Below are 122,742 nucleotides of genomic sequence, written 5' to 3'. Positions count from 1 at the left end.
AGAGATGCCTCTTAACATTATAGTAGAAAAACAGGGTGGTGATGAGGGGGGTGTTGGCTTCCCTCTTCCCAGATCCTCAAGCCCCACGGACCACCTGCTGAGCCACGTCCCATCCAAGAATCTCTCAGGGATGCACAAGGATAGGTTGGAGGATGCTCCGGGGGCCATGCGGATTTCCCTGGGGTCGGGGGAGCATGCTCTTACCAGGCACGGACACCCCGAAGCACAGGTCTGGAGTGCAGGGGCTGCTGGGTTGTCTCTGCTGCCTGCCCCACAGGACCTTTCACCGGCCCGGGGGGGGCCCGCTGCTCCAGCACCTCTGGGAGGATGCAGTGGAGGGGAGAAGGCATTTCGGATGCTGAGCGGTCTCAGGATCTCTGCTCTCACTGACTCACCCCGGTGGCACCGGGTTCACAGTTTGGTATCACCCCAAACCGGAGCAGAGGGGAGGCAGAGCATCTCAGCACTGACCGTGCCTGGTGCCTCCGGTGCCTCCCGCCGTCCCGGCCGCCGCCGCGCTGCCATAGACGGTGTTTTGCTGCCTCCCTACGGGAGGACGCGGCCGGCAGCCCCGGCTCCCGCAGCCCCGCGGCTCCCACAGCCCTGCCCGGGGATGTGCACATGTGTGGCCGGGGTAACACCGCGGCGGTGACCCCTCACCGGGGCCTCAGGCTGGCACCGGGCGGACAGAGCCGCTGCTCCACCGGGGGAGTTGGAGGGACACCCGCAGCGCTTCTCCAGAGTCACCATTCCCATCCCAGTGCAAAACCACCCTGGCAGCTCCCGCACCTGTCCAGGCACCTGCACCGGGGAGCACTCACCGCCCCGGGACAGCCCCAGCTGGAGCAGAGCCACGGCCGTGTCCCACCAACCCCAGAGGGAAAAAGGAACAAAAACCCCCGGCGACGTCACCGGGGGAAGAGGGAAGATACGGGAGGTAAAAGGGCAAAACCGCAGCCCTGGGACCCGCAGGCACTGCTGTGAAAAGCAGAAGAGAAGCGTGAGAGCAGCACGGAACTGGAGCACGGCACGAGGCATGGCCGGGCCCTGCATCCCTGGGACTTGGGGACATCAGGAACAGCTCTGTCCACTGCTGAGGCTTTGGGTGCTCAGCACTGAAACCTTCCAGCCACATTCCAACCACCCCAGGCTTCCTTTGCCACATGGCTCTCCATTCATCCTGCTGGCATATCCATGTCCCACCAGCAGCTGATCCTTGAGGAGCACCCCCAGGAGCTGTGGCCAAGACACGTCCTTGCTGCTGCCCTGGGCTCAGAGGAGCAGCATCCCCCTGTCCCCACACCTCTCATCACGGTGCCCCAGCAGAACCACCCTAACTCTTGCCCTGGCCAGGAGCAGGGACCTGGGTCTGGCTGCCATTCTGGGACACAAGGACAGACATTCTGGGTGCAGCTCAGACAGACAGACACCAGGAAGGAGAAGGGGGGTGTTTGTTGGCAGCTCGGTAGCTGCTGTGATTGTGCCAAGCAGCCTGGTGTGGCACCAGACACCTGGAGGGAAGGGTCTGGATCTGGGGCAAGATGCCAGGAGTTGGGGTGCACAGAACAGCCAGCACCCCCTGCCCTGCAGCTGCTGGCAGCAGCCCCCTCCTCACCCTGCAGATGGTGGGCAGAGCCTCCATGGAGCCCCTTGGTGGCCCTGGAGAGACAGCTGGGCCTTGGGCTGTTGCAACTATTTCCTGTATTGTGCAAGCAAATGATTATATTAAAAGCTGACAAGAGGGAAGGGAGAGCAGCAGCAAGCACGAGAGACTACCCAGAGCTGGGACACCCCAAAGGGCTGCTGGGCTGGCCCAGGGGGCTAAGGGGAGGGGGGGTCAGGATCTGCCAGGTCCCACTGATGCTGCCAACAGCAACAGGGACCAGTGTGGGGAGGAGAGGAAAGGCTGTAGCAGGAACTGGAGGTGATGCCTGTGGGGATGGAGGGGAAAAATGCACACCCACAGGGGTAAACCACTCTGCTCTGTGGGGCTGGGACACTGTGGGGCCAATGGCAGCAGCAGCTGGGGGCACCAGGTGTTGCCTTGGTCCTGTAGCCCCCCAGCACAGAGGCACAGGGTGGAGAGGATGTAGCGAGGGGCTGGGTGCAGGGACAGCCCTGGCTCCAGCACACACTGAAGACTCTGACTGCATGTGTACAGCAAAACCTGCCCCTCTTTCCAGAGTGCTGATCATGGGGAGGCAGCCTGTGTCCCCACCCTGCTGGAAAGCATTAAGAGTCTGCTGAGCTCATTTCTGTCTCTTATTTCGTGTCTGCCTGCTGCAGCTGGATCCAAGGCCCTTGCTCATTTTTGGACCCTGCTGGGATGCTCCCTCCCTGCTGCTGGTACACCTCAGTGGGGGCCTGGCTCCCACAGCCCCTGTTCCCACCACACAGCTGCTTTCTACACCAAGTGCAGGGACAGGGCAGGAACAGCACAGGAGCTGTGCAGGAATCATGCAGGAACCATGCAGGAACTGAGCAGGAACCATGGAGGAATTGTGCAGGAACCAGACAGGAGCCACGCACAAACTGTGCAAACCTTGGTCCTGCAGGGGCTTCCTGCTGCTCTGCAAGGGGGTGACAGCAAATCCTGAGATGATTTTGAAACCCACCCAGGCCTGTGCCAGGGTCTGGGCTGCTGCTGCAGAGCAGCACGGGAGAGGGCGAGCAGCCACAAGTTCTGGGTGCCACCAGGCTCAGGGACATCCCCTGATGCTGGCCCAGCCGCCCTGCCTGCTCTCGCCCACCCCAGCCACATGCACAACCTCTCCTGTCCCCATGCACTCCCTGCAGGGTGGCTGGTGCCTGCCCGGGCTGGGCTGTGCTGATCCTGTCCCTGCTCTCAGCAGGATGGAGCTGGCGGCAAAGCAGCCAGGCAGGAAACATCCAGCGATGGTTTCACTGATAAATTCAGTTTTTCCGGCTCTTGGCGGCCGTGGGCAGTCCAGTTCCCCGTGCCAGCTGGGCAGCATTGCCAGGGCAGCCTCCCACGGAGGATCAGAGGGAGCTGAGCCGGACCCACGGCCAAGCTGCGGGGATAGGGGTGCTGCCCCGGCTGTGGTGGGGTGTCCCAAGGAAGGGGCACCCTCAGATGGGGAGCAGGGGACTGGTATGGAGGTCCTGGGGGACCTGGAAACTAGGATGTGGGCGTGGGGGATGCAGATGCAGGGAGACCTGGCGGCCAGGAGATGTGTGCGGAGATGCTTGGGGATGCGAGGACTGGGAGGGACACAGGGGCACCTGGGGGTGGGCAGGGGGCTCCTAGGGGGACTCGGGTCTCCGGGTACAGCCGGGGCCCCAGGGGTGGCCCACGGGGAGAGATGGGCGGGCCAGGGCAGCCCCCCAGGCGGGCCGTGCTGTGGGGGGCGGCCCCCTCCCGTCGGGGGCGGGAGGAGGCGCGGCGGGGGCGGGGGCGGTGGGGCCGGGCCGGGAGCGGCGGCGGGACGCGCCGGAGCCTCCTCTCGCCATGGGCGGTGGGTGCCGGGCCCGGGCCCCGCCGTCCGTGGGGCTGCGGCTGCTGCTCGTCCAGGCACTGCTGCTCTGGGCCGCCGGGACCGCCGCGACCGACGGCTCTGGTACGCGGGGCGGGGGCCGGCACCGGGAGGGAGGGCGGGCGGGCGACCCGGGGGAGCTGGCACCGGGGGGCACGGCAACATCCTGCACCGGGGGGATCTGGCTCCGAGGGGACGCGAGGAGAGAGGAAGGACTCGATCCCGGGGGGCCTGGTACCGGGGGGAGTAGTAACATCCTGCACCGGGATGATCCGGCACCGGGCGGGGTGGCGCGTCCGGAGAGAGAGTGGGACTCGGCACCGGGGGATCCGGTACCTGGGGATGCATGGGGAGATGATGGGAGAGGGCGGGCCGGTTGCCCCAAACCCTGCCGAGAGGTGCGGGACGGGTCCCCTCTCCGACGGGACCCCCGGGACGGGATCGCGCCCATCGCCCCGGGCTGGTCCTCGCCCCATGGCTGCCGGGACCGTGAGGCCACCCGCAGAAGCCCCGAGGTGGAGGACACGGCAGGCAGGCCGGGCAGGGCAGGCAGAGCGGGCAGGAGCAGCCTGCTGGAACCCCCAGGTAACAGACTGGGGCAGAATCTCCCAGCACCCGGGGCTAGGGGTTCGGCCCGTCACGCCTGACCGGGAGCAAAGTCACCCGTGAAAAACAAACTTCCCCTCTACCTCCCGCGGCTGCCGGCGGGGACCACACACGGGGCATGGAGCAGCCACTTCTGGCCCCGGCTGCTCGACAGGGCTGGGCTCCTGCCAAGGCCACCGCTGTCCCCCTGACCCCACCCCGAGGCTGGGATGGAGCTTCTCAAAAGCAGGGGGGGTCAATCTCCACGACTGCTGGAAGCTGGGGCCCTTTTCTGCCCTCCCCAAACACGCACCAGGTGGAACTGCTGTCTGGGTGTGAGGACAGAGGGCAGGGAGCAGCAGGGACAGCTCTGGTGGCCTGAGCCATTGTTTCATTCCCATGCCCACATGCTGCATGTTCACCTCAGACTGGCACAGCTGTGGTGGGCTCAGGCTGCCCCTGCACCCTGAGGAGGTAAGGAGTAACACTGCTAATGGCAGGCATCCACGGAGTGTGTTGCAAAATACAACCATGCCTGGAATTCCATCAGCTCCATTCCCAGCCCCTCCGGTGCAGCTTCCTCCAGGTCCTTAATGGGACACTGACTCCAGTCCCTCTTCTGTGAAATGACCTTCCCCCTGTGGAGAAGCACCATCCCAGCATGAAGCTTGTGGCACGTTTCAGGTTTTACAGTTCCTCACTACAGTAACCAAAGTTCTCAGCAAAACCTGCCCAGAAACATGGGATGCAGCCTCCAGCCAGGCTCTGGCCACAGACCTTGCAAACGATGCTGGTGGTGGCCCCATCCCCTGGGTTTGCCCACCTGAGATCCCCCAAAACATGCACAGAGTGGATGTGCAGGGCTGAACAAGGACCCCCCCATTTCAGGGGATGCAAGATCAGGGGAGCAGCCACCCAAAGGGAGTAGGTTTGGTCTGAGGCTGGTAGCAAGCAGGGCATGTCGTCCTTCCCACTGCCTGTGCCCCTGCACCACTGTTGTCCTGCAGGAGGGGAGGCAGCACTCTGCACTGGCGACCCCGAGGTGGGGACTTCCCTGTTTTGGCAGCATCCATGTCCAAAAGGGGAACATGCAGATGGTGGCCATGCCTGCTCTACCAGAGACTCCAGGAGTTGGAGTGGCAGGTCCCTCCACCAGGGGCTGGGTGACCCCAGCATGGCCAAGCCACCTCTGGGCTTCTCAGAGCAGGAGCAGTAGGGGTGAGTACTGGAGGAGGGGGGCTGCTGCTGGGCCCCCCACAGGCACCCCACTGCCAGTCCCATTGGCTACGTCTGCATGAAAGGAGGGACCTCATGGATGTACCTGGCTGTCACCACTGTGCTGGGGCAGGTGGTGGGGACTGGCAAGGGACAGCCTCTGCACAGCTCTTCCTCCAGCTTGGCCATCACCTGGCATGGGTCTCATCTCCCTGAGAAGCTCCTCCTGGGGTCTGAAGAAGGTGGGAGCAGCATCCATGTGTCCTGCTGAGCAAAGGAGAGGCCTGGGAACCCACATGCCTGAAGCAGCTGGCACAGGCAGCACTGGGATGGAACAACAGAGACCAACCCCTGGCCCTGCCTGCTGCACGTAGGGATCAAAGAAAATTTCATCACGTGAGGGGGAAAGAAAGATGCCTGGGATATACATGAAAGGATGGCTCTCTTCCAAGCCTCAGTTAGGGAGGGAGATACCTGATTGGGAAATTAGGGGAACTGCACTGTGCCCTGAGGTACCATCAGAGGAGTGGCTGGGCTCCTGCTCCTCCCCAGACAGCGTCAAGGGACCAGAGCCCTAATCTACCCCTGGGATCTGCTCTCTGAGACCAAATAACAGGATGTTGGGCTGAGGCTGGGATCTCTTGCTCTCTGGTGTTTGCTGCTTGCAGCTTACAGAACTGCTTACAGCACTTCTACTTGAATCCTTACTGACTGCACCTTGGCTCCCAGCCGTGATGTTTACTCTCTGTAGCAGAGCCAAACTGGTCTCAGGGTGTTTCTCTGTTTTCCCCTGCAGATATTGCCCTTGGCTGCTGGCATGCCTTCAGGGGTGTAGTTTTGTACAAGTGCTCTTGCAAAATAAACCTGACCATCCTCTCTGCAGCCATTCCACAGCTCACTCCGTTTCACACGGTGCTGAGGCCTGCAGCCTGGCTGAGGTGCAGGGAGGAGGAGGAAGAGGAGGATGGCTGAGTCCAGCCTGGCTCTTGCTCCTAGTGCCACCAGCTGTGGTTGCAGATGACAATCTGGTTGTACCACCTGTGCTGTGAGCAGCTCGTGGTCCCGAGGAAACCTCCCTCGTCAGGAAAACAAGTGCATGAGCCTTTCATCGTCTCCAAAGCCTATGGATGCAGAGCCCTTTCCCATCCAGCAAGCCCAGCTCCAGCCCGGCCGTGAGTCACCCCAGGTTGCTTTGGCTGCAGTTCACAGAGCGGATGTTGTCCCCCAAATCTGGCATTTTTCAGCGGTGATGGAGCGTGTCCACCAGCTCTGCTGTCACGGAGGGGCCGTGCTCCAGCTCCAGAGGCTGGCAGCAGCTTTTCCCACACCTGGAGCCATCCCGGCAGGGCCGGCGCAGGATTCCTGGCTGGGGTGGGGAGAAGCACGGAGCCACCGCGGGAGGGAGGCTCCGAAAGGATGCGAGGGGGTTGCTGTCGCGGGCCAGGACACGCACCGTCCCCCTCCCACCCTTTTGGCTGGAACATGCTGCTCCTGCTCCCGCCCCACCTCCGGGACCCCGCGGCGCTGACACGGCTGTGAACCGCTGGAGGAGGCGGCTCGGCCGAGCCCGGCGCGGTGCCAAACCCGCCTTGGAGGGTGCTCGGCCATGACATGCCGTCGAAGCCACACTCCGAGGAGAGCCCCATCCAGGTGGCATTCTCCACGCTCCCCACGTCAGCTGGAGAGAGGGGGCAGGACACGACCTGCTGAGCCAGTACCCTAGGCGTGGAGCACCCTCCCAGCCCCACAGCAGCCCCTGGGGTGCAGCGAGTAGGGCATGGGGCAGCTCTTTTAGGTGCTTGTAAAGTCTAGAGCAGAATGGAGGGCAGAGTGACAGCCCGGAGGATGCTCCAGCTTCACAGTGGCTCGGACCCCTTTGCAAAAGTTCGTCATGGGAAAAAAAAAAGAAACAACGAACGTGTGGTCTGACCTGAATTCATCTGAGATAAATAAGAACCTGCCTGCTGTCTCTCGTCTGGATACATTAAAAGATCTGAGATGAAAGGGAGCCTGGCAGAAGGGCTGGGAGCTGAACTCGTCTTTGCAAGCCACCCCCCCCATGACGTGAGGGATGTGGGGTCACAGGGCTGAGCACAGCCAGGGCAGAGCCCCCGGGCAGCCCCTGCCCTGCCCTGGGTGGGCAGCTGGCTGGAGGACTGAGCAGCACTTCAAAATTAGTTTTGTGTTTCAGACACGGTAATTTTTAGCTGCAATTTCCTATGGAAAAAAGGTGGTTTCTGTGTTCCCATCCCTCTGCCCCAGGGCTGGAGCCTGTTCCTAAGTTCCAGCAGAATTTGAACCAGGTTCGGTGGGGACCTCGTGAGCTCATGGCACCACTGTCCCCAAGCACTGTCTTTTGGTGACACTGCTGTCCCCAAGTGCTGTGCATCCTGATGGGGCTGGTGGCCGTTGTCCCCTTGAGGGCACCAAAACCCTCAACCAGGTGCTTTTCGGGAGATCTTGTCCCTCGGCACTTTTATTCTCCTGGCACAACGGCCCCATCCCAGGTCTGTGGGGACAAACCCAGCGTGGTGGCAGTGCTGTCCCACGGGATCCTGCTGCATCGGGAAGGGCCCTTATCTCCCTCCTGCAGGCCGGGGTTTGAAGGCGGCAGAGGAAGGGGCCGGGTGGAGGGGCCGCTTGCCAAAGCAAACTGCATCCCCCGGCACTGCTGCTCCGGGGCTGTGTTTGCACTGCTTCATCCTGCACCAGCGCCCTGCAGGCGACCTCCATGCCACAGCCCCGCCGTGACATGGGTGGCACCGGGCACGGCCCTGGCAGCAACACCCCCGGCACTCATCGGTGTGTGGCCATGGGCACAAATAGTTCCTTTGGCTACCCCAGACAAGGGCAACTGCCACGATGCAGGGGGGCAGTGCTGGAGTGATGCCTCTGCCCAAAATTCCTCCCCGTGGGAGGTAAAAGAAAAGCTGAGCAGTGGCATCTCCCCAGGACTGACATTGCACTGGCTGGGGTGCTGGCAGCTCCTCTGCTGTGTCTCTGCAGCACAAGGTGTGGGGACTGGGTTCACGGGGGTGGCTGGTGTCAAACCAGCTCGGTTCAGGGGGATCCCCCGGGTGTGTCCCCCTGAGCTGTCCCCACCCCAGCTCCATCCGGGGCAGTGTCACTCCATGAGCAGGCAGTGGGTGTAGGGGACAGGGGCTGGATGGTGATGTCTCTCTCTGTCCCCACAGTGGATCCCTGCTGCCATTTCCCCTGCCAGAACCAAGGGGTCTGCATGAGGGTCGGCCTGGGAGGATACGAGTGTGACTGCACACGGACGGGATACTTCGGGGCCAACTGCACCTCCCGTAAGTCCCCTGGCACCCATGGGTGCTGGGGCAGCATGCTGAGCCTGAAGCACAGCAGCAGCTGTGTGGGTGGGCTAGGTTCATTATCAGGCTTCATTAATGGGCTGAGGGATTTGATGGCTCTGTCTCCCCCAGCTGAGCTCTGGACGCGCCTCCACGACCTGCTGAAGCCCAGTCCTGCCTTCTACCACTTTGTTCTGACTCACTTCAAGTGGTTTTGGGACATTGTCAACAGCACCTTCATCCGGGACACACTCATGAGGCTCGTGCTGACAGGTGAGGGGTGGCAGTGGGTCTGGGGGTGCAGCAGGACGTGGGGACCAGGGCTGCCAATATCTGGGACACACAAGGGGCTCTCGGCACGCTGTGCTCTCTGGGCCAAGGGACTCTTAAGCAGCAGTACAGAAAGCAGAAGCCTGCAGAAATATGGAGCTGGCCCTTGTTACTCAAGTCCCCTCATCTATCACTTTGCATAAATATTTAGGTTCCAGCCCTTGGAGCTGTAGCGACATGTTCACAAGGCTCTGGTTGTTGGTGTTACCATTTCTATGTGGCTGTCATCTCCAAGAGCATTGTCCAAGTACACGCATCATCCAAGAATCCACTTAGAGCATTAACATGAACCCTCCCCTTCTGCAGGGAGCTGCAGCCTTTAAAAGGCTGGGAGCAAAGCCCAGGACACACACATGCAACCCCTGCTGATCCCTTTCTGGGTTTTGGGGTGGTCAGCAGCAGAGCCCATGTGGTGCTGCCACATGCCCAGGGCCTTACAGTGGTGACCTCTGTTTCTCCTTTCAGTTCGTGCCAATCTCATCCCCAGCCCCCCCACCTTCAACTCTGACTATGGCTACATCAGCTGGGAGGCCTATGCCAACGTCAGCTACTACACCCGTGTCCTCCCACCCGTGCCAGACAACTGTCCCACACCCATGGGGACCAAAGGTACATGGCTGGCTTGGAGGGACCAGCACTGCATGGTGCTGGGTCATCACAACAGCACCCTGGATGGGTGGGTTTTCCATTCACCTGTCCCTGAACTTTCTCTGCCATGGTCCCATCTGCAGGGCACTGCTGGCAGTGCCACATGCTACTGTTGTCCTGCCCAAGATGGCTCCATGGGCAGGAGCAGCTTGGTGACATCCAAAGTGGTGCTGGGACAGCTCAGGCTGAGCTGCTGGGGCATGTCATAGCCTGTGTGAGAGGGCTGTAAGGTGTCTTTGCAGACAAGTCAGTGCCTGGTTCTGCAGCAGATACCAACAGCTCCACCAGTACCCATCCAGCTCAGCATGGGGCATCTGTCCTCAACCTCCATCCTTCACAGGGAAGCAGCAGCTGCCCGACCCCCAGCTCCTGGCAGAGAGGTTCCTGCTGCGGCAGAAGTTTGAAGCTGACCCCCGAGGCACCAACCTGATGTTCGCCTTCTTTGCCCAGCATTTCACCCACCAGTTCTTCAAGACGTCAGGGAAGATGGGACGTGGCTTCACCAAGGCGCTGGGGCACGGGGTGAGGGATGCTGGAGGGGGGAGGACAGGGGCATGTGGGGAGCAAGGATGGGGACAGGGGTGTGCATGGCCCTTTGGAGCAGCCTCGATGCTGTGCTCTCTTGGCAGGTGGACCTTGGGCACTTGTATGGGGACAACCTGCAGCGGCAGCACCAGCTACGACTCTTCAGAGATGGGAAGCTGAAGTTCCAGGTACTGCCTGGGACAGCTGAAATTTGTCTCAGCCCTGTGCCCCAGGGTTGTGTGAAGCCCATGTCCCTCTGGCAGCTGCCAGGCCAGAGATTCCCAGGAGCATCAGGAGACCCGTATCAGGGGGGATGAGCTTTGGGGTCGAGCTGTTCTGATGGCAGCAGGTGTCCCATGGTTGGGGCTGTACCAGAGGGTTGTTCCATCCTGCTCAGCTCCTGCTGAGTGCCCAGAGGGAGGAAGGTCCCAACTGGACAAGCTTTCACTGGGGTGGTTTTCTCCTCTCTTCCCTTTCTGCTATTCCATTCTTGTCTCCCCCAGGTGGTGGGTGGAGAGGTGTACCCCCCCTTGGTCACTGATGCTCCGGTCCACATGGTGTACCCGTCTGATGTCCCCAAGGAGCAGCAGCTGGCGATGGGGCAGGAGGTGTTTGGGCTGCTGCCAGGGCTCTGCATGTATGGCACACTCTGGCTGCGTGAGCACAACCGTGTCTGTGACATCCTGAAACGGGAGCATCCCACCTGGAGTGATGAGCAGCTCTTCCAGACAGCTCGTCTCATCCTTATCGGTGAGGACCAGCAGTGCCACAGGCACCGTGGAACTCCGTGTCCCATGGGCAAGCCCCAGTTGGTCTCTGTTTGAGGGTGGTGGCCAGGATGGCTTTAGAGGCTGGAGGAATTTATCTGTCAGCCTACTGGGCATCATTGGCTTTGGGCCACAGAGTCAGTTTTGGTCCATAAAAAATATTATTTTTCAATAATTTTGTCATAATTTTAAACTTTCAGTTTAATGTTCATTATAAATTTTCTATAATCTTGTGAAAAGTCAATATTTTACCAAAATCCAGATGAGACCCATGTTACTCACCATTTCACCTCTAAGAAGCATGTTAAGGTCAGCTTTTGACAGACTGACCTTTACTGGTGAAAAAATCATTCCTGACCAACTCAACAAGTCAGAAAGGTCCCAGGAGGTGGCTGGGTGCTGGGACATGCTGCTGTAGCACATGGGTGACATCACGGGGCACAGAGCTGGTAGGTCCTGCTGCTGCCAGCTGATGGCTGCTTCTCTCACCCCCTGCCCAGGGGAAACCATCAAGATTGTGATTGAGGACTACGTCCAACACCTCAGCGGGTACTTCCTCAGCCTCAAGTTTGACCCCGAGCTGCTGTTTGGGACCCCGTTCCAGTACCGGAATCGCATCGCAGTGGAGTTCAACCAACTCTACCACTGGCACGGGCTGATGCCAGACTCCTTCATCATCCAGGGGGAAGAGTACAGCTACAAGCAGTTCCTCTACAACACCTCCATGCTCATGGACTATGGTGTGGAGGCGCTGGTGGAGTCCTTTTCCAAGCAGAGTGCAGGAAGGGTAAGGTCTTGCTCTCTGGTGCTTCCTGCCAGTGGGACCCCAGGAGGGATGCTGGTGGGACTGGGAGGGCAGACACTGCTGTAACCAACCTGCCCACTGGGCAGTGGGTTGCTGTCACATACAGCCTCCTACCCAGGATATCACCTGATGGACATGCTGTGGGTCCTCCCCACAAGCACTGCAGCAAGGCTGGAGGCTCTGGGGGCTCTGTAATAAACCTGGCAGGAGCCTGCTGTGAGATGGGATCTCCTGCCCCGATGGGCTGTGGAGCAGCCAGGGCACGTAGCAGCTCATCTGTTCTTTGCTGCCATCACATGGATGTTTTCTTCCAAGCCATCACATCTACATTCCTGAGTCCTGTGCAAAGCAGCAAGGCTGAGGCACAGACCTGCTGCTCTTGGGCTGTTCAGGGTCCTCCTGTGACCCCAAGCCCCAGTAATCTCTCCCCCAGGGATGGGGGAGTCACTGCCCATCCAGGGCTTCTCCTGCACTGTTCCTGACCTGTGCTGTGAACAGAACTGGCTTGGACCCAAGCTGCTTTAAAGCTGTTTTTTGGCCATGCCCAGTGGTTGCCCTCTGCTTGGTGCTGTGATGATGTGCTGGTCTCCCTGACACCAGGCCCAGACATGGATGCTCCAGTGTGCTGGGTCTCCATGGGACAGGTGCTGATGGTGCCTCGTTGCCTCACATGTCTCCTCCCTGTGTTCTCATCCTCCAGATAGGTGGGGGACAAACCATCAATGCCAACGTCTTGCAAGTGGCCATTGGGGTCATCGAGGAATCCCGGCAGCTGAGGCTACAGCCCTTCAATGAGTATCGGAAGCGGTTTGGCATGAAGCCCTACAAGTCCTTTCAGGAGCTCACAGGTAGGGCTGCAGTGCTGCTGCAGGAGCTCTGGGGGCTTTCCTGGGGCAGTTCTATGGCTCTGTGCCTGCAGGTGGTGGAAAAGACCCCAAACTGTCCCCCCACCACCGGGCTTGCCCCACAGCCCATCTGCTCCTGCCTGTCCAAGCCATGCCTGGTGGTCACCTTTGCCCCATGGTGGACAAGGCTGGGTGAGCAGTGGGGAGGGCAGGGCCTGGCCTAGGAGCCTGGGCTGTGGGTGCTGCCACATTTCCATTGCCCACAGTCCTGTGACTCCCTTGCTGAAGCACTCTGATGTTCCCTTGGTGCAGGGGAGGAAGAGAAGGCAGCAGAGCTGGAGGAGCTGTATGGAGACATTGATGCTCTGGAGTTTTACCCAGGCTTGCTGCTTGAGAAACCCCAACCCAATGGTATTTTTGGAGAAAGCATGGTGGAGATTGGAGCTCCATTTTCCCTCAAGGGGCTTTTTGGAAACCCTATCTGCTCCCCAGAGTATTGGAAACCCAGTACCTTTGGTGGAGCAGCTGGCTTCGAGATAGTTAAGACAGCATCACTCGAGAAGCTCGTGTGCCTCAACGTGAAGAAGTGCCCATACGTGGCCTTTCAGGTGCCAGATGCTGTGGAAAGTGTCAGCCCTCGGGGTGGTGGGCCATCTACAGAGCTCTAGCACCAGGACAGCCTGCCCAGGTATGGACTGTCCCTGCCCAGGCACCAGCAGAGCTGAGCTCAGCTCCTGGCATGGCACTGAACATCCCCTTCCTTCCCACAGGGACCTGCCCACCCCTGTGCCAAGCAGGAGCAGGACAGAAGATGGTCCCACCCTGGGTGTCCTCCACACCAGCCCTCGCTCAGCCAGCAACCCAATGCTCAAGAAAACGGGTGAACAGCAGCAAAAGGGGAGCAACACAGCATCCAGAGAGCATCTGTGTCCCAACCCCACCCCAGCAGCTGGAGCACACTTGCAGAGCGTACGACTGCCTTCATCTCCACCACCCAACACCATCTGCACAAGGCACCAGCTCAGCTCCTGTCAGTTCAACCACAAACATCCTGCTCCTAGTGGCAGCTATCAAAAGCTCTGGTTTGGTGCCAATTGATAAGCAGGTGCCAGCCCACCAGAGAGCTGCCTCAGTGCTCCCAGCCTCCCAAGGAGGAATGCTTCAGACAGGAATTAGCGACCCGACGATTCTAAATTAGTTTCATTCTGCTGTGTTGCTTAATGCACATCAAGAATGCTGGGATTTTAGGGCACAAAATTACCAGTTGGTCAGGTTGGAAGATTTAAACTTCGGGAATGGAAAAAAGCATTGGGAGCAGAGCCCTGCACTGCCAGAGCAGCCTCAGCAACCACTGCCAGCCTCCCCTTCCCTCCCCACAGCTGTGCAGAGAACCAGCAGCATGACAGCCCCTCTTCCCTCTCCCCCTGTTGCTTATTTGTCTCCTGCTACACCAATGATTAGTTGGATCCAGACCTTTTCCTTTTTGCTATTAATATGGGAAACCACCTATCATCCACCTGAGCACTGGAGATGAACACCCAGGAGTCACCTTGCTGCAGGCCACCTGACAGCAGCAGGGGTTTTGATTCTGTTACAGTTTTGCTGCAATAGGGAAAAAAAAAACCCCAAAACCAAAAGCACTTTATAAAAATAAAACTTCAAAGCAACTCAAGGAGACAGCTCTCCCTCAACACCCTCTCCAAACCAGGATTTGTAATGATGCTTAATATGCAGCCTGTCTGCATGACAGACTTCACTGAATCTCATCCTGAATATCAACTATGGCTACTTTGATTTTTTGTTAAATGTGCTGATATCTGTGCTCAATGATTTAATTTCATATAGCTTTCATGTTAGGTTTTTTTCTGCAATTCTGAGATGACAAGAAATAATCTCTGACCGCGTTTTAAAATCTGGCAGTCTGCCAGTTTCCTTAAAGAAGCTACAATTTGTGCCATTCTGCAAGTTTTAATTACAAATTACTTATTTTTTCTGCTTATGCTACTTTTGAAAACCCAGTTCAAGTAGATAGTTACAAATTCTTTTTGTTTTCTATCCTAAGATTCACTCCTCCTATAAACCTAGTGCTTACACAGAGGCATTTACATCTCTTCCTGGTGTTCCACAGTGCCTCACATAAAACTTGCAATTAAACTTAATAATTAAACATGGGTCAGATATTTAGGTAATGATATTCTACTTTCCAAAGTAACAAGCAAAATAAGTAATTCATGAGAAAGCAAGCATGTTGCAATCAAATTAAGCACGGAGATGACAACTCAGTAATGACAAAGTACAGAGAGCTGGTGACCCTGCTTGAGCAATTCAGACAGACCAGCATCTGGCCAGTAAAGCCTTCACCTCACTCAGCAGTTTTCCTATTTGCATTCACTGTAAATTGCTGATGCCTTTTCTGTTGCTGTCCAGGCTCTCTCTCAGCTGGGCAGCACCAGCCTTGCTGCAGGCAGGGTGAACTGTAACACACCAGGAACCCTGAAAATTACTTCCCCCTATTATGATTTGATTTCTGAAGTAAGCAGAGTATAAACAATAGAAATAAACACACTTAATAAAACATAATCACTGACAAATGGGAATGAGAAAGGTGCTGCAGGAGCAAAGAGAAATATGCAGCAGTTGCACTCATGAAGGGAAAATGGGCTCAGCCAGTGCTGGGTGGCTGTGTCCTGTGTCCTGAAGTGGGAGTCACCCCATGGTTTTGGGGAAATGAGACTCCAAAGCATTGTCACTGGGCAACTGAAAAGAGGACTCTGTTATTTGTTACAGAAGCCAAAGGGGAAAATTGCTAACTGTCCACAAAGGCTGCACCCCCAGCCCACAAGATTATTTTTCTGTCTTAATGTGAACTCCACTGATGTACCCCACAAAGAACACACCTGCACAGCACTGCCATCAGAGGAAAACCAGGACAGGTTGAAACCCAAGAATGAACAAAAAGCTGTAATTGAAACATTTTCTCACTTCAGTCTCAGGCAAAGTTAAAGGAAGAACTCTTCTCCAGCTGAAAAGTAATTTTCAGGATGATGTCAGGGGCTGTTGTTATTTTGAATTGAGAAAGGAACAAAAATTAGATGGCCAAGTGTTAGAACAAGAAGGTATTCTGAAGAAGGGGACTGCAAATTGGAGAACTGAGATGCCAATAGACAATTTCCTAAACTTACTGAAATGTGTTAGAACTTCATGTTTAGTAAAATACATTTGAATTGCATAAAACAAAGACTGTTTTAGCATGTACTTTATTGAATTAATTTAAGAAAAATGGTAGGCATTCCTTAAGTTACTTTTTAACAAGCAAAAGTCAAAGTGCATGAAGGGGGAGAATACATACCCAGTCTAAGGAAGAAAAGGAACAATCCCTAGCACAAGAACAGGCCACTGTACAACTACACCTACTGATCCCTGCTGTGAGCAATTCAGTCTATTTCCAGATCACTGTCTTCACTGTAACATGCAGATGGATTATGTATAGAAGTCAGGAGAACTAGGTCTTTTTCTGGAAGCAAGCCACATTCCTGCAGAAAAGCCTCCAGCTCAACAGCAAAAAAATCTTCTCCAAGCTGGTCAGTGATTCGCACAAAATTGCCAATGAGCTCACCTGCCTTATAGATCAGCAAAGCTGGCAGAGCATTGTTAGTAAAGCGAGCACTGGCACCAATGAGTGAACTCTTCACTCTGCAAAATTTAACTGTTGGGTACTCAGCAGCCAGGCAGAGCATGCAGCCATTCAGGGACTCAGTGCCAGGGATATCATCTTCATAAATATGGATCATGATCAGTGTGCTCTTATGCTCTTTATCAACTGTGTCCAAAAAAGCTTCGCCACTGGTAATCTCAAAAACCTGTTTAAATTGCTGCCCACTGTACAACTGCTGCCTCATCTCCTCCATTCGCTGCTTCCTGTATTGCTGCAAGAACTCCTCATCATCTTCATCGTTGTGAATCATGTTGTATTCTTGTAATGTCATCTAAAAAGCACATACAAAGATCCATGAAAAAGAGAAAAAGCTCTGCATCACTATGTGGGTGACTTACATAACACAGAATTTAAATCAAGAGGATTAATGGGGGTCACTCAGATTTCATAACAGTAACGTGCAACCCATGGAGGCTGGAGCACCCTTTGTATTACACTCCATTCTGATCTAATTAGAAACCATGTCCACCAGGAATTCTGATTCCAGCCTGGGCTATTCTAGTTTCCACACCTGCACTAATAACACAAGTGGCTGCTCCATGCTCCCACTTTAATTCAGGTTAATGGTGGCTCTGTGCTTTCCCTCAGCTTTGAGCACTGATTTGGTTACTGTGCCTGACCCAAACCTACCTTCCTTCTAATCAGCTTTCTCATTTAGTCTTTCTGTTAATGTTGATTATTATGTTGATATATGACTATCACACTATCCCATCTGTAGACCTGAAGCCAACCAGATTTTATGTGTTTCTTATCTGTTCACTTGCTTTGTTACACATATCTGCATCACTCAAGGAACAGGGCAGTGTGGCCAACTTTCACCATCTGAAAGCAAGAAATGCTGTGTGCTCTCTGCTGGCAGCATGAGCTTCCTTTCTGCCATGTTACCTTTCCATTGATTTTTTCCTGAAGCTCCTTCTGCTTCTGCTTATCAGCCTCTTCATCCAAGTGAGATCTACATGTCATGGATAACTTTTTAATGAGTCGTTCCATTTCTCGGCGCTGCTCCTGCCGTTGTTCAGTTTCCAGTTGTTTGTATCTTCGCCAGTCATTAATGACTCCCTTGGGTCCTGAAATTAAATACAGGACTGGGTAAATGTACCTGTTTTCTACCAAACTGCACAAATCAGCTTTGCATGCAAAGTCTGACTGCTTTAGATACAATGCTGGAGTCTCTCAGAGAAGTCGAACATTAAAATAAAGAACCAGCTATCAAAAATAAGGTTAGATTAGAGCCAGGAAATTATGAGTCTCAGCTTGCATTAAAAAAAGGACTTTCATGTTGAAAAATGCATTTTAGAAAGACAAAGAATCTTCCACTAAGCCATTAGTTTGACACAAGGATACCTGTGTTGACTGCACTGCCATCGCTGCTCAGCTCTACTTCCCCAACGCTTTCAGGAATGGTGCTCTCCTCGTCCTTATCTTCTTTGTCACTGTCTTCATCCTCACCCTCACTACTGCTGTAGTAATACTGGAGCTTCTCACCAAGCACTTTGTCATCCAAAGTAGTCATTTTGTTCTAAAAAAAGAACCAATTAACAAAAAAGTGGATGTACCTCTTGTTCAAATATCAAGAGATACCACTTGAAATGCACACTGATAGCCCTTTACTTGTTCACAGCAGTTTTTTAGTCATGTACAAAGGGTTTAGAGCACACAGTCATGGGAGGCAATTCTTAGACAATTTCAAACTCAAATTAAAAACCTTTACAACTAGAACTACTTTGAGGCTCACTAGTGCAGAAATGTTAAAATGTTCTGACCTTGATTTGTTTCCTGTCTTTCAGGGATAAACTTCTATCAAAATCTGGAACAAGAAATGTCAGATTATATTAATTCAAATTGTCAAAGACAATCTCTAACAAAAACTTCTGCAGAAATCTGTCATATTTAAATAGCATAGCACAACACAGGCAAGGGAAAAAAATTAAAGAAAATGTAACCATGGTTGCACTTTAATAAAAAAGGTCACTAAACACAGAAAATGTATTTTCTGTGTACTGAGACAGAACGTACAAATGCTTGGTATACACAGTGCTACCATTTCATGAACATAATCTCCAGACTAAGAAATAACACATCAAAAGAAAGATCTTCATGTCTGTCATCTTTTCACCTGTCTACCAACAGCACAGGAGCCAAGACCACCCAGTTTGCACAAACAACACTGAAAATTAAGATGCTGGCACATCAGATGCTTCCAAGTGATGGGAAGCTGAAGGACCACTGAGTCTGGGGCTCTTTGCACGGATTCTGTCCACCACAGTCCTCTAAAAGAGCTGCTGCTGATGGGATCACATCCTGATGGAGATGTAATACACCAAGAATTACTCTTCTTTCCTGGGTGAGGGGCAAAGGGTGTAAAAATGAGTGCCACTATGTCAGGTCTGTGGCTGGGGATCCATGATGTGTAAATGTCCACAAAACTTCATGAAAAAAAACAAAACAAAACAAAACAAAACCAAACAAAAAACAAACAAACAAAAACCCCCAACCCAAAAGCAATTGCAATCAGATCAGTTAATGTGGGCTCACAGTTAACTCTGCAGGGCAGCCCTGTTCACCGACCTGTGATGAAGATCCCCCAAGCAAATAAAATAAAATAAAGTGGGGATTTCGGCTTTTCTGCCACCTGCCAGCAGGTTCTGCAGGAGTTCAAACCAGACCGAGCAGATGAGCAGGAGGTGCCCAGATGGCCCGGGATTACGGGGATTACCCCTCCGAGCTCCGCAGAGCTGCGGGAAGAGGCGGCCCGGATTCCTGCAGGGGACATCCGGGGGTACCGGGAAGCAAAATGGTTCAGTTCCAGCAGAAAAGGGCAAAGTCTCTCAGCTGCAGCACCGGGTGGGATGGGCCTGGTGCAAGCTGGGCGGGTGGGAGGTGTCCCTGCCCACGCAGGGCGGGTGGATCCTGATAATCTTAAAGATTCCTTCCCGCCCAAACCCTTCTGAGATTCCATCGATCCGGGTTTGGAACTCGATGATCTTTGAAGTCCCTCCCAACCCAAACCATTTTAGAATTCTACGAACCGTTCGGCCGAACCCACAACTCCCTCCCCGCGGGAGGCAACGCGGCTCTCAGCCCCTCACCTCCAACCCCTCCGGTCACAATTCCAGCCCCATCCCGGCCCTCCCCACACCCTCCATCCCCGGCCCCACCGCTTCCTCCTCCTCCTCACCCTCACCCTCCGCCGCCGGAGCCGGAGCCGCCCCGGGCCGCGCGGAGCAGGGCGGGAAGGGGGCGGGAAGGGGGCGGGAAGGGGGCGGGAAGGGGGCGGGAAGGGGGCGGGAAGGGGGCGGGAAGGGGGCGGGAAGGGGGCGGGAAGGGGGCGGGAAGGGGGCGGGAAGGGGGCGGGCGGACGTTCCCAGCGGCGGGGAGGAACCGAGCGGAGCTTCCCCCCATCCCATACACATCCCCCTCCCCCCCCCCCCCCCACCTCATCCCCGGGAATGGCAGCGCCCGCCCCAAGGCACGGAGGCGATTTTCAGGTGGACAAAGAGTTTTTATTGGTGCATGCAAATACATCTCAATACTGCAAACTTCTGCCATCACGTCTCTCAACACACTGAAAAAAAATTAACAACCCCAGGATGCTCTAACCCGTGACCAGCCAAAGCTACAGCCTCGTCACCCCAGTGCTACAGCGAACACACACGGCACCGCCCGCCGGGCCCCTAACTCTACACACGGGAAACGACCAGTGGGAACTCGAACCCCGATAAACGGAATAGAATTTACTCCCCCCCCATATATCCCCATTTCATTTTACAGATTTATTTCCCCCCCACCCCCCTCTTTAAATTATAGTTTTAAATAGAAGCTGAGAATGCGCCATAAAAATGAGCATTAAATCCATCGTAGCGATGGTGCCTGCTTTATACATGATGGGTGTACACCATCTTTTATTTCATTTACATTTCAATCGAACAATAGATTTGCAAAGAAAATGTCTAATACAGACGTAAAAATATTCACACTAGAGCTTCACAATCGGTTGTACAATTGACAAACAGGCCTCTTTTCCCAAACTTTCCAGCTAAGCAAATTTATAAAATGTAATCAATGCAACAAGAAAAAAAAATATTTTCTTTAAAACTTCCAGGGAAAAGAATACGCAGTAAACAGTATTAAATGCGGACAGCAGATGCTGCAAGCTAACCACAATACTTCTGAGTGGCTGTACAGTGGGTATGTGCAGTACAAATAAAAGCCACGTGTGTTGTATCACAACTACCGTATAATGTACTTGTTTGCCCAGCTAAGAAAACGCATGCATTCCCATGCCTTGGATTAACTGAGATCTACTCTGGATAAATCGATGGGCTATGTGCAAATGACCTTGGCTTTTGGCAGTAATAAATGCAGCCAGGCTCGGTTTTATTTTAGCTTTTACAGCAAAATTGAGTGATTAAAAGCTTCCACAAGCATCCTTAAATAACAGGGTGTAGTATTATGTTTGGGTGTTGGTCGTTTTGGTTATTCAGATTTGTGTTTCATTTCATCACTGAGAGTTTTTTTTCCTTTGTAGTGTTCCCTTGCCAGCAAAGAGAGACACGGCAATGACTACTGCCAAAGTCAGCTGCTCATTTATACTGGAAAATTGGGTCATTTAAAAAAAGCACATTTCTTGTGTTCTGCTTGCAGAAGAGGTCCCTCAATGAGAGGGAATTTCCTAAGAAAGGGATTAAACTACAACATTAAAAAATGGACTTTTACATACTACTGATAATCCGATCATTTCTCATTGTGTTACACTCTCAAATTCAACATCTTCCTTTAACAACAGTCTAATAATAATGAAAAGTCTGTTCACAAATATGATTAAGAAGCTGCTGGCACACAGTGTTTATGTACAGCAACAAGTTCAACTTGACAACTTGTGCTTTAAAAAAAGCAAAGATAAACAATGTTTGGAACAATTCTGAGTTTAGATCAAGTTATTTTAAGCATTCTTTCCTCAGCTGTTTCTGACCACTGTGCATTATTTTGTACCTCATCCAGCCTAGTGCACCATTAGACAAGAACAGCATTCAGCTCTTGAGTACAGGATAAATTAAAATTCCAATTGTGTTCTCAAAGCACTAAAAACCTTCCAAATCAGACTGCTACAAAAAGCAATTAAAGAGCTTATTTAACGTAAACCAGCTGCATACAAAACTTTTGTTTTTCCTAAATCAAATGTCAAACTTCAGTGTCCCTGTACTAGACTACCAAGAACCAAAGCCAGTTTGCTTTGCAAAGAGTCTAACCTTTCCTTTGAAGGGTCTAGTATACATTCTACAATGCAAAATCTGCATAAACACTAAGATTCATTTCTTGTCACCTGTTTACAGGAACAAAATATCAGTAGCAGGGCAATCTCCCTGCTACATGTTAAGAATGTACAGATAATTACTTTCTCCCAGCACAAGCATTAGCCTCTATTAAGACCTATGTGGGAAATGAGGCAAACCACGGAATGAATCCAGGTAGTGAGGCAACACAATTAACTTAGACACTAGTAATTCCTGTATCTCTTGCATGTGAAATCCCTGCTGTACCCCTACTGGGGGAAAAAAAAAAACAACCAAAACAAACAAACCAAACACCAAAACCCCCAACAAAACAACCCAAAATGCTTGTCCAAGCAAAGCAAAAGAGCCGATCTCCCTCAAACTGCTATGGGCCTTTTTTTTTTTTTCTGACAGCACAGGTTAAGTTAGGCCAAAACTCAAATGGGAGTCACTGCTATTAACACACAAAGATTAGTCACTGTATCTCAGTGTCAGAAAATAAGCCCTTCCCTAGCCCAAAGGCACCTGATTTGCAACTAGTCAAATGAATACATACTTGTTTGTATAGGGTCAAGGGCTGAAACTTCACCAAAGAAGGAAGTCAGAGCTAGGTTCCAACCTGTAGCTTCTCCTTGTCAGGGCACTGGAGGGCATATTCCATGGCAAAACCCACAGTGTTAAAAACTGTAAGACAAAGCTGTCATGATGTTAAAATCTCCAGATAATTCTTTTGCCTGCCATTCTGTGTACTAAATATTCAACTAAAAAAAAAACAAACCCTAGCCTCAGTTAAGAACCAACTTTCCATATGAAGTGTATGAAGTCATCCTAGAGAACTGCTCTATCATGGGACCTCCTGCTGCAGACCAGAATATATAGATACATTTGTTCTTAAACATGCCAATTTGGTTGGCAGGAATACGTCAGGCTTATGTAATTTCACTGGACAAACAGGCAAATGTGTGTAAGCAGCTTATCCCAATCCCCCTCTAGCACAGCACAACCAAGTTTTTAAAATTGCAATTTTAAAATTAAAAAGTTAAGGTAAATACACAATCAATTTATGTAGTATATATTCACCCTCAGATCATGCTGAAGATGTTCTGTGGAGTTCTGGTGCACAGAGGGCTCTTTCCCTGAGGGCAAATAAGGACTTCTCAAACCTTTATATTTTCTCTATTTTTGTAACAAAATAGCAATTTAAAATTTAAAAATCTTTTAAAAAAATTACATCACCTTCAACATGGAAGATCTCACTGTTTAAATATCCATGAAAGAGACATACTTGTTTGCATATCTGTTTTGGAATTACATTGTACAGCAAATAATAGTATCTCAGAAGCATTTCAAAAGTAATATAAATTTATATTTACAGAATGGTCTTGGTATAAAATATACAACAATCATATTTATGTCTAACATTCTACGTTAAATTTAACATCAATAGGAAATAAGTTAAGGTGACAAAGGTGGTCTGGTTTTTGTATCCATTCACTTCGAGTTGCAAGTGAAACAAAGCATCAGAGTAATCCTAGCTACGAGGGAGGTGGCACTGGCTACAGGAAGGTACAGCAACAGCCAAAGGAAACTAAGAAAGACTACTTGACTGTTTTTCTACATACATTCCTTTACATTTGAGTATTAAATAGATGTGTAAGATCTTCCATACTGACACCAGGATATCAAAACTAACCCTTGGATTTCCAGGTATATTTACAACATAATTATTTCATGGACAGGTTCATTAGGAGAGATATCAAACACCAATATTTACTTAGTCTAATCAGTAACCCTCAGGGAAATGCCAACCCCCACCCCCCAGAAGCGTGCACAAAACAGTTATCAAAATCTTACCCGACCACATAGCTGTGATTTTGTAAAATAACAACTCAGACGACCAGTAACATGATCCTCTTTTAAGCATTTTGCTAGCAGGAAAAGCCCTTACATGCAGTACACCTGGTGAAAGATCAGCTTGGCTTAAAATATTCCAGTACAATTTTCAGAGTAAACAACTTCACAGAAGTTAATAAAAACATAAAAAAAAAATGTAAAACTTGTCACAAAGAAAAATAAGAGGACAAACAAGAAGATAGTAATCATCAAGAGGGAGAGTCCTGCTTTCTTTCCAAAGAGAGTGGATTTTTAAGCTTTTCAAAAAAAGTATGCCCAGGGCTCTAGTTCATGTGCATTCATGAAAACCATTTTTCAGTTGACATGTCTATTATGATTCTCAGTCACATCTTAGCAGGGCATAAATTCATACACTATTCAGTACTCTGAAGGTCAGATAATGCTATATTACTGTATTTTCAGGGTCTTTGAAAATAAGTTGCCACTGAACAAGCAAAAATTAAACCTGAATACAAAATTATGATTAACAACATTTAACAAATGTAATATAACCGCCATAAATTCCCAATATTTAGTTTAAATTAAAAACAAAACAGTACAAAAACCAGCAATACCATCTTGTTAGTCAGTGCAAACACTACGTACAGGGTTTTCAAAGAAAAGCCAAGAGCACCTGATGCTTTTTGCCAAGTCATCTGGATTCTATAACCTCCAAGTTGAGAACTATTAATTAAAGAAAACAAAATATGAGAAAAACCAAAACTGCTGTTACATTAGTGCATAACCTCTCAAAATGGTTGAAAACTGTTTCATCTATAACTTGGGGAACTCAATACCCAGAACACTAGCTGGAGGACTTAGGCACTTGGTTTACTTCTGATAACATCACTTGGACAAGTAGCCTGTGTATGTGTATCTACAGTACTAAAGCAGAAACTGGGGGGGAGGATGGGGGGAGGAATGGAAACAAAAAGCTGCAGCAAAGCACTGCACCACAGACCTGCAAATAACGTAGCAGTGCAAAGCTAATGGTGTGTTAACCCTGTAAAAGTCTCAAGTCCAAATCTCCACCCCTCAGCCTTCAAACAGGAAACAAAACTCCATGCAAAGTTCCACAACTAAAGAAAAAGCAGCTGCAACAAGACACGAGTTCTTCTCTCTTGAAACAAAATACAGACAAATAAGTTAGTCTTCCTTTCACTAGATGTATCATCGTAGGATCCTGCTAGTTTAAATAACTGAGTTGTTAGTTTTCTACAGAAGCCATTTTAAACAAGAATGGCTCAGATACCGCACCGGATTGCTACAAACTCATAAAAAGCTGCTTGAAGCTTAAGTAAAACAATGTCCAAATTCCATTCATCTGTGGAAAGTGAACGCCTTACCCTAGTAAGTTTTTTTTTTTTTCTTCAGAATGCTAATGCGAGAGGGGCTTTGAAGTATCAAAGAGTCCACAGGAAATGCATGACCCCAATATTATTTTTTTTAAAAAAAATATACATTATATAATATATATTATATATATAAAAAGCTAGTGTAAATGCTTCCATGGTGTGGTCACAAGCTGGAAAGATGAATGCCTTTCAGCTGTTAACCATCCTGCCATTTGCAACAGGCTTTAAAAAGTCATTTTTATCCTCAGACATAATGTGAGCTGTTTTCAAAATGAGGCTGCCAGCACTGCCTGCTGTGCTGATGGGCAGGCAGCTTGCATTGCTAACAGATGTTGTGATCGGCTGACTGAAGCAAGAAGTTACGGGCAGGATTGTTTTCTGCTCCTCCCTGAGGAGAAAAATAAGTTACACAAATATTAAACAAGTACATGCACAAGTATCCGGAACTGAATTGTGTGCATTAAATAAATACTGACATAAACTCATTTTTAGCAACAGGCTAAACATCTTACTACGGAACGGTACGCTCAGGATGTTAAATGCAGTCTGCCTCATCTTCCAGGGCTGCATTACACATTAAAGACTACAGAACATATAAACCTAAAATAGTGTATTTTAAAAACCACCTCTCTATGGAGATCTGTGCAAACAGTATGACATTTAGCCTTCCCAAGTTTATCTTAATTTCTGTAACTATAAAAATACTTTTGCATTTTTTGCTTACTGAATGTGAAAGGTATTTTTAACAGCTGTGACATGTTTCAGTATATACAGTTACAACAACACATACAAACACTGGTACCATCCTGTGACTTTTAGATCTGTGACCTAATTCTATGTCTTAACAGGTTCTTCTCACTTCACCACGTTCACACAATGCAGATGTCTAATCCAAGTCTGAGCAGGTATGTAGTTCATCCTTAAACAATCATGCTTCAGCTATTCTGATGCTGCTGTTTCTCTAATACTGGCAGGCACTGCTGTTTTGTCTAACACTCACAGAATCACAAGGTCTTCACCTAAACTTTGTCTCTTCTGTTCCACAGATTCTTTCTGGTGCTGCTTCAGTGGATGCCCGTTCTCTACAGTTGTTCCATTGAGCATCTGATCATCTTGAGAACTAATACCTAGCTGTATATCCAGAATCTCCTACAGCAGAAAAGGTGAAATGTCCATCAATAAAAACAGCTGAAGATAAAGGTTCTTCCATCCATGCAAAGGCAATTCATGATTCCTACTACAGTACCACCAGCAGAGCAAACCAAAGCTGTAGCTGGTACTGTACATCAGCACTGGAATGTACCATGGAATATGTTCCAGATAGGAATCTTGATTTAAGTGTACAACGCTTTTAAGAAAAGGACAGCTGATCCTAATGCTGGAAACAAACACTATGTTTTATGACTGCACAGCAAAAGGAGGAAACAGCATAGAAAAAGCTGCACAGAATTACAAAGAGTGAAGTAGTAGCAAAAATAAAGGATTACTGTAGCTCAAACTACTTTTAGAACCAGATGAGCACAAAGTTTAAATAAAATTATTTGATGTGAATGTCAATGTAATACATTCCTAACTACAGTTTCAACACTGGAGAGGAACAGGAAAGGCACAGACTCCCTGTTTTTACTAATGCTATCCAAAGATAAAGAACAAAAAGGCAAAAGTTATGACAAAACCACTGAGCTGTTCTTAACTTCAGCAACATTAACCACCAGGTATCTGCACTGAGAAGTGTGAGACCCCCCCTAGTGTTAAAATACAGCAAACGTTTGATAATGCAATGATTGATCACTACAAAAGAACAAAAAGGTTTTGCTACCAACATAATAATCTATTTTACAAAGGAATTTTAGAAGCTTTATAATAACTAACAAAAGGCCTCAGTGAACTCTTTGAACTCACAGATTTTTGTACTTACTTCTATTTGTTCACCTTGGCCATCAGGTTCATCTGTATCAAGGGCTGACAGCTCCAACTCAATGTCTCGATCTGGCTTTGTGTCTGCACAGTCTTCAGTAAAATCACTCTGAAAGGAGAGTTGAGATGTTCTGTAAACACCAAGGTGACTTCTCACTGCTCACACAACTCCACAGTATTGAAGTGAAAACAGAAGATGCATTTCTAGGACACAACATTTCTACAATACAGAAGAGCTAAAAAGACATAAATAGAACTTGGAGCACAGACAACACAGGACACCTGATCACACTGAGTACTTAAACAGATAAAATGAATACCAAAGGAGAAATTTCTGTGCAGTCTATGGGCAGAATGTTTAGACTTGTAACATGTATGAGTAGAACAAAAAGTACAGATTGCATGAAAATGGACTGTATATTCTGCTCATACTGTAAATGGATAACTGGAGCAGGAGCACAGCAAGGGCACCTCCCTGATCCGCAGGAAACAAATGGATGCAACAACAATGACTTGATGTGTTATAAATATTGAGGAACATTAAAACTAAGAGTTTTAACTCTTAGTTAAAACACACACACTTATATATATACAAAAGCCCTCACAGATTTTTTTTTTCATCCCAATTACCCTTCTCTTTACCTCACCATTCCTCAAATCAATTTCCTTGCTTAAAAGATTTAAGGTAAGACGACTGCCTTCATCTAGAGAATTCCACTTCTGCTGCATGGCTAATGCATTTGCCTCTCTCTGCAGTAATAATGAGTTACTTTTGGCCTGTGGAAAGAAAGGTATCAGTTACCAGCAAGTACACTTAAAGCAGGTATTGTCAAACAGCAAAACAAACCAGCTTACAAAAAACCCAGACAACCCAGTTCTCTTGCTGGATGGTTAACTATGTATTCCTTTAAGGCAAAGCATGTATTTTGTTTTGCATTTGCTGACATGCATCAGGCCCATCACTTCCTCCCAAAAATGGCCCTACTGGTGTCAGTGGAACAGCTCATATGAGCAGTCCTTACTCATCATACTAACAGTTGCAGTAGCAGTGTCCAGTTAACCCCTATTGATCATTTTGTCAATTGTATAATTTTCTGCAGGCTACACCAAATAAATTGTATTCATTAGCACTTTAATAAAGTAACTTTTTTTTTTTTTTTTTTAATTAAAAAGCTCCACATGGTCTAGTATCTGATCTTACCTGCTGTAATTCAATACTCAATAGATCTCCAGTGCTGGAATGCTTTCTGTGACCAGACAAATCAGTAACTATGAACCTGTCCCTTGAAGGGAAAGAAGGTAAAACTAGAAATTAAAACCAAAGCATTTAGATCAAAGGCTCTGTAAACTTCATTAGTCTATAAAAGTTAGATTTTTGGACAAAAATTATGTGATTAAGATAACCCTCTTCACCTTTATTGGGGCAAACAATACCCTGAGGCAATATAAGGCAATATAACACCTTTATTTTTACACATTGGTAAGCTGTGGCTGGAAAAGCTGAGAGAAACTACTCCAGCTCCCAGATTCTGATGTGACAGCTTGGCAGTATCTGGCTCCAACTCTTTCATTAGGTCCCTCAAGGGACATACTGCTAGTAATTGGGTATTATTAGCTGCATTAAGCAATAAAGACTACACAAGTCTTAACCTAGTTTTTCTAGGGCTTTAAGATCAACATGAAAATATCTTTTACTTAAAAATGAAGAATGTCTATTAATAGCTCCAGATTCCAACCCCCCCTTTCACAATTTCAGAACAGCAAGCTGCAGAAAATGCTTTTAACAGAGCACAGAAAGAAGCCCATACCGTTCTGCATACCGTGCTGATGAAGTAGAATCTGAGCCATAGGCACTCCATCTGGAGTCAACAGCATTGACATAAGGGACATAATCTGTAACAAATTAAGATGCCATTCATTATCTTCTCTGTTGTTACAGTAGGATATCCAGGTATTTCAGCTCTTTGCATCTTCCTTTGCTGTAGTGAGCACGGAGAGGATGAAATGCTCACAGTTTGTACCACCTCATTCCACAAATCCCCAGCTCGTACCTGATACACTGATGGGTTTAGTTGCACTTCCTTGGGAAGCAGTGGCCTGAATAGGATCTGTTGTGTGATAACCCGTGCGGGATGACCTGGAGATTGCACCCCACTTGGAGATGATGGGTCCATCACTAAATGGGATTATAGGATCTTCTTCCTTTGCCCTTCTCTGAGTTTCAAATAGATGCACTCTCCTTTTAACATCCCCGCTGTCCAAATCCTACATATTTAGGAGACAGAAGAAATACAGACTCATTTGAGGTTATTTGGATGCTTCAGCTGGCAATTAACTTTCTGCTCATTGCTGCTGAACACAATGCTGAAGATCTACCAACTAGAGAGCCAAAATGGGCCTCTGGGATTTAACTATTGCCCTTTTAATGGCAAACTGGCCATGAGAAAGCCACTGCCAGTGCTAGAGGAAATAATTTTGCTTTTCCAGGCTTGTGTTTCCAGGCAGAAAAAGTCCCAGTATGCTTTCATGTCCTTCAATACCAGCTCAATATTTGACTGAGGCAGTAACAAAGGCTCAGGATGGGATCTGGTAACACTTGTTTCACAGAACACAAAGGTAACTGCTACTTTGTACAGCAGAAAGTCTCCAAAAACCATGATCTTTTACTCTCCACAGGTAAACTGTATTCTATGATTCATACTATATATATTTTTTTTTTGTTCCCTATTCTTTCAGTTAGCTGGTTTTAATCTCATGGGAACTGGGTGATAAAAGTAAATTGCATTTTGTTTTCACAGATTTGTTGGCATTAAACTTTTTATCACAGGAGAATGTGCCTTCCAACCAAGTAAGATATACAGTTTAGGAAAACAGTTCCTACAGATTCTCTGTGGGTACAAAGCAGTCACAACTGAGCTCATGCTGATCATCCTGGGTCAACAGTACTTCAGTTTTTCTCTGAGAGTGTAAGTTGCTCTCAGGATTAACTTCAAAGCAAAGATCTTCTGAAACAATGGCAACATAAGTCTTAGAAAGAATCCTGAACAAGGCCACTGACTCATCCCTACAGGATGGACCATTGCACCTCAGCCAAACAGGGCATGTCTGCAATGGAAACACCTCCTGGGAACTGGCCACAATGACCCTGTGTTAGCCACCCACACCAGGTACTGCAACATGTACTCAGACTACTCCACATGCCACACCCCTAAGGGTGTATGTGCACATATATACTATATTTAGATTAAGGCCTCTTAAGAGAGAGAAAACTAAGAAACCAGAAATTTTTATCCCACTCTAGTACACAGAACACATTTAAAATTTATGAATTCTTGTCAGTTTACAGACCCATCTACTCAAAATACTTTGGCTATGAATTTGACTTACACAGATTTGTTATTAAAATAGTTTTTCTTTAGACATCTGAGAGGTATATTCATGGCACTTCATGCTGTCACTCAAGTAAATACATTTTTCAATTTACCAAACTGGAAAGAGATATTCCAAACAGCTTCAAATGGGCAGAATTAATTCAAGATACTAAGAATAGAAGCTATCAACTTAAAAAGGAGCCTTGTTTAACCAAGTAGAAGACACTGCAGCTCATAAGTATCATTACACTAATGAGATAACATGCAGAAACCCCTACCATTAACACAGCATTTGAATTGGCAATCACATCCTTGGGCTCGGAGTCGATGGCATTGATACAAGAGCCAATAGTGCCACAAGACCATGGTGAATAGTGAGAGAGATGGTCTTCCTCAAATTTAGCTCCACTTAAATCACTGACACTCTCTGAGAACTAGGGAAAAGGGAATAAATAAGCAGTGAATAATAAAAATAGGGAATTCAGCATTAAAATACGAAAAGACATTTACTGCTATTTAATTATCTCAAAAGTCAATCAAGGGCTTCTAACCCCTTCTTCAGACAAATACCTACAGTAATTACATTGAGAGGAAGCCATGCATTTTCCTTTGATGTGTAAGCCAGTTGCAGATTTGGAACCCTCCCACCTGGATAAAAAACCCCTACATTCTGAATGTACTCAAAGGGACTTCAAGTACATTACAAGGCCTTTTCTGAATAATCACAGTAACACCTCAGATATCACCAACAAGACTGTCAAACCACAGCAAAATGTACTAGGCACAGTGGTCCTCAAACTCCATGCACCTCTTGGTGCAATTTACACGTATAAATTTCACAAGATGTTTTTAATTCTAAAGCACACCATTTCTATTTGTTGTTTCCATTCTCATTTACAGAACTTACCACATAAGCACACAATGTTCTACCAATGCCTTTTGTCACTTTTAAGGGATATGTATCCTGTGGCACTTGCAGTCTGACTCAGTCTACTCATCACCTTGTAATGCCATTTGGAGTGAGGAAGGGGATGTCCTAAATGGACAACTTCTGTTTTCTCCTATACAAAACCCTGGAGGTTCACAAACTACTTCAACAAAATTACATTTCCTTTAGTGAGTGTAAATTGAATCACTTCACCTTTTTTTTTATCCCCAGCAGTCCTATTTAGCATCACCTCAATATAAAACTGAATGCATTCATTATTAGATACTGTTTTCCTTTTGCTAGAAGATTAAACCAATTTTGTGAACAAAAGATGGCTGGTAGAAAACCTCTACTAGAACTACTAAATAGCATCTTACAGAAACAGGAAGGGAAAATAAAAAAGTTCTTTGGCTTCCCACCTCTGTGCCGAAATCTACACTGAAGAGAGGAGAAGGTGGAGTTGGAGATGGTGTTGCCATAGGAAGGGCTGATGACACCAGAGGAGTTTTCTGTGTGTGGTACTGTGCCCATTGCTCTGGCTTCCGTCTGAGCTGCTCCTCATAACCAGTCTTCAAGTGACCACAAGGCTCCTAGCAATAATAAATAGAGGACTGTAGATCCTATCATGCTCTGATTAGAAGGCAAATTCTTGCATAGGACACACTTGGGATTCTCAAATTCCTTTGAGTCTGTAACTTCTCATTGATACCACTAGAAGAATTTCACAGCTGTCTGGAGGAGAACCTGGCCCATACAGGGCAACTCAAATGCAAATAATTTGAGCAAGATGCCTGGGAATGAAAGAGGCAGAGGGGATCTGCTCTTAACACAGATTAGAGGGATGTATTTTACAAGCCCATTTTATTAAGGTTAAAAACAAACCAGGAACTTTGTCCAGGTCATGTGTTTTGATCAGTCTAATAAACAGGTATATGCTGATTATTTACCAAATTTTCAGCAATGACCTTCAGAACCAAGACTTGCTTCTCATTCTGCCCCTCACTTACCCTTGGTAAAGGCACAGTCCTCTGCTCGTTTGGAGGTTGACAAGCCACGGAGTAATACCCATCCAAAGAGTTGTATCTCTCACGTAACGACGTCTGATAGACAGATGAGTGCATCACATCCATGGGAGGTAAAGAATTGCTCCTAATAATATCATCCCGTGGGTACATCTGTGGGCGCCAGATGCGCCTGCTGTCATAAACTGGAGCATACATTCCAGAAGGGACAGGAGGAACTGGTCCATAGGGCTGCGGAGGAGGAGGTTGGTAAGGAGAATTCAGTCGATCTCGAGGGGGAAATGTGCTGTAATGATCAGCATATGGCACGGAAGCAGGTGGGAGGGAGGACTCTGGAACGTTGCTGGACCTCACAAAGCGAGGAACGCAGGGAGCCACACCAGCTGGTACTGTTGGAGGTGGTGGATAATACCCTGAAAAATAGGAAAAAGGCATTATGTAGCCACAAATGAACCAGAATGTTACACCATGTAAAACTGTAAATAGTGTTGGTACCTTCAGAGAATCCAAGAGCTGCACTTTACAAACCTGTTACCGACCCTATCACGTTTCTGTGGAATCTGTTTTCACACCTGACAGCTGTATTTGCAGATGTAGTGCTGACCCTGTATCACCTTGACCCAATTTGGAAGACAGTTTTTCTGCCACTGCTCTTATATACTGTGGTATATATATATACACTGTATATATATATATATACTTATATATATATATATATACTTATATATATAAGTATATATACTTATATACTGTGGTATATTATATATATATTATTAGAATATATATATTATTAGAATTTAGAATTATTATATATATTATATATACACTGTATATATATATACTTATATATATAAGTATATATACTTATATACTGTGGTATATTATATATATATTATTAGAATATATATATTATTAGAATTTAGAATTATTAAATCTATTATATACCACAGTATATAAGTATATATACTTATATATATACTGTCATTTTATATATTATAGATAATATATATTTTACTGTTTTTTATATATATATTTTACTGTCTCTTATATATATATATATACTTATATACTGTGCATATATATATATACCACAGTATATAAGTATATATACTTACATATATAATATATATATACTGTATATATATATATAACTATGTAAGTAAAATGACAGCTTCTTAAGCACTTCAGATAGGTGAAATAGTTCTCCCTAAACTAAAAAGCTGCATTCTTCAAAAACAAATAATTTCAAAAGCCCATAAATAACCATTTCACAGTTAGCTTATTCTTTCTTAGTTTGAAGAAAACTGTCCAAACATCTCTACCTTTCATTTTGAGAGCTTGTGAATGACCTGATGCTGCAACACCTAATTGTTTGCTTGAACAGAAACATGCACTCTGTGACCTAAAAAGAGGACTGAAACCTTTCAAAGACATTTGTGCCACTATGGAGATGTTTATGTCTCACAGCAAAACCATGCTATGCCTCTGAATCCTGCCTATGGATACCCTCAAAACAGGGCATGAACTGAGCAAGCCTAAATAAGTGCAATTAAATGCTAACAAAGGAAAACGAAGAAAAATCTTGAGGTTTCAAGTTTTTCTGAATGCTGAGGTACAAGCCACATAGCATACAGCAAAAAAAAAAAAAAAAAAAAGACAAGAACCACCAGCACTGGGAGCAAACTACAGGTCCTTCCCATGCTTGGCAGTGGACAAGGTAAATATTCCATCAAGTGAAGATTCAGTTGATGTTTAAAAAAAAAAAAAAAAAAAAAGCCCACAAAACTCAGTTAAAATTACTTCTCAACATTAACACTTATCAAGAGAAAAAGTTCAGAACAATTTTTGATTCAGTGTTCATCTCACTTACCTGTCTGTGGGTACTGTGGAACTTCATATGACAGCTGAGTCCTGGGATCTTGGAAATATTGAACATTATCAGAATGTGGAGGGTAGACAGGTACTCTGGGAACAAACGGGCTGGATTTTGGAGGCACAGAACTAACTTCTGTTCCAATATTAGGAGGACCAGCTGAGGTAGCTGCTGCTTGGCTTACAGGAGTCTTGGGTGGAGAACCAACTTTACTGTAAAGGATTACCAAGAAATCATTAATCAGATCTTTACTTACCTCAATTGGTTTCCTCTTCATGTACCCTCCCATGTAATGTGGAAATTTGGGCCATGCCATTTCCTCTGGAATTTTATTTTTTCATTCCCAAAATGATACTATTACACCTCAGACTTTCTTTTAAGAGAACTCAAAAGTGGATATCAATGTTTTGGTATGTACCCAGAAGCTCACATACCACTTGTGTTTTCTGGTAAACACAAAGGCTTTGAAAGTTCATTAAGAATTCCTGGATAAGTATCTAAATATTTTAAAGGGAAAACCCCAAAACTAGGTGGTTTCAATGATTATTAAAAGGGATCACGCACTATGTGCACCCTGTTGGTTTCAGGAAATTTGAGGGCAAGCTTTTGTTTATGTAATAACACAATCTGAAGCAAGACACCAGGCTGAGAACAACAGAATGAAAAATAAAGGGAGAGATTTACCTTTTATCTATACCTATAAATATTGCATGGGAGCATCCCACAGCTCAAAAAACCAAAGCTGGCCCTGACAATTTGAATCCACAGACTTTGTACAACAGTATCTGTATTTCAGTGCAAGACTTTGAACTACACAGCCAGTCAGCACCTCCACTGACTGCAAGCCAAGACCAAAATCCAGTATCTACTCTTTGCCATGCACCAACTCCATCATTTTCTATTAGCAAAACGTTGTGCTTAGTTATCTTACTTTAAAAAAAAAAAAACCAAAAAGTTACCTACTTTTCAGGTAGTGATTCTGTAGGGGATCCAGAAACATTGGGGCCATTGGCTCCAGTCTTCCCTCCCTTCTTGGTGTTGTCCAAAGCTCTCAAGGAGGTGTCTGCACAGCGAGGGATCAGCTGGGGAACACCACTGTCTAGATTAGCTATTCCATTAGAACTTGGCACCATCTTCCCTGTTGCTTCAGGGCTTCCTATGACAGAAATTACATTTCCTGTTGTGGTTGAGACAGTGCTGTTTACACCAACTTTATTTAGAAGGGGGAATGTTCTCACTGTTGCACTGATTTTTTTGTTCCTCAAGCGATATCTATAAAGAAACACACAAAAAAGAGAGGATTTTAAAAATGCTTATTGTGCCACTTAATTTATTTGTAAAATTAGCAGAAAGAAGCAACTGAGAAGAATATGGTATTAAAAAGTTGCATGACTTGAAATTGATTATTATTTTTAACAATCTTTAAATAGAACATCAGTGTCTCCCCTGTAAACAAACATCATCTCTCCTCTTAGAAGATCCACTTCTGTAGTTCTTTGAAAATGGATTTGAGGGGAAAGAGCTTCAAGAATGTGTATGTTACATACTATTTAAATAACTCAGTTAATTCCTTAATCAATGAAAATGTAGTCAACCTTCTCTCTCCTGTAGGCAGTACAACCAACCTTTGCAGACACTGAACCTAGCTGCATTTCCAGCAAGGAAATTCTACTTCACGTGGGGTAAATAAAAAACAAAACAACCTGAAATTAGGTTACAGATATTGCTTTACTGTACATTCACTTTTATGTAGACAGATTCACAAGTCCTTCTGAAAGAATAAATGTACAGAAAGAAATGGTTTTCAAAACTCTCTGGAGATTGCTTGGATTTAAATTGAAAAGAGAAGGAGCTCCCCCACACTCACTTTTCAAGCTCTTCCTGAGAATGAGCAAATGTACAGTTGGTTCCTCTGGGACACCCTCCTTGCTGTCGAAGGTCTCGGCACATACTTGTTTTATATTTGCTATTTGGTTGTGGCTTTAAAGAAAAAACAAACACACAAGACATTATGCTTACAATCTAATACACACTTCCATAAAAATCAGCCTAATACACACATGGACACATCCATCATCTGCTTTTACATTTTACATCTTTAATTGGAAAATGAAGGAAACTTCTTGTGGATGGGCTAAGTACTACATCACTGAATGGATCTCACTGCAGCAAACTCTGCTGCATTCCCTACTAAGAAATGTGAAGTCTCAAAACCTGAATGCAGTAAATAACAGTATCATCAGTTATTTCACAGAAAATGCCCTATTTCAAATCAATAAGTATTTTTCAAAGTCACATCTCTCAATAAATATACATTAGGACATATAATGTAACAACTGAATATAGTCACCTGTGGAGTTTCATGGCCTTTCCTACTGTAATTCTGAATGAAATCCACCAGCCCATGTACCACAGTCTTCACAGCAACCATTGCATTTTCCAGCTGCTCCCACGTTGGAGATGCTGCATCTAAAATTATTAAAAGCAGGCTTGTAACTCTGTCACTAATTGCAGCAGTAGCATAAATGAGGCAATTCTTGAAGTACTTTAAAACATCAAGTTCTAGGACAGAGCTAAGAGAGTCCTGAAGAAGCACTAAGATATATTACATTAATCACTGGGAATTCTGAAAGCAGGAATGGAGGTTATCATCTTAACAATTTACTTTGCTAGATAAGAAAAACAGCAAGAAATTATTTAAAAGCTTGATTTGCATACCTGGATTTGGATCTATGTTTGCCAGCAGCTCTAAATGAGGCCTCAGCCTGTTTAAGTTTGCAGGATCCCCAGTGCGCTGCAAGACAATTGTCAATTCTTGTACACTCTTTGCAAAAGATTCTGGAGACTGGAGCTGAAAACAGAGTGAGTATTAGTGTGCTGCATCTTATAACTATGAACTACTAATCTTACAAAGATTTTCATTGATCTGGTTCTTAAATACAACACTTAAGTGTCTTCAGATGGCATAGAGACTATCAGTGGAGAGAAATTTAATTTCTCAGCTCAGAATCTGCCCTATGAAGCTTCATCATAAGACACAAAAAAACCCAAGCTAGACTCTACTGGAAAACAAAATGTTTTCATATGAAAACAGCAGGGAGAAAACCTGCATTCTAGTTTTAACTAATACTTGATATGACCAAAGACAAGAAGTTATCTCAAGTGGTTCACAGATTTTTATTGTAACATTTTCTAGTCAAATCTAATCTTACAAAGATACTAAAATCATCCCTTTGACAAACCTTGTCAATAATGGATTGCATGTGTGATTTATGAGCCAGGTCCCCATAAAGAAGGGAAGACCATTGTTCTGGTGATATTCGAAGTCCTGCTTCCATGGCAATGTGAACAATTTGGGCATCGTGTTCTCTTCGCAAAGCCTCGTAACTCCGGAACTCTTCTTTAAGTTGCATCAGAGAAGAATCTTCATCCCTTTTAGTGACCTATCAAATAGTAATAAAGACTCCTATTTTAACAAAAAAGCTGCAAATCCACCAGAAAAAAGCCAGTTGCACAGCACAAATCACCAAAGTATGGCTTTGGTATAGTTTAGCATATACTTAATCTTCTTTCATGTATGCACCCAGTTAGAGCAGAGCAGCCAGCTCTTCAGGTTTGTACAGGATCAGAGGTGCAAAACTACCAACCCCACTACTTCCAACTAGGAAAGTGATCAGAGTTGTTCAAGTCACAGAAGATACAGTTAGATTATATAAAAACATATCACTTCTTCATGAAGCAGGCTAGGAGTGCCTACAGAGTCAGGTTTCATGCCTCTTCCAGGGGAGATAATTTCCAGATGATGGGCAGCAGTTAAAAATGAAGGCAGTAATTTCAGAATCTGTTCTGGCTAATTCCACATTGTACTTCTTGCAGGGAATTTAAAATATCAACTTTTAAATATCAAAACACAACTACACTTCATAACAATTCTATATAAAAGTCTTATAGTCTACATTAGACATAAATTGAGTTTCTACATATTTGAAACATTTTACAGGTGAGAGCTACTAACCCTCAGCTGGGTTCTTGGGAGCTGCATTAGTTTAAAATAAACTTCAAATACTGGTATTTTACCTTAAAGCATGATGCTCTATACAGTAGCTGCACAACATGACCAATGCTTGTTTTAGAGGCCTGAGGAAATCTTGGTTCTAGCCTTTGTACAACAAAAAGTACCAGAACTTTTCTTGAGAGTGCAGAGCCATCTTCCAGTGCCAGTAAGACAAGTTTCAGTGCCTCCTCTTGCATAGCTTCACCCACAAAAAATAAAACATTGAAAGTGAAACATAATGCCAGATCTGAATCACCTTGAACATAATTCCTTAGTACTTTTTATTTCACTAATCAGAAGAAAAATCTTTGCAAACATTAAGAACTTTGCTAGTTTTCGAGTATTGAGAAGCACTCTACAGCAAATATAAGACAGCTAAAATGAATTGTCAGTAATAAACATCAATACTGCAGTTTTTTATCCTTTTTTCTACTGTGCAGCCTTGTAGCCTTTGTCATTTTGGACATCTCATCAATGCTACACCACAGAACTGTATAAAATAACTATGGAAGAGCACAGCATTGCTATCAGCAGTTATTGCAATCAAGAGAAAACTACTTGCAATTTCTTTCTCAATTCTGTGCTTTCTTTAGCAACATTATAAACTAAGAATTTGCTGTTTCTATCAAAGATTATGAACAGGATCATTACAGATTTCAAAATTATAGCATGCTGCAACTGATTTATTTACAGCTAAAGTATGAACAAGAGAGCATCTCCAGTCTCCTATCCAATTCCAATTACAGGCAGCAGTACAACCACCCTGTGTTAGTTACACAGCATTAAAATCTGTGCAGAAAGCATGCAAATATGTACTCTTCCTTGTCAGAATTTTTAAAATATTTCCTAATATTTCTGAAGAGCAGTTAATAAGGGGGTGAAAAAAGCAACCAAAACTTTAAATCAGTGGATTTTACTAACTTTTTTTTTATTTACTACTTTTTTATTACTAATTTTTTTATTTTCTCCTTTCTCCCTGCCAAACGTTGAGAAACAGAAGTTATTACATCTTCAGTGCAAGAAAAGAAATTTACAAAGAATGTTTTTTTGTGTTAAGGAAATGTATACATAAATATACTCTGTTACAGATTCTACAGGTACTTTACCTGGTCCCAGAAACTGGCATCCTCGTGCTCTGACAGCAGCCCAAAGGTTGGCAGAAAGCTGCTGAGGATTTTGGTGCTGCAAGATCAGTTCTGTAACAGTTCTCTCTCCCAGTGACCGAGCTGCCCTCATAGCTCTAACTCGACCCTCCTCCTCCACCAGCTGACAGTTCACCAGGGTCACAAGCTTCCTTTGCATTGGACGGCTCAGCGCACTCTGGTTCAAGCTTGCAACACCTGCAAAGAAAGTGAGAAAAGGAAAATTATTGCTTCTGATCAGAGAGATTTCTCTGAACAAGAAGTCTAAAGCTATGTACCTTATTTTACGACTTGTAATTCATTATCAAAAGCAGTTTGATTTAAAATTTTAAACTGACAAAGCTCACCCTTTGAGGAAAGTTCAGCTTTAGTGTAGTTGTTCCCCAGGAAACATTAAATGAAGAATATTTTGCAAACTTAAAAGTAAAAAAATCAAGTGTCACAGGTGTGAATAAGCTTTTAAAGATATACAGGAAAGTGGATTACAAAAATGAGAGGATTATCCCATTGAAGCCCAAAATCAGTGCTGAAAACACAACGTTGTTACAAGTCAGCTACATCAAAATTCCACTGCTCAGAAGAGACTCACCCTTCCCTCCACTTAATGGCTTTAAGTAGAGTGCCAAATCCTCAACACATTTCTTTGCTACTTCATAATGTTTGTTCTCTCCAACATTACTCAACTTCACTGTCTGGTGATCAGGTACCTAAGAAAAAGGAAGGGGAGGAGAAGGAGGAGAGTTACATGTACCCAGCTGCCCTCCCTGGTGTGCCTGGGATGGCACCACCACCACTGCCACTCCTTACATAACACTGCAGCTGCACACTGCTTTTGGAGAAGGAAAAGACAGGACCCACCCAATGCATGGAGAACATAGTAAGGAACAACACAAAGGGCTCCAGATGAGGTCCAGGGTGAGGAAAGGTTATTTTTGTTAGTGCTCCACACATTAGGATAGGAAGTGATAGCCAAGATGTAATGAGAAGGTAATTAAAAGATGAATGAAGATCACGAGATTGGAGAGGATGAGCAGTGCAAAAGATCATCATTATTTTCTACAGAGAGGACAAGGTAAATTAAGATAAAATTAACTGGCAAGAAAACATGGCAAAAATTACAGGCAAAGTTCAAAAATAATTTAAGGATAATTTGGGTATGCTGAAATCCTCAAAGAGAGGAACCAGCAAGCTAAAAGTAGAAAAAAGCTAAAAGTAGAGTAACAAGGTCAGACAACAAAAACAGGAGTGTCAGTCACAAACATTCAATTGTTTGAAAGACATTTCAGTAAGTTAGAACACCAAGAAAATTAATGTTTTAAGATCAAGGAGTGATTTGACACAAATTTAGACATAAAGAAAATGAGGAACATGTGAACTTGAGAAACAAATCTTGAAGTGTTATTACCAACAGGCGTGTCAAGACACATGATAAGACACTAAAAAAACAAGTAAAAAGCATCTTACTGCATCACCCAGCAAGAGTAACATGAAAAACAGCAGGATCAGTGTGGGGTGAGCAGAGGTGTTCAGAAGGAGCAGTACTGATTAGATAATGGCTGTTTTGCCACCACTAGTGGTGTGGGGACATTCCTGGCCTGATCAGCCAGGGGCTGTGAATGCAACTCAAAAGCCATCATCTTGCAGGTTTTTAAAAAATTTACCCATGCACCCTTCTGTGGGTTGGCTAAACTGCTGGCAACTTGCAAACGTGTGACAGGCAGAAGTGAGACTCCTTGTCAGAGCACAATGAGGGAGTGCAATCTGCAGGTTCACTTTTCTAATGACAGCTGTGACAGATAATTGTCTGTTTCCCAATAGGTGTTTTTCTCCAGTCACAGTTCAAAAGCCTTCTCCTTTTAAAACCAGAATTCAGCTTACAACTGGGATATGTGTTCATTTTATGAGAAGAAAATTATTCTGAAAATGGTGTAGTTGCTTTTAAAGTATGTATGGGCTCCTATATATTACAAAGTTAAAGTCCTACAATTTTTTTAGGCTAAAATGAGGGAGAAAGATCAGCACACATATTGGAACTGGCATGGAAATGGTAACAACATGGAGTGGCAAAACAAAGAGCTGCTTAAATCATACCTGGGCTCCAACTAACTGGAGGAGTGCAAAGTTGACAGGAAGCACATCGATGTCTGTGTTGATGGCAGTCTGGTCGAAGGGACATGCCTTGCGATGGAGCTTGTTCAGGCAGGTCTTACAGACAGTGTGAGAGCAACCTAGGCTGATGGGTTTGTGCACATTCTCATCAAACTCGTTGTAGCAGATTGGGCAGGACAGAAATTCTGTCCACTGAGCTGCCTGCACAGGCATTGTGGAAGCTGGACACTTGTTTAGCAGGCTAGAAGACCATTATTTCACTGTACTATGTTTTGGCAGCTGGAAGTGAATAACAGAGTATTTAAAACATGCTTTCTACTTATTTAGAATTATTTTTAATTAAAAAAAAAACAACCTTGAAAAAGGCAACAAAAAGAAGTTCATCCAAACCGTTTACATTCACACTTTGGCCATGAAGATTTAAACCCACAGCTTCATCCAAGAGCTCAACTGCCCCACCCTTTGCTGCAAGGTGCCACGATGCTGGCTTTCCATGCAACCTACAGACCAGTCAGTTCACTTCAAGGCTATGAACAAGCTTCTCCCAGCAGCTTGTTAGAAATGCAAACACAAAAATGTTTTAATTACATGTTTAACATTATTATTTTTTTCTCCTCTGACGATGGAAAAAAAGGTAATTGTTCTGAGGAAGCTGAGATCTCCCCTCCACAGCCAAGTTCTGTAATTTGTTACTGCAATTCCATTGTTGGCTGTGCTACAGTTTAGTTAGTGCTAAAGTCTCAGACCATGGAAATAATTGCTAGAATATACTCTATCTGTGGATGTATTTTATGCTAATTCTGACCATCTGTTTAGAAATCCTATTTAGTACTATGAACATTCAGTGCCCTTTAAATAACAGGATACTTGTACAAGATGTCCTTATCTCAGTGAGCTTTTCAATATTATGCAGCAACTTTCCCCCAAAATTAAATCCCGTAGTAAATGTAAAATACAACAAACTGAAAGTTAAACCTGTCCCTTCAAAACCAAACTGCTGAGGTAACACTTTCAACATAGGCCAGAATATTCACACCCACTGGACAAAACAGATTTTCACCAACCATCTAGGAAAGGACAACCAAAGCTCTTGCAGGGATGACAAAAATTGCAATGCTCTTGAATCTGCTACTGCTACATCTGTCTTTCAGCCAAGAAAATTCAAAAGCAAAACAAATAAAACCAAAACCAAAGAATGAGCCAACATGCATCGGAAGATTTTTAATTCCTCCATAAAGAATCCCACTGTTTCCTTTAGCACAGCTGCCTCAGCTTCCCTACCACACCAGCAGGACAAGAGATGTTCAGAACTGCTGTGTGAAGCTTTGCAGGAAACATTTCAAGCTTTTTGCCAGCATCACCAGAAATGTCAAGATCCAAACACCAGCACTCTGCTGACCTGGGAACACTATGGGTGGGTTTTCACCTGACTGCAGGACACAGGTAACAGCACAAAGCAGACACCCCTGGGAAATGTTCTGCTGCTGTGATTCACCCAGGGAAAAGTTTCAGAAATGCCAGGACCCAGAGCTGAGCTGGTAACGTGTGGCTGGTCACTGACCACCTCCTCATCACCAGGTGCTATTTCCACACTGCTCAGTCAGTATCTCAAATGCAGAAATCTCTGCCCTGAGGCAGCACCCACATTCAGTTTCCACAGATACTTCAGAGTGCAGGAAACCACCTCTCTATTTACAAGCTTTTAAAATCTAGCTGGTTGTTTTCCTGACCAGCACAGAAATGAAACACAACAGATTCTTCAAGTGTGCACTGCAAATTTTTAAAGATCCGTCTCGGAGTATTTAATCATCATAAATGACAGAATCCACTAAGCATGTGTTGACCTTCAGATTTTTGACAGGCAAAAATCCAATTAAATCAGCAAACAGCTGGGCAAAGCTCAACTCCTAAAACTTCCAAGCAGCCATGCAGAGAGGAAGCCTCCCTACTCTCTGGAGCGTGCCAGCTACCCTGCCACTCTCCCACTCCAGTGTGTTAGGAAAACAATCTCTCATCTCCCAATTATCATGTCAACATCTACAGAAAGCATAAGCCAAATGTTTAATAAATTCTTGCTCCTTGTCAGAAACAATATATTTGTGGGATGCCCTCTCCATTGCCCCAGTGCTCTCAACTGAGCAAACACAAGGAGCAGAGCATCACAAAGCTGGCAAACTAGAAATCATTCTGGTTTTGTTTTCAAAGATGATATACTCAGAACAATTACACTGGGTCTATCTGCTCATTGTGGCAGACATGTTATCTGTGTCTACACAAAGACAGGGCTCTTCTTCCCTCTCAAAGCAGAAAATCCCTGCAAAAAAAGAAAAAAAAAAAAAATCCCAAAGAAGTGAGTGATACAGAAACAACCCAAACATTTGGTTTACAAGGTATGCAATTTGAAAAGACCTTGTAGTTTTTACTTAAAACATGTTGACAAAGCAGACTTACAGCAGGTTTTATGCTATTGCTATTGGTAGCAATACCTCAGATGGCAAACTGCAAAATATCTAAGCTCGGAAATTACATAATAAATAAAAACTATGCCATTGGGTAATTTTCTGTTTCCAACACAATAACATTTCCCCACCACAGTAACGGCTGCAATGGGGTGTAGCAATGATGACAGATGACTGGGGTTTCTCACAAAAACTTTAGACCAGAATATGTGATGAAATTGGCAGGTGGGGTGGGAGGGAGAAACAGTGAGCCCCAAAACCTTCCTCAAACAGCTGTACCATCTACCAATGCCAGAAGCTGTATGATTGAGGAGTTCTTATCTCACATTAGCTTTTAGCTGGCTATTCCCAAGACATTCTCTACAATTAATCCAAATATTGTACTAACTTAACAACGTTTGGGTATGATAAACATAATTTAATCCCAATTTCCTACAGAAGCCAAGCAAGGTTTTCTATTAAGTCTGTTCTCACACACGAGTCTCAGGACCCCTGAACCATTTTTGAGTAACCCTGACATAGACACATCACCTCTGGAATGCATATCCATTCCATGAAAGCTGGTGTCTGGAAAAAGGTCAAAATCCACACACTTCTCAGAAAGGACAGCAGAGACCTCAGCAGTTACCTGGCCACTTTTCTGCTCTCTCAGGATGTACACACCAGCAAACAGGAACCCAGCCCAAAGATACCACATTTTGTTTGGATGTAATGAAGAGTACTGGGAAAGTTGGGACATGACACAGATTTGTAGGAATTTCAGCAAAGCTTTAAAGACATGAAGAGCAACATCAACCATTTGGTGCTTGACCTCCAGAGTTCAGCACCAGCACTCACTGAGCACCACAGGAAGGACAGAACCCCTCAGCAGGACCCTGAGCCAGCACCTTGCACTGACCACTGCCCGGATGAGCTCATTACAAAGTCTGATGACAATTCTCTTAAAATCTACCTTTATGCAGGGCTTAGAGGCCTAATCCCAGAAGGAGATGTTGGCTCTGTCACCCCAGAAGTTAATGCTCTCAAGAGTTCAACAACTTCACACAAACCCAGAAGAAGGAAGAGGCTTCAGCCACTGGTGCTGGTGTTGCCTTACAAGATTTTAAGTTTCCCATCCACCTACCCACCCATCCAGCACACCTACTGTGGGGGTTTTTTGTGTTTCACACGTGTCACTGAAAGGAGAGACTGTCTTTGCTCAAGCCTGACACCAATTCAGCTCCTGTAAACAGTATTGACTTGTCAGGACTAACTGAAGGGCAAATAAATGAAAATGACTTTATTTTTTTAAAGTATAACCTCTGTGGTTCATGTATACACTTTACAAAAGAGAAATTCCATATTCTAACACTTTTTTCAAATAATTTTAATGAGACAATTTTAATTCTGAGACATGGGCAAGAAATCAGAAGGTTCCATGAGAATCAGAAAACCTTTTTTAAGTTTGCACAGAATAGCTTAATATGCTCATGGATATGGGGATTTTTTTTCCCTTTCATTAGGACTGTCCAGTCAGTAAGGAGAGAACACTCCTATTCCTCTCATTAAGGGATACACAAAATGTTACCAAACAAAATGTACCCTAAAACCTAACAGACATGCTGCTAGCTGTTACCCTCTGGATACTGTAAATACTTTACCTACTGTAAATCAACAAAGCTCTAAATAAAAGAGAGCAATGCTCAAGCCTAAAACTTAAGTTTGAGACATCTCAAGCACTGACATCAGAATTGTTGAAATTTAGTATTTTTGACAGAAATGGCCGTGACCTCAAAGAAGACAGGAACATGAGTTAATAAGAAACCTTTTCTTGTGGAAAGCTTTGCTTACATTGCAGAAACAAGAAAAAGTTCATTAACAAGGAAAGGATGTCTCAGGAAAGTGACTGAATACAAAAACTGATAATTCAGTGCTTCACAGCACAGTATTTGTATATTTGCAATACAAGCTCCAACTTCCACAATTTCAACAGATATTTAACACAGACCAAAGGTTTTTTATTCACATTTACAGTTGTTCTAGCTGGTTCTCATGTAAAATGAGAAAAAATTTTCTGCCACCATCACAAATTTACACTCTGGTAATCTGAAGGCCTGTTTTCAATTTTTGTTTCAACATTATGACACAGCCCATAAAATGGGCACTGAAGAATGACCACAAAAGCCACTACAGGAATTACAATCAAACCCAACCAAAATCCTAGGTTTTCTCTCAAGTGAAACAGACCCACAACACAAGTTTTCCTGGCTGACCAAACTCGGGCCACCCCCTCCTCTCATCAGCCACACTCCATGGCCCTGTACACCCCACCTGCAACTCAGCACCCACCCCTCCAAACCCCCTCCTGCTTTTCTCTGGGCTTTGTGCCGACTCCTAAGCTTAAAAACCTCAGTGCATCTCCAGCATCAACAGAACCGAGACCCCGAGACCCGCTTTTCCTGCTCAGCTGTGGTTTGGTTTGGGGTTTTTTTCTCTGCTTGTGTTGGTTTTGCTTAGAACACATCAAACACGCCAGCTCGGGCCTCTTCCCCATCACGGCTCCGCTCCACCATTACCCCTCGCACCGCTCCGCACCAGCGGCGATGCCCGCGGTACCGGAGCCGTTCTCCTCCGTACTGGAGGACGCCACCGAACCGGCTGCTCGGTGCCGAGGCCTCCCCGCAGGGCTGCCCGCGGGGTAACCGACCGCCTCCCCGCCTTCCCATCGCCGGTGCTTGCGCAGAGAGCGCGGAGCGGCCCCGCCGGGTCCCCCCCCAGCCTCGCCCTCCCCTTCGGGCCGCTGTCAGCAGCCTCCGGCCTCGCCGCGCACCTGCGCCCGGCCCCGGGCTCCCGCCGTCATTTCGGAGCCGCCACCAAATGGCTGCCCCGCGTCCCCCGGCCGGCACAGCGGCCTAGCGGCAGGGGGGGCCCGGCAGCCCCGTTCCCAGCGCCGTAGCGCCGGACGGTTCCCGGCGGGGCGGGGGCGCTGACAGGCTGCGCTCGGCGGACGAGGCCCGGACCGGCTCCCCGCCCGGTTTCCGCAGCGCCGGGACCCCGCGGGGCGCCGGGAGGCGGAGGAGGAAGAGGTGACGGGAGGGGGGGAGGGAGGGAAGAGGCGGGCGGGGCCCCGCCGGGTCACCGCGTCCCTCGCGCCGGCCGCCCCCGCCCAGCCCGCTCCTACCTGCGAGGCGGGGGCGGCGGGGCCGGGAGCAGGCGGCGGCCCCGGCCTCTCACACGCCATGGGGCGGGCAGCGCGGCGCGGCCCGGCGGAGGCAGCGGCGGAGGCAGCGTCGGGGCCCTCGGCGGCGCCTCCTCATGGCGCTGACAGCCGGGAGCGCCGCCCCGCCCCCTCTCGCGAGACCCGCCCGCGAGAGCCCAACGGCCGCGCCGCGCGTGACCACGGCGGGCGGGCGGGCGGGAGGAGAGAGGGGGCGCGGGGCATTGTGGGAGCTACCATCGAGACGGAGGCGGTGAGGCGCAGCCGGGCGTGTCCCGCCGGCTCTCGGGAAGCGGTAGCCATAGAGACGGCGTGAGAGAGCGGCCGCGGCTGCCGCCAGCGCCCCTTAGCGGCCCGCCGGTGGCCGGCAGCGGTCCCTCGAGGCGCGGTCCCCGCCCCCGACCGGGATTTGCTCTCCCCGTTAGACTCCAATTAACAACCCCGTAATTACCGGGGCTCAGCAGGATGAGCAGAGTGGAGGCCATCTCTGGCGCACACCGCTCGCCCGGGGTCAGAGGTGAAGCTGCTCCAGAGAGGCCCAGCGGGGCGGGAGTGAGGCGGCGGCAGCGCCTGGGCCGCAGCTTTACCTCAGGCGGCCCCAGGGGAAACCCCGCGGGCAGCACCGCGGTGTGAGCTCCATGACGAGGTGTTTTCATCAAGGCCGAGGCGGTGATGGGTTGTGATTTCTGAGAAGAAAGCAATTCCTCTGAGAAGTCTGTGCTGCTGGTAGAACCTTCTGAAGTGCGGGAGAAACGCCTCACACTGACTGCCACTTGGACATGTTTTGTTCACTGAGCACAGCAAGCCAAAATAGTAAATAGTAAGGTATGCACAGAATTACTTAACTGTGATTAGAAGAAAGCACATGTGCTTCTGGAACGATACCTTGTTTGCACTTCATTTATTGTGTTATTATGACAATGAGCGGTTACATGTATGGAAAGGGGAGGGGAAACACCTTTAATGTGAACATGAGCACAAAATCAGGTTTTGGTTACAAAGCTTACCAAGACACTCGGGACACTGAACAGAACATGCTGTTGGCCCCTCACACAACACGACTCCCCCTCATGTTTACATGCAGTACAACAGCAGACCAAAAAAACCTCCCAGTCCTGCTCCCACAGAAGATACACTTCAAAAGATCAGCCTCTTTCCCCCTTCGACACAGGGAAAGCACTGATGGACACACCTATAACAACCAAAAGAACAAGAAACAAGGAATGATGTTTTGAAGTGTTACCAATGGCAGTGGGAGGTGTCCCTGCCCATGCAGGGGGGTTGGCTCTAGATGACCTATAAGGTCCCTTCCAACCCAAACCATTCTGGTTCTATGATTCTATAGTCATACACCTGCCAGAAATCCTTAGGAACTGAAAAATTTAAACATAGCTGAACCAAATCTGTCCCATAAATTCACAATACATTTATTTACTGAACAGCAATAGCAGCCCTAAGTAAACAGGATGGGGGGAAGGAAGTAAACTTTTCCCCTGTTTCTGACCTCTTCCAAGTATGAAGGAGTTCATTTTAAGTAACTAAGTCTGTTGACACAACTGAAAAGCTACACACAAACCTGTGCCTATACCCAAGGTAACATCTGTAAATACAGCAAGGGTAAATGCAGGGGTGAGCATGCTTCTGAAAACCAGGCTCCTAATTTTTATGCAACCAAGAACTAAAATTAATGGTATTCTGTGAAAAACAAGCAAACAATACTGATCACCAGGTAAAACAGATTCTCCACAGAGACAGGCTGATGAATGCAAACAGAAGCAGCCAGTGCTCTATGTGCCACTGGTCTGCAAAATGTCACATGTAATGTAACTGTAATAACTCTCAGGACAATTACTATAGTTAAAAATCACCAAAATAAAGAAAACTACCAACTTTTAATATGAAAAAATAGCAGAGATTGTGAAAGGTTGGGCCTTATGCTCAAAGTCCTGAAGCAGGTGATTTACACCAGCACATACTGGGGGTGTCACTTCTGTCATTACCCAGAGGGACACACTGCTAGGCAGACCTGGCACACATTCCCTACCAATGATCCAATTGAATGGAGCCCTTCACAAGTCACCCACCTGTGTAAAGACATTTTGTTAAAGTTTGGGAGCAATCCAGCACTTGTGGCACACTCAGCACCAGAGCACACCACTTGCCTATTTAGACTGCAGGGTTTTTGAGGAAGACATCTGCTGCCTACCCCAGCAGGGGCTGGTATCAACTGGGACCTGCAAATATTGCTACAATCCAATTAATATGTACTTTAAGTGCTCATAGTATCAGCTGAGAAGCATAAAAAAACCCCCAAACAAACCTCACAGAACAAGATTTTAGAAATCTTCAGCTGAACTTCCCAAGACATGAAGCCAAGAGTAGCACTGGCCCAGCTGTGCCTCTTAGAGAGAACAAGAGGAAATTGCAGGGTAGATACTGCACACACCTAACCCCTCACCTACCTGCTACACAGAACCCCAATGGTGCTGTGCTCAGGGACACAGGGAAAGAAATGAAGCAAAACCTGTTAACTGACATTCAAAACTCCTCTCTTGGGTTTTAAAACCAGCCAGGTTATGGAGCACAGACTTCTGGACTCGGAGCAAGAACTTCCTAACAGCACTGCTTGAAACTTGAAAGCCCTCGTGGTACAGGCAGGACTGAGAATATTGCTGTGTGCCCATTGGACAGAACCTAATGTAAGTACCAGAACCTCACAGTAACAACTGAACTGACTCTGTTTGTTTCACATTCAGTGGGAGAAACACACACGAGTCCAAGACAGGTACAGGAGGATTCTGTGTTACAGGGCTTGTGATGAAACTGAGCTGTGCCATGGTACAAATACCCAAACACATCATCACTGCCTGACTGCATCACAGAACTAGAGTAGGAGAAGACCTCTAGGTCTCAGCTGTTCCAAAGGAAAGGAACAGTTTTACAAAAGTAAAGTAGAAACTGCTATTAAGTAACAGCACACAGCTTCATTTTCCACACCCCTGTATGTATCTAAGATCTGTAAAAAGCCGAGTTAAATGTTGCAACTCAACAAACAGGCCTAGCTAATTGGAATTACTCAAATACAGTGCATCTACTGCAAAACACTGGAATGACAGAAACAAACTATCAAAACAGGTAAGCTTAGAAAAATGTAGAACTCATAAAACTGAGAGCAAGTTCTTCCAATGAGACAAGTTAAAAATTAACTGCAATACAATACTGTTTCTATCTTCCTCTTTTGCCAGTTCTCTATTTGTAAGAGGCAGTTTGAAAGCTTCCTTCATTATTTTTCAGTTGTTGTGTGCTTTTAAATATCAGAGTATGAAAACATGCCTTTCTGTTGAAAGATCTAGCAAAGTTTTGGCAAGCAAGGACATGATTTCACTGCCAGTGACAGTTGAACTGGGGGGGAATGCCTGGATTCACACACACATCCCCTTCCCTCATGCCACCCCTCAGGAACATCACTGCTAAAGCTTCAGCTTATTGCAGTACCAGCAACAGTTTGAACCTCAGCAGTGCCTGCCCTGGAAACAAGGCAGTGTAAAACATGACTGGGGGCAGAATAACAGAAGCATGGAACAATTTCCTGATTTTTGCAGTTTACTCTCTACTACCAAACACCTTTCCCACACTTACAGCAACAGCAGCCCTAATACAGCAGGCAAGTTGCTGCACTCAAGGCCTGCCTTTTATCACCAGCCACATATTGGTGCTTCTCTCCAATACGTGGGGATCTGCTTGGAGAATTTCACCCAGAATTTCACTAAGCAGGAGGTTTTTGTGGAGCCTGGCTCCACACCACCCCTCTGTTAATCATAGTCTATTTTAACTTTCGTTATAGTGCTCAGGGTGGTTTTTTCGCTGCTGCTCCTTCCATGCACAGAAGTTAAATGCTTTTTAAGAGCAGACTTGTGTTTAAAGTCCATGTCACAACAGTGGCACTTGTAGGGCCTGTCCCCACTGTGTATGTTGAGGTGATCCTGGAGGGTGCTTTTGGCAGTGAAGGTCTTCAGGCACACCATGCACTGGAAGGGGCGGATGCCCATGTGCCCTCGGATGTGTCGGTTGAGATTCTTTTTCTGGGTGAATGTTTTGCCACACTGCAAGCACAAGAAGAGTTTGTGCATTTTTAGATGCCGGAGATAGTTCTCAAGATGGAGAAATCCTCTGGGACACTTGGGACACTGGTGCCGCCAAGAACTGCCAGAATCATCCAGGCTCTGGAACCCATTCATCACACTGGAAGTACCTTCTGGATTGTCACTGACAAAAGCCTGAAAGTGATTTCCTGACATTTCTGTATTTCTGCTTTCAACTGTGGAATTGATCAAGGAATGCTGGGTTTCTGGAAAGTACAAGTTTGTTTTAGAGGATGTGCAAGGCTGAGGAAAATGATCGTTTTCTACGTTTGCTACACTCATAGAATCCATTCTGAAGATGCAGATTTCATCATCCTTATATCCTATTTCGACTGTAGATATTTCTGGGCTTTTGGCATCCTTCCTTTCTGAGACCAAGTTCTGTGCTGTGGGCCGTGAATCATCCCCCTCCTCCTGTTTCACCGGGCATTCCACATTCACCGGGCTATCTTCAGAGATCTCGATTATTTCACAATCTTTATCCAACACCTCATCCCCGTTTCTCAGCTCAGCGTCTGAGGAATGGCACCTCTCGGCAGCCTGCTCACCGTTCTCCATGGAAGCGTCGATCTCCAGGTACTTGGACAAAGCCTCGGTGCACTTCTCCACGATGTGAACCATCTGGAGGTAACTGGCGGCCGTCAGGTACTTCAGCAGCTCCTTCTTCTTCACCTCCAGAGCCCCGGTGTAGCAGGAGAGCAGCAGCTTCCTGCCCACCTCCGCGCTCTGCAGGATGGTGATCCGCACCTGCCGGGACTGGTTCAGCAGAAACTGGTCCCGCATGAAGGTGGAGCAGGCGGCGAAGATCACCTTGTGGCCCGGGAACTCCGTGTCGTTGATGTAGATGGAGACGTCGCAGAAGAGGTTCTGCTGCCGCAGGAGGTTCATCTTCTGCAGCACGGCGTCTCCCTGCTGCTCGAACTGGAAGTGCAGCACCTCCGAGTCCCCCGCCATGGCGGCACCGGGCAGAGAGTCCCGCCGAGACCACCCTACCCCCTCCGGCGGCTGCCGGCCCCGCCGAGCCGCCCTCCGCCCCGCTCCCCGCCGGTGCCCGCTCCGCCGGCGGTACCGCAGCGCCCCGGAAGCGCTTCCCCCCCGCTTTCCCCCTCCGGTTCCCTCCGCCCCTTCCGCCTCCATCCCGGCCGCCCCCCATCCCACCCCCGAAGCCCGCGGGGTGCCGGTACCGCGTTGGGAAATGAGAGTCTGCGGCCGGCAGAGTTAGCAGCACGTTTATTACAAGACTTGGCACTGCTACAGCGGCTGCCGCCGGGGACCGCCGAGCCTGCGGCCGGGAGAGGTAGCAACGTCTCGGCCCGGGCCCCCGTAAGGCATCTCCGGGAGCAGCTGCCCCGGGGCCCCTCCCGGCCCCGCCGCGAGGACAGGCGACGTCAGCACCGGAGGGATGGAGCAACACCGGCCCCGAACGCCGGCCCGGCCGAGCAGGCGGCTCCCAGCCGCCCCCGGGGAAGCTGCCCCGACAGCCGCTGACCCGCCTGCTTTGGTAGTAACGTAGGATGAGTTTTGCCCAGTCATTGAAGAGGTAGCTAATGCTCAGTCAGTCCGTCCATTATTCCATCTCAATAACAACCGTTCTGCCCTCTCAGCCCTCACCGAGTTCTGTTTTGCCCCTTTGCTTTTACAAAAAAATCGAGATTTAACGTGACTTTAGAATTCAACAGTTTCAGTTTGTATCACACTCTGACTTCCCTCCTCGCCTGTACTCCTCCCAATGACTCCAGAACCAGAATCAGCCCCACACAACTAATTTTGAAGTTACTGCAACAAAAGTTCAGCGGCAGTTATCTAAGTTTTGCCAAAGAGCTAGGGGGAAAAAAGACCAACGCTTCAATTCTATCAGTTGCTAACTTGCAAAACATGCCTTCTAAAAGAAAAAAACAAAAACGAAGGAAAGACTCATCCCTGATCTCTACAGGAGGCTGTGGCTGCACCATATGCTGCAGGAACACATGCTACACAAGCTACCACCACTCACAAAAGTGGTGAGCCTAAACCTCTAGTAAAACTAAGAGCTTCAAGATCTTCTATATAAAATATAAATAAAATGCCAACGTAAAAAAAAAATCCTAATATATTCAAGGAGTTATTAAAATATTTTTGTAATAGACTTCAGTTATTTTTAGGATATGCAGGAAGTTGTACAGCACATTAAGTTGTGAGACTATCCACTTACCAGCAAATAGTATTCTACACATTAACACACAGATTATAACTGCCATAGTCCTCATCAGAATATGCAGCACCAGTAGCAACAACCAACAGATCTAGTCTTTCACTAATCAGAACATTGCAATGAAGACAACATTTTACATACATGGACAATTAAGTTCATCTTATTCTATTATCGAGCTGCCTGTGTATATTTCATTTAAAATAACTCTCACTCCACTTTAATCCATAATTCAGAGAAGAAGCATCAGCCAGATTTTTCTTTTCTAGTACCTCTTCTATATTCATCACTTCTCTGTTCCACATAGGGGCAAATCTGGCATGAACTTTACCACCAGTGCACTTACAGTGTGCCATCAACAAATTGCCCTCTTAGATCTTCATTGTTTCTGGAGCCATGCAGCCATCTCCTGCATACATCTTTTGGTCTGCACCCTTTTACCAGGCCAAAACCACAGACGTGAGTAAGCAGTCACTTTTCATCCAACAGATGTGTCCATTTTCATTGAAGAAGCAGTCTTCTGCTTTTTCCTGTTTACTTCTGCCTTGGTCTCACCAAATGACCAGCAGCTTTTGAAGGGAACAGTCAGCAGTCTCAGCCTTCTCAGACACTGACATCACCACAGCATAGGCTGGACTGAAAACCAAGGTATCTTGACCAAACCATTTTTTGTATCTTTGGAACCCCCTTGTCTCTTCACATCTGCTTCAAGTTCCCCACGGCTACTTCACCAAGCTGTACTCTCCTTGTGGTAACATTATGAAAACAAACCCCAGATACTTTCAATACTGTTCAAAAACGTGTAGACATGGCACTTCAGGACATGGTTTAGCAGGCATGGTGGTGCTGGGGTGGCAGTTGAGGTCTTTTCCAACCTTTAGGATTCTATGATTTTGCTGCCACTTTTTCTAGCATTTGTACAGTTTTATTCCTTTCTCTGGCAGAAAACCATTTTCTTTATCATGTCCACATTCACATCTGGTCAGACTGTTCACTAGTCCCTTACAGAATGTTGACCTGGCTCTCCAAAGTTTTATTCTCCATGTCTGTCTTCGTTTTGATGTTAGTGCTTTAAGTTATTTCCATACAGTGAATAATATATTATCAAAATATTTTAACAATACAGAGGATTCTGCCTGAAGACAGAAGGCAAGTGTCAGATGCAGCTGTCATGGTCCGTTTTAGCTCAAAACAATTCTGAAAGCAGGTGGCTTTGAGAGGAAAAATAGTTTTTCTTCCCGTGCAAACCTATTTTCTGTCCCAGGAACCTAAAGAATCACTTTTAAAAGTTCCAAATAGTTAGATCTTAGGCCTAAATATATTTGCTACAACTTGAAAGATGTAATGCCCTGACTCCATTTCCATTGCTTACTTCATAGCTGTCCATGTAACAGTTCATGTAACAGTCAAGTACAGTAGTTTAAGAACTCAATTTCAAAAACTGATTCACAGAATCACCTTGCTTTTCTACTTGAAACTATGTGGATTTCTGAAAACGTTCTGCAACGTTAACACTTTTTATCATCCAGCAGAATAATGTCTGCATCAGGAAATCCTGGCTTCTCCACAGACATATCTGAAGATCAAGACCAACTTTTGATCATCACATACAAATGATTTTTTTTTTTGCTCTAACACACCTTTGGTCATACCTATTTAGCATTTTTACACAAACAGTACTACTTTTAGGTAGGAAGCATCATCTCATCCTCATGGCAAACCTTGTGGAAAAAAGCTGCCTTGGAAGAAATCCTTATTCCAAATACAAACAGCAGTTCTCTGCTGAGGATCAGCCATTGGATATATTATTATCTATGCTACACTTCAATGTAATCAGTGTTCTTCTACTGGGAATGGTGTTCCTTACACAAATTAGTTTCTTTCAGCCCTATTGGGATGCAGATGATTCCACGGCACTTTTGAGAAGCAGTATGGGGTAATCCCAGGATCCCAACTCCTGTGCCATTCCCACTACATCTGATGTTTAAGGCGGTATACAAGAGGTATTGCTGAGTACAGTCAATAGCTGATACACTAACCTATGGAAATTGTGCTACCTATATCTCATCCTAGGCTCTGTGAAACACTAATGGTCATGAACCATGCAGGTCACTTAAAAAAAAAAAGTATTATTTGAACATCCAAGAAAAAAACCAACCCTTTATGGTAATGTTCTTATGGCAGGTAATTTTTGATTCTTTTTTCAAGTTAACTGAGATGTGGCCCTTGTTAGATATCAAGGAGAGACAAACAAAAACTAAAGGGGGGGAGAGGGAAACAAACAAAAAAAGCAAAGCATGGAGCTGTATACATTGCAGCTTTTAAAAGAGAATCTTTTCACAGTGTCAAAAAGCAGTCTTTCTCCACTCCAGCTTTGCTCTAAAACCAACAACTGTTCTGGCTTATGTGATGCCAAATTTATGGAAGGTGGGTGATAATTCTTAGTATTGACATGTTTAGCTTTTCTTGATACATACACTGGTAAGTGCTCTTGAAAGATCCTAGGTATGACAGCATAAGAAATAGGTCATACTTCCACTCCACCAGGCACTGGCCTCGCACATTCCAGAGCTTCAATTTAGTCTCATTTTGAACAGTTCTATGCACTGATCAGCTAACTTTGCAAAATCATTTAGGGTTTTATCTTTTCCTAATGCATGCCGAGGTTAAAAACCCTGAGAGCTTTTAAGGTAGCATTGACTGGCAGCAGAAGTTTCTTGAAATAGTTTAGAAAGGGTGAAAAAGTGACATAAAAATACTTCATTTCAACTCTAGGGGTCTAGGGGTAAGATCAGAGAAAGATATTTTTAAGAGGTAAGTTTAAATTTAAACTATATGGAGTACTTTCAGTCATCCAATGCTTAAAAAAAAAAAAAAATAATCGGGTTATCTCACAGACTTGTCCTCTTTCCTCCATCTGCCCAGACATAGAGAGGTCTCTTACTGTACAGCAGATGGTTTACTTGCAGCCCACAGCAACAATCTTTCAAAAGATGTTAAGTCTTCAGTCTCCTAATCAGAGAGAAATGAAACAATTAACCCCATAATCCACAGTAGAAACACAGACAGAGACCTGAAGGAAGATTGCTGTTCACGGAAAATATCAAGTAAGACTTAAGAACGATGGCTGAAGGTTTTGCAATCCAGCCTGCCATCCATCCATCCATCCACCTGTAGCCTTTCAGGGCATACCACTAGTTTGGGAGAGCCCAAAACCAACTGTTTGTGCCTCTCAGTCACAATCCCTGCAAAGGGCTGTTCCTTGTTGCTTAATTGACGCAAGTACTATCATTCATTAAACTGAGCACAGCCTGAGGCAGCTTCCCTGCATCCAGCACTGCATCAGCTTGCTGACAGACCTTACTGTCTGTGGCAGTGCTACATGTGAAGGAATCAAAGTCCACTGTTATGTCTTGAACGTTTCTTTCATTGGCATTGTCAAAGCTATTTTTACCGTGAAGCTGTTTCAGATGTTTCCTCAGAACAGGTTTATGAGCAAAAACCATGTCACAGTAGTTACACTTGTGGGGTTTGTCCCCACTGTGCAGGTTGAGATGGTCCTGTAGGGAACATTTCTGAGAGAACATTTTCCCACAGATCTTACACTGGAAGGGTTTGATGCCTGCATGGACTCTCATGTGCCGGTGGAGATTGCCTTTCTGAGTGAATGTCTTGCCACAGAGTAGACACATAAATAGTTTATGCATCTTTAAGTGATTAGCATAGTTTTCCAAATGCCGAAACACTCTTGTGCACTTGGGACACTGATGGTGCCACTGGAGGCCCTTGTCTATTCCTCGGCTGTTGATCCCTAACATATCCTTAGAGGCCAGAATGATATCACTGCCTGCATATGAAAGGGCGTAGTCATGGGGATGGGTCTGCTCCATTTCACTTGCTCTGTTTTCAACAGTGGAGTTGATGAGAAAGTGTTGAGGCTCTGAGGAATGCAGTGCAGTTTGTTCAGAGGAAATAAACTGGTTCTGATCCTTTTTATTTCTAACTTCTGTCACCTCCCCGATGGACTCCACCTTGATGATCTGAATATCACTATCCTCCATGTCCATACTGTCCTCTGAGGGTTGAATACAAGGTGAATCCTGCTGCAGAGAGTCGTCATCTCCTTGATGTTCCTTCAGGTCAGAGGAGTCACTTTGCTGCTCACACTCCTTGCTCTCCAGTGGCTGCTTTGGTTTGATGAACTTACAGAGGGCCTGTGTGCACCGCTCCACGATGTGACTCATCTGCAGAAAGCTGGCTGCAGTCAAGTAGTTCACCAGTTCCATTTCAGGAAACTCCAGGACACCACTGTAACAGGACAAAAGCAGCTGCCTCCCGACTTCTGAGCTCTGCAGGATAGAGATTTTTACCTCTCTGGAGTCATTTAGTAAGAACTGATCTCTTAAAAAGGGGGAGCCAGCAGCAAAGACAATTTTATGCCCATGAACTTCAATGTCATCTATATGGACCACGACATCACAGAATTTATTTTCTTCCCTCAGTTTGTTCATTTTCTGTAACATTGAGTCCCCATAGCTGTCAAATTTGAAGTGAAGAATATCTGATCTTTCTGACATTTTGGCACACCTGAGGAAAAGCAGCAAGGAAAAAAAATGAGTGAGAACTTGTTTTGGTTTCTACAATGCAAGTTAGAAGGGTCTAAAGTAATAATATAAAGTTTGTTTAACCAGATGTTATGTTTATCCTAGATAAATACAAGTCTATTACAAATTAAAAGTCAAAAACTAAATTAACTAGTTCACATCTTGCCTTACAATAGCTTCTATCTTTTTTTAAATTAATACAGCTTGCATATAAAGTAGAGGTGATGTGACAAATTCTCATGAAGCACTGTCCTAAAGAGTTAAGATGTTTTCCATGCTACTTCTCTGGAATTTAAAGGGAAACCATGGAAGTATTTTTAGCAGTCTTTCCTCTTGTTAAGTTTTGCTTACACTTTAAAACCCCTCAGAGCTTTTTTTCTTTATCAAATAACAGTGACATTCCTTTAGCTTTTAGCTCTTGTTTTCCCTTAATGGCTACGTAGCTTTTATAACAAAATAGGTAAAAGTGAGACAGAACCTGGCACTTGCTAGACATACAACATCCCTCTTAACCCTCTGCATTCATCATGTACAGCTCAGAAGAGCTACAGCCCAAAAATAAAGGCTGCAGTTGCTCTAGGACAGGCCAGTTTGCAGGAATACTGATGCAGCACATGCTGTCTCATTAACAGTAACTGTTAATTGTGACAAGCTGGTTCTTTAGCAGTTAGAACTACACAAGTTCTAAGATACCTGCAGCATTGGCTTTAATGCATCATTTTACCTTGGCCTTTAAGGGATTTTTTTAATTTTTTTTTGCACAGGCTGATTTACTGTGTGTGGTGTGGGTTTGTGTTGTTTGGTTTTTTTTAAGATCACAGATAAAAATCATTTAACGATAAATTATTTTTTTTGGCCTTTCATTATATAAACTGTGCCTTCTAAGCTTCTGGTTTTGGGGAATGTAGGAATCTATCAAGTCTTATTTCTTGTTTTCTTTGGAAGAGCACTCCTCTAGGAAGTTTGCTCTTGTTTCACAGCATTTGGAATTAAGTACAGTGGATCTTCTATAAAACAAGCCTCAATCTTTTGTTTTTCAGCAGTTCTTTCAAGAATTTATGACTACAGTGATCCTTAGTGAAATACTGTTCAATCCTGCCAAATTGCAGGAAGCAAGTAAATCACAGGAGACTAAATAATGCAAGATTTGGTGAGATAAAATAACAAAACAAAGCAAAACTTGCACCTCACAATTAATACAAACACCACATAAAGCATGGAAGGAAGCTTTGAAGTTTATAGATAAAAGCAACACTTTTCTCTTGGGGCATGAAACATCAGCTCTGCATACAGAGCAGGAAATGGAGTCCTGGCTTCTGCAAATGAATGAATACACAGGACAAAGGCTGGGAGAAGATTTTTAGAAGTATCTGCTGAAAATTGGGGTTGTTTGAATTTGCTGATCAGGCACCGTTTGGAGATGTGACCTCCTCACTACAGCCCATCAAGTAGATCTTCTCAGGTAAGGAATGCAAAAATGACAAAGGATTTCAGAAACAAGGGGCCGTGGAAAGTTTGGAAATGGGGGCAGCATCATTCTGCAGTACAAGTTCTGCTGAATCTACAGAAAGTAAGAGCTGGAGTCCCTCAGCTATCCTGTCACTGCAATTCCTCGGGCAAAGAGTTTAATCTTGAGGAAATCGCCTTTGGCAAATCTAAAGTGGCAGCAAATCATCACAAAGATCTTCAGTGAGTTTCAGGCACTATCGCGCTTTCTCTTGGAAGCAATGAAGGGAATCTACTCGTCATCCCGTTTTTTTCCACCTCGGGACACTACACCGCAAATCGTGGTTACGGCGCCCGAGCCCGGGTGGGCACCAGACCCAGGGCTCCAACCGGGACACCGGAACCAGAGGAGAGGCCTCTTGCCTTGCCACACCTTCGGTTTCCATTCACTTCCAAGGCACAACACTCAACACAAGAACCCCCCGCCCGCTCCACGGAGGGCTCGGACCAAGCCGCGGCCCCGCGGGGGTTTCCCCTGGAAGCTTCTCCGGCCTTTACCGGCCGCGGATGGCTCCCGGCTGCCGGACACCGGGACAATGACGCTCCGGGACAGCTCAGCCGAGAGCCTGCGCAGCTCTTCCAAACACCGCTCAACCACCGAGCCCTCGGCACAGCGGGGAGAGCCGCTGCCCGCGCCCGCCCCGGCCCCGCCGCCTCGCTCCCGGAGGGAAGGGACCGGTACCTGTCGCGTCGGGCCGCGTCCCCCCGCTGGCTCCTACCGTAGCGCCCGCCGCAGCCGCCGGCTACGGACCTAGAGAGGGGAGAAGAGGCGCCGTGAGCCGCCGGCCGGCTCTGGGGCCGCACCGCCCCCGCGCCGAGCCGGGCCCGGTCGCCGGCCGCGTCCCCCGGGCGGCCACGCGACCCGCCGCGCCCCCGGCCGGGCCGGGCCGCCCGCCGAACCCGGCCCATGGGGGGAACGGGAGCCTCGGCCCGCTCCGCACCGCGCACTGGGGCCGCCGATCTCGGCTCGCTCCGGACCCCGCTCCGGGGCCGCCGCCCGCGCCCCGCCAGCCCGCCGGGACCTACAGCCGCCGCCGCAGCCCGGGACGGCGACTCGGAACCTCATTGTCCGGCCGCCGGAAGCGCCCGCGCGCCCTCCGCCCCGCACCCGGAAGCGCCCGGCGGGGCCCCGCCCCTCGCACGGTCACGTGGTGGGCGGCAGCGGCGGCCCAGGCCCGGCACCGGGAGGCGGCGGCGGCACCGGCGGTAGCGGCGGCGGTCGGGGTAGGTGGGGCTGGGGCTCGGGCTCCGGCTCCGGGGGGGGGGCTCGTCCGCCCCGTCCCTCCGCCCTCGGGCCGCCCCTCCCGGCGGCCCCGGACCCGCTCCCGCGGCGCCTGCCAGGTGCGTGCGAGCGCTGCCCCGCCGCCGCTCCGGGGCTTCAGCGCCGCTCCCCGGCGAGAGCTGTGCGGCAGCGGGGGCCCTTCCCGCACCCCGTCTCCGGGGTGTCCCTTCCCTGCCCTCTGGCTGTGTCTGCCTCCCGGCGTGTTGCTCTCTCGCCCCTGTCCCCTTCGTCCGGCGGGGGCTGCGGCCTCGGCCCGGAGCCGCTCGGCAGCCGGCGGGGGTGGCGGCGGGAGCGGGGCCGTGAGGCCGCCCCGGCTCGTACGAGGTCTCCGGGGTAGGCGAGGGCCGCTGTGTTGGGCTCTTCCTCACCAGCTCTTCTGGCTTCGGGGGGGGTGACGGGACGGACCCACATCGTTCTTTAAACCCCTTAAGCAACGAAACCTATCGGTGCCCCCGGGGCCCCTCCGACCCCGTACCGGAGCCGCCGGGTCGGGTCCCGCGGCGGGACCGTCCTGTCCCGGCTGCGCTGGGCTCCTTCGGGACCGATGCCGGTTTACCGGCCGGGCGGCCGCGTTCCGTCCCCGGGCGCTGTCGGTTGTTGCATGTTGCTTCTTGGTGAGTCCTAAAATGTGACATTTCATCGCGTCCAGACATCTGTGTTTGGTTTGTGTACCGCAGTCTCGGCGTTTCTTTCGTGGGGTTTTTTTTGCCTTCCTGTTGGCAAGGACAGGTTTGTGCCCCAGAAGACAGGTTTTAAGGGCCGATCATCTTAATTAGGAATGAAGTCTTAACAGCCTGTGCTAAGCTGGCTTGAAAAGTAAAAATTCAGTGTAAATCGAACTGGTAGGAGTAGACTTTGTGGTTTTTGTCTGTGTAGTTTTGCCTGTTCGAGGCTTTTTATGGGAAAGGAGGAGAAGGAGAAAGAATGCTCAGGAGAGGCTTGGGGAGAGGGGAAAGATCACGTATATTCCTTAAATACAAGCTGGAGGTCAGGTGTTGTTTGCCAGTATTGTTGTGCAGTTATAGCTTGGTTTATATCCCCTGTGCTTTTGTTGTAGCTTTATTCTACTTTCGTGTTTTGTTAAAGCAGAAGTTTACGGGATATCTGAGATTCTTGGCAACATTATTAGAAAACATGTAACTTCCTGGAGTTTCCAGCTGCTGTTTAAATACAGAAATACTATATTCTTTTTAAGGGCCTCTGCTTAATGTTAAAAGGTCAAAAACTTGAGCAAACTTAGCTTTGTGTACACGACAAACAAATTAACACATGGAGCTTGGCGTAGGGATTTCCTTTCTTTTTCCAGATCGAAGTGCTGGCAGCTTTCAGGAGCACACACCAAGTGCAACTCTCCCTTTTTCACTTCTTTCACAGAATACTTTTGAAGTGCTACGTTTGTCTGGTAAGCAGAGCCCTGTTTCTGTTAGCATCCTTAGGAGAGCAGAACTCCAGAGATCCACAGAGCATCCTCTGCAGAGTTTGTGCTGCCTTTGTCCCAGGTTGTCCCCTGGGGTGGCAGCTGTAGCTGTGCCCAGTGCACAGTTCTAGTGCACTAATCACAGTTAATTCATTCCAGGGGCATTCTTGTGATGGGCCAGCTAAGGCAGTGTCAGCATTTCTTTTATAAACCACGGGTTCCCAGGACCTGTTGGGTGTTTCTGGGGTTGGGGAATTTGCTTATTGCCAGAGCCTGAGATTGGAGTCCTCTGAGCAGATGGTATGAATTAAGGTTAAAAGCTAAATTACCCTGGCAATAGCTATGAATCTGCTAAGGGAGTTAGTAAAGTCTGGATGAGCTAAACTCCTGTGTTTTTTCCCCATTCCTGGTTTTCCATACAATGGCCAACCACTGACAGCTGCTGAGACCTGTGCTGCTCCCTTCTTGAGAAGGAAGGGTGAAATTTGTGGCAGTATTATCTCCATTTTAATACTGTTTTTTCTGTCTCTTGAGGTTAGTGGAACATCTGTGGCTGTCAGCATGTTTTAAAATTAACAGAAAAGTTAGCATTGCAGTTGCTATTTTTTAATTAATTACTCTCTTTAGTCATTCTAAATCTTTATTTTCTCATGCAGTGTTCTTCTGGCTTTCCTGCTTTGTTTTGAATGCAACTTGTTGCTTTTTAGAACTTTTGCGAAGGGAAGGTGGGCAGAGATCAAACAGATGATTATGCAGACTGATCATCTGATGTGTGAGAAGAGAAAGGTTGCCAGTGATTGATCTTTCTCATGGGTTTTCTTCCCCAAAGCTGCAAGAAGATGCAGGTGGTGTGTATGTGCTCAGAAAAAGCCAAGCCACAGCTCCTTTCCCACCTGTCTGTCACTGCTCTTACACTTCTTATGCAGCTAAGACTGTGAAACACCTGGCAGGACCACCTGGAATGACAGCATGGTGCTGTAGCATTCTCCAGGCTTCTGTCAGGACTTACTGTGTATTTATAAAATAATAAATATGTGCACTTAAAAAAAAAAAGCCTGAAGAATGCTGGTTTATTTGTCATGAAACAGCTTTGCAAAGTGTATTGTAAAGCTTCTGAACTCTGCTACAAATTCCACTTTTCATCCACATGAAGATGCTAGTGGTGAAAACAAGGAAAGTAGAACTTGGTGTGTTTGAATGCTACTGGATGTTATTGTTAAGTTAGGTGTAAGGCCAGAGAAATAGAAAAGAAACAGAAAATGTTACTTTCAGTGAATGTTTGCATCAAGTCAGTCACCTCAGTGTCTTGGCTTGTGCTACCTTCTAGGATTCTGTGTATTTCAATTTTATACTGAAGAGGTTTTATATTTCAGGGTGTAGAGGGTGTAGGTTTATGTTGATGCTAAGTTTTCTGACTTTGCTGTACAAGGTAGCTTCTTGAATGATAATATTCTTCAGCAATTTAGTTAATTGTTCTATATCTGGTGCATTCTTCATCAAATGTACTGCAGCTTTGTGGAATTGCTATAGGAACTGCAGCTGAAGTACAGAAGTTGAGGAGGATAGGAATGGGGAAAACACCTCTTTTCCAGTTTGCATAGAAGTTCTAAATTCAGTGCTAAGGGTGCTACATCTGCTGTTGACTTAGAGGTGACTGCTGTTCAGAACAACAGTCCAACAAGGTCACAGCTGAAGCTTTGGTCTGTTCTGGCCTTTTGTGTGGCTGTTGGATGCTCTGAGCACTGGGAAACGGATGTCCCTTGGAAATGGAGTCAGACCACAGGAGTGCCTTGCTTCATTTGTTGCACGTGTCTCAAGGTGGCATTCAAGCCTCACACTTACAGTAATGTAAAATGAAAGGATTTGTGGTTTTCTCTCTTTTTTTTTAATATATGCTGTTGGCTTAAGCTCTTTTAAATTAATTCTGGCAGTCCTTACAAGGCAAATTTTGATCACAAGTTGCAGGTCAGGTCCCAAATGCTTGAGACAGGATAGTAAAGTAAAAGATAAATATTTTATAAATCTATGTAACTGATCTTGAACTTCAATAGGTTTGTTCTCCAGTTGTTTGAGATTTTAGCATTGTGAACAGTGTCTTTGCTGTACCTTTGCATGCTGCCTTGAGTAGAGCAAATAAGGTAGATTGCTGCTGTTGCTTGGTTGCTGTAAAGACAAAAACATTTTAAAAAGATAGTTTGAGTCTTGCAGTATTGTTTAACAACAGCAAGCATAGATTAAAGTGGATTGAAAGCAACGACTCAAGAGCCAGCTGTGTTGGCTTCCTCATTTTGCAGCTTTTCCCAGTGGTCTGTTGTGTGAGGAGAGGCTGGGATGCCCGCTTAGTTACACAGGTGAGCAAAGAAAAAAGCTCTTAAAAATTTGCCTGGTAGTATGCATTTTACCCAGACACTCTGTCTCCTGTAGAGGAGGCACCTTCAGGCAAGTACTGCCTTGTTGTGGTGTAGTTTTGTGTCAGGAGTTAAACTGTGCTGAATTCAAAAGCTTGTCTCTTATTTATGTTGAAGCAAACTAAAGTCTCTTTCCTTGCACGGGATGAAACATTGGCTGCTTCTGAGAAACTTTACAGCTTGAGATCTGCACTTGGCTGGGCTCTCTTCTGCCTCTCTGAGCTGTGAGAGCAGAAAGCTTCAGTTGTTGGGAGAGCTGCAGGTATTACTGAAGAGCTCTGTCACTCCTGGTGTTTGCATTTTGACTGCAGAGGAGTTCTAAACCTGCCACCCTTAATTGCTCTGTTGGTCTTTGATGTTGTGCCTTCCCAGGCCGGCCCTGTTTTAATGAGCTCAGAGGCATTTTGGTGTTGGTTCTGCCATTCCCAGCTTTCTGATTCAGGTAAAATGATCCGTGCTGTAAATCTGCATGGAACAAAATGATAGTGAGGAACAGAGGAAATAAATACATGTCAAGAGAAGTATGCGAATGTGGACGTTTTTTTAAACTTCAAGCAGTATTTTGGAATGTTTAGGATTTTAGGACTGTGCTCTTGCACCTCGACTCTTTGAGCATTAACCTGAGGAGCCTCTGTGGTTGATTACAGTGTGACTGCGTAATTGAGCCTTGGGTGCTGGTACATCACTAATAAACAAAGCTTGCAGCAGTCTGCTGAATTTGTTACCGTTTCATGTTGGCTCCCGAAACACAGAGGCTGCCTTCAGGAAGGAGACAGTGCTTACAGCAGGTCTGTGCAAAGCTGGGTGCTTGGTGGGCTCCCACAAATCAAGCACACCTTCCTCCTAATTTGGGGTTTCCTTTACACAGCAGAAATTCAAGTTCATCTTATCTCCCAGGTACATTGACATCCCCATGCTTATTTGGACAGTTCTTCTGTGAGAAGGACATCCTTCCCTGTAAGCTCAGCTACTCAGTGTTCCCAGGTGCCTATGATGTCCATCTCCTGTGGCTACAGACAGCACCCTGAGGGGATTCCTGATAAGTTTAACTACTTGTAGTTCTATGCTACCAGTGATCCCCATCTGCTGTGGCTCTAGACATTGGTATCAAGATAAGCTCAGCAAGCACCCCCTTCCATTGGTCATGCTGGCCTGTCTTTTTTAGCATCACATTGTCCCCTTTCCTGTGCTCTTTTATCTTGTGTAAGTTCAGTAAGACTTTTGCTCAATGCAAGGTTGGCAAACTTGGGCTAATTGAGACCTGCTGCTGTTGCAATTCTTCATTGTGCAATGACTGTAAGGGCTGGGCTGAGGCAGCTCTGCTCCAGGATCTACACCAGGCTACTGAGAAAAGGAGTACACAAAACCACAACGTACTCTGGATTGAAGTTCATCCTGGTAGAAGGTGGCAGGTAGAAAGACTTTACAAATAAATTAACTCTGCTCCAGGATCTATACCAGGCTACTGAGAAAAGGAGTACACAAAACCACAATATACGCTGAAGTTCATCCTGGTAGAAGGTGGCAGGTAGAAAGACTTCGCAAATAACTGAACTTAGCACTTCAAGATCTGTACTCTATACCAAAATAAGTTGGTAAATGGACCCTTGCCTCGGTGATCTATACAGCTGCTTGTGATCAAAGCTTGCTCTTCTGCTCACACTAAGGGCAGCAGATGAGTTTGCACTGCTTGAATGAAAAGGGAAATTAAGTGTTTGAAGCTTATTTTTAGCCTGTTTCAATATATTTGATTTAGTCATTTTCAGATGGTCAGTCTGCTATGTAGATGGTGCAATAAGGAATGCCTACAGACATGTTTTAATATGAATTCTTTAAAATAAGAACTCTGTTCCTGCCTGTAGGGTTCACATGAGTAATACCAGGTAGGCATACACAGGAGGTAAAACTTCACAAAGTATCTACATTTCTCAGGTGGTAATTCTTATTGAAAGCTAGTGGATCTTAAAATATTTTTTTGAAAAGGATATCTAAATATCTTACATTCTTTAGAAACTAAACCAAATAACCACAGACATGCTGTTATTCATGAATAACCCACATCTATTCTTCCTCTTGTGTGCTGCTTCAGTTCAGTGAAACATTTTAGGGCCATGAAGCGACTCAGTTGGGAAAGTAATCAGGATAAAAATAACACAGAGGAAAAAAAAAGTGTTGTCCTCCTGGCAGATTTTCAAGTCATATTGGTGGCTGTGGAGAGAAGGGTATTGATAGAAATAAAAGCAGGCTTTGCTATTTTTGGTGCATTGTTCTTGTTTCAGCAAGGAATGCGATGAGCCCTGCGTGTGGTTATGCCAGGTTTCTCCTTTTGTTCAGCTGCTCTGTTGGAAGTCAGGTTGGGACAGGGCTTCACCCAGTGGAAGGTGGAACTTGGGGTTGGTCATGTTCAGGAGTATGTAAAGACCTGAGGCACTGTGATAAGGGTATATTTGTGTTTCTGGGAAATGCAATCACCCATTTTTATCATGGCACTGTTTTGAGCCACAGATTCTGAGAATCTGTGCTGTAGAGTTCAAGGTGTGCAGCTGAACTTCACCTTTTGTTCCTTTCTTCAAATCCCTCTCAGTGCCAGTTTCATCTTTTTAAAACCCTCTGTTGGCTCCAGTTCTCTTTACTGATCCAGCCTACGCTGTTCTTCCTGCTTCTTGGAAGTCTTTTATTGTTCCTTACAGAACCGAAGATTCAGCATAGATTCGTTAAGTGCTGCATGTCCCAAGGTTTTAGAGCATCTTTACCAGAAAATAACCAGAGTAAGATCTGGCTCTTGGTTTTGGAGAAAGAGAATGTGACTGCAGCATGCTGTGAGTTCTGATAGCCATAAAAGTAACTTTTCCATGGATTAGGTGAAGGCAGACATTATCTGAGGACAGCAAATGGACTTGATAATTCTGGCCTTAACAGGAGTCCTTTGTCAGCAGAGACTTAGTGTGTGTTCTAAGGGCCTATTCTGTGCTGGGTGTAGAAAATGGTGACTGACATAATATTGAAATACTGCAAAAAGATATAATGACTTCCCCTCTGTGAGCTATGGAAAGCAGTGCCCCAATAGCAGTGTGCTTCTTGGCATCATCAGGGCAGGCAGTGCACTGACAGGAGAGTTGTAACACAGGCTGTCAGCTATTTTACTTTTCATAATTAGTCAGCAAGTTTCTGAGAAGAAACGTTTGAGCATTTTAGCATGAAGTTTTATATAAGTATTTTTATGATTTTTGTTTTTCAGGCATTTATAAAATATTTAATCTCATTCATGAATCGAACTTCCTTTTTAAGTCATGGATGACAAGGCTTCTGTTGGAAAAATCAGTGTCTCATCAGACTCGGTATCCACTCTTAACAGTGAAGATTTTGTCTTGGTTTCCAGGCAAGGGGATGAAACACCATCTACAAATAATGGTAGTGATGATGAAAAAACAGGACTGAAGGTAAGAATCAATAACCTGAGTTTGTTCCTTATTCTTCTAACTCAAACTAACCATAGAGAGCTTAAAGAGGGACTTCTTTATTGTGGAAAACTTGACAGAAGCAAGAACTTATTCAGGAATCAGTTCTGCCAGTAATTTCTGCATTACTTTTCCTGATATCAGAGGTGATAATTAGGTTTTGAGAACGAGCTCCCTCCATCACTACCTGTGGGTTTTTCCTACTTTGGAGAATCTTTCATGAAGTTCTTAGGATGAAACAGACCCATTGTCGAGCACTTGGAACTGTGATTTTATCACAGCTTTCAGATAGAAAGCAACATTAACATACACTTGATTTGATCATATCTGTTAATTCAAACATAAATTAAAGTTTTCCCCAATGTGAAATGTTCTCTTTAAGAAATGTAGTGGTGTAGTTATAACTAACAAGTTGGATTGAATCTGAGAATACAAGCCCATTGCTTGTGAGAATTGGAAGGGCATTGACATCTCACTTTTAAAACTGCTGTCCTGAAAAGAGCTGTCACTCTCTTTTTTTCTTTTTCTTCCTTTTTTTTTTTTAATAGGCAACTTAGTCTTTCATTCCAAGTTGTGTTTCAGCAGTCTTTAAGCAAAGTGACACAAGTGGTGGTTACTCCAAATTCCATCATTGCAATGTGTTGAAAAACAGATCTTTCCTAGAGTGAGTCAAGTTAGTGTGTTCTCTGTGGGAGATGGAAACAGATATTCCACCATTGCAAGAGACTACAACACATCTGTGTCTTCAAAACACTGTCTTTAAAGACTATAAGAAATCATGTGTTCTGCCTGTTGGGCTGAGTGTTCCTCTTTTCTATAGCAGAAGTTTGCAACAGAGACTTTATTGAATGTTTCTTGATGCTTTTGCTCATCTTGCTTTTACCTCCCAACTGCTTTGGTTGTTTTTCTTGCACTCCTTTGAGTCCTGGACAAGACATGCCATTATAGTGGCTATTTTCTTTTATACAGGACTTCAAGATGATTCTGTTAGTTAAGAGTCTCAAGATCTTACTTTTGCTTAAGCTGGCAAAAAATGTTCACTCATATTTTGTCGCTCATATTGCAGAAGATTACCACTTCACATCATAGGATAGCCTAAAAAAATTGTACTTTTCTTGGGCAATCGACCTGGTGATCAATGAAACTTGCTGGAATGCTGTAACCTTGTCCTTGTCTTTCTAGATGCTGCAAGTATCAGCAGCTCTAAAACACGGAAGAATTCAGAATAGTCTCCAAAGCAGTGCTTACCTGGAGAATGCTTGTGTGGCAGTGGATGTAATTAGCTCCCAGAGTTGTGATGCATCCTTTGAGACCTCAGGAGACAGATTTTCCATTCCCTCCTGTTATTATCAAAGAAAATTTGGAAGCATGAAATGCTGTAGTCTGCAACACTTCTTGTTACACAAGGGAGCTGTTTGTGTTGCTGGTCTAATGATTGCCTTGTGGCTGTCTTGCTATGTTTGTCTAATGCACTGTATCTTGTTTAGTAGAATCAAAAAAACTGAAGAGACTTGTCAATGAAGTCATCTTCACAAAGCTTGCAAATATTTGAGAAGTATGTCCTTAATCAACCTCAAACTGACTCCTGAAACATCATAAATATTCCTTGCCTGTTCACATCCAAAGAGGTTTATGAAATGCTACACATGTGCTCTTTCTCTTGATGAGGAAAGAAGAACATTGGCTCTATTGCCTCCTGATCATCAACAGTTGTAAAATGAAGTTATGCTGTTCCCTGATGTGGCACTGAGTGTCACAGAGCTTTTCAGGTCTTAAAGATAAGCTTCTTTATTAATTTGATGCCAGGACTGAGCACAATCCTTGAATAAAGTGATTCACTTTGAGCCTTTCAGTCCTGGTATGTGCTGGCTGACTATTGGCTGGGATCTGAGTGATTAATGGCAACATGAAACCTTGGAAGATCATTCCTTCCTTCTGCTTAAGGAGGTGGAAACTTTTAACAGAGGAAACATGAAGACTTTTTAGCTGTTCTTAGGGACAATAATTGTCTTTTGGTATTGTTCTAGAAGAAAAGAGATACTCCCCTGGAATGTGGCTTTGTTCTTGTTACCTTTTTTATTTTTTAGTTTGCATATAGTCAGTCAGTAGCCAGTTTTATTGTATTATTGAACTGCTTTAGCTGTGTGCATGCACACGTGGAGTTGTGGAGGTTGGAGGTATGATAAAAGTACTGCCAACATATCTAAAAGTGTGTGAGTAGTGTATGGAAAACTGATACCAACAGCACAAGAGGAGAGCTGAGCTTAGGTAATGCATAGAAACAAATGAGGAACTGAGGGTTTTTTCAGGGAGAAGCAATTCCTTTTGTGTTTATAAACAAGGTGATTTGTTTCTACATGCCAAAATGCATTTGTTTTGATGTTTCCACTAGAGAAAGTAAGGAGAAAGTTGAGGTTCATGCTTGAGCAGGGGTCCTCTGGTGTTCTGTCTCCTCAGAAAGCAGTTTCATTTGCAAAGTGCAGTCTGAGGATGGTGCTAGAATTCAGGTTTGTGTTTGCTGATTGTGTAGGGTGTGGAATTTGTATATCAGATCTAAGGCTCTCATTTCAAATTTACTCCTGTTTTAAGTAACACTGCTGGAGACTTAATGCAGGGCTTTGCCAGAATGAGTTTTAACTTCATGTTTCATAGAAAACGAGTCCTGTAAACTAGAAGTTTGTTTGTTTTTTTAATAAATAGGCTTTAAGGGGGCTGGCAGGACATCATAATTAATACATTCTGGTTTGTTGCAAAAAATACCAAGTGTTTACAGTAAAATAATATGGTGCATCTTCCACCATCATGTTTCTGATGAATGCCTGAATGCAAAGACCTGAATAATGAACTTGATACTTAAAGAAGTTATACGTCTGACCAACGTATAACAATGCTTGTGCAACATTTTTCATTGCTTCCTCAGTGAATCATGTAAATGTATATTAAAATTATTGGGAGGAAAATGGAAATCTGTGAATTCCTGTAACTAGTTAGAGGTTAATGTTGCTTCTGTGGATGTTCAGCTGAGAAAGCCAGTTATTCTGGCTTAGTCCTGGCAGATGATCCCAAATAGTTCATGAATGTATTTTTAATCCATACTTAAAAATTGCTTTCTGTTTGAGCATGAGTTTCAAGAGCATAAACACCTCTCTGTTGTTTGTTTGGTTTTTTTTTCTTGCTGTTGTTTAGATTCTATAGTAAAACTGTCACTAGGTTGTTGATTTTTAAAATGTCCTTCCTGCCTCCAGGATCTTGTGTGTTTGCTGGTTTTTCCATTACCTGTGAATTTCATTTTTTTCCTGTTTTCTTCCTGTTTTCATCTGAAGAGCAAGGATCTGGGTCTTTTCTCCTCTTAAAGTAATTGTATTCTGCTCTATTCTAGAATGAATCCAGGTCAGAAGTTTCTGTTCTTTGTTAGTATTCTTGTAAAATAAATAGCTATTTTTTTCACCAGAAAACTAATATGCAGCTTAGACTTTTGATGCAATGTAGGTAGAGGCTGCAGGTACAGATAATTATTTGGAGTATGTGGGTCTGATTGGAAAAGAGAAGACACTAAGTAAGTAAACTTCATGTTTTTTCCTTTTCCTTTTGAACTGAGAAGTTTGTCTTTGGGAATGCAGTGGAAATAACCCTAAGTCAAAATTCTGCTTTGGCTGAGAAACCTCCTACTTTCACTGTAATTATTCCAGAGAGACACCTGGTGGAAATGTGTGTAGAAGTATTTAAGTGACTCCTGACATTTTACTCATTGTATATTTAATTCATAGCAAGGGCTATCTGTGAGCACAGAGATGTTCTGTTATCTGTTCCAGTGTTTTCAGCTATCTTAGCTGGACTTCAGGTTGATATATTTACTGCTAATATGTGAGAATCCTAGCCATTGCTTTAGGTACTTTCAAGATGCTTTTAATTTTCAGCTGTGAGGTGCTAGTTCTGAAGCAGATTGAATTTGCTTCAATTCTGAGACTGTGTTATGGGCAGATTTCTGTCTGCTCTGTATTCTACCTCCTGTTTTTAAAGGCTTCCTTTTTGTATTATCTTATTTTAAAGATACAACAAAAAGGAATTTCTCTGTAATAAGATTAATTTATAGACTTTAAGAACCTGGATTACTTGCACAATTTGGATCTTATTAGCTTGTGTGCATCCTAAGTCAGTAAGCTTATAGAGATGGAAGGCTGCGTATCTGCTCATAGGGTTGAGTTTTGATGCCAAATAATAACCAGCAGTGGCTGAAGTGTTGGAAGCAGATACTGTTCTCTGACTGACATCTGGTAAAATACCTGGGTAAACTCCATTTCTTTGCTTAATTTCGGAACTGCATAAAGCATCAGTCACTTCCCTGTTAATTGCAGAGGAATGGACAATGTTTCCTTAGATACAGTATCTGAAGAGTTTCCTGAAATGAATGTCTTTGTTCTCTTTCTGGCTTAGGACCTAATTTTGCACCATTTAGGTTGCTTCACCCATTCATGTTGACTTCAACGGGTGTTAAGAACTAAAACAACACTCCTGCTTTTCCTCAGCATGATGGCATAATCCTGTTCCAGATCCTTCTCTTCCTGCAAAACTTGCTACTTTACCCATGAACAAGGCAGCACATTTAATTATATTTAGCCTTTTTTGGTGCTGTTCTGAAAATTATTATAGACCACTGGACTGTGGACATTTGTAAGTTTCTTTGTAGCTGGTGATTAAAGATTAGTTTTAGTCTCCTCACTTTTTCCAGTACTAGAAAATTCCTGCTTGGAGCTTGTTGGGATGTAATCAGTTCTGGTGAGCAGTTGCACATTGCAGTTTGTGTTCATGGTTCTGAGCGGGTTAAATTTGTTGCTTTGGTTGGCAGAAAAAGCCCTATGAGTGACCCTGTGCCTGAAGGCTGTTATTTTGCATTTGAGCAGTCTTTTTTCTGTGTCCCAACTCTGTTTGTGGCTCTTAGATTGTGGGGAATGGAAGCGAACAGCAGCTGCAGAGGGAACTTGAAGACGTGCTGATGGACCCACTCATGGAAGATCAGTCAAGTGACCGGGACCATGGAGAAGAAGTTAGGACTGATGGAGATGGGGAAGAACCCGTTGTCCTTGAAGCTTCTGCATCCTCTACCATTAACCCAGTCTCTGTGGCAGGACTCCAGAAGCCAGAAATGAGTTTGCCTGTGAAACCATCCCAGGGAGGTTAGAGAAAAAAAAGGGGGATACCTCTGGTTATCTTCTGAATTAGCTTTATGTGGGAAAAAGGAGGAGAGTTTAGGTACAGGTGAGGTGTGTCCACCCACTTTTCCCCATTTCTCCCTGTATAATCACCCAGTAAATGCCAAATTGTGCAATCCAAGTTCCTGTCCTCTCTTCTGAAAACAGCTGCTATACTAGCCTTGAGAGGTGGGCAGAAATACTATGTTTACTTCCCTGGCTGTATAAAAGTCTAGTTTGTTATGCTGTCTATGTATCTTATTGCTGCAGAGAAGCAGAGAACTGGTTGCAGAGTTGGGATAGCAGCATTGCTTTCTGCATTCAGTAACTCATTTCCAGGCAGGGTTTGTACCTGTAAGGTGTTTCTTTTGGCACATACTTAGTGATGACTCAGTCTCTGATAATTTACTTATGTATGCTTTGTCTTGCCTCTTATGTTCACCTCTGTGTCTAACCCTAGGCTGTGAGGATTTGAGCCCTTTCACACCACTGACAGATGAGGACAGTGTGGTGTTCAGCAAGCTCACCTACTTGGGCTGTGCCTCTGTGAATGCTCCCAGGAGTGAAGTGGAAGCCCTCAGAATGATGTCCATCTTACGAAGCCAGTGCCAGATTTCTTTAGATGTGACTCTGTCAGTGCCTAATGTCTCTGAAGGAACAGTGAGGTATGAAGCTTGCTCAGGTGCACTCTGTGATTTTGTGCATTGAATCTTGCTTGGTTTTAGCAAAAGAAACCAGCTACCAGTTTATCTGGGAGGAGACATGAGCATCTTGGGCTTTCATTTAGTGGAAAACACAGATCTGAGAAAAGTGATTCTTTCAATTTGTTTACCAAAGACATTTTATGCTCAAGGATCAGTATGAAATGTTATGGTGATCCAAATGTGTGTCCCAAAAGCCAGAGTGGGAGTGGTTAGAGATGAACACTTTGGAAATAGCCTGCAAAGTGTTTTGTTTGGAGGGCTGGAAAATGGCTGATACATGAGGCTTAACAGGGATGAGGTGATCCACTGCTGCATATTAATGTAGCCTTTTGAAAACTAAGCCCTGAAAATTAGGGGGAAAACTGTTTGTGTGAATGTCTGTTGCATTGTGCTTTTTCTGCTGTTTAATTTAAACATAATTATTCTAGTCAAGCTTTGTAGTAAATGACAGGCACTAGTTTCTTCATGATGTACTTTCTCAAGTAGCTGTGAAATTGCTCGAACTTGCAAGTTAATATCTGGCTGAAATAATTCTTTGAAAGCTGGAAGCTTTGTTTTTTCCTTCTCTCTCTTTTAACAGACTTTTAGATCCTCAGACAAACACAGAAATAGCAAATTATCCAATTTATAAAATCCTTTTCTGTGTACGAGGGCATGATGGGACCCCTGAAAGTGACTGCTTTGCTTTCACTGAGAGCCACTACAATGCAGAACTCTTCAGGATTCATGTCTTCAGATGTGAAATCCAAGAGGCTGTAAGTTAAACCTTTTTGTCAAATGATAATTATGTACATGTGAACATTATTACTGACACAAAATGGCAGTATTTTAGGCACTTTAGAGGTATAGTAATTTATCACTTCTGGCTTTTCTCTAATACAAGTTAAGACAATTGAAGAAACCTCAGATACAGAATCAGAATGCACATGATTAGTAGTTTATCCTCTTCAGAATTGTATAAAACCAGTTACCTAGGTGCTAAAACTGAATTATTTTCCTACAATGACTTCTCATTCTTTTAGTGCAAATTCAGGCAGGTTTCAGCTGCTGTGCTCTGTATGGCTGTAGCTTTCTGATGCTTCTTTGGTGCCATCCAAACACAGGTGAGCCGAATACTGTACAGCTTTGCCACTGCCTTCCGTCGGTCTGCCAAACAAACCCCACTCTCAGCCATTGCCACCCCACAGACTCCAGACAGTGATATTTTCACCTTCTCTGTGTCACTGGAAATCAAAGAAGATGATGGGAAAGGTTATTTCAGGTATAGATTCTTCATTCCTATGCATCTGGTTCTGTTGGAAAGGGAGTGAATAGAGAGTGTGAGTCTAAGGTGGTCCCTAAATTCCCTTTTTGAAAGTTTCCAGTTCTAGTTTTAATGGATCCCAGACATAAACATCTTTTGGGAAGTAAAACAGTGATGACCCTCGACTATCTCACCTTTTTTGTTGAACTGTATATGAAATGGTCTAAAGATTGGTGCACTCTTTTGGCTTGTTGGCTGATTGTGTGTCCCAGCAGTCACTTCCCTTGTGGAAGAAAGTGATCTGCAGTTTCTTATAAGTACTTGTGTAGCAGATAGTACTTGAGTGTTATATAGTGAATCTGTATTTAGAAACTTTCTGTAAATGCTGCTGGAAGTCTCACAGCACAGAGTCATGTAGTATAAAACCAGTTTTTCTTTAGAAAATTGTCCTTGGTTTTCACCTAATGATGATAAAATAACATGACCTAATGCTCTTGCCATTTCTTTCATGTTACTGATTGCAGTGTGCAAGGAAGAGAGGTCTTGAGTGCTTTTGTGTGAGAAGCAAGCTTCACCAAGTGTCTGATGCTGGTTTTGGTACATGCAAGAAATGCAGATAAATGATGCTCTGAGTTTTTTTTCCCTTTCCTGCTAAATAACAGTGCAGTGCCCAAAGACAAGGACAGGCAATGCTTTAAACTCCGCCAAGGGATCGATAAGAAGATCGTGATTTACGTCCAACAGACAACTAATAAAGAACTTGCTATTGAGAGGTAATTTCATAGATTATTTAGCAGGGAAACCCTGCACAGATTTGGGTGTGGAATCAGTGGCTGCATCTCCTCTAAATCCCCATTTCAGTAGCTTCTTTTCAAAACATACTGCTTTTATTATAAGTGTCCAGTTCTTCTTAAATGCTCAGGCTATAATCAGTGACTGAGTTATTTCAAATATTTGCTTTCCTTTCATCTCTGTTGCATCTGAGAGTATTGCTGCAGAATGCTTTGGATCAGCCACAGTCTGGAATTCGAGAATATGAAGCATCTGTGTAGGGAAGGGCAGAACTCAGACTTCAAATTTTTCCCTGCTTAGAAATAAACTGGTGGGTTTTGACTACTGAGTATAGTGCTGCTCCTACTGCAGACAAAAGAGACAACTACTGCCAGCCTTTGCAGCACAGAATGAAATGCAGGACAGGGTGGTAAAGCAGAAGATGAAGTGGAATATACCTGTGCAGGCCAAAAGTATTTGCAAAATGAAAGGATACAACGACAAGTCCTTGCACTTCATCTGGAATTTCCTGATTCTTGTCTGTATCAAAGGGTAAACTCTATGCAAATATATCTTAAAATCAAAAGAAGGAAAGAAGAATGCAGGCCAAGTTGTCCTGCAGGATAGGGAACCCTTGTTAGCAGTCTGGTTTACACTGTTCTTGCAAACAAGGATAATTGAACAACTTTCCAGGCTACTGTAGGCAGGGCAAAATCATACTGGAAATATGCTTGACATTTGTAATATTGGCTTGACATTGTTCTGCTTAACATGCTTGATGCTGCTTCAAATGCCAAGCTTTGTTGACATTTGTTATTGGATTCATGGGCTGCTTGTGATGTGTGACAGGGAATATTTAGATAAGAAATGTTACTGGTTTGTTTATAAATGTCTAAATTTTGCAGTTTTAATTTTTTGTCTGGCTTTGCAGATGTTTTGGTCTTCTCCTTAGCCGTGGGAAAGATGTTCGGAGTGGTGACATGCACCTTTTAGATTTGGTAAGGATCTTTTATTAACAAAATTCAGTAATGATTTTTATGATGATTGTGTGTGATCTCAGACAGAAAAGGCTCCATGCTCATGCCCACTTGCTGGGATTGGTGCTGCAGTCTGTGCTGTTAGGGTTGTTGCCCAAGTTTGCAGCCATGGCTGTCTTTGCTTAGGGGCCTGGAAGACTAAGCATGGAGCCTTATTTTTGGAAGTGTTGAATACTAAAGAGATGTGATCTGAAGATCAGAAGTTTTACAGCATAGTTATCACTGTAAAAATCAAGGACTAAGCAACTTCAAATATAACACTGAGAATTAGTGGGAGCTTTATCTGTACATTTACCTTGTTTCCAGGAGTCCATGGGTAAAAGTTCTGATGGGAAATCATATGTGATCACTGGGAGCTGGAATCAAAAATCTCCACACTTCCAATTTGTAAATGAAGAAACACCAAAAGGTATGAAAATTGTGCCAGATGTTGTCCCTAGCCAGGGCAAATGACTTACAGAACAAGCATTGTGTCAATTCTCTTTTCTTTAAGATGAATCCCACAGAACAACTTTCTTTATAGTATGTAATATATTCTCAGAAATTGGGATACCAGATGTAATACAAAAATCTAAACAAAACAGAAGGCTAGAAGAAACTATGTTCAGTTGTAACACCTTGTAAGAATAACTGTATCCCAGTAGGAGGCTGTACAGGTGTGGGGACAGGATGGAGATGCCTGGTGCATCATAAAAGCTTCTTAAGAATCCCACTGAGAATTACATTAAATTACTATTGCACATTTCTTCTTTGCTTACCTCTGTGATCTATTCAGATTTTTCTGAATCCAGATTTTTTATAAAAGAAGGATTACTGTACCTGTGAAAATGAAATTAAAGCACTCCCACTGTAATCAGAAAGTAGCTGATGCTGCATTGCTCTCTTGAGTCCTCAGACAGATCTGTCATTACTCCTTTTAAGATGTCAGCTGAATTTATCATCTTTTCAATCTTTTGTCACAGTTGCATGCCAAAGATTGGGGAAGTTAATGGGAACTGACTGTACAAAGTCATAAAAGTCAGCTCCTGGGCACAGTCTGCTGTTAGATTGAATGCCATCCTTCCCAAAGGACACAATTTATCATTTATTACCAGGAGAGACCTCATAGGTCATCAAGTCCTGTTGCCTCTTTTTGGAGCATTGTGCTGGATTGTCAGTTTTCTGCATCTCACAGCTGAGATGATCTTAAATGTTGTCTCTGATAAGGTGGGACTGGCAAGAGATCTTTACTGTGGAGTTAAGTATAGAGATAAGTAAGAATACAGTAGAATGTTTAATGAAGATTTTTTTTATACATTCCAGTGGAAGCTGGAAGAGCAAACTTTTATTTTCTTCAAGCCAAAAAGATACCTTATTAAAGACTCTATGTTTCTACTATCTAGGGAATAGTGAGTACATTGTCATCCTCCTGTTTTGAAAATTGAGATGTTAAAGCAGGGAAAAGAGTGAATTCTACAAAAAAATTCAAAATTCCTTTTCTTCTTCCATGTTACTGGGAGTGTTTTGTTTGAATTATTTCTTTAAGTATTATCACTTTGGTTTTTTCTCTTTAGATAAAGTATTGTTCATGACTACTGCTGTGGATTTGGTGATAACTGAGGTTCAGGAACCTGTTCGATTCATTCTGGAGACTAAAGTCAGAGTTTGTTCACCCAATGAGAGGTTGTTCTGGCCCTTCAGCAAACGTAGCTCTACTGAAAACTTTTTCCTAAAATTAAAACAGGTAATGCTTAAAACAAAACAAAGATCTACACTTAATGTGTGATTTGGCAAGGTTGTTTTTCAAACATAACTGTGATATGGTCAATTATATTGTTTTGAGACTTGAGAGGTGGTTTTATGGTATGATGCTGGATAAATAAAAGTGCATTGGAGGTAAAGATGAATTGCAGTTATTAGTGCCTGTTGGCACTGGAAGTAGAGATTTTTGCACACCCTAAGTTTCCCCTAGGGGGAAAAAAATCTAAGCAACCACAAAAAAATGCCTAGAACTTGTTAAGAGCTTTTACTGGGTTTTTCCAACTAACTTCTTCACCCTATCTACTAAAAAGGAAAGGATTATTTCTGTCCAAAATATTCGTAATACCAGTACAAGGCAATAACTTGGTCTCAAAATAAGGCTGGAAAGCTGAAGGTCCAAGTCACTAAAGAGATGATGCACTGCAAGTAGCTGCTCTTCTCCTACTTTAGAAATTGCTGTTCTGAAATGAAAGTCCTGCTTAAAGAAATGGAAATACATAGAAACAGATAACAATGTGGACATATGTATGCTCTCAAGGTTTACTACCTCTGAGTGCAGTCCAAAAAACCAGGGTTGGAGTCCTGAGTTCTTGATAGGTGTTTTTTTTTAGAGAAGTTTTGAATAAAACAAAAGGTTTTAATTCTCTTGGCACTTGTGTTAAGGTGCTAGCAAATAATGGCATCTGGGTAGTAACAAAGATGAGGTTGGCTAAGGATTGGTTTTTGTGTGTGTCCTGTTTTTTTATGAGTAAACATTTTGCAAACTTTCACTCAGAATTTCTTTCAGAATTTAAGGTGGAAAAATTCTTCATAGAAGAGATCAGTCTTTGCACTTAGGGTAGTTTTGAGGTGAAGCATGGAGATGTTGAACAATGATGGCTGTTGGGCTATAAATATTCTACAGCCTCCAAAAGTGCCTTTTCTGTTTGGCAGTGTGAAGGAAGCTTATCTGACTTAGCTAATTCTGTATCTTTTGTCTCACCAAATTCACAGGCATTGTGACTTAGCTAATTCTCTTTTTCAACAGGCACTGTCAGGTTATCCAACTTCTAGTGTTTACTAATGGAAGATTATCAAAATTCATAGTGGAAGCAACAAATATAGAATGTACTGCCTGATAAGCCTGGAAGGGAAACTTGTTTCTATGGAGTCATGATTAGCCTATTAAAAATACAGCTGTGGAGAATTGGCTTATCTTACTTTGGCAGTGTTTCTTTATTCGGAAATGGTGAAAGGAGAGGGATTTTATTTGCACAGATTACTTCTAGTGATTTAGTAATTTTTAGTTTTGATGCATTTCTCTTCATTTTTAATGCTCCAAAGGATAAGATTAATCACTGGGAGCTTAGTAGAGAATATAATTATAAATTTTATTTCCCTCTTTTCTTCACCGTTCCTTTTCTACTCTCTACTCTTATTCGTTTATGAAAATAAAGTACTAAATCCTTAGACTGTATTAAAATTTTACAACCACTTCACATTAAAAAAGCTCAGTGAAGTTAAGGAAGGTGTCAGCATTGAAAATTAAGGAGAAAACAGAGGCACATAATAGACTTTGGGACTCAGCACTTTGTGTTTCTGCAGCAAATTAAACTCAGATCCATGACTTGGAAGCGTTACTAGAGACAGTTACCATGGTGGGAAAGTAAATATGAATGATTTTTATTAAAACTTTCATTTTGCCACCATCAGGGCCCTCAGAAAGTTAAGGAAAGCAATCAGATGCAGTTTTAAAGGTTTTGTTTCTAATTTTCAGGTGCTCATTAAATAAAGGCAGAGTTGCTTCCTTATTCTTAGACCTCTCATCGACCATTTGTTGGGCAGATGCATTGACAGCTTTAAAAATCTACATTTTGTGTCCAGTCCATTTATGGCTGAAAAGCTGAGCTCCCTGTGCATGGCAGAGCCCAGTGACAGGTCTGCTCTCTCTGTATTGATATCCCTTGGGTATTTATCCCCTGGATGCAGGGTGCTCACAGCTTGTTTAGGGCATCAGGGACAGAAACACTCCAGGCCTGCTCGAGGCATTGTGTGTGCTGCAAAGGTTGAACATTCCTTGCTGTGTCCTGTGATTAAATTGTTTCTCAGCTCTCCTGTTCCAGAAAGAGAAGGCAGAGCCTTGTGAAGTAAGCTGGGTATTTGTATATTGTTTCTTGGTCAAATGAAACTTCATTTTTCCTAGATAAAGCAAAAGGACAGAAAGAACAATTCAGACACTTTGTATGAAGTTGTGTGCCTAGAAAGCGAATCGGAAAGGGAGAGAAGAAAAACTACAGCAAGTCCCTCTCTTCGTCTGCCCCAGTCTGGGTCACAGGGCTCAATGATTCCTTCTCCTCCAGAGGATGATGAGGAGGAAGGTAAGAAGTGGATTGTATGCTTTGTATACTTGGAGAGAACAGGCAGTCAGTAGACAACATGGTTATGAAACATGTTGAATCTGACCTACTGAGGCTTTGTTTTTTTTTCTTGCCTTAGTGCTCTGTGTGTTTGATAACCAGTACCCCTACATTCCTGAATCAGCCTCTCCTTTGTCTGACACTTCTGTGTCTGTGCTTTTCTCAGCCCAGGCCCCACAAAGCCTCCCATGTGATATATTTGGAACAATGTGAAAAGAGACTGCTAAAAAATCTGGGGACTGTCTTGTAGCTTCTGCCCCTCCCTGAGCAGCTGTTTACAGATTTGAGAGTAAAAATGAGAAGCTGATATTATTTGAAAATAAAAGCAAGCCTATATAGACATATGCAATACATAAAACTGTACCAGGACCTGACCAGCTTGAAACATAATGTATTTTCAAGATATTCTTTTTTTTCTTTTTGAAAATGACCTTAAACCAAAATATGGACTCGTTTTGAGTGTATAAACATCTGGCCTTACAGCTCTCAGTGTTGTGCACACAAGTACTGCACCATGGAAGAGTTCTTGTTGCCACACACTGCTGCAGAAGGGAGGGCAACATTTAAATCTGTACAGGTAGTAATGGCTGTTGAGCTCACAGCATCTCCCCTGTTCTGTTGGCAGATAATGATGAACCTCTCTTAAGTGGTTCTGGAGATGTTTCCAAAGAGTGTGCAGAAAAAATTCTTGAGACATGGGGAGAGCTGCTGTCCAAATGGTAAGTGGCAAAATCATATTCTGAAAAACACAATTCTGAATATTCTCAGTCTGTTTGCTCCTTCTTCTCAGTTTTTGTTATTTCCAGAAGCCAGTGGAGATGAGATTAGTATGGATTTAGTCCTCTTTCAACCCCACAGCACCCCTTGTTCTCTTCCTTGGTTCCTGATTTCTTCAGAAGGTGTTTTAAGTATTTTCATTTTTAATGCATGAATAAATACTATATGGAAATTCACTTATTCTGTATCTTCAGGTGCTTCTTTCTTACAATGAGTAGGTTACATACCTCTTAAGTTTCACTGGGATGCTGTTAAAGAAAACCCTAAATTAAGTAATTTAATGGAGCTTTTCCTTTGTCTTTATTTTGCAGTTCCATTCCTCTCTGTAATTCTGATGTAGTTCACAGCCAATTTTTCTTGCAGCTGTTATATCTTAGTAACTGCAGCTTAAGAATATGGGAGATTTGGACTTGGGTAGCAAAAACTCTTTTCCTCCCTTATCTAAAGGAAGATGGCTCCAGAGCCTGCCAAGAAGGAAGTACATAAGCTCTTCTGTTTTTTTCCTAGAAAGTGCCAATTTACAAGAAATGTTTCTTGACAGTCAAGTTGCTAATGCAACACCTGTCCTCCTTCCATGAAGGATATTCTATTCATTTTGAAATAGCCTGTGCAGTTCTAAAAAAGTGGTGTTGATTATTGCAAAATTCAGCATTAAAATTTTTTCTCACAAATGGGGATTTCAGGCACAACTCGAGTCATTATGTTTTATTTTCTGCAATTACTTAGTACTTATTTGAATAAGTACTTCTCCTTCCAGTTGGTTTTGCACTAATTTAGTAAGAAAGCAGACATCAGAAATGGGCACAGTCCTAGGAAAGAGAAGGCTGTGGTAAAATGACATGTGAACCCTTTTCCCTCCCATTCCTGGACTTGCAGAAACATCTTTAGCAGATGAGCTCCATGCATCTGCTGCTGTGAGAAAGTTTCTTTCAATTTGAATATTCCTGTAATTCTTCCAAGGGCTCAAAGATAATTAAGCCACCTGACTCCCATTGAAAATGTTTTGGCAGCACTAAGAGGATATGAAATGCTTCTGTGCTAATGCTGGCAACAACTTTAATATGTGTTAAAGGGCTTTCCTTCTTAACTGAAAATGAGTATTTGGAAGTAATGATCCTTGAGCTTTTAATGTAAGAGGATTGAAAGTCATAAAAATCAGAGTTCAGGTAGTTTCATGCTAGTTTTTAGAATCCTGAAATTAGATTTGTATAGTAATTAAATGTGCATTGGTGTTCTGTGAATTCTAAAGAATATTTGGCTTACATTTTGTGATGGCTGAGTCACAATTTTCTCCTTTCCAAATACCTTGTGAGAATCTGGTAGTGAGGCCTTTAGGTCTGCAGCCTTACAGTTTATGGCTGTATCCACTGGAATTACTGTTGTACTTACTCTGATCCAAGATTAAGGAAAAGCAGTTCTAAAGGTGTTAAAAAGAATTTTAATATTTTGTATATCACAAGTATTTTGTAGAAATATATTAATACTTCTATAGATTTAAAACATAATGCTCTATAAAGAGATGGTATATAAGTAGATAGATATAGTTCATTTTTTTGCCTGGCTTTGTTTATCACTCCTCTTAATCATTTTACCTGGAATTTCTAGTAACTGCAGAAAAATTGTAATTTCTTAAATTTAAGGCCTCTTTCTTTTTTTTTATGTATAAGCCATGAATGGGCTGTTCAGCCTAACTTTCTTTAGCACATAAATTACACATAGGTTTAGTTTTTACAACTTCCAGTGCTGTAATTTATGAGCTGCCACCAGTCTCACTTGAAATAAACTGTTTAGATGGGACTAGCTTGTGGAGTGGAAGCTGCTTAAAAGCATGGATGTTGTTAGATAACCATGTGAGGTTTTTTATAGCTGTGTTTGCCTGCCTGCTCTCCCCCAGAAGGTTATCTGCCTGCACGGGAGTGGGAAGTTGAGAGAGCAGTGTGTGCTTCTGCAAACTACTTCTCATTTGGGCATTGTTTGAGCTTGGAATCTTAGACAGCCTGTTACCTGTCCTCCAGGTCAAAGTGGTTTGGTTTGCTGAGTCTTTTGTATATATTTATATAATATTTAAATTTAATAGGAATCAAGAAAACTGTTTGGAAGCGCTTCTCTAATCTGGTTGGTTTGTTTTTTCCATCACTTTTCACTCCTTTTGGCATCAAAGGGGTTGTCCTGGGATTCCTGTCATCTGACCAGTTTGATGTTACACCCCAGCTGTTTCTCCTGTACTCAGCTGGTTGTGTCTGGGTGACAATAACAATGCCTTCCACCCCCAGGCACCTCAACTTGAGCGTCAGGCCCAAGACGCTGTCGGCGCTGGTGAGAAGTGGGGTCCCCGAGGCCCTGAGAGGAGAAGTGTGGCAGCTGCTGGCAGGGTGTCACAACAATGATCACCTGGTGGAGAAGTACAGAATCCTCATCACCAAGGTAGAGTGATTTCTTTCATCTTTTTTCCCCTCATATCTTAAGGAGTAGAAATACAGAGACTTCCAAGTGTGTCCCCTCCTTCTCAAAGGTTCATGAATGTATCTGGGTATCATGTGCCAGCTATTGGGGATAAAGCACTCTGCCCTCCAACAAAAAAACTTATTCTGCAGTGCTGGCTGTGGCTTAGAGTGCTTTCTATTTAATAGTCCTACTTCTTTTTCACTCAGATGAGCTGTGAGTTAGTTTGTCGAGAGTTATTCTATTAAATGCTTTCATAATTTAGGGAGCTCATTTCCTTTGCCTGTTTGGCTTTCCTAAATGAAAGCTGAATTTTGCCATATTGTATTGAGCTGATCCAATGCAAAATGAAAATCCAACACAAGTTGAAACTGCAGCCTTTTTTTGATAGAGAAAACTGAAGACTTTGGACATTTTTGCACTAGACAGCAGTTTCTCAACTTCTCATTTTGAATGCTGGTCTCAGTAACATAAAAAAAGAAAGTGGAATTGTATATACAGACATAATTTGGTGTTTTGCAAAGCTCTAGAGTAATAAATGGATCACAAAACAAAATAATGTCACTTCCTTATCCAGAAAAGCAATGTGTTTATTCAGATTTAAGCATTATCTGTATATGTACAGTGTATATTACTGCTTTCATCAAACATGCAAGCTTAGAAGGTCTATATCAAATTATTAATGATGCAACTATAGTACAAATGTAACAGAAATTAATTATTCACCAGCTAAAAAGGCAAAACAACTGAACCATCCTTTGTATATCTGTGTTCTGATGGCACAGATTCATGAGAAGCAATTAAAGATCTTATTCTGAGGGCAGGAGGGCTTCTGAAATTAAACTCTTTCTGCTGGAATAAGGCAGGAAGGATCCTACGTGATCTGAATGAATCATGTTAGATTTGCTAAAAATGTTCTGCCATAATTACTTTCACATACTTACTGAATATAGAAGAAACTTGATCTGAATTCCTTAATATTGGTACATGCATTGTGGAGTTATAACTTGGATTTTATAGTGAAAAAAGGAATACAAATAATGTGGAAGTTGATTGCTCTGGGAAGGGATGTGCCACAGTTATCCTGGTGGTTTATTTTAATTGCCTGGTGAGTAGCTGACAGCATCACTTGTTTCTCTGTTTTAATGTTTTGGTATCAGAATGGAAAAGATGATGTCCCTATGGCACAGTTGGTGACATGTACTGCTACTATCTTTGTGAGCTAGAAAGGAATGGTGTAACATTTCATTTTTAAATCTGTTAAACCTTTCCACTCATTTGCATTTGGCAGAGACACAGGAAATAACCTGCAGCTAATGTGTTGGAAGTGTCTCCAGAGTCCAAGGGAAAGGGAGAGCAGGAGTAGGAGTAGGCTGATCCAGCACTGGGTTCTGCAGCAGAAGGGCTGGCTGTGCCTGCAGTGGCTATTCAGTGGAGAAACTTAGAAATTAAACAATAAAAGAAAATGAGAATGTTTTCAGGCTCTGCTTTAGTCAAATGAAGGCTGTAATACTCTACCAGCATGCCACAATAACCAGCTCAAGTGAAAGAAAAGTCTCCTTTAATCTCAAAGTCCTGTTGGACCAGTGCTGTGGCTGTGTTTATTGTGCCTTAAATCTGAAAATGGGCTGAGACTTTCTGTGGGGTGGACACAGGTTGGTGCTTTGAGAGCAGAAGTGTCTGGTTGGTTGACAGTGGAGCTGGGATTTCTTCTGTCTGCAGTAGGAGAAGGGTAAGGTTTCACAGAAGGTTATCAGTGGAAATGCTCTGTGGAAGTACTAAAGATAAGAACAGGCAAAGGATGCAAAATTGCTGGAGAGGCTGATGGAGACATGAATTCAGGACTTAGGAAGATAATGTTTGCATGCCCACTCCATGTGCTGTCAGTACAGAAGTGCTGGACTGCCCTTTGGCTTTCATTTTCTATTTTCATGCCTTTCATGGATTATTTGATAACTTTGGAATTCTAATATGACTAATTCTTACTGCTCTGAAAATAGCAGCTCAGTTACAGTCAATATGCAGCAATGCACAGGAGCAGATATTGTTAATTATGAAGGCAGGAGTCCCTTATAATACATTGCTTTACTCTCCTTGCATGCTTTTTTTCATGACATGTTTTGCATGTCATGAATACAGATTCTGCTCTGGCAAGCAAGAAATTTGTTTGTGTTACCCTGCACTGAAAATGGGGTCTCCATTGTTGTGTAGTGTGGGAGCACAAGGAGTTGATGGAAAACCTTTGCTCTTCAGTGTGAGCTGGAGGTGCAGTAAGCCTGTCTGAGTATTCATAATCCAGTGACCCCTCTCTCTTCATGTTGACCTCTATTCCTATAGCTACATTTGATTTCTGTCAGGCTTTTCCTGACCCCATGTGGCAGCACAGTCCCAAATTAATAAGGATCTGTGTTGACAGCTGCTTCAAAAGCTCCTGGTCTCATTCAGGGATTTTTTTCCCCATGTGCTCAGGGTGTTGTATGCAGGAGCCCCCTCAGTGTTTCTTGAGTTTGCTTTCCTGTACAGTTCTGGGCCCTGGTCCTCAGCATTTTATTTTTTTTTTTCTGCAAGTATAGTTTTTTATTTACTGGTGATGTGTGGCTACAGAATGATTGAAAAGGAAATATCTTCTGTTGAATTCTACCAGTGAAGGCTGTGTCTAGGTCTTTTCTTGAATCTGATTTAAAAATGGCGTTGAAACTGTGCCTCAAGGTGTGCTCATTGTGTTCCAGTCATCCTGACAGATTGTATTAATTATTTACTCCTTATTTCTTTGATAAACTCTCTAGCTTGTTTTTTGTACTCTGTGCTTTTGTTATTACAGTCATGTCTACGTTTCACCATTGTGGTGCTTCCACAAATGATTTTTGTGAATTTGCACACCATCTGTGTGCAGTAATAAAGCCTTTAGCAACTCCAGATTGCCATGCTCGTGGTGGGGAGTGTGGATGCAAGCCAGCCCAGTGAATTAAGGTCATGTCCCTACTGGGGCTAGAAAGCAAACTGTAGGTAAAATGATCTAGACAATCCCTTTGAGAGGCATCTGTTCCTGGTAGGACTTTGGCAATGAAGGTTATGGCTGTTAATCATCAGGCTTCCAGCCACTGTAAGGTAGGAGAGCCATGGGCACCCTCTCTGGGCATTAATGTAGACCTGCAGGAAAAATGCTTCATGTGCTCAACAGTCAAAGGTGAATGGAAAGTATTTTTAAGTAGAAAATTTGTAAAGTGAGCCACAACAGGCTAAAATAAATAAATAAATTGTAATACAAATCAAAATAGCCACTTTTCAGACAAAGTTTTTAGAAAAGACTTACACAGCTGCTGAATCTCTGAGATCAGCAGTGAACTCTCAGTGGAGAAGTACTTCATAATACCAAATTTTAAGAACTTGACATTTACAGTATTGAGGAGAAAATAAAGGCTTTTAGATATAGGTCTGTGTGGGAGGACATAATGTCAAAAGGAAAAACCCATGAATTGTTGTACCAGATAAATACACTATATTAAGAAAATTACGACGTGAGAGGGACATCTTGTGGCACAAATAAAAAAATAATAATAATAAAAAATCCAGTGGCAGGAGGAGTATCCTGGAATGTTACCCTGAGGTCACCATTTCTGGTAGGAATTCTAGGCCTGGTAAGAGATGAATTTGTTCCAGAGTTTCTCATAGCAGGACTCCTGCTACCCAGTTTCTCATCTTCCCACTTTTTTGTCTTCATGAGCAGAGGATTGCAGTACACAGAAGTTCCACCAAATATACTCATCTGTCTTGATGCAAATGATACTAATTTCTAAAGAAGAAATAGATTAAAATGTCACTAACATTATTTGACTGAATGTGTTGCTTCATCATGGCATGAAATGTGACAGTACTTCAGCTGTGGGTGGCTAACATTTATTTTCCACTTGTATAGCAATCACATTTCCATATGTTCATATGAATTAAGAAGAGTACATTTAATTTTCAGGAGTAAAAAGGGCCACAATTGTTTATGATCAACTGAAATGAAACCTAATACACATCTGTGGATTTCAGTATAAGAAGTATGATGTAGTCTTGCTGTCAGCGTGCATGAACCTCTAGATCCCTTGTTTGATTAGTTTTGATCACATGGTGATAAAAGTTTAATTATCTTTTATAAGCAGTAGTTTTCCCAGGAGTTCTCATTGTAACTTTGAATGATTTCTTGAATACCTTTTAAGAGCCTTACAATTGAGGTTGCATTGTGTCAGGTACAGGGTGGAAGAAGTCTCTGCAACACAAATATTTCCAGTCTCTCAGAGCCCTCAGCCACCTGAACCACACATTTCAATTTCATTTGGAAGTGGTTCTTCTCAGTGGGCTGGTTGTGCACTTAATGAGAGAGCTGGGGGAGCCCACAGGAGTATCTCCAGCCCAGTTACCTTCCAGTTGCAATTTATACCCTTTGTTTATACCCTTTGGTCTGGCTTCTGGTGCAGGGATGCTTGGGAGAATTCACTTGAAATATGCTGTTTTGGGCTTGGGTGCTTTGAGCAAGCAGGAGCAAGTTGGAGTAGAATTACTACTCTCAGCTTTGGAGAAACAATAGAATGTCAGTTAAAGGGAAAACCAGCTCTGTCTCTCCTACAGAAACACCTCTCAGCTGTATAGGCACTAAGCTCGTACCCATAATATAAATCTAAACACAGAGTTTTAGGTGGTGCATCTTTTGTTTTGGAATTTCAAAAACCAGATGCTGTTTTGGTCAGCATCATGTTTTCCATTAATAGTTTTTGGTTTTATACATCTGAGATATATTTAGAGCTCAATGTATGTTGTTTTCTTTAGGATGTTTATAATGTATCTACTCATGCCTAAGGATCTAGAAATACTGTTTGAATCAATTGGTATGTAAATCATTCTCTGCTTTGGAAAGATAGGAGATCATTTCTCCAGCAGTAATTCAATCAGAGATTCTTTTTTGTCTAACCACAATATACTTGCCTAAATTTAATTCAAAGTTTATGTTTCCTAGCTACAGTTTTAGTACTTCAATTGCCATGAGTAGAAATGCCATGAATTACAACAAAGATGAAGGACAATAGAGAAGGGATCTTTTTTTGCTAAAGATAGTACAGGAAAAAGTTTTGTTTTCAGGCTTTTACACAAGTAACTAAAACCCTGCCAAGTCAAGTTGTTGCTCTGTGTAGATTTTTGACCAACACAAGTGTAGCGAGAAATGTTTTCGTTCTACTTACACATCAGATAAAATCCTGAGTATTGCAGAATGATTGCTTTGAGATCTCTCCCTTTGGCTGCAATTTATTTGCCATTAGGCATCCTGAAGAATAACAGAGGTTTAGCTCAGGTTATCCCAAACCTTGGGTTTGTTGGTGTCCATTGAAGTCTGTGTGTGGACTTCTGCTTGTACGGATGCCAGTTGCACACTTTCATTTTTGATAAAGGGATTTTAATTGCTGAGGAGTGTCACTCCAGTCTCTTACTGGTTTGATGAGTTCAGTTCCCTTAGCAATGGGCCTGACCTAAGCCATGGCAGGAGAGCAGCCTGGTAGCCAAATCAGAGAACAAACTTCCATCTGAGTATTCTGTTATGACATCTTCACCTTATTTTCATTGAAGAGGTTTTTCTCGTTAAATATGCATGATATTAGCTGATGGTGAGAGTAGAAGCTCAATCTCTTGAGTGTTTGCTCTTCACGATGTTGTTGGGTTTTCTGTATTCTCTAGTTTGGTGTCAGTGTCTCAGGGACTGTCAGAGATCACGGTGCCTTTTGGGCTTTGTGTATACATAGTCAGGTGGTGGTTCCTGACCTGGAGCATCACCTGAATCACTGATGGGACACTGTCCTCAGCTTTGCCTTTGGTTTCAAGTGTCACCTAAGGCAACACAAATTATTACACCTAGGAAAGAACACGTTTATTCCAGGGTATTTCCCCAAAAGGGCTCAGATGGAAAATCCTTAAATTGCAACTAAACGTCGGAATTCACGTCCTTGCTTGGACGGTTGTCATCTCCCGCGCGGATTGGTGCTGAGAGGAGGAGCAGAGCTGTGCAGTGGGTGTCTGTCTGTCTGCAGGACCGGATTGTGGGTGCGTGTCTGTGTGTCTGCGGGGTGTGTGTCAGTCTGAAGGACCGGGCGGTGGGTGTGTGTCTCTCTGTCTGCGGGACCGGGCGGTGGGTGTCTGTCTGCCTGTCTGTCTGTCTGCAGGACCGGGCGGTGGGAGGGATGAGCCCTCTCCGCTGCGGAGCGCGGGGCCCCGCCCGTCTGCCCAGCGGCTGCGGGGTCGCGCCGGGTGAGGCAACCCCCGCCATCGGCCGATGGTGAAATCGGCCCCGCCGAGCCCGCTTTGGGTGGAAACCCGCATTTCCCAGGCTGCGGCCGGCGGGACGGGGCGGGCCGGTGCTGCCCGGCTCTCCCCTTCCCCACCCCCGGCGCTGGGGCGGGCCGGGGGAGCGGCCGGGGGGCTGCGGCCCCGCTCCCCGCCGGGTCCCCGCCGGCGCCGCGCCCTCCCCCGCGCTCCTGCCCGCCTCCCTCCCCTTCCCCCGCCGTCCCCTCCCCCCGGCTCCGCATCGCCGCGGCCGGAGCACACGCCGCCGGTGCCGGTGCTCGGCCGAGGATGCTCCCGGGCTTTTGTTCCCGGCGGCAGGTAGGGACCGGGGTGGCGGGGCCGGGCGGGGGGCGGCGGCGGGGGCCGGGTCGGTGCGGTGCGGGCCGGGAGAGGCGGCGAACAAAAGCGCCGAGCAAAATGGAGCCAGGAGAGAAGGGCTGGACCCCCCTCCCCGCCGCGCATCCCTCCGCCCGGCCGCAGGAATTTCGGGGAATCCTCCCCAGGCCGCGGCCGTGGGGAAGGGCCGGGGCAGGAGCCGCAGCGGGGACCGGGGGGAGCGAGGGCCGGCGGGGAAGCGCGGCAGCAGGGCGTGGGGAAGCAGAGCTGGTGATGGAGGTGGCAGCGCGGGGGAGAGGCGGTTCTGTAAAGCACTTTCCCCTTCTCTCCTGTCAGCCTTTGGGAGGACTCTCGTCCTGATTCGGTGAAGGTTCCTTCTCCCTCTGCCCCCACCCCTCACCCCTCCTCGGCGAGGCAGCCCACCCAGGAGGGCTTTAACAACAGCCCTCTCCCCCGTGCGGGTGTGAAGTTGCTGACATGACTGCTGCTGGGTCCCGGTGCACCAGCAGCGGTGGGGAGCCGGACTTCAAGGGGAATTGTGCTGCAGACAATGCACAGCAGCAGCATCTGGAGCAGCCCTGGGGACTGGAGCTCCGGTTTTGACATTGCTACACACAGCACCAGCCGCAATGACAGCAGCTGCCTGGAGTGGCTGCAGGCAGCAGGCAGGAGCATGAAGTGAAGAGATCACTGCAGTGCTCAAGATGAACTCCTCTTTAGTTGGCAACCAGAGTGGCCGGCCCTTCTGTCTCCTGGCCATCAGCTATTTGGAGACCATAAATTTTTGCCTCCTGGAAGTGGTTATTATAGTATTCCTCATGGTGCTGATTATTTCGGGCAACATTATTGTGATATTTGTCTTTCACTGTGCACCTCTGCTGAACCACCACACCACCAGCTACTTCATCCAGACTATGGCATATGCTGACCTCCTGGTGGGTGTGAGCTGTCTGGTGCCTTCTTTGTCTCTGCTGCACTACCCTATTGTTTTAAGTGAGTCCTTGGTTTGCCAAATCTTTGGTTACGTGGTATCGGTGCTGAAGAGCGTCTCCATGGCCTCTCTGGCATGCATCAGCATTGACAGATACATTGCCATCACCAAGCCACTGACCTACAACACGCTGGTGACCCCATGGAGGCTTCGCATCTGCATACTCATCATTTGGCTGTACTCCTGCCTTGTCTTCTTACCCTCCTTCCACTGGGGAAAGCCTGGATACCACGGGGATGTGTTTCAGTGGTGTGCCAATTCCTGGAACACCGATCCCTACTTCACTCTCTTCATCGTGGTGATGCTCTATGCCCCAGCAGCTTTCATCGTCTGCTTCACTTACTTCAACATCTTCCGCATCTGCCAGCAGCACACCAAGGAGATCAACGAGAGGCGAGTGCGCTTCAGCTCCCAGGATGGGGAGGCTGGGGAGGCACAGCCCTGCCCGGACAAGCGCTACGCCATGGTTCTTTTCCGCATCACCAGTGTCTTCTACATCCTCTGGTTGCCCTACATAATCTATTTTCTGCTGGAGAGCTCCAATGTCTATAGTAACCGCGTCGCGTCCTTCTTGACCACTTGGCTTGCCATTAGCAACAGTTTCTGCAACTGTGTCATTTACAGTCTCTCCAACAGTGTCTTTCAGAAGGGGCTTAAGCGTCTCTCGGGGGCTATTTGTGCCTCTTGTGCTAGACAGAGGGTAGCTAAGGACTCCTCTACTTCTAGGAGCAAAAGATCTTCCAATGGATGTCATGTCTAAGACACCTATCAGCTGGACTGGGAAGTGCAGGGACGATTCCGTAAATTGCAAAATAAGTTAAATGGGATTTTAAGATGTCCAGATGTGCAAAAAGGTTTCTGAGAAATGCTGCTGACATAGAAGAATCAGGAGCACATATCATTGTGATTTCACTTTAAAAAATTATTGCTGTGGAGGAGGCTGTGGAGTTTCAGCTCCATGTTCATCTTTAAGAATAAAGCTGTATCTTGACACTTACCTCTCCAGCTGGTGTGACTGAATGGAGTGGGTGTCTGAGAGCTTCGGCAAAATGTAGTCTTTCTTACAGCTTTACTTGGTTCTTTTTGAGATTCGTGCTTCACATGTAAATGATAGATCTGAAGTGGAAATGTCACAGTATATGGTATATTACAGGGATTCTTTTTTTTATATATGCCAAAGTATATTGACACAACGTTCCAGCATCATAGAAGAAGGGGCCAAACAATTTGTTTTTCAGTGCTACCTAGACAGGACTTCTAGAACAGTAGTGAACAATGTGAACATTTCAGTGTGAACTTAAAGTCTTACTGAGCCATGAGTGCAGTGATGTGATCTGAGCAGTCGTTATGCTTAGGACTGGTGTGGCTTCCCTGCCCTGTTCCTCTGCTAGGATGCATGTGTGTGATCAGAGTACAGCACCTGCATTTTCCTGTTTGTTGTGAAGTAAGAAGAAAAACTTGGATCAGACCAAATTTAGCAGTTAAATAAAATGTGTTTTGATAAGCTAAGAGAAAATACATGTTGCTTTATGATACCAGAGTTGTGGCAGCCACTTGAGGATGATGCCAACATGTGAAAATTATTCTCAAAACAGTGGAGAAATGCCATGGTTTTGTATGTGGAAATTTTCTCAAGAACAACTTTAAAAATAACATGTCCCTTTTTTTTTTTTTTTTTTTTCCCAAATCTAAATTCTTCTGATATTTTACATACTGGAACTTAAGGGGAAAGGAAGGAAAACAATGGTCTTCTAAACAGCTAAGGGAACTGTGCTGTAAATTTAACTGTAGTATTTGAGTTATTCCTAAATGTCCAGAGCTAAATCAGAGACATTTTTCTTTAGCCTTCATGGGATTAAAGATGGTTCGAATATAGCAGGAGCTAAATCCTGTTGGCAAATGCATATCTGACTGGGCAAAGTCAGTATCTGAGAAACAAGATCTCATTGACCACAGCTTTTCCAAGCTGGCTTAGACTAAATATTTCTGAGTATTGTAATGCTGTTCAGAAGGCAATATGGTCCTCATTGATTAGTTCTCCTAAAGAATGTCTTTTTACTGATGCCATATTAGAAAATGAAAGTGAACCATGTATTCCTGTAAGGATGGATTACAGTCTGCATTGTTTTATTTCACCCTGTCCCTGGTACAGGGCTGTCCCCTGGACACACCTTTGGTCTGAGAGTGGGTCAGGTCCCAGGACTGTCCCCTGTTGGCTTCTGTCCTTGAGCTCCCAGTTGGTGCCCTGGGCTGCTGTGAGCCCAGGGAGCTGGGTGAGCTTGTGCTGCAGCTGGTGGGTGCTGTTGCTCGTAGTGGAAACAAAATAATACTAGGGAAAAAGAATTTGATTCTTTGGAATTGAGGTAATTTTTTTGGCCTAAGGGAAGGCTGTATTTTTTTTGTTGTTGTTCTTAGGTTTCAGGTCTACTATTCTTAGAGATCAAAATGATTCTCATTTTAGTACTCTACCGTGTCCCTCTCACAAGTGTGCACATACCCTCTGGTCAGCTGTGAGCTCTGGGCTCTCCTCTTTGGTGCTTTGCCCTGGGGGTATCAGTTTGTGTCTGTCCTGTGTCTGCACATGGAGTGGTTGCTGCAGACCACCCTGCTTGCTGCCCATCCACATTTACTCCAGCACAGTCTTGTGAGGTTGCCAGGGAGGAAGTGGAAGAGAAGGAGAAGGGATGAAGCACTCCTGGCATGGCTTGGACTCCTCAGTGCTCATCCCTAGCTCCTCCTAGGGATGTGTGGGGAGAATGGGGCAGAAACCTCTGCTCCTCCCTGGTCCCTGTTACCCAGCATGTTCCAGTCATGGATCTTGGTATTTCATCCACAGTCCAAACCTCTTGAGATCAACTCCTCAGTTCATTTGAAATTTTAAGAGCAAAGGTTGTCTAAGCCCTGATGGCTCCGTGGTGACATTTTTTGTTATCCTTTGTCAGAAGAGAGTGTCTGGAGCCAGGGCCGTGCTGGGATCCTTGCTCAGGCACCAGAGAGGAGATCAGTCTGCAGAGCTCTTGCAGTCTGAATTTTGGTTGGAGACAGCCAGCCATGGGGGAGCAGAGCATAAGGGTGTTGTGAGTCATTTATAAATGGGATAATAAGCTCACAGCACATCAGCCAGCTAATTGTTCTCAAGTGGTTTGTAGGTATTATGGCAAAGGTGGGCTTTGGAGAGCAGTTTAAGGGCTTTAATCACTAATACTGAAGCGTGTGCGTGTGATATTTTTGGAACAGCTTCTCAGGTAAACTCTCAATAGCTTTTCTCTGGCTCTTCACCCTACGTTACTTTTCCCAGTCTTTGAAGTGATGCAATCTATCATTACAGTAGCATTTCAATAAATTTAATAGCAGAAAAGAATCTGCTGGGGCCTAACACCTTAAAAATGACAGTTTGAGGTTTAAGTTGAAGCTGGAGAGCAAAGATTGTTACTATTTTTTTTTTCCATGGCATGACTCAAGGGTTTAAATATTATACTAGTTTTATAGAATATGGAAAATTTTAAAAACTGGTAAGGGGTCTAAGTGGTGGCATAGAGATTTAACTTGAGATGAAGCAGTTGCTGCTTCAGCTCTGAGCCTAGAATTGTACTTCAATGTAGTGGTTGATGCAGATGCATGCTTGCAGCTGTCGTTGCTTTGCAGCTAAGGTTCAGCTATAAAATTCCTAACAGCCAGGCTTTTGTTCAGTTGCCTTACTCATCTCAAAGGCTTCATCAGCTCAGATGATTTCTGTAAGAGGTGAAGATCAGAACCTGGAAGAGTCCAAGAGATGTGGTTGGAGAGAAGTAACAGCCAGTCGAGGAGTTTGAGTTTCATCCAGTGTTTTTACAGACACTTAAATGTTGCCTCAGTAGCTCAGTTTTTAGTGTCAAATATTTCGATTTTTGTATTATTTTATTATTTTTTAAAATTAAATTACTTTTTTTTTCTAAGCTAATCTAATGTTGTTCTAGGTTTGTGTGTATTTAGATGTTTTAAATATTCATAACACTTGGGTCTCTTGTTTTCAGTGCAGTTGGGGTGAATCTTGTTCACTGTGTCAACCGTGGAAGAAATAATTTTGAAATACATTACCTTGTTTGCTCAGCAGTCCATTTATCATCCTTTTTCATGTAGTTAACATGAGGCAGAGTAGTCCTTTTCATCACTGTGCTATGAATTGTTAGGCAGCAGATCTTCCAGTTGTCTCACTTTCATCATCATACATATGAAAGTAATCCTTTCGTGGCTTTATTTGTATCTGAGTGCCTGGTGCTTCAGAAATTGGTATCAGGAGCATTGCACAGATCAATGCCACACTGGGGAGAATATGGAAATCAAATTACACCTTCATAAAAACTGCCTATTGTCATATGATTAAATGAACTAATTTTGAAGTTCCATCTCCGGCTATAAATTTGTTGTTTGGTTTGGTTTTTTTATTATGGTTATCTGCCTCACTTTCCAATGAATCTGCTGGTTTAATTTGCAGGGTACAGTTCGGTGGCATTTTATTAGTACTGCAGAAAGGATTTCTATACACACAGCTTCTTAGAAGGTGACAATTTGCTTCTTCTAGAACTCTTGATTTTTATTTTTAAGTTGACAAGAAGCCTGGGTTGTGACTATATTGTAGTTTTCCAAATACACTGGGGGAAAATCTGTGAATTTTTTTTTTATAATCTTCAGTTAATTCATAGTATTTTTTAATACAACAAACACTTATTGGGTGAAACAAAAGTTCTGCTGTTATCTACTGTTAGGTTTTTTTTAATTAAGTGTTACCAGTTTCTACAGTCTTTACTCATAAGGGCTTTGTACTTGTTTTTAAGCTTCATATCACTCAAATATGTTTCTACTAGTTGGAAATCTGGCATGGCTCAGTGCCAGAGTCTCTGCCAAGACCACTGAGCCATCAGGGTTTACAGGCCCTCTCCAGCACAGTAAACAGCCCCTCCTTTAGGATGATGGGAGAATCCTCCATCATAGAAAGAACCCATTTTGCACTAGAAATGTTCTCCTGACTTCTAGAGGTGACATCTTAAAACTTTTCAGTTCCCACAATGTCTGTGCAGTGCAGAGGTACCACTTCTTGTAGTAGAGACAGACAATTTAATACAAAAATTACATGTATAAAATGTTTCTGGAAGAGGAGAGCTATACAAAATTAAAATGTGTTATCTGTAAATCCAGGTACAGTTGTATGTAGAGAAAGAAACTGAAAGTTGGGGCCAGTGGAAACAAAAGAAAGCCACTGGCCAGCTGTGCCCTGATAGTGGGATGTAAAAATGGAGTGTTTCATCTGGGTCATACCCTTTACAACACAGTTGGGCTTTTTTTAAAGATGAGATTTAACTTTCTTTTTGTTCCTAATACCAGTCTGTGTCATGGTTGACCATCTGAGATGTTCTAGCACTAGGGAAATAAGCTGATGGGATTCAGTTTTTCTAGTCAGCTCTCCAGAGGCTTTTTCTGACTGAAGTTTTTGTAGGCAGGTGACACGTTGTGCTCATGCAGGTAGCTTTGCTGATGGCTCTCCAGTTGATATTCCCTGCTGTCACCTTTTACTCCATCAGAGACTTCAGAACAAGCAGCAGCCTGTGTCTGGTCTGCACCCATTTAGTGGTGGCTGCACATGGAGGTGTTTGTGGATTTCACCCATTGTGTTTGCATCTCTTGAGCTTTGGCAGTTACTGAAAACCTTAACATAAGTTCTGTTCTTGTATCCTGGTCCAGGTTGTTAATTTACAGCCTCTGCTGTACTTCAGCAATCTTTCTGCTCAAAATTGATTCTCTAACTAGTGAATTGGTGATTCCTTCTACTGAAAAACAGAGGTTTTTGTGCTGGGGAGAGCGTGGTGGTTGCTGAGCTGATCAAAGGAGGTGTGGGCTCTGCTCTGGGGAAAGCCCAGGAGGCCCAGGTCCCTGGGGGACTGTTCCCTGTGTGCAGATTGGTACCCAGGAGTTTTATTTGCTGAGAAGTTGTTCGAGGTGCTGAGCAGATGCACGTTGTGTTGGGTCACATGTAGAATGGAGTTCAGCTTAGGAGAGGGCAGGGCATCCCAGGTGCTTGTTCTGTCTGCTTGCTTTTTCATGAATTTGTAAGATGAGGATAGCAATTTTGTAATTCAAAGCTTTGGCTTCTCTATGATGGTCATTACTGGAGATCCTTTAATTAAAAAGCTAAATAAATTCGAGTAACTCCTTGTAAAGATGAACTCAAATCTTGCTGTGCATATGTGAGTCATTCTTAAATGTTACAAAGATCACGTGATACGAGCAATCAAATGCTTAATAAACCAAGTCATTACTTTTATGGTAAATTGGAAAAAGTTCTTCTGGGATTTCAACTGTAAATGAATCCTTGAAAATCAATAATTAGATTAGTAAAGGATGATGTTTTAATATGCTGGCAGGAATACAGAGGGATTTGTCAGGGAAAGCAAAACCAGACTTTGCACTAAAGTGGCTTAGGTATATTTATAGTGCTAGTGATTTTTGTGTGTATGTGTGAAAACTTTGAACTATTTTAATATAATGTAAGGCTTTGGGCTTTAGCTAACTCAAGTTGCTTGTTTTATGAAGTTACATTAGTACCACACTGTGAAGTATTTTTAAATATTAGCATTATTGAATATTAAAAGTATTTCATAAAACTTTTTAAAAAACATTTTCTGTAGATGCTGTCAAAAGAATTGATGTTTAGTGTACAGAAGAAATAAAACCCTGAGGGCTGTAAGGTACCTGTATGTTTCTGATCTCCTCAGTTTTTGAGAGGTTAGGTATTTCTTGAGGATAAATTGTTGTCATTAAAACCTACTAAAAATAATGGTGCAGTTAATCCTTTCAGGTAACAGCAAGCTGCATTACCCCTGGCCATGCTTTTGAACTGTCTGAAAGGATTTGCAGTCATATATTGTCTTCACAGCCTCATGTCATTAGAAATGCTGTACAGCACAGTGTTTTGCAAGTTCCTATGCTGATAAATTTCTCCCCATATGTAACGTTTGAAATCTAGTTTCTCTTGTAACTCTAGCATGTAAGCACTAGATTCAATTTTATATTCCTCTAATGAATGCAACAGGATGGAAAGGAGTTTGCAGTTGCTAATGATGAGCTTTTTTACTGTTCTTAATACTCGTGGGTATGTCTTTTCTTCAGGGATTTGAAAATTGTGTCAGTACCTTTTTTAATTGTTTTTTTTTCCACATGCTGTTTACAATTAAAGTGCAAGCATGGGAGGCTCTGCCTGCATGTGCTTTTGGGTTGCTTTGCTGAGTGAAGGACAGTGGAGTGACCTTACTTGAGAGGATGCTGGCTTTGCTGTGTGTCCACCTGTTTCCTTGCACCTTCACCCTGCTTGGGAGAGCAGAAGCCACTGGTGAGATCATTTCAGTGTCTTCTGTGGAGATTTGACATTTGTCAGAGGGGTGTTAGGAGGAGTTTTGCTTGGGAGACAGTCCAGCTCCTTACACGAGTAGTGGTACAACTGGTAGTTTTTTTCTGAGTGTTGGTGAAAAACGTTAAGAGTAAATAAAATGACAGGGAAGAATGTGTATGTGTGTGCTTGAGAGAACTTTGTCCACCTTTTAATGCTGGAAATTGTTTGGTATTAAAAGATGAGAAAGAGGTGTGACTGTGAAACTCCTAAACCCCTGCTGTGAACAGCTACAGGAAAAAGAATCCACCAACACAGATAGAAAAGCAAACAAACAGGTGAGTTAGAGCTGACCTGACCCTTGAGACTCTCTGCTGGGTTTGCTTCTGACATGGTGGGGAGTGTCAGGGTGTCCCTCTGGGCACCTCCATGCTCCTCATCTCTACTGGGTGTGCTCTGGGCTGTGCTCTGCAGGGAAGGGGTGATGGGGAGGGTGGGTGTTCTGATGTGCCAGGCAGCTGAGGAAGAGTTGTCGTGGGTCCAGAATTGTGTGTTTTGTGCCAACTCAGAACTGTTGTGAAAACACAGGGGAGAGAGGTACTTCTACCCCACACAGACATTTCTGTAGCTGATTTTTCAGCTAAGACTAATAATAAGAAAAACTACAGTTGAGCCAAAAATGACAAATGTTACAAAATAAAACTTGCATATTTTTAAATATTAAATGGAACTAGATAAATTGGAAGCATGTAAATAACCTGATTCTAAATATTTGCATAATTATTTCCAAGAGGTAATTTTGCTACGAGCTGTTAAAGCTCCAAGAAATGTATTATTCCCTTTGAGATGATCTGTACCCCAGCTGTGTCATCCATCTCTTGGCTTGTTTCCTTTATGCTGTAGATGTAGATGCTGATGTATATGTGTACTGTGTGACTGTGTAGTTACTGTCACCTTAAGTTAGTTGGTTTGGAATACATGTATATGTATTTTACATATACGTGTGTGTTATGTGTAAATATGTATTTTAAAAGAAGTGATTTGCCATGGCAGTAATTCTGCAGTCACAGGGTTTTAGGGCTTTGTAAAAGATGTAATTTTAAGAATGTCAATGTGGTTCTTAGTGAATTTTATAAACACTTTTCTGAATCTGTTACCCGTACTTCCCATCCTAAGAGAAACTGCACAGTTTTCAGTGATTGTTCCACTGGTTACATTTTTGTCTGCCATTTGTTTCTGGATTGATGTAATCTTGATACTACTAAAATTTCAAGGGCTGTTGGAGCATTTCACATAGCCTAGGTTTGCCTGTTCTCCAAATATATGGATCGTGCATCAACAGTACTAAGTAGCCTTACTTGTTTCTCCTAAAAACCTAGCTAATTTATTTAATTTCTCTCTTTAAAGAGAGGTCTCTGGAAGGGGTGGCATATTTTAGGATGCTCCTTCTCTTTAAAGGGAAACTTGGAATTGAATAGCAGTACTTGTTGATCAGTGATATTATTGTAGCCAAAGGATGCATGGGTGGTTTCATAGGAAGTTTTTTGCTTCGAGTTTCTTGATGAAATGTAGTGTTCTACAGAGCTGTGTGAAGAGTGTAGTTTTTTATTCTGAAATGCACTTGTACACTTTATTTGAAAGGTCTGAATGGATCATAAATACATTTAAGAAATAAATGATACGTCACATGTTTTCACGTCTTGACTCAGATGACTTTTGTCTGACTGTGCTGCTGCAGGTGTGTTTGTTTGGGAGTGGGTGGGGTTTTTTCCCCTTATCTTGGTTGCTCTAAATAGCCTGGCTTGTACGTAACTGCCAAGAACAGGAAAAACTTCCAGCATGCGTTTTGTGTTTATGCTTTATCCATACATGTTGTAGGGCACTGTAAGAAAACTCCTCTCTTTAATTTTCCTGTGGGAAACTTGAGCCCTAAAAGGAAACGAACAGAGCGAAAGGGCTGGATATCACAAGGGATTCACTTTTATTTTTAGAATTGCATTATATTCCCATATTTGGACTGAAAGTATGCTGTATCAATGCACGATTGTATCAAATTGCAGTTGTCTGACCATTCTGAATTTGTCTAAATTATTCAGGTCTTGTCCACAAATACTGTTTATTCGTGCACGTTTTCAGTAAGTGCTGACTCCAGGTAACACGTTCTGTGGGCAGCATTTCTTGTGGGAAGCCTTGAAAGAAGGTTTTGTGATATCTCCTTAAGGTCTCAGTAGCAGGTGTAATTCTCCTTACTGAAACCTCACAGTGGTTTGGTCAAAGGCAAATGCACTCTGTGCAGATGTCAGTGTAAATATTGCTTGGGAAAAGCCATTATTATGACCTTGGGAATGCCATCAACCTGCAAACAGACCTCGTGGTGTGGTATCCTACTGACATTGAAAACAACTATTGGAAGAGCTTTTAATATTTCTAGATGTACTTGAAATGCCCAGATCTGCTCAAAATAACCCATTCCCATTGTGCAATATTATCCTTGTTGCTGCCCATGGAAGTTTCAGAGAGTTTGGGCTTTTTCTGCCTGATGCAATTCCTGAAGGCTGCCAGCTGGCTTGTTGATCTGCTCAACAGCTTGTCTGTGCCTTGCAGCAAGATGCCACGTGCTGGGCTGACCCTGGGCAGAGGGTTTGCAATCCCACTGATCAATTGAGACTCAGGACCCTTCTCACAGTAATCTCTCACCGCCTGACAAAATCCTTGCAAAGTCAGTGGGAGCCTCTGGAAAATAATTGCAATGTGAAAGTTGATCCCATTGTGCCAAGAGTGAGAAGCCAGCAGAGGTTTGGGTTTTGTGGTGGATGTGTTGGATAACACCACAGTGAGCAAACTTCCATGTTTTGAATCGTTTTAAGGGTGGAAGCAGGCAGGGATCTCAAGTTTAAACCTCACCATTTTTCAATTTTTATGTAATTTTTGAAGTCAGCCTGTGCCTACATAAAGCCTTTATGGTTTTTATGCCTCTATTGGAGGCATTAAAGTTGCCAGCAGGCAACTTCCTCTGCATCTCCAGAGATTTCTTACTTCAGGCTGGGTTTTTTTTTCCATCATTGATCTTGTCCCTTCAGCAATTCTTTGCTGCTGCTTCTTTATCCTCTTGGGCTTATGTAGGGAATTAGAACGAAAAAAACTTAAAGGCTGAAAATTGCCACTAGATCAGCCTGATGAAGAGGTCCTAGGAACTCCAGCTCTTCCCATGTCTTTTAATTGGGGTTTAAACTACAGAAGAAGCTTCTGAAGAAACATTGTCCCAGTCTGAACACATTGGTTTGAGGTTATAACTGCATGAGATAGTTTATAGATCCTGGGATGGTCCCTGGAAGATCAAGAAAATACAAAGAAAATGTCTTCTAAGTGTGTCCAGCTTAGGAAGTGGGAACCCGTGTGCTTTTATAGACAGGCAGGTACAACAGATGAGCTTTTATCTCCTGGACTGCATCCTGGTTTCCAGAATTAGTCGTTTTAAATCTGCTGGAGAGGAAGGTTTCAGTTTAACTCCTCTAATATTTTAAAGTGCACAAAAGGGGGGAGGAGGGGTATGTTCTTAGTCTGAGCATCTACATTTTCCTGCTTTCCTTTGGAGCAGAGAACTGTTGTGAGAATTTTAATCTTCACTACGCTTGCCTCAGTTCTCATGGCTGTTTTCCACCCTGTTTTCTTTATTACTTTCTTTTTCTTCCTGTCATTCTTAGCTTTCTATTTTTCAATCCCAGTTTGTGAAGGGTGTGGGTTCAGAAGGGTTTCCTTCAGTTCCCAGTCCCCTGAAAGCATGAGAAATTGCCCATTGAGCCAATTCTCACAGCAAGGTATAAAAATAGGAGTAAAGAAAAGGTTACACAATGCTTGGATTGCAGCAGTTTGTACTAATGGGGAGATTTCAAAGCCATGGTTTGAAAAACATTTTTTAAACCTTATCATTTCCGCTAATTTTTCTTTCCCCAAGCCATGTTTCAGCTGCAGGAACTACTGCTGCAGATTACTTGAAGAATTGTACTGAAACACAGGAGTCGAGTGCTTAACAAGTCACGCAAAGCCAGAGACCACTAATTAGTTCTTTTTAGTCATAATGAGTGGTTTGTTTGAGAAGCTTATCCTAAAAGTTTCCAGCCAGATGCTTTGCTCTCTGCTATTAAATAAATGGATTATAAGGCAAGTGGATTTAAGATTATTTTGCCATTGCAGAAGAACACAGGTAGCACTCAGGAAACCCACTTGATTGGTACCACAAGTTGCTGTGAGCAGTGAAAGGTACCAGTGCTCCTGCAGAGCTGGGGGTGTTGCTGTCATTCAGACTGGCAAACTTTTAAGAATCTGGAAGTTGTCCCTAAGACTGCATTATATTATGATTTACTGTACAATGCTGTCTTTATTGGGCTTGTACTCAGTTTTGGACAGCAGTGCCTGGCTGCTCTCAGTGACTGTTCCCGCCCACAGTGGTGGGGGAACAGAAAAGTGGCAGGGCAGTGTTCACCAGCAGAAGTCTCCAAGGGAAGGCTGCTGTCTGCATTGCAATGTCCTGGAACACTTCTGTGCCTGTGCTTTTTCTGCCACTCGCCCATTCCCAGGTGTGCTTTGGTAACCAAACCTATCAAGGCTGTGATGTGGAGCTGCCAGCCTGCAGGCAGTTTGTTCTGGTTGAGTAGACTCTGTTTTGTTAACAGTTCCATCTGTTAAATTTAGAACAGTGCACAGAACACAATGCCAATCTCCTGACTCTCAGTTCTAGTGTAATTTATATTCTTTTGATGTATTTTAATTTGCATTTTCATATTTCTTTCCAATAGGAGTCTCCACAAGACAGTGCCATCACTCGAGACATCAATCGAACGTTCCCTGCTCATGATTATTTTAAAGATACTGGGGGAGATGGCCAGGACTCCCTGTACAAAATATGCAAGGTATTCTTTAAATTCTTCTAGACTGGTTTTGGTAACTTGTATTTAACATGACTAACAGAGGTGACACTGTTGGCAGAGAAGAATGTGTCTGTATTACAGTCAGCTGTGTTGTGGGGACAGACTGGCACTGGACTGGGGCTGGTTCTTTGCTGGAGGTGTTCAGCTGGTCACAGTGCCATTCAGATAGGAGACCCAAAGCAATAAACCCTTCTGGATTCCTGAACCTTCAGGTGTTTGTTACAGAGACTTCACATGGTTCTAGGCATGTCAGCCTGTATACAACTGAACGAGTTATAAGCTGGGATGGAGATGAGAGCTAAGTCCATACTGATGGAGAGCAGCTCACCTTTGGCTACAGCATCCTCCCTTGTCAGTGCTCTCTGGTGCAACTGATTCACCCTGTGAGGGCTTAAGGGGCTGTGGTCAATCCAGTGTTTTGGTTTTATTTTTGAACTCAAGACAGATTTGCTATAAAGTCCTGATTCTTTTTTTAGGCCTACTCTGTCTATGATGAAGAGATTGGCTACTGTCAAGGCCAATCGTTTCTTGCTGCTGTGCTGCTTCTACACGTAAGTGGTGGGTATTTCCCCATTTTGCTCTAAGCTTAAGAAGAAATACCTCTCCACTTTCCTGGAAAAAACGTATGTAAGTCCTGAACAAATAGGTTTGTAGGGAATTTTTCAGTCAGCAAAACTCCATCTGCATATTAATAATAGAGTACTTGAGATGGACGTTCTGTCCTTCACAGGAACAAGTGATTGACCTGCAGTCAGACTTTACTATGAAAAAATGAAAACTGAATTTTGATGTCAGGGAAGAATGTCTAAACACTGACAAGCCATGATGAGTGTTTCTTCAGTTTTTGACAGGAAAGGGATATTGAACTTTCCCTGAGAACTGCTGAGTCGTGATATGTGGAACTTTGGTTAGGAGTTACTGATCTCTTACTCCTACCATCTAATAAGCATCAACTTTAATAATGTTATTTAAAAAGGCAAATATACCCTTGAGAATAAGGGAATGATCCTGTTTAACATCCTCTAGTAATAGTGCTTCTTTTTTAGTTATGTAGGTGACAAGGAATAAGGCTGTTCAAAATCTGTAGGATTCTGCTGCTTCTCACAACAAAGGCACAAAGGAACTGCATTGCTCCTCATGTCTGAGAGATGTATTTTTAGGTGGGGCAGTTGAGAGGTGGCTTATTCCACAGAATAAGAATGGAAAGCCTTTGCAACACTAGGCCTCATTTTGTGTGTTAATATCTGGGTTTACTTTTAACCTGAGTAAAAAGTAGTGGCAATCTGACCTTTCTGTAAGAGGGAAAAGGGAGGTGGAAAAGGACAAATGGAACTGAAATGAAAGATTTAAATGCTCTGGGATAAATACCCTTTCCTCTCTCACAGATGCCTGAGGAGCAAGCTTTCAGTGTTCTGGTCAAAATCATGTTTGATTATGGACTCAGGGAACTTTTCAAACAAAACTTTGAAGATTTGCACTGCAAGTTCTATCAGCTGGAGCACCTGATGCAGGTGGGTCTGCACACCTGCAGGAAGGGAACAGCTCAGAGCCTGCACTTCAGAACTGGCCATTTATCTTACATGTGAACAGAGTCTGTGACCTCTTGGTAATGATGCAGAGTGAGGACTGTTCCATATTGGAGGTTGTTTAAAAGTAGAGGCTGTTGACTCAAGCCCAGTCAGCTGCTGGCAGCATGCAGTGATTGTACAGGCAGACATTCTGAGCAGCTGGGGTGGCTTTCCTGTGGCCTGGCACACCAGGGGCTTGTGTGCTCCCTACAGGCACACTGCTGAGTGTCAGCTTTGCTGCTAAGGTGAGAACTCAGAGGCTGCGCTCAGGCTACAGTGTCCTGAGCATCCACACCAGGGCAGCATCCTCAGGAGGTCCTGCAGCTCTCTGGAGCTGTCTGGTCAGGTGGACACAGGACCTGTCTTCCTGCAGGGATTGTCACTCTGCTTTAGTTACTTCTGTTACTGTGGGTTTAGTTCTAAAATAGCATAAGTTAACTTTTAGTGTTTGGGGTTTTTTTCATTATTAGGAGTACATTCCTGATCTGTACAACCACTTCCTGGACATCAGCCTTGAAGCTCACATGTACGCTTCCCAGTGGTTCCTTACTCTCTTCACTGCAAAATTCCCTCTCTACATGGTCTTCCATATTATTGACTTACTCCTATGTGAGGTATGTGTAATGCAGAAGTACTACTGACTAGAGAGACTGTATTCAGTTGGGGAATAGAAATAAAACTTCTAACAAGTAGTGACAAAACAGATGACATGGAACTTTGTCCCCAAGTGAGTCACTTTCATTACAGGAATGATCCCTTTTTTTTTTTTTTTTTATCACTTTGAACTTAGATATCAGTGTATATATTGCTGCACTTGAATCCAGTATTTTTAGAAGTTCCTATATGAAAGTTAAATATTTTTAGAAAATAAAGCACACCACAGTATTGTCATAATTTCAGAGCTACAAACTACTAAGGAGATAGTAAAGCCTGTGTTGAAACAGTGTTTTGCTGTTTACATTGGCTGTGCAGTACAGGTACTTTCCTAATTGCTTGCAAAGTTATTCTGTGCACCTTTCATTTAATAGAGCACCTGGTTACACTTGTATCCTGTTTCTCCTTTTCACAGAAATGAGGCAAACAACAAAGCCTATCAAATGAGTTAATATTCAGTCTTGTAAATACTGAGAAATTAATTTATTTTGTTATTATTTGTCTCTCCAGGGAATAAGTGTTATCTTTAATGTTGCACTGGGATTATTAAAAGTGAGTATCCCACTTTACATTTTCTTTTATGCATCACCATACACAATATAAAAAAATTAACTTCCCTGCTATGAAAATATGGTGCTTTTTTCTTTAAAAAGCTAACAACTACCTGTATTATATGTAGTGTTTTCTGTCATGCCCTGTACAGCACAGTGCTTTTCAGGGTGGGATGGCAGGGAAATAAAGTCTGCAGAAATAGAAACAAACACTATTCACAGGAGGTTAAAAAATAGTTATGTTCTTGAAGCTTTACAAAGCTGCTGTTGCGTTATTGTTTCTGGGAATTCAGTAATTGTACAGGCATTGCTTTGGAGTTATTGGGTTGTTTTTTTTTCTTGTCTCTAGACTACCAAGGATGATTTGTTACTGACTGACTTTGAAGGGGCTTTAAAATTCTTCCGTGTACAGCTGCCCAAGAGATATCGTTCAGAAGAAAATGCAAAAAAGCTGATGGAGTTAGCATGTAATATGAAGGTAAAGATGTGGTGATAGCAGCTGAAAGCTTATCTGTAATGGGGACAATTTCTGTCCCCAAGATTCTCCGGGTGATAGGGACTGGCCTGGAGAATATAAAATCAGAGTGGCTTTCAGAAAGCTATAGTCAGTGCTACTAAAAATCAGGGTACTTAAAAAAGCCAACCCCAAGAAACCTGAAATAACCAGTGGCACTAATATGAAGCTATTGTAGCTCTCCAGTTGCTTATTAGACATTGCATGTACATCTGATTAAGATCTTGTATAACAAGTGTATTTACCTTTTGTTTCCCCAATTAACAACTACCTCCTCTTCCCACTCTGCCCAACTTCCCTGCATTCCCAGTGCTGTGTGAGGTGGTTAAAGCAAGAAGTCTTCTCTGCATGGTACATGGCAAGGCTGTCCACTGCTTCTCTGAGTGCTGTGGGGTTTGGGGGATTAAACAGAAGGTTATGGAGAAAGTACAGACCATGCTGCTTGGTGCTGCCCAGATGCTGAACACTTCTGTATCACATCCCTGTGTTGCCCCTGGTGGGAGCACTGCATGTAATTACTTCTTTGACCTAAAATACAAGTCCATTGCTGTCAGTAGAAAGCTCCAGCTCTATATCTGGAAGTGGTTTTGTGCAGAAAATGTCAAAATAAATCATTTATAGGAAGGGTGAGGTAGGCTGGCAAAGGCATTGTGATTACAGCAGCATTCTGCTGGAAAGGAGGTCGGTAAATGATCAGCTTGAGACAACACTGCATTCTTAAAGTCACTCCTCAATGTTGCAGTCTAATGGTAGCAGAATTACTGCTGCCTCCTTGTGCCTCTGAAAAAGTGCTGGGACTTTAGTGTTCATATCTGCCTTCTGTCACCGTGAAGCCCAAAGCCCCTCTAGGTGTCCAGTGTCCAGAATCACTGACAACAGTGAATCTTCTCAGAGTCACCTCATTACTGGTATCTAGAGACAAAACTGGTTTAATGCCCTTGGAAAAGCAGAAGATGAAAGTGCAGTGGTGTTGCTGCCTCTCTGTCCTCTCACCTGGCTGGATGTCTGGTGTGTGAAACCCAGGGATGGGCAGCATTGCAGCAGGGAAATAATCAGCTGAAGCTGCTGGCTTCAGTGTCAGTAGAGGGTTAATACTCTGTGTGTTTGTCTGGAGTGCTTAGTAAGAATAACTTCTGCAGTTGTGATGTGGCTGGACTGACTCCAGATAAATGGGCTGGCATCTCCAAAAAAATGTCAGCTGAAGTATGGGGAAGTGTTTCCGTGCAGCTCTCACTAGAGGGAGCCTGGCCACCAGTTTTCTCCAGTTAAGTTGTTAAAGATAAAACCAAAGATAGGAGAAACTGAAGAGGTTTTCCATTCCGTCATTTATGCATGTAAAAATGAATGTGTTTTTTAGAGAGGAAAATGTAGCTTCTTAATTTATTTGGTTTACTGGAGTAACAGAACTGCAGCAGCAACTTTTAATAGTAGAGATTTAATTTAGATGCATGTTAACTTGCATGTGAAGTGCTTGCAGTGGTCTTGGCGTGGTCTGTGTTGCTAAATCATTGTAGCAAATGGCACAGCAAGTGGGTGACACCAGGGAAGATGGTGGTCAGGATCTGTTGCAGGTTCTCTTGTGTTCTCTGCCTCTGAATGACTTGGAGCACTGTGCACAAAATACTGAATTCAACACCATCTCTTCCTCCTCTCAGAAGGGGAGACTGGGATGCTGAGAGAGTCACTTGCCTGTTGTTGTGTGTCAGAGCTGAGGACAGAATTCCAGAGCACTAGGGAACAGAGCATAGGTGCTGCTTAATTGTTGCTGCTTGCTGAGACACCCAGGAAATGGGCTGGGCTGTTCTCTGCTGAGCTTGAGTGACATGAGCAGAAATGTCAGCTGAGCCTGCACTTGCCCTTTCAGCATTTGCAGTCTCATGTAAAGTAAACCAAACCAAACACTTCTGCATGATGCTAAATGTTAGAGCTACAAACGCAGCTGAAGAAACCTCAGCATCATGCTAGTTTAGATATTAAAACACATCTTGTGAGTTTTCAGGCAATCTGCTATGCCAAGCCACTGAAGCACTGGGAGCATGAAATAAAGCTGTGCAGCAGCAAGGAAAACACAGATAGGATGCTTCTGTGGGATATTTCTGTCATTATCTTGAGGGGAATAGAGTTGTTGGCTATGTCTGAGAGTTTGATACTTGAAACTGAGTGAAGGTATTAGTTGTGTTTTGTAGAAGGCAAGAGCTGCCTAAAGCTTGTACCATAACCCTTTGTGAATTGTGTTCTTTTATTGGTGTTCTGGGCAGGAACTAATGGGCTGCTTTAATTTAGATTAGCCAGAAGAAGCTGAAGAAATACGAGAAGGAATATCATACCATGAGAGAGCAGCAAGCTCAACAGGAGGATCCTATAGAAAGATGTGAGGTAATGCTATACCTACTCCAGTCTGGTTAAACACACAGTGCCTGCAGGAAGTGCCTACTTTGACTTCTTTTTCTTTGAGCCGATTCCTTCTCTGGGCTAATATTTAATTTACTTTATTTTATTACAATATGGCTTGCTAGTTTTGTCCTCATTGAATTTCATGCAGGTAGAGTTGCCTTTGCATACTTAAGGTAGGCATTTATGCTCAGACACAAGCATTAAAGCCAAACACCTTTTATTTTTTTATATCTTTTGTTTTGATTCCCACAGCGTGAGAACCGGCGCCTCCAAGAAGCAAACATGAGGCTGGAGCAAGAAAATGATGATCTGGCACATGAGCTGGTGACCAGCAAGATTGCCCTGCGAAAAGATTTGGACAATGTAAGACACGTTCTGGTGCTGTCAAGTAGAGACACAGTTCTAGGTCTAATTCTTTATTATTCCTCTCCCTGGGGAGGACATACGTAGATTTGTTTCCTTTGAATGGAATGGGATTCTTACCTCCATGTCCTTATTGCAGGCTGATGATATATAGGTCTGCAGGAAACAGGGCCAGCCACTGAGATTGTAATTACTCTGCAAAGCATTCAGAGTAATATGAGGGAGAGGAGAGGTTCTGAGCCTTTACTTGAGCAGTTGCTTTCTTCTCTATGCATATCAAAAGAAAGTCTAGCAGGAGCTAAGTCAGGTCTTTGAGTTGTCACAGAGATAATAACGTGTTCTGTTTTCCTTCAGCTGGTGTTCTTATGAATAAGATTTCACAGCAGACAGGCTTTTACAAAGTGCTAATAAACTTGAGAGTCTGAGTCTGTCTGGCTCTCAGTGGAATCAGGTTCTCGGGTACCTCAGGCGACTCTGGAAATGTTATTGTGGTTTCCATTTGGCTTGTTGAAATCTGCCCATGTGAACTCATCATCCTGGGTTCTTCCTCATATCAGCAGAGCTCTCAGGAGGAAACTTGACGTTTGCTTTTTGTTAGAGGAATTTTTTTAAGCTTGCTGTCCCACTCCCTTCTTTACGTACTTATGCTGGGGAGATTTTATTTGGATGTGCTTTGTGTTACAGGATGTGCAGACAGAAAGATCCTGGTGTTTGTAGTGCTCTTGGTAGACTGGAATGCATTCAGTCTTTCTGCTGGGGGAGATGAGGGGAAGAGTTCACGTGCTTGTGTTTTGCCACTCTTGCTCTGTACCCAGATAAGTGCATTTCTGAAATCTCAAAGGAAAATGACTTTTGAGAATCCTCCGGTGCAGGAGTTGACAGACTTTGAAATGTTTCAACTTATCTGCTTCAGAGGATTTGAGGTTTCCCACGGTCTCCAGGAATCTTGCTGTTGGAAAAATACTCATAGTAAATGTTGATGCTAATGGGTGGATGTTGTTCTTAATGAGGTTTAGTTAATGGCTTCCAGGTTGATTACATTTACTGCTCTTTAGTGTTAAAAACCTGTGGAGGACAGAAGTATGTTCTAGAAGCAGGATTTTCACAAGGAGCTGCTTTGTTTGCTTCCTGTCACCTGTGCTGCTTCACTGCATTAGAGAGCTCTGAGAGGGCTGCACAGACTGCCCAGCAGCTGTGCTCAGGGGGTGAACTCCAGCAAAAAATATATTTAAGAAGTTTTTTTGTCTCAACTGCTGTTTGTGGCTGCTTACACCTGTATGAGACACAGTTCTGCCTTTGCACTGATTCATTTAAATGGAGAGCTGAGAGAGGAACAAAATTAAGCAAAAATTTTGAGATACCTAATGGGCTATATAATAGTCATGTCTTCAAAGATGGTAAATGATGTTGGCAGCAGTTGGGTTATCTCCCAGGAGGAGATAGGTAGGTCTAATCCTACTTGAGCACCCTGATTAATTCTTCTAATTGGGTCCTAAAATGTTAAGTTTCATTCTCCTAGCCAGCTGTTCTAAAAGACAGGTACCAAAGGACATTGTTTAACACACCTTTTTAATACCTTCATGGCATGTCTGAAAGCTTGCAGCCTAAAACATCAAAGCAAAGCATCTGGAAATACAGAAATTTCCTTAATATCCTTTGCACCAGACCTGAAAATAGGATTCATTTTTCTACTGTTGTTGGACTCCCACATCCCAGTCTTCTTTAAAAAAGCTTGAAACCCATGTATAATGAAAAGATGTTCTCTTTGCCTTTGCCATCTGTTGTAAAGGATCAGCAGGACTTTAAAGGACTAAAATTCACTTTTTTGATTTTTCACCTTTAAAGGGAATTGGTACAGGTACTTTCTGAAGATTTATATATCAGTTGAGTTATTGATCTATTTTTATGTAGAATTCATACACCTATTGGGAAGTACTGTGTTGCTGTGTATAAGGCAGGAAAAGGTATCAACTTTGCAGAGAGAGGTTTTTATTTTATAAAGAACCTGATATTTTTCATTGTTACATCTTTATTCTTAAAGAACTCCAGTGAAAAGGAGTTTTGCTAGAACTGATCACTCTTTTCAAGTAAGAGTTTTGGAGTGATGGAGTGTAGTGGTAATAAACTTTGTTAATTTTCATTTGGTGCTGCTTTGCCATTGCAGATGGTAATTTTAGAAAAATGATTTGCAGAATAAAGTTTTATTGTTATTAATAACAATGAACAGACCCTTATTAACAGGAATGAAAAGACTTCTATCGTGGCTGTGTCCTTCTGGAGCCTGTGCCAGTGGCTGCCCAGTGAGAAAGCCCCTTCAGTGCTGTGCTCACTCTTTGTGTTTCAGGCAGAGGAAAAGGCAGATGCCCTGAATAAAGAACTGCTAATGACCAAACAGAAGCTGATTGATGCAGAAGAAGAAAAGAGGCGCCTAGAAGAAGAATCAGCTCAGGTTAGGGGCATTTCTGTCATTTTCATGTTTCTGAGCAGTACAAAAAAAAAAAAAAAAGTGACAAGTGTGGGAAGGGCTTAATGTTCTTAGTCATGTTTGTCCCTTTGCTGTAGTGTCAAGGACGTCAGCAAAGCAGAATTCTTTCCTTTCTGGCAGGTGCTCCATAGGGTAGTGAATTTTTAACTTGAAGTCCCAGAGGTACAGACTGTGCCAGAGATGGCTGCACAGAGAGGCAGAATAGGACTTCAACTGTCAGCATTTTTTTGTTTTTAAATACTTTCTTCTCTAAGCTGATCAGTTTTTGTAACAATGATGGCCACCAAAGTCCAGCTGTTCATGGAATTGAGCTGAACCATTATTTCCTGGTCAGGAGTATAGGCTTACATGAAAGCAGTGAGGTTAAGAGGAAACACTACATGTCAGTTTTCCAAAGCCTTTACTTTTTTTTTCCCTGCAGCTGAAGGAAATGTGCCGTAGGGAGCTGGATAAGGCCGAGTCAGAGATCAAAAAGAACAGCTCTATTATTGGTGACTACAAACAGGTAAGTACAACTTGATGGTGTGGCTTGCTATCAAATTGCAAGACTTTCTAAGGTATTTTAGGAGATTTCTGGAAATAAATGTAGCCTGTGCCAGGCGTTTGAGGAGACATTTTGGCTATTTTAAATGAGAAGCTTCTGGTTGGGTTTGTATTTTCTTTGGCTGAAATCCTGGTGCTTGGTGGTCAGTTGTTTGCCCCCATGTAGGTATTTGTCAGTCACCACAGCCTTGATTGCAGCCTAACACTGTTCAAATGGGCTCTTGTTTATCAAAGGTTCACCTCGTTCCAAGAAAATATTATTTCCCAGCTTCCCTTCTTCATTCAAACGTTAACTGCACTTGAGAAATAAAATGCCTTTTTCCTTTCAAAGATCTTGCTTTGAAATTCAAGCTCCTGATCATAAGCTATCAAGGGAGAAAATTCATCCATCTTTCTAGCTGGCCTGTGGCTTTCAAACCATTCTTAAGTTGGCATCACACAGGTCTTGAGGAATGAACTAGGTGTTTTTACTACTGGCTGTCTTGCCTGGTTCTTTTATCCCAAAGGCAAAACCCCAAAGGTGCCATGTGTTTGTGATTCCTGACCTTTTTTGGTTCCTGTAGCAAGGCTAAACTGCTAATAACTAAAATATAAACTGCACCTTTTATTTTGGGCATGGAAGAAACTGTAGAGAATGAGAATATGTATGATGAGACAACATAATGCAGCATCCCAGTTTTTCTGGCTTTCTCAGAGACCCCAGACTATCCATGTTAATATTCCTGTCACATTTATTTATGCTTTAGCATTCATTTGGGAGGAAATTTACATTTATAAATGGTTTGGTAACATAATTTTGCTTGTCAGATTTGTTCCCAGCTGAGTGAGCGACTGGAAAAGCAACAAACAGCAAATAAAGCTGAAATTGAAAAAATACGGGTAAGAGACCAGATGGATCCACAGTCTACAATGTTTAAATCTCTTAGCAAAAACATAACAGAAAGTACACAGTTGATTTCAGTGCTAAAATGGTGGTTGAAAGAGAGTTCCTTGGTGACTTATGGCTCTCTCCCATTGGTTACATACTAATGTTGATGCTGGGCAGTAACAACTGTTAATTTTTTTGAGGGTGGGTTGTTTGGGTTTTTTTCTGGAGGAGATTCCTCTGTCTTTTACCATAAAGTAATATGTAGGTGGTAGAGAGCCCATTAGTGTAGAAATACCATTTTACCAGTGGTGTTTTCCAGAGCCCATTAGTCTGGGGGTGGCTGGAGCTCCTGCTTGGCTTTTCCTTCCCCAAATGTTCCTGAGTTTGCAGGTCAGTAGCAGTGCCTGTTGGCTTGTGCTGCTCATCCAGAGGAGAGGCAGGAAAAGGCTTTGGTGGTAGCAGCAGCAGCACTCCAGTGCCAGAATTCACAGTCAGGTGTTTGCTTTAGCAAAAAGTGGATGACTGCGAGCACTGCCGGGAGTTCTTCAATAAAGAAGGTCGTGTGAAGGTTGTGAGCTCTGCCAAGGATGGTTCAGATGAGGACACAGACGAGGAGAAGGAAACACTGAAAAACCAGCTGAGGGAAATGGAGCTTGAGCTGGCCCAGACCAAGCTGCAGCTTGTGGAGGCGGAATGTAAAATCCAGGTAATGCTTTGGAGGTTCATTTTGTAGTCTGTAAGGTACGTCTGCATTCCTAGAAAAATGTGTGTGTTGTAGAGGGATTGGAACAGATCCTGGTGGTTGAAAATGTAACCTGCAATTTCCTGCGTGGGTGGTTTTACCAAACACTGGCTCTGAAGCTCAGTGTATGCAGACACAATAATTGAAATTGCGTGAACTGTATTTACCAGCTACTGCAACTTCAGACATCTGCCTGACTGCAGTGCAGTACTGACTGAGCTGCAACTTCTTGGAAGAAATCCAGATTCTGACAAAGTACTGAATCATCCATTTCTTTGTCTCGCAATCACTCTTAAACGAAGAAGTAACGTGACAACTGTTAGACATGTTTCTTAAAACATTGTTGGGAAGTACCCCAGGTATTTGAGGTATTTGTGTAAAATGTTACAGCACTGTTCTTTTAGCTTAAAGCTGGTATGTCAGTTCACAGAAATGTAAAAACTGTTTTGCATAAAGTCCATTTCATGTGAGAATAGCTTCTCAGCTGGGAAAGAATGAAAGGGTTTGGATGTACTAAAGGAAGCTGAATGTTTCACTAAGGGCAATGACACAAGTCCTCTTTTGCTTTTCAAAGCTTTTTTTTTCCTTCATCAGCTTGTTGTGCTACTTTTAATTTGTTATGTGATTTATTTTTAACTTCTAAAGTGGCCAAGAGATTGTAAATTTCCTAGAGCCTTCTAAGTTTAAGTCATGTAACCCTGTGCTGTAAATTCATGACATTTCTCTTTTGTTTGCAGGATTTGGAGCATCATTTGGGTCTGGCATTGAATGAAGTACAAGCTGCAAAGAAAACATGGTTCAACAGAACAATAAGCTCTATAAAAACAGTGACTGGAGTCCAAGGAAAAGAGACTTGTTGAGAAGCAGCTCTGTCAAACCTTCTTAACACAACACCTTTTGTTGCCTTCCTTGGCCAGATGTTAAATTCTGTGACATGAGAGGACCAGAATGTAAATAAAATGGAAACACAACATGTCAGGATTTTAATAGGTCAGTGATAAAGAGGATGGAAACACAAGAAAGTTTTTATTGCTAGACATGGAATCATCATACTACTGATATTTAACAGGTGATGTAGCTAGGTTGAAGCTCTTCAGAGAAACACTCCATTCTGCGGTCTGGCTGGAGGCTTTTCACAGACTAGGTACAAGAACTTACCAAACCCTAATTGTTAAGTTTACATATGATAGGTTTTTTTACAGTTATAACCTTTTTTAATATTTTATTTGAAAGGAAAAGTGTCACTAACAAAGTAAAAACAAAACAAAACAAAAAAAAAGGAAAAAAATGAAAAACAAACAACAAAAAATGGCAACTTTAGCAAGAACTCCATCAGTGCCAGAAAGCAGTCCCCAGAGGCAGGATATGGAGAGTAGGAGGTGACATGTTTTGCTTTATCAATGGGGATGGTTTCAGCATTCCTGTCGAGCAACCCCATTTGTTTTAGTAAATGCAGCATCCATCTCTCTGTGTTTGGCATTTCTTTCTGTTACTAACCAATTCTATGCAACTCTGGGCTTTTTTGGCATGGGCTGCCAAACAAATTCACAACCTGAGGGTGGGAGACTTGTCTAAGTGCTAGACAAGAATAATCAGAATTCTTGGCAAATTTCCGTTTCACTTCTGTGTCACATTGTTTGATCCACATATCAACAGTGTCCAAATACCCAACACCAGGACTGCTAATAAGTACTAATTATGTGGATGGTCTGACATTTAATTGAGTCTTTTTGTCTGTTTTTTGTCAGGTTTTTTGGTTTTGTTTTGTTCGTTTGTTTTTACCCGGCTGTAGCAGGCCTTCTGTGAAGCTCTGAGAAAGCTTCCAGGATTTTAGTTTTGCACATAGGTATGAATGGGACAAAGAAACAATAAACTGAGACATTTATGAGGCAAAAATCACTGCGTGAGTGTAGCTGCGAGCATCTGTAGCTGTCCAACTGGCTTCCCTGGTAACCTGAGCAGAGGTTCTTGCAGGTCATTTGTCACGCTCGATGCAGTTGCACTAATAGGTGCTAAACATACTTGGATTTCTTATTCATTGGATTGTCTTGAGTTCTCACCAGAAAGCTGTAGAATGGAGTTTTGCACCTTGTAATTTTTTTTTTATTTATAATGGTTTGTGTTATGCTGAAGTATCTATTGCATCAGTGGATAAATTTTGTGTGCAGTGTGAGTATAAGCTGGTAACAATAAGAGGCACTGGTTTGTATATAAAGATACTTGGTTTATTTTGTATTTCTACCTTTTTCTTGTTTACTGTACTAATGCTAGCTAATGTACTCTGTAACTACAGAATAGAACATGCTATGTCCAAGCTTTTTTCCTTAACTGCATACATTGTCTCTATTGTTTAATACCAAAAAAAAATACTGTAACTCCATCAATATTAGATGCGTGGACATTGTGGTAGCATAGTTGCAGTGTGTATACTTTATGAATTGAAATATAAACTAGTAAAATTGTATAACTATTTTGTTGTTTCATTTCATTTTAACAGGAAACTAATTAAATATTTTTCAATATAAAACTAATTCTCTTCTTAAAGTAGAAGCAGTAGCATCTGCAAGCTTCTCTAAAGACTGAAAGCCTAGTCATGCTGCAAAGGGCTTTACTAAAAAAGACTGCATATTCTTAGTGCTGCCAACACAGCTTTATATAATAAAACCCAGGGCTTGCTTTGAAAAAAGAAACTGCAAGAATGACCTTGTGCAGCTTGAGGTTTGTGACTCAGTATATCTCAAACATGTCTGATTTAGAGATTTTATTTTTTTTTTCCCATGGCCCTCCAGATTCTGCTTGGATCTGCAAAATAAATGTAGGCTACCTCTGCTTGTCATCACCAGTACCAAGTTCTGTGAGGCCCGGTGTCAGTCACGTCATTTTCACTAGGATTTTCTAGTCACAACTGAGCACAGTTTTAGCTGTGTGACTGGAGGGCTGCACTAACTGGGTCACACTGCAGTGCAGGCTCCCCTAGCTGGGTTGTGTTCTGCAGAGAAAACAAGGAGTAAAAAGTATTTTGGTCACTAGAATGGCCAAAGGTGACTCCAAAAACATCCCTGCTCTAGGGGGCTGTTTCTGCCCTTACACTTTTCTAACCAAACTTCTGCTTTCAGAGAATGGCACTGTAAGGCTGTGCCTAGACTTTGCTGCTTTGTTTTCCACAGAGATGCACCCCGTGGTAACTTCAGCTCTGCAGTTTCTCAATAAATACGAGTTTTGAAGAAAGTTTGAAGGTAAATATGGAGAGGGGGGAGCAGGGGAGAAAGAAGGAACAACTCAAGCCCAAAACCCTTCATCCACTTTTCTTCCCCAGAAGGACTGGGAAATGGCATGGCTTCCTTTTTCTTCCAAAAATGAGGTACTTAAGGGCAGGGGAAAAGTTGCTTTATTGTTGGGATCTTTTTCATTCTCAGTAAACGTTACCCCAAAACAGCATGCAGCATATACTCCCAGTTCTAGTGTGGACATGAAACATACATAATTAGAAACTAATTGCTTCACAGTATTTTCTAATAAACATTTTACAGCCAGGTTCCAGTCATTACGGATTACTTTAGGTATCTACCTAAAGGATTTTGATGCAAGAGGCGAAGTATTTATTTCATGTCTAACTTTATCTAAAATACCCCCAGCTAATTACAAGAAATGGATGCTGTGCTGTGTCTTTTGAAACATAATTACATATGATGTGAGGAAGAGGTAAACTTTAAGATGAGAAAGATGAAATTGCAGATGTCTGAGATGGGAATAAGCAAGGTAAAAAGACAGACATTGAGTCAGAGCTGCTACATGCATGACCATTTTACAAACCTGCAAGCAAAAAGGAATGAGTGCATTTTGAGTGTATTTGGTAGCATTTTTGGCATTAGTAAGATGGTTACTTATTTGCTGGAGTTAAGCACCTTTCTCTTCACAGGTGCTCTCAGCTGGTTTTGTGCACTGAACTCAAGATAAGTGCCTCTGTGCTGATGCTGGAATTTAAGTCTAGTGTGCTCCAGGCTCCAGCTTCGGAATGCTTTGCATGTTTGTGCTGCATCATCAAGTTCTTATGGTCTTGCAGCGTGGCAGCTCTGGTGTTACCATCTCATTTTTGTTGCGGAACTTCTTGGCTGCTTCAGGGTCTGTAGCTGGAAGTGGATATTCAAGCTCTGTCAGAAAGTTTTACCTTTAAGCATTGCTGTTAAACCGCCTCGAGATTTATATAACCACCTCCCTCCCTTTTTTTAGCTGCCCTTCTTATCCATGGCAGTGATACAAAGTTCCTGTTATACAGAGGAGGATTTCACTCCATCTGTTCAGCAGCTTGGCTCGCGTTCATCCAGCCTAACTTTAGACACTTCACAGAGGTGACCAAGGTAACAGCTTCATCTGGGGAGGTTTTTCAGCCCCAGGAGGGTGCTGTGGGGTGGGGGTTAACCCCAGCCACGTGCCCGCTGCTCTGACTGAACAGGGAAGCTCTTGCGAGCCAATTAATTAAACTGAAGGTCCTTCTTAAAAAAAACAACAAAAAAGGAAAATGTTGCATTGGTGTGCACACATTGATGTGCTTTCTCTTTCAAATTTTTCTCTTTTTCTGCCTTTTTTTTTTTTTTTTTTGTTGCTGTTGTGCTGTATTATCCTTCCATTACCAAAGAAATCAAGGACTCTCAAAAGCCTTCAAAATTTTGTTAGATTTTACTGCTCCATGCCCATAATGACTTTGAGGAGTAAGGATTCAATTTTGCTGCATTTTCTGCATGCTAATGAAATAGGATGAAGTGTAATCCTATACGGAAGGCTTTTTCTTAGGATAATCTTGCCACACAGCTGCAGTCCAGTTACAGGAATGGCAGGAAAGCAAGGACTGTGCGAAAAGCATGACAGGGCCTGTTAAGAAACCATATTTTGCCTGGCGTGGGTGTAGCATTTAAAGTCAAGTGTTTTCTCACAGAAGACGAGTGGAACTGAGCAGGCTTTTAAGTTTAACATACATATCATCGCTTGAGATTGATTTAGTTGAGGAGGAGCTGTGCAAAGCACTCTACATTCTTCAGGCTGCTTCTTGTGGGGCTGCAAACACCGAACCCCCGAGCTGCACCGCGCGCTGCCTCAGGGGCGCTCATCGCTCCGGCTGCCGCCTCAGGGGCGCTCCCCCCTCCTGCCCCGAGGCTTGGGGGGCAGAACCCGCGCGTCCAGTGCGCTCTCTGATTGGCTGGCGCAGTGATTGGCAGCTAGAGCGGCCTGTGAGGGACGGCGGCTCGTGCAGCGAGGGTTGGGCGGCACCCACGGTGACCGCTCCGCGGCGCCATTTTGTTTGCTGGAAACTTCGTAGTAGGTGAGGACGTGAGGCTTAGGTGAGCCGAGGCAATGGGGCTGTGGAACATGGAGGTGGTGAGGGGAAAGGTTGGGTATGCTCAGGCGGGAAGAAGGAGCTGAGTGCAGGCACCTGAGCAGCCTGCCTCGAGCAGAGCCAGGCCTGATCCTGGGACCTTGAGGGGAGGAGAGGCCTCTTTCAGCATGGCTGTTCCTTCATTTTCCACACTGTGTGTCTGTGGAGGGGGAATTCCCTCAGGAGGCTGCTCTCACCAGTGTGCTGGTGTCTGGAGAGCTGTAGGGCAGGGGAAGACAGAAGAGGTTTAGAAGAAAATGTGCTAGGTTTTTGTATTTTTTTGGGTGTGTGCCCTTCACAGCCAACACCATATACTTCTCTCGGTTGAGGAGGTGGTAAATTCCTTTATTGTGTAGCATCAACACCTGTTATTCTTGGGGGGCAATTTCTTTGCCATCTTGACATAGACAGGTTTACTCCTTCCTTGCATCAGCTTTAGTGAGAGGTGAAGTGAGGCCTGAAGTGGAAAGCTCTGAAATAGGATGTGCAAACTAATAAAGCAGCATACACTTCAGCTGTGTGGTCTGTATTGTGATGAGTGGCTGCCTTGTACTGTTCTCCCCATGGAGACCCTCCTCAACAAGCAGCCAATTGGATCACTGACTGCTGAGAAGGTTAAAGCAGTTCATGGTTTCCTCCTCTCTGTTACAGGCTCTGTGGAGTATTGGTTGTGTTCTGATGCTGGAAGTACAGAGGACTCAAATGAGGGTGGAAAAAAAATCTGCTTCTATGAATATTAGAATCACTAAGGTAATGCTTGTCTAGAGGTCTAAAAGGAAGCTATTTCTGTGCAGTAGCAATGCACGTAGGAAAAAATACTATAGCTTATATATTTACACATGTATATACACGTTCACATAGGGTAAAAAGTTGCAAGTAGAACTTCACAGATTTCTGTCCCTGAAGTAATGGGAGAATATGATTTATGTGATCTCTCCCTGAGGGCTGCAGAAGCAGTTTGCTAACCAATTTTGTGAAGTATCTTTTATTTTTAATCGAGTAATTATACTACAGGGTTTGACCCAAATTGGCATAGATTAAATTGTTGCAAATGGCACCCTGCAAGTCCTGGACTCTGCAAGACTTCTAAAGAGCCGTGTTAAATAGCAAGGTTCTTAACAGAAATATTTTTTGTTGAATGGTCATTTAATCTTGTTGTTTATACTTTTAGGGAGTCTAAAAGCTATTCTGATAAAATTCAGCAATTAGGTAATTCAAGCAATGAACTAATAAAGACAGAATGTAGTTGGATGTCAGTGCTGCAGGTTTCAAGATAAATACTTTGTGCTTTTTCTTACTACGTGTGTTACCGAGTCTGCTTGGTGAGTTGTATTAATTGTATGTCAGGGCAGACATAAAGACAGAAACTTGCAGGTGCTTTCTTGCACCTGCATTTCTCATGCTGAATTTTTGATTTATTTGGTTTTCTTGCATTTGCCATCCTGGAGGATGTTTTAGTGTTCTGCTACTTCCAGATGTGGTGCCAGCATCAGAGGTGTTTGTCCCCAGCTGCCAGTTGCTGTGGGCTGTTGGGGTGATGGCATGCTGGTCTGCCAGTGGAGCACTTGGTAGTGTTTGAGAAATTTCTTCTTACAAAATGAGCAGTGGTTACTTCAGACCAGCAAGAAAGCTGCTTAATTTGACCGAGCTGATTATGGCTGGTACAGGCTGGGAATGGTTTCACAAAGGGCACAGCTTGGAAATCCATAGCTGTGTTGGGATAGTGTCTGGGAGGATGACAGTTTCAAAGCTGCAAGGGGCAGGGCTCTGTTGCTTTGGCACAGCTGGATATGGGAGACATGCTCCTAAAAACCCCCTGATTTCTGTGTGCTGACCTGTGTCACTAAACTTGAGTTGCTGAGAAATCTTCAACTTGTTAAGCCTAGAATTTTCCAAGGTATCTAATTATATATTAGGTACCCAGAATTAGAAAAAACCTCTGTGAACTCTCATTTCATTTTAGCAGATCCAAAATCTACAATCCAAGTGGTACCTGGAGTAGTTACAAAACTAGAACATTCCTTTTGTTCTCTTAGGAGTCTGTTCTGAAAGCTTTGTTATGTCGTTGTACAAAAAGGATCTGCTAGGAGAAAGTGCAGTAAAATTGAAGTCTGTGTACTTCTAACACATTTATCTTAGAGTACTGGGAAGCCTTTGTCTTACTCTTGATTTACTAATACTGGTTGAGATAAGGTGTAGTGAACTTCGTAGCGAAAGTGTATCACATAATAGTGAAAAGTTTTTCAGAATACAAAAAACTTTACCTTAATGAAAACGTTAGGGCAAAGTATTTTTTCTCAGCTTTAGTGACTTGAGTTACAGTTGGAGGTAATGTGGCCATATTTGTTCACTAGCTGTATCATGATCTCACCTTATGGGCCTTTGGTGTGTCGCTTTAACTCAGTACATGACTGTCTGGTGGTGGTAACTGTTCTGAGTACAGGTTTTTGTTAAGTGAGGTGCTGTTTTAGTTACAATGTTGCAGAGGTTCACCTTAAACAACAGCTTGGATGAGGACAGTTGTGATTTTTAGGAAGGTTCTACAGTGCTTCCCATGGAATCGCAGCCACTCAGGACTCTCAGGCTCCAGAAGGACTCTCCAGGTGCAGAAGTGATGAGA

The 122,742-nt window shown here is 44.0% G+C and overlaps 7 protein-coding genes and 1 non-coding gene across 20 annotated transcripts; 3 read left to right on the top strand and 5 right to left on the bottom strand.

Annotated features, from left to right (window-relative positions):
* Window positions 1-3,409: 3,409 nt before the first annotated feature.
* Window positions 3,410-16,187, top strand: PTGS1 (prostaglandin-endoperoxide synthase 1). The gene is made up of 11 exons (XM_030461223.1): window positions 3,410-3,578; window positions 8,489-8,605; window positions 8,741-8,881; window positions 9,404-9,547; window positions 9,927-10,108; window positions 10,216-10,299; window positions 10,615-10,861; window positions 11,379-11,665; window positions 12,384-12,531; window positions 12,841-13,216; window positions 13,299-16,187. The coding sequence occupies exons 1-10, from the start codon at window positions 3,470-3,472 to the stop codon at window positions 13,194-13,196; spliced, it is 1,815 nt and encodes a 604-aa protein (XP_030317083.1). The 5' UTR covers window positions 3,410-3,469; the 3' UTR covers window positions 13,197-13,216; window positions 13,299-16,187.
* Window positions 15,769-19,490, bottom strand: PDCL (phosducin like). 3 transcript variants are annotated; one of them, XM_030461224.1, is made up of 5 exons: window positions 19,428-19,490; window positions 18,007-18,050; window positions 17,588-17,762; window positions 17,129-17,310; window positions 15,769-16,514 (listed from the first exon to the last, which is right to left on the bottom strand). In XM_030461224.1, exons 3-5 carry the CDS (start codon window positions 17,754-17,756, stop codon window positions 15,963-15,965), a joined length of 903 nt encoding a protein of 300 aa, XP_030317084.1. In that variant the 5' UTR covers window positions 17,757-17,762; window positions 18,007-18,050; window positions 19,428-19,490; the 3' UTR covers window positions 15,769-15,962. The 3 variants fall into 3 exon arrangements, with proteins under 3 accessions (XP_030317084.1, XP_030317085.1, XP_030317086.1); XM_030461225.1 differs by lacking the exon at window positions 19,428-19,490 and adding an exon at window positions 19,273-19,331; XM_030461226.1 differs by lacking the exon at window positions 19,428-19,490 and adding an exon at window positions 18,960-19,212.
* Window positions 19,491-19,724: 234 nt separating this feature from the next.
* On the bottom strand, window positions 19,725-46,869 carry RC3H2 (ring finger and CCCH-type domains 2). Of its 6 annotated transcripts, none has more exons than XR_003988249.1 (22): window positions 46,800-46,869; window positions 41,163-41,459; window positions 39,661-39,778; window positions 39,036-39,269; window positions 37,953-38,128; window positions 37,118-37,318; window positions 36,594-36,726; window positions 36,226-36,344; window positions 35,743-35,855; window positions 34,839-35,147; window positions 33,873-34,087; window positions 31,988-32,415; window positions 31,400-31,570; window positions 30,331-30,486; window positions 28,733-28,946; window positions 28,490-28,574; window positions 27,883-27,964; window positions 27,324-27,458; window positions 26,683-26,790; window positions 25,765-25,913; window positions 22,597-25,152; window positions 19,725-22,213 (listed from the first exon to the last, which is right to left on the bottom strand). XR_003988249.1 is itself a non-coding variant. In XM_030461016.1 (21 exons), the coding sequence occupies exons 2-21, from the start codon at window positions 41,391-41,393 to the stop codon at window positions 24,954-24,956; spliced, it is 3,576 nt and encodes a 1,191-aa protein (XP_030316876.1). In that variant the 5' UTR covers window positions 41,394-41,459; window positions 46,800-46,869; the 3' UTR covers window positions 19,725-24,953. The 6 variants fall into 6 exon arrangements, 4 of the variants coding, with proteins under 4 accessions (XP_030316876.1, XP_030316877.1, XP_030316879.1 ...); XR_003988250.1 differs by having other exon boundaries at window positions 19,725-22,200; XM_030461016.1 differs by having other exon boundaries at window positions 19,725-25,152.
* LOC115599285 lies at window positions 36,816-36,929 on the bottom strand. The gene has a single exon (XR_003988277.1). It is a non-coding gene; the product is annotated as a small nucleolar RNA SNORD90 (small nucleolar RNA).
* An 864-nt stretch (window positions 46,870-47,733) lies between the features above and the next one.
* Window positions 47,734-52,046, bottom strand: ZBTB6 (zinc finger and BTB domain containing 6). The gene has a single exon (XM_008491586.2). The coding sequence runs from the start codon at window positions 51,929-51,931 to the stop codon at window positions 50,648-50,650; it is 1,284 nt and encodes a 427-aa protein (XP_008489808.2). The 5' UTR covers window positions 51,932-52,046; the 3' UTR covers window positions 47,734-50,647.
* Window positions 52,047-52,198: 152 nt separating this feature from the next.
* ZBTB26 (zinc finger and BTB domain containing 26) lies at window positions 52,199-60,374 on the bottom strand. Of its 4 annotated transcripts, XM_030461413.1 has the most exons (4): window positions 60,302-60,364; window positions 59,958-60,026; window positions 56,620-57,752; window positions 56,157-56,177 (listed from the first exon to the last, which is right to left on the bottom strand). In XM_030461413.1, the coding sequence occupies exons 3-4, from the start codon at window positions 57,740-57,742 to the stop codon at window positions 56,170-56,172; spliced, it is 1,131 nt and encodes a 376-aa protein (XP_030317273.1). In that variant the 5' UTR covers window positions 57,743-57,752; window positions 59,958-60,026; window positions 60,302-60,364; the 3' UTR covers window positions 56,157-56,169. The 4 variants fall into 4 exon arrangements, with proteins under 4 accessions (XP_030317270.1, XP_030317272.1, XP_030317271.1 ...); XM_030461410.1 differs by having other exon boundaries at window positions 52,199-57,752; window positions 60,302-60,374; XM_030461412.1 differs by lacking the exon at window positions 60,302-60,364 and having other exon boundaries at window positions 54,174-57,752; window positions 59,995-60,038.
* A 33-nt stretch (window positions 60,375-60,407) lies between these two features.
* Window positions 60,408-117,221, top strand: RABGAP1 (RAB GTPase activating protein 1). 3 transcript variants are annotated; one of them, XM_030461207.1, is made up of 26 exons: window positions 60,408-60,499; window positions 67,621-67,822; window positions 72,780-73,014; window positions 73,490-73,694; window positions 74,314-74,488; window positions 74,837-74,994; window positions 75,639-75,749; window positions 76,679-76,745; window positions 77,091-77,193; window positions 78,338-78,507; window positions 80,707-80,881; window positions 81,546-81,639; window positions 83,971-84,121; window positions 103,938-104,051; window positions 104,546-104,620; window positions 105,455-105,580; window positions 106,108-106,251; window positions 106,802-106,843; window positions 107,192-107,320; window positions 109,640-109,732; window positions 110,003-110,113; window positions 112,458-112,562; window positions 113,020-113,103; window positions 113,949-114,020; window positions 114,518-114,715; window positions 115,489-117,221. In XM_030461207.1, exons 2-26 carry the CDS (start codon window positions 67,673-67,675, stop codon window positions 115,609-115,611), a joined length of 3,210 nt encoding a protein of 1,069 aa, XP_030317067.1. In that variant the 5' UTR covers window positions 60,408-60,499; window positions 67,621-67,672; the 3' UTR covers window positions 115,612-117,221. The 3 variants fall into 3 exon arrangements, with proteins under 3 accessions (XP_030317067.1, XP_030317069.1, XP_030317068.1); XM_030461208.1 differs by lacking the exon at window positions 60,408-60,499 and adding an exon at window positions 60,923-61,171; XM_030461209.1 differs by lacking the exon at window positions 67,621-67,822 and having other exon boundaries at window positions 60,430-60,499.
* GPR21 (G protein-coupled receptor 21) lies at window positions 90,683-92,681 on the top strand. Its single transcript, XM_030461210.1, has 2 exons — window positions 90,683-90,772; window positions 91,127-92,681. The coding sequence occupies exon 2, from the start codon at window positions 91,495-91,497 to the stop codon at window positions 92,539-92,541; it is 1,047 nt and encodes a 348-aa protein (XP_030317070.1). The 5' UTR covers window positions 90,683-90,772; window positions 91,127-91,494; the 3' UTR covers window positions 92,542-92,681.
* Window positions 117,222-122,742: the final 5,521 nt, after the last annotated feature.

Source organism: Calypte anna, chromosome 17 (assembly GCF_003957555.1).
Source record: "Calypte anna isolate BGI_N300 chromosome 17, bCalAnn1_v1.p, whole genome shotgun sequence".
In the NCBI taxonomy this organism is placed as follows: Eukaryota; Metazoa; Chordata; class Aves; order Apodiformes; family Trochilidae; genus Calypte; species Calypte anna.
Note: the sequence above shows the minus strand (reverse complement) of the source record. Positions and strands in the feature narration are given on the sequence as shown.

What these genes read in the sequence shown, in the direction of transcription:
- PTGS1 (XM_030461223.1), top strand. Translation starts at nt 3,470, where the DNA reads ATGGGCGGTGGGTGCCGGGCCCGGGCCCCGCCGTCCGTGGGGCTGCGG. An exon ending in CGCCGCGACCGACGGCTCTG is followed by an intron (nt 3,579 to 8,488) that starts GTACGCGGGGCG and finishes CTGTCCCCACAG; the next exon opens with TGGATCCCTGCTGCCATTTC. An exon ending in ATGGGAAGCTGAAGTTCCAG is followed by an intron (nt 10,300 to 10,614) that starts GTACTGCCTGGG and finishes TGTCTCCCCCAG; the next exon opens with GTGGTGGGTGGAGAGGTGTA.
- PDCL (XM_030461224.1), bottom strand. Translation starts at nt 17,756, where the DNA reads ATGACTACTTTGGATGACAAAGTGCTTGGTGAGAAGCTCCAGTATTAC. An exon ending in TGGCAGTGCAGTCAACACAG is followed by an intron (nt 17,311 to 17,587) that starts GTATCCTTGTGT and finishes ATTTAATTTCAG; the next exon opens with GACCCAAGGGAGTCATTAAT. An exon ending in AGGAAAAAATCAATGGAAAG is followed by an intron (nt 16,515 to 17,128) that starts GTAACATGGCAG and finishes TGTGCTTTTTAG; the next exon opens with ATGACATTACAAGAATACAA.
- RC3H2 (XM_030461016.1), bottom strand. Translation starts at nt 41,393, where the DNA reads ATGCCTGTGCAGGCAGCTCAGTGGACAGAATTTCTGTCCTGCCCAATC. An exon ending in ATTCAAATGCTGTGTTAATG is followed by an intron (nt 28,947 to 30,330) that starts GTAGGGGTTTCT and finishes CTAAATATGTAG; the next exon opens with GATTTGGACAGCGGGGATGT. An exon ending in TGAGTATTGAATTACAGCAG is followed by an intron (nt 27,459 to 27,882) that starts GTAAGATCAGAT and finishes TTCTTTCCACAG; the next exon opens with GCCAAAAGTAACTCATTATT.
- ZBTB6 (XM_008491586.2), bottom strand. Translation starts at nt 51,931, where the DNA reads ATGGCGGGGGACTCGGAGGTGCTGCACTTCCAGTTCGAGCAGCAGGGA.
- ZBTB26 (XM_030461410.1), bottom strand. Translation starts at nt 57,742, where the DNA reads ATGTCAGAAAGATCAGATATTCTTCACTTCAAATTTGACAGCTATGGG.
- RABGAP1 (XM_030461207.1), top strand. Translation starts at nt 67,673, where the DNA reads ATGGATGACAAGGCTTCTGTTGGAAAAATCAGTGTCTCATCAGACTCG. An exon ending in TGTGAAACCATCCCAGGGAG is followed by an intron (nt 73,015 to 73,489) that starts GTTAGAGAAAAA and finishes GTCTAACCCTAG; the next exon opens with GCTGTGAGGATTTGAGCCCT. An exon ending in GTCTCTGAAGGAACAGTGAG is followed by an intron (nt 73,695 to 74,313) that starts GTATGAAGCTTG and finishes CTCTTTTAACAG; the next exon opens with ACTTTTAGATCCTCAGACAA.
- GPR21 (XM_030461210.1), top strand. Translation starts at nt 91,495, where the DNA reads ATGAACTCCTCTTTAGTTGGCAACCAGAGTGGCCGGCCCTTCTGTCTC.